Consider the following 144,179-nt stretch of genomic DNA (forward strand, 5'->3'; position numbering starts at 1 on the left):
AATATCGTGAATAGACTGCTGAGGACTGGGGCAAAGTCATATTCTCTGATGAAGCCTCTTTCCGATTGTTTGGGGCATCAGGAACAAGGCTTGTCCGAAAAAGAAAAGGTGAGCGCTACCATCAGTCCTGTGTCATGCCAACAGTAAAGCATCCTGAGACCATTCATGTGTGGGGTTGCTTCTCATCCAAGGTAGTGGGCTCACTCACAATTTTGCCCAAAAACACAGCCATGAATAAAGAATGGTACCAAAACACCCTCCAACAGCAACTTCTTCCAACAATCCAACAACAGTTTGGTGAAGAACAATGCATTTTCCAGCACAATGGAGCACCGTGCCATAAGGCAAAAGTGATAACTAAGTGGCTTGGGGACCAAAACGTTGACACTTTGGGTCCATGGCCTGGAAACTCCTAAGATCTTAATCCCATTGAGAACTTGTGGTCAATCATCAAGAGGCGGGTGGAAGAACAAAAACCCACTAATTCTGACAAACTCCAAGAAGTGATTATGAAAGAATGGGTTGCTATCAGTCAGGAATTGGCCCAGAAGTTGATTGAGAGCATGCCCAGTCGAATTGCAGAGGTCCTGAAAAAGAAGGGCCAACACTGCAAATACTGACTCTTTGCATAAGGCCTCTTTCACACTACAGTATGTCCATTTCAGTGTTTTGCGGTCCGTTTTTCACAGATCCGTTGTTCCGTTTTTTTGCTTCCGTTGTGGTTCCGTTTCCGTTCCGTTGTTCCGTTCCGTTTTTTCCGTATGGCATATACAGTATACAGTAATTACATAGAAAAAATTGGGCTGGGCATAACATTTTCAATAGATGGTTCCGCAAAAAACGGAACGGATACGGAAGACATACGGATGCATTTCCGTATGTGTTCCATTTTTTTGCGGACCCATTGACTTTAAGGCCTCTTTCGCACTACCGTTTTTTTTTTCCGTTTTGCGGTCCATTTTTTGCGTTCCGTATACGGTCCGTATACGGAACCATTCATTTCAATGGTTCCGCAAAAAAACGGAATGTGTTCCGTATGCATTCCGTTTCCGTATTTCCGTTTCTCCGTTCCATTGAAAAGATAGAACATGTCCTATATTTGGCCGCAAATCACGTTCCGTGGCTCCATTAAAGTCAATGGGTCCGCAAAAAAAAAGGAACACATACGGAAATGCATCCGTATGTCTTCCGTATCCGTTCCGTTTTTTGCGGAACCATCTATTGAAAATGTTATGGCCAGCCCAATTTTTTCTATGTAATTACTGTATACTGTATATGCCATACGGAAAAACGGAACGGAAAAGGAACCCCAACGGAAGCAAAAAAACGGAACAACGGATCCGTGAAAAACGGACCGCAAAACACTGAAATGGACATACTGTAGTGTGAAAGAGGCCTAATGGAGCCACGGAACGTGATTTGCGGCCAAATATAGGACATGTTCTATCTTTTCAACTGAACGGAAAAACGGAAATACGGAAACGGAATGCATACGGAACACATTCCGTTTTTTTGCGGAACCATTGAAATGAATGGCTCCGTATACGGAACGCAAAAAACGGACCGCAAAACGGAAAAAAAAAACGGTAGTGTGAAATAGGCCTAAATGTCATGTAATTGTCGATAAAAGCCTTTGAAACGTATGAAGTGCGTGTAATTATATTTCACTACATCACAGAAACAACTGAAACAACGATCTAAAAGCAATTTAGCAGCAAACTTTGTGAAAACTAATATTTGTGTCATTCTCAAAACTTTTGGCCACGACTGTACACACCCCTGTTAAAATCTCAGGTTTCTTTGATGTAATAAAATGAGAAAAAGATAAATAATTTCAGAACTTTTTCCACTTTTAATGTGACCTATAAACTGTACCACTCAATTGAAAAACAAACTGAAATCTTTTAAGTGGAGGTAAGAAAAAAATAAAATTTTAAAAAATAATGTGGTTGCATAAGTGTGCACACCCTCTTTTAACTGGGGATGTAGCTGTGTTCAGAATTAAGCATTCACATTCAAAATCATGTTAAATAGGAGTCAGCATACACCTGCCATCATTTAAAGTGCCTCTGATTAACCCCAAATAAAGTTCAGCTGCTCTAGTTGGTCTTTCCGAAAATTTTCTTAGTCACATCCCACAGCCAAAGCCATGGTCCACAGAGAGCTTCCAAAACATCAGAGGGATCTCATTGTATCAGTCAGGAGAAGGGTACAAAAGAATTTCCAAGGTATTAGATATACCATGGAACACAGTGAAGACAGTCATCATCAAGTGGAGAAAATATGGCACAACAGTGACATTACCAAGTACTGAATGTCCCTCCAAAACTGATGAAAAGACAAGAAGAAAACTGGTCTGGAAAGCTACCAAGAGACCTACAGCAACATTAAAGGAGCTGTAGGAATATCTGGCAAGTACTGGCTGTGTGGCACATGTGACAACAATCTCCCGTATTCTTCATATGTCTGGGCTATGGGGTAGAGTGGCAAGACGAAAGCCTTTTCTTGCGAAGAAAAACATCCAAGCCAGGCTACATTTTGCAAAAACACATCTGAAGTCTCCCAAAAGCATATGGGAAAAGGTGTTATGGTCTGATGAAACCAAGGTTGAACTTTTTGGCCATAATTCCAAAAGATATGTTTGGTGCAAAAACAACAATGCACATCACCAAAAGAACACCATACCCACAGTCAGGGGCGTAGCCATAGGAGGTGCAGAGGTGCCTGAGGAGCCTGAGGGGGCCCAAAGACCCTTGTGCCACATAAGCAGACACCAGTATTATAGAAGGTGCATGCTGTTCAAGTTACACCTCTGGCTGGAGGGAAAGGGGTAATGTCAAGAATTTGGACAGGGTGTGCCGTTTCAATGTTCGCCTTAGGCAGCGCAAAGGCAAGGTGCTTCTCTTCCCCTGGCCATAAAGCACTGACAGAAGGGGGGCCCAAGCTGAACTCTTAGCTACGCCCCTGCCCACAGCCTTTAGCTACGCCCCTGCCCACAGTGAAGCATGGTGGTGGCAGCATCATGATTTGGGGCTGTTTTTCTTCAGCTGGAACTGGGGCCTTAGTTAAGCTAGAGGGAATTATGAACAGTTCCAAATGCCAGTCAATATTGGCACAAAACCTTCAGGCTTCTGCTAGAAAGCTGAATTGGGGGGGTTTCTTGAAACTACAGAATCAGGGCCATAAATATTGAGCTTTGTTTGGCTGTTAACCCTTGCTTTGTTCCTGGGAAAAATGTATTCAAATTGAAAATTTGCCCAAAAATTGAAATTCTGAAATTTCATCTCCATTTGCCAATAACTCTTGTGGAACACCTAAAGGCTTAATGACGTTTGTAAAATCAGTTTTGAATACCTTGAGGGGTGTAGTTTCTTAGATGGGGTCACTTTTATGTGCCAACATTTTAAGGGGTGGACAGGGTACTTTTGAGCAAACCGGTGTCTCGCACAAATGAATATGTAGTGGTTGGTGAAAAGTGGATATGTAAGCGATGCGGACAAAATCAGAGATATAATGTGGTAAAACTATCTAAAACAATCCTTCATGCACAGGCCAGGTTTTTGAGGCAGGTTTCGCAGTGGTAAATGGTGTCTTTCCTAATCCCCCTTTTTGAACACACTGTGCATTTTTGGGGGGTCCTTACCTTCCTTGCTATCTGGGGGACTTCACCCCTTATCATGTTCCAGTAGCCCCCTTATGTGCCAGTAGCGCCCCTTATGTGCCAGTAGCCCCCTTATCATGTGCCAATAGCCCCCCATGTGCCAGCAGCCCCCTTATGTGCCAGTAGCCCCCTTATCATGTGCCAGTAGTCGTCCTTATGTGCCAGTAGCCCCCCCTTATGTTCCAGTAGCCCCCTATCATGATCCAGTATTGTACCTATATAAAATAAATGAAAAAAACACTTACCTCCAGCGATGCGATGCAGGCCTATTCCGGCCTGTGTCCCTCGCTATGCACCAGCCTCTGATAGGCTGCCGGCCTAGTGCTGGCAGCCTATCAGAGGAATGGGAGGGGACACACCTCTCCCTTCCCTGCCGTAGCATAGACATCTGTATCGCCGTCCTGAGGACGGCGATACAGATGAATATGGAGATGAGCGCTTCCACAATGCGGAAGCGCTCATCTCCTGCGGTGCCCTGCTGCCGGCCGCCCCCACTTGTCACCAGGGCCGCGGCCTTGTGGCACTCAGGCCTGCCGGCCTAACGGGAAATTTCCTGTCTTCCAGGAAGGCCAGTCCGGCCCTGCTGAACTATTTTTGCAGTGTGGCAGGACATATTTATCTTCTCCATTGCAATTAGGGAATATAATTGCCAAAGGATGGTTTTGGTCAGCAACAGTGTTTAGGTAATTGATATGTGTGAAAGTAACATTCACATGAATTCCTAGGAGAACATTGCCTAGATAATCACACTGCCTCAGTTGGCTTGACTTTTTCGTATATCATTTCTAGAGATGAGCGAATTGAAGCTGTCGAAGTGGAATTCGTTCCGAATTTCAGGAAAAATTTGATTCGCACCGAAGGCGAATTTCCTCACGCTTTGTGGTAATGAATCAAATTTTTTCCTAAAATGGCTGCTGCACGTGTGAGGAAATGGAGAAAGGCACTCTGGGAAGGCAGGATCGCCCATAATGCCATGCATGCAGCCAATCAGCAGCCAGCCAGCCCTGTGATGTCACAGCCCTAAAAATAGCATCAGCCATCTTACATTCTGCCATTTACCAGTGTACTTAGTGCAGGGAGAGACGTCTGCAGGCGCTAGAGACAGTGATAGGAAAGACTTGATTGTGGTGATAAAATGATTTATAGGTGCAGGGAAAGAATAGGGAGGAATCGTTTCACAGCATTTGTGTAGAACAGGGTTCAATAGGGGAGGTTGACTGGGTAATAGGAACAATCCTATTATACCTTGGTACACTGACTAGGGATCCAAATTGCCATTATACAGCTCTTTCATTCAAGCAAACAGTTCTTGTTATTCAGGTGCAAGTGCTGTTTGATACAGCCATTAAAGACTTGATTGTGTTGAAAAAATGATTTATAAGTGCAGGGAAAGGATAGGGAGGAATCATTCCATGGCATTTATGTAGAACAGGTTTCAGTAGGGGAGATTACTGACTGGGTAATAGGAACAATCCTGTTACCCCTAGCTGCACTGAATGGGGGTCCAAATTGCCATTATACAGTTCTGTCATTCCAGCAAACCGTTCTTGTTGGGGTGCAAGTGCTGTTTGATACAGCCATTAACAGGGTTTATTACAAGGAAATATTTCTACAATTTGTCCTTGTGCGGTGCAGTTATATGTTCTAAAGCCCTTTTTGCCGTGTATTAGTGGCAAAATAAAAATATATTCGCCATCCAGCGTTGCACTTATCTGTTGAATAGCCTTTTGTGTAGTGTAAAAGTAGAAAAAAATTAGGGACTAATTGCCGTTCAGCTGTGCAGTGATATATTCTACAGCCTTGTTTGCCATGTATTAGTGGTGAATTAAAAATATACTTGCCGTTCAGCGTTGCACTTGTCTGTTGAAAAGCCTTTGGTGTTGTGTAAAAGCTGAACAAAATTAGGGACTAATTGCTGTTTAGCAGTGCAGGTGCAGGTGGGTCCTTCAGGTGGGTCCTGCAGTAAACATAATGAAGGCGCCGATGACAACACACCAGCAGGCTTTGCCTTTGCCATCTATTCACAATTAAATCAAGCAGCTTCAGTAAGTTGAAAAAACATTTATGTGTTTTTATCTGCTCCATATGCATTTGATTTCCACAGCACATAAGACATGACAGGAGAGCCTCTGCTTTGGAGTCCAAGTCCAGTTTTTTAAGATCAGGAGTTGTGTGTAACATTCTTGCTCCCTCTGCAAAGCCATAACAAAATGACTCCGTAGGCAAAAGAAAAATATAATTGTCATTCAGAGTTGCACTTATATGTTGAAAAGCCTTGTGTAGTGTGAAAGTTGAAAAAAATAACGGCCTACTTGACGTTCAGTGGTTCAATTATATGTGGAAAAGCCATTTTTGCAGTGACATTTTTTATGTGACACAGGCTTTTGGGGGGAAAAGGTATTGGTGATTGACCACTCATACGTCTCCTCTCGGCCGCAGGCTTATACCTGTTGCCCTTCTTTTTCAGGTGATTCTGGATTTTCCACCAAATAGAAGAGAAAGAAGAGGAAAATCTTTCCTCCACAGGAATGCCGGAATTTTGAGCACCAGAAAATGTACCAAACTGTAGATGGAACCCATATGCCCCCAAAACTGTGACTTATCACTGGATTCCTGTCTGCAGTTATTTATAGCAAACTCAGCTAATGACAAAACAGAAGACCACTCTTTCTGATTCTCTGAAACAAAACATCTCAAGTAAGTCTCCAGATTCTGATTAGTGCGCTCCGTCTGTCTGTTCGACTGAGGATGAAAAGCGGAAGAGAAGGACAATTGTACACCCAGACGAGTACAGAGTGCTTTCCAGAATCTGGAAACAAACTGAGTCCCTCTATCGGATACCACATCAGAGGGAATGCCATGTAGTTTCACAATGTTGTTGACAAACACCTGTGCAAGAGTTTTAGCATTGGGTAGACTAGGTAATGCAATAAAGTGTGCCATTTTACTAAAACGATCGACAACAACCAGAATTTCTTTCCCAAAGAATTTGGAATTCTGTGATAAAATCCATGAACAAATGGGTCCAAGGACTGGACGGGATGGGCAATGGATGCAGCGATCTGAAAGGCTGAGTATGTGTCCCCTTAGCACTTGCACAAGTACCACAGGCTGACACATAGTCCTCAACACACTTACGAAACCCCCGGCCACTAGAATCTGCGAGAGATGATATTAACAGTCGATCTGTTCCCAGGGTGCCCAGCAAACACCGTACAGTGATGTTCCTCAAACACCTTGTGATGTAAGGGAACAAACAATTTCCCCGGAGTACAAGAGTCCAGAGCATCCTCCTGTGCCTCCAACACCCTAGGCTTGAGATCAGGATAAATTGCGCATATGACTACCCCTTCAGATAAAATGGGACTAGAGTAGAGCTACGCGACAAAGCATCCTCCTTGACGTTCTTAACCCCAGGGCAGTAAATGACGATAAAGTTAAATCTGGTGAAAAACGATGACCAGCTGGTCTGCCGTGGGTTCAGTCGCTTAGCCGACTCCAGGTAGGCCAGATTCTTTTGATCCGTAATTATCATAATAGGATGAATTGCTTCTTCCAACCAATTCCGCCATTCCTCAAAACGCCAACCTAATGGCCAGCAATTCCCTATTCCCTACATCATAATTCCTTTCAGCAGTCGAGAGTTTTTTAAAGAAAAATGCACATGGGCACCATTCACTGTGTGAAGGACCCTGCGACAAGATTGCTCCTACCCCTACCTTGGACGCGTCAACCTCAGCAATAAATGGCTAAGTCACGTCTGGTTGCACGAGAATAGGGGCCGAAGCGAAACATTCTTTCAAAGCAGAAAAGGCCTGTAATGCCGCATCAGACCAGATAGAAATACCAGCACCCTTCCTAGTCATGTCTGTTAAAGATTTAACCACCGATGAATAGTTCAAGCTAAATTTACGGTAGTAGTTGGTAAACCCCCAAAACCCTAATAAGCTCTTTCTGATTTTCGGGTCGATCCCAGTCCAACACGACACGGACCTTCTCGGGATCCATTCGAAAACCTGAGGATGAGAGCAGGTAACCCAGAAATTGCAGTACAAATTCCTGTACAGCAAAAAAAACACTTTCCATCTTAGTATACAACTTATTCTCTTAGGATCTGTACCCCCTGTCTCACATGATCCTGATGAGTCTCCAGATTAGGCAAATAAATAAGTATGTCATCAAGGTATACAACGACAAACCTACCCACCAGATGATGAAAGATGCAATTGACAAAGTGTTGAAAAACCGCAGGAGCATTGGTTAACCCAAAGGGCATGACCAGGTTTTCAAAATGACCCTCAGGGGTATTAAATGCTGTCTTCCACTCATCCCCCTCCTTACCAGATTATATGCCCCCCTCAGATACAATTTAGAGAACACCTTGGCACTGACAATCTGACAAATCCGGAATCAAAGGAAGGGGGTAAGGATCACGGACGGTAATACGATTGAGCTCACGGAAGTCCAGACATGGCCTCTGCAGCCACTGGGGACTTGGATGGTCTAATATGTTCCTTTGCCAAACTCTCTGTGATATACTCTCACATGGCCTTTTTTTCGGGTTCTGAAAGACCATACAATCGAGATTTAGGCAATTTAGCTCCGGGAATAAGATTGACAGGACAATCATACTCCCGGTGCGGAGGAAAGTCCTGATTACCACTCTAAGAGACCACATTGGAAAATTCTGAAATGAATGAGGGTACAGTTTTAGTGGTAACCATAGAGAACCATGCAAAAATCACTCCAATCGAGAATCTGTCTCACTTGCCAGTCAATGTTAGGGTTATGTTTGCTTAACCATAGTAGACCCAACACCAAAAGAGCAAGCAGACCCTCCAACACATAGCAGGAGATAGATTCCTGATGAAAATAACCCACTCTTAAATGAATGTCATTCACTACTTGCGACAGGCATTTTTGGGTGAGAGGTGCTGAGTCAATTGCAAAGACAGAAATACTTTTCTCTAATACATTAGTAGTCAACCAGTCAATGCGAACAAACTGTCCATCAATCAAGTTAACTTCTGCCCCACTGTCAATAAATGCTTCGATTTTCACCGTTTTTGGCTCTAGCACCTCGGCAGACAGGAGAAAATGGGTCCTACCAGTAAAAGACAAAAGTAGGTTTTCTTGCTCCCCACCCACACCACCAATAGTAATTTGGGGATTAAATGTCTTTTTATTTTTGTTTACACCTTGATGCTGTAAGTACGGACAAATATTCACAAAATGTCCCTATTTGCCACAACAAAAGCAGACTTTTTTCACATGACCCACGCTTTTGCCAGTAGTAGCTCCTCATATATATCACTGAATAATTACCCTACTAAAACTTACATTTTATATTGATATTAGTTAAAATAAGTCCCACAGAAGAGTCTTAAATAACTGCATGTTTCAGATAAGGCTTATGCATAGATATATAGGAAAAAAATATAAACTGAATACACAGTTGAGAATACAGATTTGGACTTGGTAGTCACCACTCACGGTTTGATGTACGCTTTGTGGAAGTATTCTGTGCCAGGGCGGATGGACGTATTTGCGGTAGAAAGTAGACAGTATCCACAGTTGTTCGTATCTTCACTGCAAATATAATCGAAGTCAAACTATGGTAACTGGCTCTCCTTAGGCCTCTTTCACACTTGCGTTGTCCGGATCCGGCGTGTACTCCACTTGCCGGAATTACACGCCGGATCCGGAAAAACGCAAGTGTACTGAAAGCATTTGAAGACGGATCCGTCTTCAAAATGCTTTCAGTGTTACTATGGCAGCCAGGACGCTATTTAAGTCCTGGTTGTCATAGTAGGAGCGGGGAGCGGGGGAGAGGTATACTTACAGTCCGTGCGGCTCCCGGGGCGCTCCAGAATGACGTCAGAGCGCCCCATGCGATCACGTGATCCATGTGCGTGGGGCGCCCTGACGTCACTCTGGAGCGCCCCGGGAGCCGCATGGACGGTAAGTATGCTGCTCCCCGCTCCCCACTACACTTTACCATGGCTGCCAGGACTTTAGCGTCCCGGCAGCCATGGTAACCATTGAGAAAAAGCTAAACGTCGCATCCGGCAATGCGCCGAAACGACGTTTAGCTTAAGGCCGGATCCAGATCAATGCCTTTCAATGGGCATTCATTCCGGATCCGGCCTTGCGGCAAGTGTTCCGGATTTTTGGCCGGAGCAAAAAGCGCAGCATGCTGCGCTATTTGCTGCGGCCAAAAAACGTTCCGTTCCGGAACGGAAGACATCCTGATGCATCCTGAAGGACGGACTGTCCATTCAGAATGCATTAGGATAATCCTGATCAGTATTCTTCCGGCATAGAGCCCCGACGACGGAACTCTATGCCGGAAGACAATAACGCAGATGTGAAAGAGCCCTTAGACAGGGAGGGTAGGTTAAAGGCAGAGGTATATCCCTAACCAACTAAATTAGCCCTGCCTGAAAGCGGAGAGGTCTCCCGCCTAAATGCGGGAGAATCACCCCCAGAGGGAGCGACCCCACTTATCGGTGGCTGACCCTGTTATTCTCACCCTGGAAAAAATCTCCCAGTGCCTGCATAGCCAGATGTTAAAAATTATCCCAACGCGTTTTCTCTGGTTAAAATTATTACTAGATTCATCAGGGGATATCACAAGAAGAGGATACAAAAATGGATAAAGGTATGGCTCAATGGCCGTTAGCACAGTCGCTCTGTTTTGATAGTCCAACTGAATAATGCAGTCCAGAGACATGTCTGTGACTGACGCCCTATATATACCCAATTTAATTATTACAAAATATTTCAGGTGAATACCTCATGTTGATACAGACGGCGTGTGTTCCACCGCCGTTAGTACCGGAACCGGAAATACATCATTCGCACATGCGCTGGCGGTTCCCATTAGTAAATGTGGAACGCATACCGGATGCATCGGGTCCGCTGTGGAACGCAAGTATAGAGAGGAAGTGCGGCGTACATGCCCCGGAAATGACGAATCTAGGCCGTGGAACGCATAGACATGCGCTCCAAAGGGGCCGTAAGATACATATGAGATAAGACGCAACATTCTGTGCCTACGTCTAGCGGTCTGCTCCCCAGTACACACAATTGTCAAAGATAATATGTTAATTATATAGTTAAAGAGGGTTGAAGGTTTTTTAATTTTAAAACTCCATATATAGAGTACCATTTAGGATATTACAGGTGATGTTCTATTTAGAATATGTGACATATGTTGATAGCCAGAAAACTGTAAAAGTCTACCAATACTCGGGTATATATAAAATAATATAAATGGCTTGAAAGTTGGAATTTTTTGTGGGAAAAAGTGGAAAATAGAGAAGGGACATACTATTATCTATACATAATTAATGATTTGTCCCATCAAAATTAATAGATTCCACTTATATATAGACATAAATACCTGCATTTTGTGTTAGAGAGTTTTTACCCGCCACTATTAGGCGCCCTTGAGCGCGGTAAGCCCTTTGTGAATTTTCGGTATGGTATAAAAAGTAGCGGTCTGTGGGTATGACATTAGCATGAATTTGACCTCATCGTTAGATATTAACTTTTTCTCGAAAGCTTCCATAAGTATGGTTTCTAGGTCAATAGAAGAGTTAGGTGTAGGGTCTACCCCAAGGATTTGATAACATTTTTTATCATTTAGGATGTTATTACACATTTGTTTGTAGTCTTGATGATTCATGACTACTACGTTTCCACCCTTATCAGAAGGTTTTAATAGTATATCATGATCTGATTGAATCTTCATCATGGCTTCTATTTCTCTTTTTTCTAGATTAGAACCACCTTTAGTTTGTTTTTGTTCTAATTTTTCTAGTTCTTTACTGACTATATTCATAAAAAGGTCTATTGCGCTTGTTTCCATCTGGGGTGGTGGCTTGATACTTCTCGGTTTTAAATGAGTGAACGGACCCTCACCTATTTTTCTTTCTCCCTCTGAGAGAAGATCTGCCATTGTTTTAACAAATGGAAGTTCATCCAAAGGAATACCTAGTTTGATGCTCTCCTCTAGGTCATTATGTCTAAAGAATTTTTGAAATTTGAGTTTACTGTAGAATTGATGGACATCCTTAACCCAGGGGAAAGAACTATACCTTGTAGTGGGTACAAAGGATGTTCCCCTGGTAAGGACATCAATCTCTGTCTCAGAAAATATTTTGTCAGTTAAATTAATAATTTGTCCTTTCTGATATGAATTTATTTCTCTTGTCGGGGTCGGTCACTGAGATGATACGGGATTCCCCCCGACTCAAAAAAATTGGGTGGTAAGCCAGATGATCCAGATGAACTTTGTCCCTCTGGATATGCGGTTTTTTGATCGTTCCTGGTTTGGTTTCCCCATTTGGATTTTTTCATCTTTGTCCTTTGTAACCCCTGTATTTTGGTCTCCCTCGAAGATTATAATCCACAGATCTCTCCGTATCCGATGTTTCCACCTCTGATGAGGAGGCTTCTTTTATCGGCAATTTAGTTTTATCACTTAGATGTGTATATGCTTTTTTTCTTTAAACTCTAAGAGATCTTTTTTATGCTGGTTATGTTTTCTCTCTTTAATTGAGGTATGGTATTTTTCAACAGAGATCTGTAGATTATTCTCCTTTTTGGGGAAATCTGGATCGTCCTTGAATTTTGTCTGTTCTATCAGTGTATTTAATTTGATAGATGTTCTCTCTAAAGTTGCTCGCTCTTCAGTTAGCAATAATCTCATTAGATTAAGAGAGCTTTCCGTTAATATTTTTTCCCACTTTAATAACAAATCAGGTGTTTGGGATCTAGTTGCTGGGGAGATAGAGATACGTAGGTCTTTGGGGACAATCTCTGCCTTTATATAGTTTTCCAAAGACTGAGTTTCCCAGGACTTTATGTTGTCCCTATAGCATGCGTATAATTCTTTAAACAAAGTTACCCGGTGTATCTTTTATATCGATATTTTTGTCTGAAAAAACCTGGGAGGCTTCAGCAAACCATTGATCACTATTAATAGGACCTGACAAAAAGCTAGCCATTCTTAGAAAAATTCACAGTATAAAAAATATACATATGTTGTAGGGATATATAAACTGTATATCACTGAATAATTACCCTACTAAAACTTAACTTTTATATTGATATTAGTTAAAATAAGTCCCACAGAAGAGTCTTAAATAACTGCATGTATTAGATAAGGCTTATGCATAGATATATAGGAAATTGAGGGTACAGTTTTAGTGGTAACCATAGAGAACCATGCAAAAATCACTCCAATCAAGAATCTGTCTCGCTTGCCAGTCAATGTTAGGGTTATGTTTGCTTAACCATTGTAGACCCAACACCAAAAGAGCAAGCAGACCCTCCAACACATAGCAGGAGATAGATTCCTGATGAAAATAACCCACTCTTAAATGAATGTCATTCACTAACCTGCGACAGGCATTTTTGGGTGAGAGGTGCTGAGTCAATTGCAAAGACAGAAATACATTAGTAGTCAACCCGTCAATGCGAACAAACTGTCCATCAATCAAGTTAACTTCTGCCCCACTGTCAATAAATGCTTCGATTTTCACAGTTTTTGGCTCTAGCACCTCGGCAGACAGGAGAAAATGGGTCCTACCAGTAAAAGACAAAAGTAGGTTTTCTTGCTCCCCACCCACACCACCAATAGTAATTTGGGGATTAAATGTCTTTTTATTTTTGTTTACACCTTGATGCTGTAAGTACGGACAAATATTCACAAAATGTCCCTATTTGCCACAACAAAAGCAGACTTTTTTCACATGACCCAAGCTTTTGCCAGTAGTAGCTCCTCCTAACTGCATAGGCTCATCACAATGCGCAACCACCAGTGTCTCTCCACCATAAGTGTCAAAGGAAGCAGAACCCTTGTTGGACACTACGTCCTGAAGGTGAGGACCCCTAGATCTCGCCCTCAGGCATCTATCAAGGCTTACAGCATAGGACATAGCTGCTTCTAATAACTCACGATTTTCATAAAAAGCCAACGCGTCCTGCAGTCTCTCAGAGAGAAATAATCATATGCACATGTTGACACTCATCCCCAGAAGAGTATGGACGCAGCCTAAAGTATAATTAACATGACTCCCTGAAACTGATGAAATTGTCAGTCCCGTAAAACCTGCACTGGAGAGCCACCTTCAGTTCAGGGTAGGCCTGGGACCCACCACCGGAACCAGCAGCCTGTGGACTCTGAATCTGCAAGACCGTCGCGTGGAGGTCTGCTACCTTCCAAGTCAGATTCTGCAGCTGTTCGACCAGTGCAGACATAGTATCCATCGTTGCACAGATCAGAACAAAAATAGCGGTATTGGCTCTGGATAATGTCACAGATGTAGAAGAGGAGAACACTCAAATACAAGGAAAACCCTTCCCTACCTATAAAACACTACCTATAAAACCCTGCTCCTGGCCCTAACTCCTATCTATATGGGCACCTCTCGATGGTAGAGATGCCCATACACAGGACCCTAAAAAACCCTGGTGACCCTCGGATGCCCTAAAGGTAATGACAGGGCAGAGACAATTTGTTCCTTCCCTGGTGAAAGAACCAGTGTCTCGCTGAAGTCTAGTTAAACAACCGGGGAGGGGGGATACAAAACACAATGAGCGAAACACTTAACTTCCGAGGATGATGAATAAATAGGACTTCAACAAGAACCACACTCCAGCTCTTCCAAAACCAAATGAAGCTATTCAGAGCAAGGAGTGGTGGGTAAAGTCAGACTAAATAGGGAGAGGTAAAGGTCACATGATCCACACCTGAACAGGAGATGTGGACATACCAGCAACACACAAAGTGAAACCAAAAGAGGCTCACAGATCACTCATATGCAGTCAGTCTTTCAGACCTTCTAACACAGGTGTGACATTATGTTCGAGGCATGTAGTGTATGCAAGCAATGTGCGACCCCTCTCATCACTCTCACGCTGTCCTGCACCTGGTTTTCTTGGGCGAACTGAGTCACATAGAGGAACTGCTCCGTGTCCTTCAGCAAGAAATCAAATCCTGGCTTTCTCCGCGACAACTGAAAATCGAGCAGAACCAAAACCAGCAGGTGGTGGCATACTTGGAGTGCATCCTGCCAGCCGTCATTGAAGATACGCTGGATTACTGGACAGCCAAACTGGATTTGTGGCAGCAACTGGCCGAGTTTGCCCTGGAAAAGCTGTCCTGCCCAGAGAATATTGTGGCAACAGAGCGGGTGTTTAGTGCAGCGGGGGCCATAGTTACCCGAAGGAGAACTCGCCTGTCCATCCTAAATGTGGAGAGACTGATCTTTTGTAAAGATGAATCAGGCGTGGATCCGCCATGATTTCCACCCACCAATGCCTGATGCATCAGACTAGATCATCCATGGTGCCACACCAACACTTTGACAAAAGAGACCGGTTATTTCTGGCTACCTGCCTCTGGCTACCTGCCACCCGTCTGATGCCACAAATCTGATGCCAAATGCTCCTTCTTTCACCCACTATCTTCAGCTGGTACTGGTATTGCCACCAACCTCCACACTATGTCACCTTGCCACTCTGTGGCCTCTTGATGTTGCTGCCATCTCCATACTATGTTACCTTGCCACTCTTTTGCCTCCTGATGCTGCTGCCATCTCCACACTATGTCACCTTGCCACTCTGTGGTGTTCTGATGCTGCTGCTATCTCCACAATATGTCACCTTGCCACTCTGTGGTCTTCTGATGCTGCTGCTAGCTCCACAATATGTCACCTTGCCACTCTGTGGCCTCTTGATGCTGCCCCCACCTCCACACTATGTCACCTTGCTACTCTATGGTCTCCTGATGCTGCCGCCTCCTCCACACTATGTCATCTTGCCACTCTGTGGTCTCCTTATGCTGCTGCCAACTCCACAATCTGTCATTGTGTCACTCTGTGGCCTCCTGAAGGTGCCACCACCTCCACACTGTCGTCTTGCCACTCTGTGGCCTCCTCATGCTGTTGCCACCTCCACACTCTGTAATTTTGCCACTCTGTGGCCTCCTGATGCTGCCTCCACCTCTACACTGTCATTGTGCCACTCTGTGGCCTCCTCATTCTTCTTCCACCTCCCCACTATGTCATAGGGCCACTCTGTGGACTTCTCATGCTGTTCCCACCCTCTCCACTTCATGACTGGGCCACTATTTTGCCTTTCGGCCTGGCTGACATCATCATTTATTTGACCATTCTTCTGATCTGTCAGAAGGAAGGAAAAATGAGACGCACAACGGATCCTCTCTGTGTAGCAGCTGTAAGGCCTGTATGGTCCAACCAGAATTGGCTTATGATTTGGTAGATAAAAACAGGAGTGGGTACAAAACACAGAAGACATGCAAATATTCAGTTCACATGTCATCTCTGTTTTGGATCCACTTCTGTTTTTTTTTGGCATTAGCAATACTGATGGATTACTAACCAAATGCTGACCGAGTGATGGCAGATGCTCCACAGACAGGATTCTTTTTTTGTGGGTTATTGTTCTGACGGACCACAGGAATGGCAAAATAATCAGTGACGTCAACACAAACTTACTGCTGACACCCTCTCCACTCTGGCGGGGCCCTACTTGTATAAGCATTTAATGGAACAGGTTCTGTTGACATCTATGTGGAATCAGCTGATGACGGTGTAAAAGAAGTGTGCATCTTCTTAGCGCTAACATCGACCTGTAAGGCTTGAGTTATTTGCTCCGTTTTGGCCCTGTGACTGCCCAAATAAGTGAAGTGTACATTGATTCTAAGAGTGATGCCTGTCATCTGCATGTCATATGGACTCACAGCATTATTTCACTACCAAAGCAGAATCCCTATGCATGTTACTGCAACACACAGTGTTCTACACCACTATAAAGGCTCTCTGCAGCCAAGAAATAGCAGTTTTTTTTACGTAATTTGCCATAAATAAACTTTTTACAAAAAAAATAAAAAATAATTGGTGAACTGGCTAATCGAATGTTTGAAAAATTCACTCATCTCTAATCATTTCCCTAGGTGCAGCACATGCACTCTGCTGTACACGATGTAAAACAAAATATATCTCATTAGACCTTCTTTCATTGCCCCATGTTCCATTTCTGATGCTTGCATGCCCATAATAGTCACTTTAGGCAGTCCACTGGGGTCAGCATGGGCACTCTCACTAATCTGTGGTGACGTGGCTGACAACTTTCTATTATGTAGCTAGCAATAACTTCAACAGTTTGTGCTACAGTAGCTGTTCAATAGTATCGGGAAAGACAACCTAGTCTTTGCTACCTAAACATGACATTTTCATCTGTTGTCCTTCACTGGATCACTTTTGGTAGGTACGGAGGTGAAAACTAGGTGAAAACTACTACTTAGGGTACTTTCACACTAGCGTTATTTTTTTCCGGCATTGAGTTCTGTCCTAGGGGCTCAATACCGGAAAAGAACTGATCAGTTTTATCCTAATGCATTCTGAACGGAGAGCAATCCGTTCAGTATGCATCAGGATGTCTTCAGTTCAGTCTTTCTGCTATTTCAAGACTGAGAAAATACTGCAGCATTTGCAGTTTTATCTCCGTCCAAAATGACTGAACACTTGCTGGAATGCCGGATCCGGCATTAGTTTACATTTAAGTGTATTTAGTGCCTGATCCGGCATTAAGTGTCCTGGCAAAACAGATCTGGCTTTCCAGTCTGCGCATGCACAGACTGAAAAAAAATGCAAACATTTTTTTTATACCGGATCCGTTTTTCCAGATGACACCAGAGAGACAGATCCGGAATTTTAATGCATTTGTCAGACGGATGCACATCCTGATCCGTCTGACAAATGCCATCAGTTTGTATACGTTTTGCCAGTGACGGAACTGCCTGCCGGAATCCTCTGCCGCAAGTGTGAAAGTAACCTTATAACTCCATAGAGTTTTTTTTTAAGGTTTTAATTGCACAGAAGTAAAATGTAAAAAAAAAAAATATATATGTGTTCGGTATTGCTGTAATCGTACTGACCCAGAGACCAAGACATCATGTTATTTATGGCAGTGTTTTTCTTTTTTCACATCTCCCTCCCAGAAAGAGTTAATAAAAGTTAATAAGAAAGTTATGTGTTCCTCAAAATGACACCATTAAAAACTACAATTTGTCCTGCAAAAAACAAGGCCTCATACAGCTACATAGATGGAAAAATAAAAAAGTTATATCTCTCTTGGAAGGCAATGATGAAAAGGTCCGTAAGGCCCAAAACATGCTGGTCACTAAGGCCTCTTTCACACGAGCATGGCTGATTGGCTCCGGATGCGTTCATGTGAAACTCGCACAAATTTTGCAAGCAAGTTCAGTCAGTTTTGTCTGCGATTGCGTTCAGTTGTTCAGTTTTTTACACGCGGGTGCAATGCGTTTTGATGCGTTTTTCACGCGAGTGATAAAAAATATGAAGGTTTACAATTAACGTGCAGAAAACTCGCTCATGTGAAAGGGGCCTAAGGGATTAATATAGCAAGTCAATTTATAGGTGCCATTCTAACAGTTTTTTTACTTAATCTGTTTTAATGCTATGGCTGATCAGTCTATGGCTAGGTAAGAAAAAAGATTTGTAATTTTCCTTTTTTTTATATAAATGCATCATTGTGAAAAAAGTCTGAAACTAATGAAACAACACATTAACCCCAAGAAATACATAGATAAACTCTGAAAGAAAAGAGATTACAGGTCACTAATGCGACATTGCACTGTGATCAATATAAATCTCTGCTGCTGATAGTTATCACTAAAGTCAGAAATCAATGGACACTATGATTCCCATTTTATACCTATTAGCATGCCAATTCTGCTGTAGATAACTAAAGTATTGGGAAAAATAATGAAATTCTTTTATGTTATCGTTTTTACAATGATAGCTCAATAGAATCAACCAATGTGGTCCTTATTCTACGCTACAGTAACATTTGACCAGATAGGCATTGTTAGTAGCGTTGGGCAAATCAAATTCACTGAAGTGGAATTCAATGTGAATTTCAGGATAAATTTGATTCGCCGTAAAGCCAAATTTCCTTGTGCTTCATGGTAGCAAATCGATTTAACCTGAAATAATGTTACATTTTTTGAAAAAAAAATCATATTTACCTCCTCCATTTGCTCATGACAGGCCGGCGGCCGCCATCTCGATGGAAGATCTCGGGCGAAATTTCATGTGTGGTGACCGCACGAGAGTTAGCTACAGATCTTCAAGCAAGATGGCGACGGCCCGTAGCGAGCAAACGGAGGCGGTAAGTTTGATATATTTTTTTAATGTTAATTTTACACTCAAATGCAGCATCTAAGGGGTACAATGATGGGGATACAATTTTTGGGTAAAATTCGGCGAAGCATCCAAATCGAATTTTCTAAAACTTCACTCATCTCTAATCGTTAGACATGGATACATGTGGCATGTGTCCTGAATCCCAAGGCCCATGCCCTCAACCCCTTGCATGCATCCTGTGGTCAGGGCTGGTGCAAAGATTTTTGCCACCCTAGGCAAAAGCTAATTTTGCCGCCCCCATAACTCCACCCATTGACCACACCCCTTTAGCCGCCCCTTTATCAGCCACCTATTGCATGTAGCATTTAACTATAGTCGTGCACCCTGTGCCAATCTGACTTTGGTCACGTACCCTGTGCCAGTCTGACTATGGTCATGTATATATAATATCCAACCATTGTCTGCCACCTAGTACCATCCCAGTGATGCCAATCCCTCTGCGCTATTCAGCAGGTTGGCACACCAAACACGAGCAGTGCCACCTATTCACTGCCAAGCGCCATTCAGTCACTGTCTGAAATCCTGTGCCACCAGGGCAAGATAAAACAGTATGCAGCCTTGTGCCCTCTGCCAGTCTGGCACTGTCCTGCACCCTGTACCATTCATAGCCCTTTAGACAGTCTGTGCCACCTATTAGGCTCCATGTGCCACTGCTGGGCACCCTGTGCCAGTCAGAATCTATAGCCCCTAGTCAAGCAGCAGGTGTGCCCTGACCCCTGTACACAAGTGTGTGCCACCCTGCTGCCAGTCACTGTCCTACAGCCTCTGACACCCTAGTGCAGGTTGTCAGAGTGCAGTTGCCAGGGGTGCTCACCAGGTTCTGCTCCTGGCTGTGCTCCAGGTTCACATTGCCTTGGCTCTTGCCAAGATCATGTGTCTTCGGCGCTTGATCCCGCAGGACCCACCTCTGGAGGTCACTGGTCTCGCGGGATTGTGCACCCGAAGTCAAGGATTTTTGTCAACACAAGCAAATTTACATTTTGGCGCCCCCCCCCCCCATCACTTCACATTTCTGCCCCTCATGATTCATGTCTATTTCTTGCCCCCCCATCATTTCACATTTCTGCCCCTCATGATTCATGTCCATTTCTTGCCCCCCATGTGCTAATATCATAGTGCCATCCTCTCCCCCTGTCCCCTAATGTACCATTATCAAGTGCCTCTCTCCTCCCCCCACAATGTGCCATGGCGGCAATAGCCCCCCTCTCCCCCCCCCCCGTGGCAGTAAAGTAACAGTCCGGTATTAAAAAAAATATGCTTGGGATTCGGACTCCTGCCGGCGTCCCCAGGCAGAGTGCGCTCTACGCGGTGGCCTACTCTGCTTATGGGTGGCACCGGTCATGCCTGCATGCTGTCATTGTGCCAGTGTACCTGGCACAGTTTTGGTTGTTCGGTTGCTTAGGGCCCATTCATCTTTTGTGGAATGGATGCGGACTCATTCATACGGCCCTCTGAATGAGCCCTAATAGTGATTCTAATTCAGCTAGCACAATTATTGATCCTCTTAGTGTGGTAGTGTTATAGGGTCGCTTTGAAAGTCCAGAAAGCTATATGCCTGGCACTGTTTCTCTGGCTGGAATAGAGTGCCTTGAAAAAGTATTCATACCCCTTGAACTTTTCCACATTTTTTTCATATTATACTCACAAACTTAAATGTACTTTATTGGGATTTTATGTGATAGCAAGTATGTGTGAAGTGAAAAGTAAATGATACATGGTTTTCAAAGTTTTTAATAAATGAAATTCTGGAAAGTGTGACGTGAATTAACTCCTTAGTGACCAAGCCTGTTTGGGCTTTTATGACCAAGCGTTTTTCTTCCTTTTTTCATGGTCTCGTTCCAAGAGCTATAACTTTTTTATTTTTCCGTCTATATAGCTTTATGAGGGCTTGTTTTTTACGGGACAAGTTGTAGTTTTTAATGGCACCATTTTGGGGTACACATAACTTTCTGATTAACTTTTATTAACTCTTTCTGGGAGGGAGATGGGGAAAAATAGCAATACTGCCACTGCGTGTTTACATTATAAATTTTACGGCGTTCATTTTTTGGTACAAATAACAAAATATCTTTATTCTCTGGGTCAGTACGATTACAGTGATACTAAATACAATTTTTTACGTTTTACTACTTTTTTTCCAATAAAACCCCTTTTATTAACCCAAAAAATAATTCTGCATTGCCACTTCACAAGACCCATAACTTTCTTTTTTTTTCTATGGAGCTGTGTGAGGGCTTGATTTTTGAGGGACAACTGGTATTTTTCATTGGTATCATTTTGGAGTAAATTCCCGTTTTTGATCGCTTGTTATTACGTTTTTTTCGGTGGAAACTAAGAATAAATTAGAAATTCTGTATTTATTTTTTTACGGCCATAGGGGATAACTTATGTAATATTTATGTAGTCCGGGTCATTACGGACACGGCAATGCCAAACATATGGGGGATATTTTCTTTTTGCAATTTTTTTATGGAATATTTTTTTATTTAGTAAATGTGTATTTTTTTCTATTTTTTTACTACTTAAAAGTCCCACAAGGGGACTATAATATACAGTATTTTGATTGCTTATAAAATGTAATGCATTATCTCTATAATGCATTACATTTCAATAGCAATGCTATTCAAAGATTGACCAGCAGGCTGCGCCAGAGAGGCACAGCCTGCTGGAGAGAACTGCAGACAGGCTCGGGGCCCTGAATGGAAGCAAGGTAAGCTTCCCAACACATCAGCACCCCGCGATAGCATTTTCGGGGTGCTTATGGGAGACAGAGGGAGTCCGCTCCCTCTGTCACCACTTTACATGCAGCAGGCGCCATTGCGCCCGACATGTAAAGGGTTAAACAGCCCGGATCGGCATTTCTGCCGGTCAGGGCTGTTAGAGCAGGGTCCTGGCTCTCATGTGAGAGCCGGGTCCGCGCTCCCCGCTGCACGGGGGAGCCGTGCAGCGCTTAGACTGGGCCGCCGTAAAAACGCAGTGGCCCAGCCTAAGACCCCTTAGTGACCGCCATAAAAAGGCGTATGGGTGGTCACTAAGGGGTTAAAGATGAGCGAACCACTCGAGATTTGGTTTTGGTCAGGTTAGTCAATTTTTTTGTAAAGTTTGGTTCGGAACCGAATCGGTTTGGGCCGAACCAAAGTTGCTTCAATTGCCCTGAAAATTGGTATATAACTCCCTAGGACTGATTATTTAGGAAAACTTGCTATCTTTTTTCATTTACAATTTATTACTTTTTTGAACCCCTCCAAGCTCTCAAACACAAATAAATAGTAAATTATGTCTGAGTGACACTGACACACATAGCTATGGGTAAATGTACTTCTAAAGGTGTTAACATGCAGCGGTTTTAAAAACATGCCAAGCTGTGGCATGTGTTATGCATTTTCATATTACAAAGCTTGGCCCAAAAATCATCCCTTTATCGGGGGCAAATTATATTTACACACACACACACACTGTGTTATGGGATAAGAAAAAAAAAATGGTTTGGGGGAGACCATGCATCTAAAAATTACGCCTTGACAGGGTCAGAATGCCTCCCCATATGACACATACAAGTGTTGATTGTCAGAAGAAAAAGTGTTTCATTGCGAACAAGCCTAGAAAAAGTCTTCCTTTTAATTTGAAGCAGCAGCAATGCAATGTGGATGTGGAAAGGGTGCGGATATAGTGAAATGGGTGGCAATAGTAATAGTAGTAGTGGTAGTAGTGGCAGATGCTTTGTGTTAATAGTGGTGGCAGTAGGGGATTAGCAGTGAGGAGCAGCAACAGCCATATGATAGCTGTTAGCAGACAGACAGCAGCATGGTGGAGGCAGCAGCTGCCTTACGGAAGATGGTTGGCAGGCTGCAGCAGTGGTATGATGGCAGCAGTGGCATGGTGGATATAACATGATGGTAGGCAGGCTGCATCAGTGGCATAATGGTGGCGGTGGCTTGATAGACGCGGCAGCAGCAGCAGACATAGAGAACATGATGGTAGGCAGGTAGCAGCAGCCAAACAGAACATAAATGTAGGCAGGTCACAGCAGTGGCACAATGGAGGGGGCAGCAGCAACCTTAAAGAACATGATGGTTGGCAGGTCCCGGCAGTGGCATGAAGGTGGCACCAGCAGCCTCAAGGAAGATGATGGTTAGAGATGGCCTTGCGGTTCGCCGGGCAGTCGTTTGGCCGCAAACTTTGCTTGTTCGCTGAAGGGGCGAACATATGGCGATATTCGCGCCCTCCATATTCTTTTACATTGTGAAGAACTTTGACCCATGACACATCCATCAGGTGGTACAGGACAGCCAATTGAGACGTTTCAGCACATGGACATACCCCCTACCTTATAAATAAACCTGATCTGGACGCCATTTTACATTCAGTCTTTTGCCAGTGTAGGGAGAGGTTGCTGTGTGGAGCAGGGTCAGACGGTTAGGGACACAAATCGCTAGCTAATAGGGTCACAAAAGTCCTTGTAAGGACTGGTATAGGTGTGCTATTGATAGGTGTGACATACTGAGGGTTGTAATATACTTAAAATATACTTTCTAACATAGAAAGTATATTATAGTGCATTTGTATTGTGCAGCAGTTGTGTGCGGTTCTGCTGCGATACTGCAGCCACACAGAGTGCCAAACGCTATTGGAACAAATAATTTCTACTGGTGTGATTTACCAGTTGCCGCCCAAAAAAACTGATTGAGGCAGGGATGTTATATACCATTAATATACTTTCTTTCTATATAGTGCATTTAGGTAGTGCAGCATGTGTTTGCTGTTTTGCTGCGTTACCGCATCTACACAGAGTGACAAACGCTATTGGAACAAATAATTTCTACTGGTGTGATATACCAGTTGCCCCCCCTAAAAAAAGTGATTGATGCTTGGGTGTGACTTACCTTCTTACACAAATACTGCTTTTCTATAGGGACTTTTGTCACAGGGTCATTTTGAAAATGACAGGCAGAGGAAGAGGCAGGCCATTCCGCAGGGGTGGTAGGGGTCGGGCAGGTGCACCAGGCCAGAGCCTAAGTGGGAAGTTGCAAAAGGGGCGTGCGATTACGTCAAAGGACGCACCAGACCTTCCGCTTCTGCATCCTCCTCATACTCTCTATCTGTACTGCCAAAGACACCACCACCACCACCATATCCCCTCCGCTCGAATCAGAGGAATAATTTTCCCATCCATTAAAAGACCTTACCAATGCACAGCCATTCTTGGCATCGGATCAGGAAGAGGAGCTATCAATGGTCTCCACCCAGCAGTCTGACGACAGTACCCAGATCAGCCCAAGGAGGGTAGTCCCCACTGTTGCTGCCTACTCCGAGATCTCTATTGTCAGTGGTGGTGAAGGTGACGAATACGATGATGACGTGTCAATGGACATCACGTGGGTGCCCACAAGAGAGGAAGAGGAGGGGAGTTCAGAGGGAGAGACGGAGCAGCAGATAGGGAGGAGAAGCAGGCAGAACTTACAGTGCACAGAAGGCGCAAAAAGCAGACTGCTAATGTATCTGGAATGAGCCATCCACCATGCACGGTCACATCTGGCACTCCTAGGATGCCGGCACATTGCTCTGCAGTGTGGGCTTTTTTTAACGTGTCCGCTGCTGACAATAGTGTTGCCATCTGCAGCCTGTGCTGTCAACGCATGAGTCGCGGTAAGCCCAACACTCACCTAGGGATGTTCGCCTTAATAAGGAACCTGGCCTCCCATCACCGAGCCCAGTGGGAGCAACACTGTGAGAACCCACAAAGCCACACTCCCGGCGCTCCCTGTCCTGCATCTTCTCTTTCTCCTTCTCCTCCCAGTTGTCCTCCACTCCACCTTCCACCGTGCCATCGTCATGTTCATCTGGCAAAAGGCAGGCTTCCTTGCCCCAAATAATCGAGCGAAAAAAGATGATGACACCGGATAACCCTCTGCCCAAAAGATGACCGCTGGCTTGTCAGAACTGCTAGCCCGCCAACTACTGCCATATGAACTGGTGGACTTTAGAAAATTTTGTGGCCATTGGCACACTGCAATGTGGAAGGTCCCTGGAAGGAAATATTTCTTCTAGAAGGGCATTCCAGAGCTATATGGCCACGTTCATCGACAGGTGAATGTATCTCTGGCACATAGTGTTGGTGCCAAGATACATCTGACCACAGACACTTGGTCTAGCAAACATGGGCAGGGAAAATACATAACTTTTACTGCCCACTGGGTGAACATTCTGACGACCGTCAACCATGCAACCCGTGTAGATTTGCTGTTTCCGCCACGGATTGCATGCAGGCCTGCCTCTTCTTATCCTCCTCCTACTCCATCCTACCTCTTCTCCTTGGCTGACTCCTCCTTTTCCGCTGCTACCATCTCTTCCCTCCACCCCCCAAACTCCCCAGAACCAATTCGACGTGCCAGGTGAGACTGCCATCCACAGATCTCCCCCCTAAACAGTGCCATCCACAGATCCCTCCTAAACAGTGCCATCCACAGATCCCCCTCCCCTAAACAGTGCCATCCACAGATCCCCCTCCCCTGAACAGTGCCATCCACAGATCCCCCTCCCCTACATAGTGCCATACACAGATCCCCCTCCCCTAAACAGTGCCATACACAGATCTCCCTCCCATAAACAGTGCCATCCACAGATCTCCCCCTTAAACAGTGACATCCACAGAACCCTTCCTAAACAATGCCATCCACAGATCCCCCTCCCCTAAACAGTGCTATCCACAGATCCCCCTCTCCGATGCTCACAGGAGTACATTTATAAACTAATCAGTAACTTTAATCATTGCTGATTTCTTTACTGGATACCTTACTCTGTCTTAGCTCCGGTAACAGCAGGCAGTGCGGGCGGGTGGCGCTCACTCACTGACGTCACGCGCCTGCTCCTCCCACTAGGTGGTGCAGGTGCGTGACGTCAGTGAGTGAGCACCGCCCGCCCGCACTGCCTGCTGTTACCGGAGCTAAGACAGAGTAAGGTATCCAGTAAAGAGATCAGCAATGATTAAAGTTCAAGTTACTGAATAGTTTATAAATGTACTCCTGTGAGCGGGGTGGCCCTGTATATTCGAACCCCCAGGCAAGCGTCCCTGTCACCATGGGAACGCCTGGGGGTTAGAATATACCATCGGATTTTAATTTTCACGATCTCACTGAGATCGTGAAAACTCAGATCCGATGGTATATTCTAACCCCTAGGCAAGCGTCCCCGTCACCATGGGAACGCCTGGGGGTTAGAACATACAATCGGATCTTCTGAGTATACTGGCATATAAGACGGATGGGACAGGGGGCAAACCAGGCATTTTGCCGCCCCATTGGCAAGTGCAGCCCTAGGCAAATGCCTTGTTTGCCTCATGATAGATACGCAACTGGGCCTGGAAAGGGTTAACCCTCCCACCAGGGGAGGGGACTACAAATGAAAGCTACTGAATAGGGAGGTTTTTTGGATTTTTTCCTGTTCTCATGTTAAATATGGAGTTTACATATGTACTGCATTTTTATTGTCTTTTAGTGTTTTTTCACAATGTTGAACATGTCATTGAATGAAAGTTAGGTGCATGTTATGCAAATTGTGTCCACCTTGTAATTAGTAGCTTTTTCTACTTAAACCAGAGTGTAGCTATTCATTTTTGTCATGAGGAAGGATCAGGAATAATTGATCCGAAACGCGTAGATGTGAACACACTGTTGGTTTTACAGCAATATAAAGAATAAAGGCTGTCAAAATATGGAAGCTGGAGGTCTGTAAAATGTTTTTGCCATAGTTGGATGCTGGCACTTGGTTCCCAGCGCAATCCGTGCATCCTGTGTGCAAGAAGTCTGGTGACCGCCACAACCTTTTCTGTTTTCTATACTCCAGGTTACTACCGACAACTGACACCTGTAAGGAGTTTTCCACAAATATCTCTGGCTCCTTACCCATGAACACCACATCCATCAGCGTGCAGACCTTACCGATTTTATCATCCAGGCACTCAAATGTATCATCTTGAGCTCGATTTGCAATGAGCTGGACCGGGGTATGCACTCTGAGGCCAAATTATGCAATGACTGGGTCAGGTGTAGATGATAGTCTATAATTTTGTTTGTGCGGCCAATTGCAGCGTGCGCAGGGTACAATCACAGGGCCCTCCAAGGTGTTATAACTCATGCCCCAGGTTAGGAATGCCAGAGTGGTGTAATGTCTCTGTATGGTGGTGATAATGGTGTCAACGGTGTCTCCTACCTGGGTACAGTTGGACTCCTGGATCCTGGCTCACTTGCAATAAAATGAGTGCAGTGCTAGTAGGAGTAATAAAGAAATTTGCAGCATAAATTGAGATCCCGACCTTGGGTGAAGTTCAAACTTGTCTTTACTGATTGTAACTTTCATCCAAGCAAGATACAGCTTTAGTCTTAGGTCCCAGCAGGTATTGGCAATGGTTGGCAGGAATTTATCTTCTGCTCTATCAACCTGGAGCTTGCAGGAAAGGACGTCTCTGGACTGTACTCACAGTTATCTTCTCAGTGTATGCTTTCTTCCTGAAATTCTGGAGTTGTCTGCTTGCTTCATCCAGCCGAGGCTGCAGGGCTCAGGCTGGGGATGATGATCAATGTCTCAGGCGAGACAAGATCCTGGTTTGGTTCCTTATATCTGGGAGCTCCTAACATGCACACCCTACCCCTAGCAGGGGGTGGGCTACACTACTCTCTAACTTCCTTCCCCCCCATGCTGCAGGACAGCCCACTCTGCTCACAGAGGGGGGAGGTAAGCTGGAATGAACTATTTCAGCCTAGATGTACTAAACTGAATTAAAGTCCTTGCCAGAACATTGCTGCCACCTGCTGGTGAACATGGAAATTACAGCCATATACAGTTAACATGGTTTTTAATGCACAGTTGTGAGCATATAATGTAAAATTACATCAGATGACAAGGTTAATGCTCTTAAAAGGTTGTAGCGGGTAAAAATAGTTTTGTAACACAACTCTGGGGTGTTACAAATTCACCCCAGTATGATCTTCTATGTCATGCAACATTTCATGGCTTAACTTAACTGGCTCTGTGTCAGTACATAGAACACCAGCAGCCGACATATATGGTTCAGCATCACACACCTCGCCACCACACAACAGAGAACCCAGGCTCTTTTCAGCATTGACACCTGCTGCACACACAGTCATCTTATCAGCGGCCTGCAAGAAGGTCCCTCCTTGATCCACCACTGGTTCTGTACACCCTTCCAGCATAGAGTCACTACTAGATATTTTCTTTTCCCACTTCAAGCTCACCGACTTGACACTCATCTCGTACGGTACAACTGACTCCCAATTGCCACTAGCAACCACCTTAGTTTCACATGAAACTGACATGGCAGCCTCACTCTCTGAGCTGCTATCAGTCACATTACATACATCACATATACCACTCATGTCATTATCAGCCCTGACCTCGAAGGGCACACATGAGCTAATCCCCACGTTGGACATTTCCTCAGTAACTAAATCTGCTTCAGATTTTATAACAGTTTTGTCAACCTCAGGGTTCACTATCCTGCTTCTTCTTACACGGGTTAGCTTTGGATCCCTGAGTCTAGCCATGCCAAAGTTACCTCTTGTAACTGACAATTCAGATAAAGCAGTGACTTTCTCTCATGCAGACACCTGTGAGGGAGACATCTCAGCTGGATTACCTGCCAGTTCACACACACTGCTTTTATCTGATCAGGTTTTGTGCATCTTTCCTGAAACAAATGCAGGTTAGACATAGTATGCAACATCACATTACTATTTCCACATAACAGTTTTGTCTCTTTTCCATCAGACACCATCTCACTTAACCCATTGTTGTCCATGAGTCTATTAGACTTTTTAAGTCTATGTTGCACAGTCAAGAGAAAACCCGCCTGGTCTCACCATGCTCAGGACCCCTTCCTAGCAACTTCTATGGTTGCACTTTTGTCTGGTCACAATTCAGACTGTGTGATAGTGAGACTCCGCCCGCCATTACCTCACGGACTTTTAGCTGAGAGTCCTCTGGCTTTTCCCTTTTAGGTAGTAGAACAGCATGATATGCAGCCTGATCTGGGACCTTGTCTCCCTTCCACAACTGCCAGAAATATGGGTCTCTGCCCAGAATGAACTCCACTTTAAGCTCAACACCCTTTAACAGTTCAGGTTGAACAGTTCCATAATCAGTCACAAAAGTAAGAAATACAGTCTTACCAGTTTCTGGACCCGTCTTAAGGAACACCAGTACCACTGAAAGTACCTGTGACACTCTTTGGCGACCATCCAGCTCCACCAATAGTGGGATTCCACCCACCAACAATTTGCATGTCTTGCTCTGCAATTCTTCTGGCCTCCTGATCAAAGGACAATCCAGTGCACACTTTCCCACTTGATGGCCTCTCCAGCAGCCCTCCCTCTGGTGCTGGACAGCTGCATGTTGTAGTGGTTGGTTGCTCCTCGCAACGGCATTACGACAATTCCACACGTCCTCTCTAGTACTCTGTACACATTTGCAGGGAACATAAGAACTCCTAAGAGCAGAGCTGCTCTCCATCTCACTTTGCTCCCGTTTGTTGCCCTTAGCAACGACACACATAACCTTTTTCTCTGGAACTCCCTACATCAGCAACACCTTTGACCTTTACAACGTGTCCACTCAGTGTTAAATACTTTCTCTCCAGGGCCAACTGCAGTTGCGCCTCCAAAGCCTCTTGCTCTGCATTAAACTGCACCATTTCAGCTTGGGTACATCCCATCTGTGCGGCCAGGTTTTCCTGCCGTTTTTTCTACCACAACCGTCTGACATATTCTTCCACGAGACCCATGCTAACGGACTTAACAATGAACTCCACAGTATCCTGCCCCCTTAACAGAGACCTCCACAGCATCCTACCCATAACAGTGACCTCTACAGCACCTTGACCCCTTAACAGTGGCCTTCACAGTGCCCCGCTTCCATAAAATGTAACCTACACAGTAACCTGCCCCCTTAGCAGTGACATCCACAGCGGCCCGCCTCCTTAACAGTGACCCTCCACAGCTGTCTACCCCTTAAAAGTGACCTCCACAGGGCCACACCCCCTTAACATTAACTTCCACAGCAGCTTATCCCTTTAATACTGAACCCCCCTACAGCACCCCGCTCTTTACAGTGTGACCACCACAGCACCCCGCTCTCTTAACAGTGATCTGCACAGCAGCCCACCCCCTTAACAGTGACCCCCCCCCCACAGCACTGCGCCCCTTAACAGTGACGTCCACAGCACCCTAACCTCTTAACATTCACTTCCACAGTGCCCCACTTCCTTAACATTGATCTCCACAGTAGACCACCCCCTTAACAATGACCTTCACAGTGCCCCACCATCTTAACATTGACCTCCACAGCAGCCCACCCCTTAACAGTAACCCCCCCCCCCCCCACAGCACCCTATTTCTTAAAATGTGACCTCGGCTCCCTTAACAGTGACCTTCACAGCACCCCACCCCCTTAACAGTGACCTCAACAGCAGTCCACCCCTTAACAGTGACCTCCAAAGTGTCCCACTCCCTTAACATTGACCTCAACAGCAGACCATCCTCTTAACAGTGACATCCACAGCGCCCCCTTATTATTGACCTCCAGAGCAGCCCAACTCCTTAACAGTACCACCCCCAAAATGTAACCTCCATAGCACTCCACCCACTTATTATTGACCCTTAGAGCAGCCTGCCCCCTAAACAGTAATGGAGTTGTTATGGAAACCTGGTGTAAAACTGTATGTCAAGACTGAAGGACCTGCAAGCTTCTATGGGCTGATAAGGGTCATCTGACTGTTTGTATGGCAGTTAGGATATGAGTGAAGGGACAAGCTCATATTGGCTGATACATTTTTTTCTAATATCTTAATAACCGTATGTCCTAGAGATCTGAAACCTTTAGGAAAACCTTTCCGGACATCTGATGCACCTATGTGCAACATATGGCGCAGATTGGTGCAGTTGTTTGGCCATGCAGAAAGAACAGACAGACAGAAATTCATTTTTATATATAAAAGTCCAGTGTACACACTTAATCCAACTAAGCCAAAGCAGTTGTAGAATTCATTAGTGGTACCTTGACTTTTAGAAACCTGAAATATTAGCTTCTGATCTTGAAGGCAAAGAACTGTTTACCATTCTTGAAACTAGAAAGAACACGTGTTGAAAAACTCTTTGAAACTAATCTTGGTTGTCTTTTGAAGCTCACTCTTTAGTAAGTTTAACATTCCTAAAATGTTCAACATTATTTGTAGGCATATCAATGATGGTTTGAAATTGTTGCTATTCTTTCTTTAAAGTATTTTTTTCCCATGGAATTTGCATGAAGTTTCTGAAGAGTGTGGGAGGGAGGGGTTGTTAATGAGTAAATGTTTTTCTCATCCCTAATCCTCTCTCTCTTCTTGTAAACTGAGGAGACAATAATTGGAGAAAGGGAAAGAATTAAGCATCATAATTCATAGCTTTAACAAAGCAAACATGCAAAATATTATAAAATTCTAAGTATTAAGATCTTTATCGAAAAAAAGGGAATTTAAAATGTAATTTATTTATACTGGATTATATTTGTCATATAACTTCCTGTATAGAAATGTCCTCTTTTTTTTTATCTGGGACTTATGCTGGATGGTTTGATCATATTATATATCCAGTAATTGCTGGATATCACTGTATATAGTGCCTATAAAAAGTACTATATTTTTCACATATTTGCCAATATCCCATAAAGCTGTGTCTGGTGTAAAAACTGGGCAACAGATATGGTATGCTTAAAGGGCTTGTTCACCTCTCGGGAACTTTTATGCAGAGACTTTGGTATGTGTCATGGGTGAAGTTGCAGATAGCTGGAACTTATAAATAAACGACAGACTGGCTTGATCCCAAACTAAGGAGCATATAGGTGGGCCCTATAAAACCCTAAGAGCTCACCCTGACTGCTAAGCACATGCAAGAGTCTCAATAGTAGACAATTGCATACCCACGTACCTAAGACTGTGTGACACCTGAAAACCCTATAATAGTGAGGGGACACGACCACCGGCTCCCTGCACTTAATACGGACGGAGTCAGGGTCAGCTAGAATCAAGCCAGCAAGGAAACACAATAAAGGAAAAGACTTATCTGAGCAAACAGCAGCAGCAGCCTCCAGTAGTGAACACTTCACCCAGGAAGTAGTATAAACCGCAAAGTGAGGCAGTATGGGAGGGAATATAAAGGAAGACAATTAGTCTAAATAAGTGACACCTGGCAGAAGTAAAGGAGATGACAAAGTGAAACCAAAACAAAGAACGTCATACAAGAGGTAGAGAAGAACGTCTGTCAGACCTTCTCACAAGTATGGCTGGACCTGCGGTGAGAATCATTCTTACGTGATGTCTACCTCTGGGTTCTGGCTTGGGCCCTGCATATCTCGGGTTTTCCACATTAACATCCAGTTTCATGATGGTCGTATGGCCAATGCAATAAGTGACTGCGGCGGTGAGGTGACACCCATGCATGATGTTACCCAGTAACATGACGCATGGCTGACATATTACTGCAACCAGTCATTTGCTGCAATGGCCATGTGACCAGATGTTGCCACGGGTAGACTGAGGGGGAGCCTGAGGGGGAGGCTGTTGTGCCTAAGGGGGAATGATGGAGTTTGAGCCCAGTGGCAGGGATCAGGTAAGAATTATTCCTTCCACAGGTCCAGCTACACTGGATGGTCTACAGAAAAGGTCCCCTGGGGTGAACAACCCCTTTACGGCCCCCATGCAGATCATTGTATTGTCAACCAAATCTGCCATTTTTGGTGGGACTTGCAAAATATTTAATCTGTATTGGGAGTTCCGACTCTCCCCCAACCGATGGATAGAAGAATTAGACAAACTGACCATTGGCAAATGGTGTTTATTTTTATTTTGCCTGAAAAATCATCGCCGCTGTTAGCAGCTCACTGCAATCTCGCCATTGGAAATAAATATACACTTGACCCAACTTGACTGGTGTGTATGTGAATGGGGGAGTCCAGAGAGATAGCTGTTGGCCACCTTTTAGTCTCCTCCATCTTTACCATGGAACTGTGTAACTTCTAATGAATTGTCATAAGTTTCTTGGTGACTTGTCTTACTAGCCTGCTCCTACACATTAAATTGCTGTTGGCCGACCAATTGTTCAGGTGACATCTATCGTTCCCAACTCCTTCCCTATTCGCCCATACACATACCTGTTCAGTTTGGCTATGTTTGTATGTGTTGTCAGTGGGGACAGAGGAGACAGCCGCTGTAGTAAGATTCCATTATCTGCAGGTTTTGTCTGACAATGTGAATAGGGTCCTTATTAGTGTTGGGCAAGCATGCTCGCCCCCAAACACAAATTTTACGCGAGCATCGCAATGCTCGGCACATTGCGGTGTTCGGCCGAACACCAGGTGGGCTCGACCACGATGCTTGAGTCTCCTCTCTGCACGTTTGTTGGCTGCTACGCAGCCAAAAAACGTGCAGGTAGGTGCTGCCATTCACTGTAATGCCATAGCCATGTTTGCTACCGGCATTACAATGATTGGCTGGCTGGAACGCGTCATCGGCTGCTATATAGCACCCGATGACACGTGTTCTGCTCAGTCTTAGTCAGGGAGAGCTGTGCTGAAGAAGGGACAGATAGTGTAGGGAGTGAAATACTAATATTTTTATTGAAAAAACTTGTTAGAGTCCCAAAACTCCTTTTAAGTACTATAGTTATATCTGGCAGCATATATATATATTTTTAGTGCAACCTGCGTTAAATAGCTTGCAATTATCTGCTCTATATCTCCTGTCTAACGTGTGCGCAGCCTAAAAATATCTGTGACATCCAGTGTACTTTTTCCGTAGACAGTGTCCGCTGCCGACAGTTACATTACCTGCGCTACATCTCTTGTATAACGTTTGCGTATTTGAAATATCAGTGAAATTCGGTCTAATTTTTTTGCTGCTGGTGGCAGCGACATTATTTGCACTACATCTCCTGTATAACGTTTGTGCATCCTAAATATCAGTGACATTCATTCAGTGTAATTTTTTATTAGGCGGTGGTGACAGTGACATTACTTACGCTATACCTCCTGTACAACGTTTGTGCATCCTAAATATCAGTGACATTAATTCAGTGTAATTTTTTATTAGGCGGTAGTGACAGCGACATTACTTGTGCTATACCTCCTGTATAATATTTGCGCATCCTAAATATCAGTGACATTCATTCAGCGTAATTTTTTATCAGGAGGTGGTGACAGCGACATTACTTGCGCTATACCTCCTGTATAACATTTGCGCATCCTAAAATTATCTGTGCCATTCAGTGTACTTTTTTCATAGACGTGGCGGACAGCGACATTATCTGTGCTACATCTCCTTTTAATGTGTGCGCATCCTAAAAAAAAATCATCCACGATACCTAGCTTCATGTCCCAGTTTGCAGGGCGGCGCAGGACACCACTCTCAAAGTCAGACCAGTGCGAGCAGGTGGTTGGTTGGATTGCAGCAGATAATGCTTCCAGTCAGTTAAGAACCACCCTGTCTTCCACAAAGTCCAGTCTCAGTAGCCAAGAGTCTAGTCAAGAGAATCCTAACCCTGATCCTCCTTCCTCCAACCATGGAGAGTCTTGGCAAACAAGTGATCCCACACTCATATATTCCAAGGATCTTTTTTGAGCGCCATTCCTTGATTTGACCCTCTCGCCAAGGCCGCTTGAAGAGGGATATTAGGACATGTACCCTGATTTCCAAACTCTTGAGCATCCACAGTCACAAGAAGTTGACAGTGGGGAATGGCAGTGTTTCACGAGGTGGATGATGATGATAAAACATGGTTGCCAAAAAGTCAACCACAATTAGTGTCTCAAGAGGTTGATGATGAGGATGAGACAAAGTTGTCAATAACTGAGGTTGTTGTTAGGTCAACAAGTCAGGAGGATGACTAGAGTGAGGAATTGGAAGAGGAGGTGGTGGGCGATGAAGTCACTGACCCAACCTGGGAAGGTGGAAAGCCGAGCGAGGACAGCAGTACAGAGGGGGAGGAATCAGCAGCACCGCAACAGGCTGGAAGAGGCAGTAGGGTGGCAAAAGGGAGAAGGCGGGCCACACCAAATAAGCCTGCAACTGTTCCCCAGAGCACCCCCTTGTGACAATCTCCCTTGCCAAAGGGTAGGTGTTCCGCAGTCTGGCTCTTTTTTGAGGAAAGAACGATAAAAGAATTGTCATTTGCAACCTGTGCCGTACCAAAATGAGCGTGAACAATAGCAACCTCCTGGATCCTTTTGAAAATCATACATCGTCTTTATTACACTCCAGTATTATTACATACCATTTACAAGGATAGAGAACAGAATTGTTATAAATGCAGTAAAGGTAGAGGAGATTATAAACACCTGCTGTGGGAATGCCCAGGGATAAAAGATTACTGGATCAAAATATTTCAGAAACTACGGGATAGCTCGCCTATGAAATATGCAACGTGTATTGAATACGCTATTCTGGGCACTCTCCCAGAAACAGATAAAAACAAAATTGATCAGATACTTTGGCTTCGGGGCATTGCCCTGGCCAAAATAATAATAGTTAAGTATTGGGGCTCTACGAAATATCCCAGTCTTCAGGAGTGGAAGGAATGGATGAACAGGGTTAAGCAATATGAACATATCCTCGCCCAAACTGCAGGGAAAAAGGTAGCCTGGTTGTGGATTTGGGGCAATTGGGAATGAAAACATCTGATGTAATGAAAAGGCAACGACAGTGGCTCCGCGGAAGGGGGAAAAAAAAAAGGGGTTGGAGGGTGGGATGGGGGGGGTTAAAAATAAGAGGGAAATTCAATACTAGATGGGATGATGCACAAATGTTTTGTAATACTGAAATGAAACAATTTATACTTTTACATAAAAAAAAAAAAAAAAAAAAAAAACTATAGCAACCTCCCCATCACAAGCATGATCTGTCACATGGCATCAAAGCACCCTAATAGGTGGGCCGAAAGTCTTGGTCCACAATCAGTGTCTGTGGGTCACACCACTGCTTCCTCTTCCCCTGTGTTACATGCTGGTCAATCCCCTGTCCAAGACACAGGCCCGGATACCTCCCACCATTCACCTGGACCTTAGAAAGCACCATCAGCTAACACATCCACTTCTATGTCCCAGTGCAGCATACAGATGTCTATACCCCAGGCCTTTTCGCAGCCTCATGGCAGTTGCCGTCCCGCGGTACTCTGTCCACAGCCGCCAATATGTCTCACGGGTGCAGTCCCAGCCTTACACCAGCATGTGTCCCGTAACATCACCCGTGCCCTCACCAACTCAATTCTTGGGAAGGTCCACTTAACGACTGAAACATGGACAAGTGCTTTTGGCCAGGGACGCTACATTTCCCTGATGGCACACTGGGTGAACGTTTTTGAGTCTGGGAGCAAGTCGTACCCTGGGATGGCACAGGTGCTACCGATGCCAAGGATTGCGGGCCCTACTTCCATCAGGGTTTCCACCAGCACGTTAGTGGTTGCAACCCCCCTTCTCCTCCTCCGCCTCCTCCTCCACTTCCACCTCTGAATTATCATCTTGCAGCACCAGTCAGACATCAGTCAATAGCTGGAAGCAGTGTAGCACTGCAGTGATGAATCGGCAACAGGCCGTGCTTAAACTGATCTGCTTAGGTGACAAACAGCACACTGCCACAGAGCTGTGGCAGGGGATAAGGGACAAGACTGAGCTATGGTTCTCGCCACTCAACCTAGAACCAGGCATGGTTGTGTCTGATAATGGCCGTAATTTGGTGGTGGCTTTGGAGCTCAGCAAGCTCACACACATACCATGCCTAGCCCACGTGTTCAACCTAGTGGTTCAGCGGTTTCTCAAAACCTACCCTAATTTGCCTGAGCTACTGGTGAAGGTGCGCCACATTTGTGCCTATCTCCGCAAGTCATCGTCAGCTTCCGCCGGTCTGGCAATGCTTGCAATTGCCAGCTCATTGACTGTTGTGCGACGTGAGCACGCACTGGAACTCCACATTCCACATGTTGGCCAGGCTTTGTGAGCAGTAGAGGGCAGTTGTGGAATACCAGATGCAATATGTTCGTCGCCTTTCCAGTCAGCTTCCGCTCTTCACAAGCAACGAGTGGGCATGGATGTCTGACCTCTGTGAGGTTTTACGCAACTTTGAGGAATCAACACAGAAGGTGAGCGGCGATAACTCTATTATCAGCATAGCCATCCTACTTCTGTGTCTACTCAAGCGCTCGCTGCTCACAATGAAGGCGGACGCTTTGCATGTGTAAGAGTTGGAAACAGGGAAAGACAGTACACAGGGTGATAGCCAGAACACCTTCAGTTCATCTTCTCAGCGCGAAGTGGATGATGATGAGGAGGAGGAGGTGCAGGAGACTGTTGCCTCTGCTACAGAGGGTAGTACCCATGGAAATTTTATTCCATTTGTTCAATGTGGATGGGTAGAAGAGGAGGAAGAGGATAAGGAGATTGAGAGTCATCCTGATGAGAACAGCGACGTCTTGTCTGTTGGGACTCTGGCACACATTGCTGACTTTATGTTAGGCTGCCTTTCCCGTGACCCTAGCCTTGTACGCATTTTGGACAACACCAATTACTGGTTGTTCACCCTTATTGACCCCCGCTACAAAGAGAACTTCTCATCTCTCATTCCTGTGGTGGAGGATGAGAAAAATGGTGCAATACCAAAAGGTCCTTGTGGAAAAATTGCTCCAAAAATTTCCATCTGACAACGCTGGCTGCAGAGTATGTAGTTCCTTGGCCAATCGAGGAACACATAGCAGTTCCAACAGAGGCAGGGCAACACTTTCCAAGGCCTGGGACAGTTTTATGACACCCCGCCAGCACCCTCAACCTGGTGTGCGGCCTAGTGTCACAAGGATGGAAAAATTTGGGAAGATGGTGAAGGAGTACATAGCAGACCATGTCAGCGTCCTCAGTGATCCCTCAGTGCCTTACAACTATTGGGTGTCCCAGCTGGACACGTGTTACCAACTGGCGCGCTATGCATTGGAGGTGCTGGCCTGCCCCGCCACCAGCGTTTTGTCAGAGCTTGTATTTATTGCTCCTGGGGTCATAATAACTGATAAGTGCATTTGCCTGTCAACTGAAAATGCTTATTGGTTGACTTTTATAAAAATGACCAAGGTCTGGATTGCCCCTGACTTTTCTATTCCACCAGAGGAAAGCAGCTGACCATAAAGGCACTCTAAATGTGGTTTTATGGTGTATTGAATACACTGCATTCCCATGCACCCTTCCACCACTAAAAAGGTTATGTAACGGATCTCCTGGCACAATGACTGTGGCACCTCCGTTCATTGATGCTCCTAGTGCTTCCCGAGGACTCCAAGCACTCCACTTGACACCGTAAGCAGTGCCGACCCCACGAACCGCGGCGGCTTGGTTGGGATCTCGCCGTCTTCTACCCACCTTGTACCTACGACAAGGCTTGCAGGTTCCAGTGGGTGCACCTCTCTTCCTTCAGAGAGTGATGCAGTAACAGGAAAAGCTCTTACAAGAGCTAGGGATTATACTCTGGAGAGTATAAGGATTATAGCAATCCCCAGAGTGCCGTTATCCAATCCCCCAAACATGAGCCCAGACTTCATGAAGGGTAGAACAGGACATTTATTGGGGCTACATGCCAGTAGGCCCTTGTTCTTAATGTTTTAGAGGGTCACCAGTAGGCCCTCACCCCTAATGTTTTTGAGGGTAATTAGCAGGCCCTCGCCCATAATGTTTTAGAAGGTCAGATCAGCAGCAGGCACTCACCCCTAATATTTTAGAGGGTCAGCTCAGCAGTAGACCCTCACCCCTAATGTTTTAGATGGTCACATCAGCAACAGGGCCTCACCCATAAAGTTTTAGGTGGTCAGATCAGCAGCAGGCACTCACTCCTAATGTTTTAGAGGGTCAGCTCAGCAGCAGGCCCTCGTCCATAATGTTTTAGAAGGTCAGATCAGCAGCAGGCACTCACCCCTAATGTTTTAGAGGGTCAGCTCAGCAGTAGACCCTCGCCCCTAATGTTTTAGATGGTAACATCAGCAGCAGGGCCTCACCCATAAAGTTTTAGGTGGTCAGATCAGCAGCAGGCACTCACCCCTAATGTTTTAGAGGGTCAGCTCAGCAGCAGGCCCTCACCCCTAATGTTTTAGAAGGTCAGATCAGCAGATCCTAAGGTATTCTTCTCGAGCATCTGAGCACCTGAGCACTTTGGTGCTCGACCAACACTAGGTCCTAATATTTTGAAAGATGGCCTGCTTTAGAAAAATATACAGCTCTGCCATATTCTTCTATCAAGGGTTGTCCAAGTTACCGTATTTTTCGCTTTATAAGATGCACCTAGGTTTTTGAGGAGGAAAATAAGAAAAAAAAAATTGAACCAAAAGGTGTGCTTTTGGTGGGTTTTGAACTAATGGTGGTCTGTGGATGACACACTGGTATGGGGGATCTGTGGATGACGCACTGTTATGGAGGATCTATGGATGACACTGTTATGGGGATCTGTGGATGATGCACTGTTATGGGGGAATGTGTGGAGGACACACTGTTATAGGGGGATCTGTGGATGACGCACTGTTATGGGGGATTTGTGGATGACGCACTGTTATGGGTGAATCCGTGAATGATACTGTTATGGAGGATCTGTGGATGACATTGCTATGGGGATCCGTGGATGACACTGTTGTGGGGACATCTTTGTATGACACTGTTATAGGGAGGATCTGTGGATGACACATATATAGCATCATAACAGTGTCCCTGTGTAAATAGTGACCCCCAGTACACCTGGCCCTGCTCACAGCAGTCCGTATATAAACTGTAGACATGTAATTCTTAACCTCTCACCACCTTCGCATTATACCGTATGAGGATCAAGAGCTCCTTATTGTGCTTCCGCCATGTGCACTTCATTTGTGTGACTGTCACCGCAGTCAAAAAAATTGCAGAAGGGCCAGGTAGATAATGGGCTCTTTGGGCAGTCTGAGCAGGACACTGTGCAGTCCCTATAGCATGATAAAGTGCACCAAAAACTGCATCACAGCTGCATGCAGTTACACTAAAATGCAATCCTCTGTAGTAGTACTCACTCAATCAAACTACCGTAGCAGGCCGGCCTGCCGGCAGCGTAACGTCACTCACTCTGTCACGTGCCTGCTCCTCCCACTTTATTAATTTAGCAGGAGGAGCAGGCACGTGATGGAGTGAGTGACGCACGCTGCCGGCCTGCATGCTACGGTAGTTTGATAGTAAGTACTACTGCAGAGGATTGCACTACTTTAATTAGGATTACATGACTACACTTTACATATGAACATTGCTTTGCGGGGCCCGGTGTAATAGAGTACAGTGACTGCAACAGGCCCCGCCACAAGTTGCCGGCCTCCAGTCACTCCGCCCTCCCCGATGATACATCGCAGGCCGCACTGTGCAGCATAGCGACCAGCGATGTATCAGTGTCAACAAAGTAAAAATGGCAGCATTAGCTTTATAAGACGCACTGCTATTTTCCCTCCACTTTTGGGGGGGAAAAGTGTGTCTTGTACAGCGAAAAATACGGTATGTAAAAAATAAAATAAAAAATCACTAAATTTTATGATCAGCAATACATACATAAGCTTAGCATGTTTTAGGCTAAAAAAAAAATGTATTTTCTAATTTTTCTAGTTCTGTTCTGGCCCTTTGTTGGCATGCAATCTCTGAAGTAATATTTGTGGGTGTCAACAAAGATTTCCTTTCCCCTCACCCTGCTCTGCAAAGGGAATTAATAAAATTGCTGCCATGCCTGCAGTCTGACTGCTGGGATACGCAAGTTGTGTATGTCTATGAGTCCCTGCTATACAGTACAATGGCATTGCTGATGCACACAAGATCGTCCCCCTACCTGTTCTTGTGCAATGCTCTACAGACACTCCCTCACAGTCAGCAGAAGAGTACAGTACCTCCACCCCTCTTTGCTGGGTGAGGAGGGAGGGAGGACCCTGTGCACAGCATTTGTCTCTTCAGTGCCTGGAGGAAGGAAGCCATGCAGTTGCTCAGTATATCAGGAAGAGCCTCCAACCAAGAGTCTGTGCTGCTTATGGTAGAGGGAGTTAAAGGGCTTCTGTCATCCCACTAAAGTGATTTTTTTTTTTTGGGTTGGTGAAATTAGTTATATTGCGATATATCACAATATAATTGTATTACTTACTTTGATCCAGCAGTTTCTTCAAAAAACGAAGTTTTATCATATGTAAATTCGGTCTCTAACAGCAAGTAGGGCGGCTACTTGCTGCTAGCTGCTGCAGAAATCCGCCCCCTCGTCGTGTTGATTGACAGGGCCAGCCGGGATCTCCTCCTCCGGCCAGCCCTGTCGGCATTTCAAAAATCACTCGCTCCTGTTGATTCGGCGCAGGCGCTCTGAGATGAGGAGGCTCGTCTCCTCAGCACTCCCTCAGTGCGCCTGCGCCGATGACATCACCGAAATAGAAGACGTCATCGGCGCAGGCGCACTGAGGGAGTGCTGAGGAGACGAACCTCCTCATCTCAGAGCGCCTGCGCCGAATCAACAGAGGCGCGCGATTTTTGAAATGCCGACAGGGCTGGCCGGAGGAGGAGATCCCGGCTGGCCCTGACAATCAACACGACGAGGGGGCGGATTTCTGCAGCAGCTAGCAGCAAGTAGCCGCCCTACTTGCTGTTAGAGACCGAATTTACATATGATAAAACTTTGTTTTTTGAAGAAACTGCTGGATCAAAGTAAGTAACACAATTATATTGTGATATATCGCAATATAACTAATTTCACCAGCCCAAAAAAAAAAAAATCACTTTAGTGGGGTGACAGAAGCCCTTTAAACTTTGCTGAAAAATCTAGTTAGAAAGGGGGGGGGGGGGCACACACAGGGCAAATAGCTCAGCCAGCAGTTCGGGCAGCACAGGGGGCGTGGCTTGTCACTCCAACCATCATAGCCCTTACAGTGACCTTCCGTGTACAGAGGCAGACCTGCTCTTTCCTGCTCCCTCATGCTTGTGCATGGAATGTCATCAAAGCAGGAAAAGAATCTGACATCACAGGTCATGTGACACACAGCTAACTAGGAGATCAAGTCCACTGTAGATGTAGAAGTAATAGATTGAAAACCCCTTACATTTTGTTGTAGAAATATTAATAGTTGTAATCAGCTCGCATCAAAGTTTGTGTAAGGAAAAAGGTAAATCCCCTTTCCATTAGCCGCAGTCAGAGACAGACCCAGGTGCTACCATCTTCATTGATAATCTGAGCAACTCCTCCCGTCCTGCTCAGTGTGCGTTATTTACTAACAAAAGGTGTAAAAGGGGCTGGCTCAAGACAAGGATATGATGACATATCAAAGGACAGGGAGGGGCAGCCAATGCACACACCCCATCCCTGTATAAGGAAGGATGAGTCATGCCCATTATTACCTGACCAGCCAGGTGGCCGCCCACCCCCCATCACTGTCAGCATGGACCTCATTTAATACTGCTCCAGAGTGATCAGTATCTAATAAAGATCATTCTACTGGTTCTTATAGGTTTGAGATTATCTGCGAGGCATTGCTACGGCTATTGTCAGTATACGGTACAAGTATACCGACAAGGCAGATATGCATGTCTTAAAAGCAGATATGTATCCAGAAAGGGATAGCGAAGCCGTAGCAGAGGTATAATGTGTATCTTTCATTATGCAGACTTCACTTCTCTAATGTGTATAGACATTTGAAGGGAAGAAACCCAATGCATTGCACTCAGTGCTCACAAACCAGCAAACGCCCCCTACACACTGAGAACACGTCTCCAAGCCCATGAGAAGGTTTTCATACTGACGGTTTTATCACTGGTCCCGATTCAGCCAAAGTACCCTCTGCTAGAGTGTTCTCTGGCTAAATCTGACACAGGGAGACAGATGACAATCTATAAAAACACAAACACATCCTAAGATAAAATGTCTGCATAATACAATTTCCATAACAATTTGCTTAATTAGAAACATACAACGAACAAAAAATTAACTTATACAAGCCCTTTAACTTGTTCAGGAGAAGGGTAATTTTTGTTTTCAGGACCCCAGTATTCAGCTCTGTGCAATTTTCCTGTTATGAAATTTAGGCACAGAAAAACTGCAGCGCTGGATGTGGCATATAGTGGACACCAATGGTGCCTCCTGGATCCCCGAAATTATAATGGATAATGGCAGGTTTCCTTCTATCGGAACCTCCACTGCAGACTTACTTATGAGAGTATTGAATTTTGTGCCACAACTGGTAACTCTCTGCTTTCCCCTGAATCAACATAATAAGAGGAAGAACTTCATAGACTTTTGTTATTTTTCAAACTTACAAACTATGTAACTAAGTTCATGACTTTTCTATGTAGTGACTATTGCTATAATCTGAAATCGTCATTTCATGTTAAAAAAAAACCTGCTATGCGTGAATAAGTCTTCAGCCATGTCTACACAAAGTGTGTCAGACCTGCAGGCAATGTCTAAGGAAGTGAACAAAGGAAAGGAATTTGTGTTATCAGTTTACATTGTGGTAATGATGTCAGGGTCAACAAGGGATCTCTAGACTGCTGGGGTCCTCTAGTGGGCCAGTATGACCTTGTGTACAGATGGTTTTGTATTGGCAAACAGTATAATCCCTTTGCCTACATAAAATAGAAAGTAGCTTCAGAAATGTTAAAACATTATGAATTTTTCAATTATATGTCTACAGAGTTTAACATGTTTGCAATGTATTTTTAAAAGCATTCAGTGTTTTATTGTTATGAAATTGAGACTTTAATGGATTATGAAACCTGTCAGATTGTTTCACTATGTTTAAAATCTGAGAAAATGGTTTCTTGTACAGTACATTTCTGCTTGTTTTTATGTCTGTCCCATTTTGGAACACTTAATTCTATTCAAAGGCTTCAATGAATACACGTCACACTGTGTTACAAAAATGTTAAATCTTTATTATTGATAATTGGCTGCAAGTGTTAAGAATGGCACTTCCATCAGAAAGGGATATTTTTAAAAACTTAGTGGGGGAGATTTATCAAACTGGTGTAAAGTAGAACTGGCTTAATTGCCCATAACAACCAATCAGATTCCACCTTTAATTTTCCAAAGGAGCTGTGAAAAAAAAAAAAAAGGTGGAATCTAAAGGGTTGGTTGGGGCAACTAGGTCAGTTCTACTTTGCACCAGTTTAATAAGTCTCCCCTAATATTCATAGAAAACAGTTCTTAAAGAATGTTTGGCTGTTTTTAATTTTAATTTTGAAAAACTACATGACAAAATAACGTTGTCTTAAAGGGAACCTGTCACTGGAATTTTGTGTATAGAGCTGAGGACATGGGTTGCTAGATGGCCGCTAGCACATCCGCAATACCCAGTCCCCATAGCTCTGTGTGCTTTTATAGTGTAAAAAAAACTATTTGATACATATGCAAATTACCCTGAGATGTGTCCTGTCCCTGAGACGAGTCCAGCGTGAAGGAGCCCAGCACCGCCCCGCATCCTCAGAATCTCCTCCTTGCTCTCCGATGTCAGAAAGCTAGAGCGCCATAATCTCGTGATGCGCGAGCTAGCACATGCACGGTTTCCTCATAGTGTTCCTTCCCTGTGCTGGCATCATCCTCAGGGAAGGAACTGCACATGCGCTAACTCGTGCATCGCGAGATTATGGCGCTCTGGCTTTCTGACGTCGGGGAGCAAGGAGGAGATTCTGAGGATGCGGGGCGGTGCTGGGCTCCTTCATGATGGACTCATCTCAGGGACAGGACTCATCTAAGGTTAATTTGTATATGTATCAAATCATTTTTTTTACACAATAAAAGCACACAACATCCCGGTGACAGGTTCCCTTTAAGAGGCAGGAAATTCTCAATCCCATATGCAGTTGTGCATCTATACCCGGGGGAGCAAATCCTGCACATGTGGTCCGTTGCTGACGGCAACGGACCACATGTGCAGGATTTACTCCCCTGGTTATACATGCACAACTGCATATGGGGTTGAGCATTTCCTGCCTCTTAAGACCACGTTATTTTGTCATGTAGTTTGTATATGCATGCCTGGAGATGTATAAACTCCAAATTTCAATGTGCCTTATTTCCAACTATAGGCAACATTTAGGTGCACCTGCGAGGCCTGCGTCATATTAGTCAGCCTTGGGTGGGACTCATAGCCTCTTCTCTTCTCCCATTGTATGTGTGGTTTCACACTGGAGGCAACTGGGAGCTGTTTGCTGTGAGTCGGACCTCATGCTCCCGTAATTCGCCCACTGGCCCCTGGTACTGCCCATACGGCACAGGTAGGTTAGCGTTCGGTCCTGTGCCACTTGAGATAACTTGACGGGGTGCGCAAGCTCCTTAGTATAAGGATTTACTGGCTAAAGTCTCATTTTAACATCAGTGTGAGGGTTTAGTCAGATTTGGTTGATTGCATCCACCACAGTAGTTCACCTGTTCTTGTAAAGGTTTATTTCGTAATTTTCATTTTGGCAGTACTGTGCCACTGGAATTTAGATACAAATGGGGTAATTTATCAAACTGATGTAAAGTAGAACTGGCTTAGTTGCCCATAGCAATCAATATGATTCCAACTTTCATTTTCCAAAGGAGCTGTGAAAAATGAAAGGTGGAATCTGATTGGTTGCTATGGGCAACTAAGCCAGTTCTTCTTTACACCAGTTTGATAAACGACCCCAAAAATATTGTCCTTCTGTAGCAGTCAGCACAGAGCTAAATCTCCTTTACAGATAGTTAATGCATTATTAGTTTACTGTTGCTGTAAGGGAAAATATTAGTAAAATAGTAGATTAATAGAATTAAGATAACAGTGTGGCAACTCTATTGTTTTCTTAATAGGCTTAGATGCCCACAGAAGAGCATTGCATTTATTAGTATAATGTGTAAAGCTTTAACTAGTCATTCACCTCCTTCCTTCAGTGAATTATCTGACTGAGAAAGTCAAGCTATGTAAAAAGTTCAAAGGAGAATGTTAAAGAGCCAGGATAAGAAGTAGAATACATGAAGTGACTTAAAAATGATATCCATAAAGCCATCAAATGTTTTTTTTAATCTAAAATAGGTTGTTAAGGGGGAATTCACATCTGCGTTAGAATTTCTGTTCTTCTGTTCCGTCTCAGGGACAGAAAAACAGAAATAAAGCGTTTCCAGTATTATGCCTCCGTTTCTGTCCTTTACTTTCAACAACTTTTTTTTTGGCAGGACAAAAAAAATGCTGCTTGCACCTTTTTTTTTCTTCTGGCATAAAAAGACAGAATAAAAAGGAAAGTGACAGTTCCGTTTTGTTTTACATTAAAGTCAATGCCATGACGCATACCTCCAATGGCATCTGTCATTTATATAGTTTAACGGATCTGTTTTTCTTTTCACACATGCCCAAAAATGGATGCGCTAAAACAAGATCAAAACTGAAGTGTAAATAACACTTTGTTCCGCCATTAGGACGGATCTGTCAGACGGATCAGTGTAAAATAAGAGGAATTGAGTTCCCATTTTGACTGATCCGTTAGATGGATCCGTATAAAAATACAGCAAATTTTCTTCCATTTGGACAGATCTGTTATAATGGATCCATTATTGCGGATCTACCAACGCAGATATGAACCCTGCCTAACCCCGTTTTTTATTTTTCACTCCCTGCCTTTCCAGAGCCATCATTTTTTTTATTTTTCCATTCACATAGCCACATAAGGGCTTTTTTGCAGGACAAGTTGTACCTTATAATGGCTCTATTTAATCTTGCATATAATGTAGTGAAAAAATCCAAATTCGGTGGAATCAGAAAAAAATGCAATTTTGCCACAGTTTTACGGGTTATTCTTTAATAGTGTTTCTTATGCTATAAAACTGGCTGTTAAATATCAACGATCAGCGTTATTGCCAATTGCAAGACATTAGCCCCGGGTTTATGCTATATGAAACAGCAAAAATATGGTAGCTATGACACCCACTGGGCTCACGAGCGGGAGCCATATTAAAAGTGACAACTTCTGCCGTACATGTGGCGGCGGTTGTCTAAGGGTTAATATGTAATAAAAAGTGCAGATTGTACAAATATGCCAATGGGCTTTCAAAGGAAATAAAAAAGATAACAAAAAATAATTTTGCATTCACTGACAAAAAAATAACACACCTAGATAGAAATGTCAGATTGTTGAAAAAGTTGGCACGCAGTTATGTCTGCACATATGTAATCACAATTGTGGTCTGGTTTGATGTTGCTTGAGTAGACATTGGGTCTTGCCACAAGAAAAAAAATACTTCCCCCACTGCTCTATAAAAAGTCTCTTAGAGGCTACTTTTTGGTAGTGTACCTCTTGGTGAAAGATTGTTGACTGCTAGACAGGCCTGTATGACGCACTCAAAGTTATTTTGCCCAGTTGACAGACTTTAAGAGGGGGTGTATCACTGGAATGAGAGAAGCAGAATACTAATTTCAATGAATGGCCCACCATCTTGGACATTCTGACAAAGCTATTAAGAGGAGTTGATTACGTGAGGGCATGCACACGTGGTGAACAAGCTCCAGACAGCCCAGACAGACCACCAGTAGATAGGATCATTTTATTCACTGACAAGTATGAGCAGCTCCCACAGTTTTGTTGTCCACCATCCAGACACAGGTGGCATCTTCATTACACACCTCTGTCTCTGCTCAGACTATTTCCAGGCACTTAGCAGAAGGAAATTTGGTGTCATAGCGTCCATTATGTTTCCTGTCATTGACAGCCAATCACCATTATTTTTGTTAGAAATTTTTCTTATATTCAAATATGTAGCCCAAGGGGAAAGGTATAAAACATGTGATGGCTAGAGACATGAAAGAAAACATGCACAAAAATTTGCTTGAAGTTTAGGACAGACGTAGCAAGTATAATTATGGTGTAAAGGTGATTTCACAGATGGTGTCATGTTATGATTGCAATTGTTTTCTTCTAGAAATGCAGACACACAGTTGGCTAAAGTTAGTAATAGACTTTCAATTTTTAATAAGAAGAATGAGACAATTCATTTGATATATAATGCCAGTCTATTGTCTGTTGTGATACTGTATAATGTTTCATGTCCATCTGAGCTTGCAATTTAAATGGGATGGGAGGAGGGACACAATAGTTACAAGGTGCTACTATGTTCCAGGGGAACAACCCCTTTTGTTAGCATCCAAACCAAGTGAGAGTGATGACATCTCTGTCTGTATTACCACCATTCTCCATAGACATCAAACCCAATGTCTTGGAATTCCATTCAACATAGATCTAGCCATTAATGGTAGCTAGTTGAGATGGAGTAGACATAATTGCCATCAGGTCAAGGTTGACTACAGCTAGTTGAGGACAGGATGGAGTGGACATATTTGTCAATATAATAATATTTGCAAAGACAGGTACACTCTGCGGTCTTACTAAACCCTCAAATTGATGTTAAAATTGAGAGATTAGATAACATATCCTACTGTGGAGGACATGTCTGAGCCCGAGCACCGCACCAAGGTTTCTCAAGTAGCTTGGGTCCTAACACTTACCTACCTGTGCGGAATGGGCAATACCTGGGGCCAGTGGGTGAATTACAGGAGCGTGAGGTCTGACTCACAGACAACTCACCAGTTACCTCCAGCATGTAGCCATGCTAGTAATGGGAGGAGGGAGGAGTCTGCAAGTCCCACTCAAGACTGGCTGGTATGACCCAGATCTCACAGGTGCACCTAAATGTAGCCTGTGGATGGAAAACAGGCACATTTAAATTGGAGTTTATACACCTCCAGGCATCTCTATATACAAACAAACTGAAAAAAGAAATGGCAATTTTAACATCAATTTGAGGGTTTAGTAAGACCGCAGAGTGCATCTGTCTTTGCAAATATTATTATATTGTTATATTGGTTATCACATCCACATAATTGATATCTTGTGTAGGATGTTTATTGTGGTACTTGTGGTCCCCTGCGGGCATCCTCCACTGTATGCATTTTTGCTGGGGATTGCCATTAGCAACAGGCCACAAGTGCAGGATTTGCTCCCCTGTATATACATGCACAACTGCATATAGGTTTGAGAACTTCCTGCCTGTTTAACACCATGCCATTTTTTTCAGTTTGTATATAGAGATGCCTGGAGTAGTGATGATCGAGCACCAAAGTATTCGGGTGTTCGGACCAAACACATAGCTATATTCGTGTGCTCGGCCGAGCACCCGAGTAAAATGGAAGTCAATGGGAGACAACCAGGCACCCCCTGCTCTGAAGAGGGGAGGGTGCCTGGTCCATTGGAAATGGTCAGAAAGTGACTGAAACACCACCAAAATGGATCAGGAACAGCCTGGTGACGATGTCTGGATGCATCTTGGACTCCCGGGTCGCTGCTGGGAACCATGCTGTCCGAGTTGTACGCCACTTTTTCAGACTGAAAAAAATATGCACAAAACCCCCCCAAAAAATCAATTTTACAGGAAAAATTGTTAGGAAACATTCCTTCCTGTATATTCAATTTTATATAACGTGCAAGTGCTGCAAAAAATTACAAGAAAGAGGCACTCCGAAACAGCCTATATATCACATAAAGGAGGGCCTCATTCACATTGTGGTACAATTGTTCAGGTAGTGGACCTCCTACACTCATAAAGCCTATGCACTAAGTAAAAGGGTTGCCAAAAATTACAAGGAACCCGCACTCCAAAACACCCTTTGTTACACATAAAGGAGGGCATCATACACACCCATGAAAAATTATGATTGATGGCCTGCTGGTGACCCTCCAAAACATTTGGAGCAAGGGCCTGCTGATTTGACCATCTAAAACCTTAGGGGCAAGGGCCTGCTGCCGCATTGGTGATGCTAGATAACCTCTGAGCAATTGCGCGTCCCCGTGACGACAGCGATCCATTTGGATGTCTGCCCTATCAACTTTTGATGTTTTTTATGTGCCTACCATGGTGATCACAGGTAATAGGGAATCAGGGTTCGATGCCGGAGAGGAAGCTTGAGAAAGGGAGACTACATCCAAGGAAGGTCAATGGCTGAAATCTGATTGGCTGTTGTTGCCTTGCCCTTTTTTTTTTCCTAATTGTGAACCACCCAGAGAGGGTGGGTCAAGTTATTAAAGCACAAGAATCCAAGGAAGGCAGCAGGCGCGTGGCAATTACCCACGCCCAACTCGGGGAGATAGTGATGATAAATAACAATACAGCACTCCTAAGCGGCCCTGTTATTGGAATGAGTACACTTTCCGTTAACGAGGATCTATTGGAGGGAAAATCTGGTGCCAGCAGCCAACTTGCTCCCGGCCTCCGTAACGTTCACCCAGTGTGCCATCATGGTGAGAATTGTGTTGACCAGACTCTTGGCTACTGAGACTGGACTTGTAGGTGAGGGCCTTGTTGTCTCTAGATAACTTCTGGTCGATTGCACGTCCCATTGATGGCAAAAATCCATTTGGAGGTCTACCCTATCAACTTTGGAGCAATTTTTCAACAAGGACCTTCTGGTATAGTACTATTTTTCTTGTCCTCTCCACCAGAGGAATGAGAGATGAGAAGTTCTCTTTGTAGCGGGGGTTGAGAAGGGTGAACAACCAGTAATCTGTGTTATCTAAAATGCATATAACGAGCGGGTCGTAGGAAAGGCAGCCTAACAGGAAGTAAGCCATGTGTGCCAGAGTACATTATATGCAAGGGCCTGCGGGTGAGCTGACACTCTAAAACATTATATGCAAGTGCCTGCAGGTGAGCTGATGCTCTAAAACATTATATGCGAGTGCATGCTGTTCAGCTGACCCTATAAATAAAATCGAGCTGAGGGCCTGCAGTTGAGCTGACCCTATAAAAAAAAATTTTAGTTGAGGGCCTGCAGTTGAGCTGACCCTATTAAAAAAGATAGATAGATTGAAGTGGCCCGATTACCACTGATGAGATTGAAGAGGCTCTGAAATCAATGCAGCCTAGTAAAGCACCGGGACCGGATGGCCTCCCAGCCTCATATTACAAAAGATATCTCTCCCTTCTCCAAGCCCCTCTTACTAACGCCCTAAATAAAATAAGCCCCTCCCTAAGAATATGTCACATGCACACATTACGGTAATCCATAAGGAAGGTAAGGACCCAACGGCTTGCGCTAGTTACCACCCCATATCGTTACTTAATGTTGACGTTAAGTTATTTGCAAAAGTGTTGGCCACATGCTTAACCCCTTTCCTGTCCGATCTTATACATACAGATCAGGTTGGCTTTATTCCTTCAAGGGAGGCGGGAGACAACACCACAAAAGTATTGAACTTGATCCATCATGTCAATATTCACCGTTCTTCCCTATGTCTCCTATCCACCGATGCCGAAAAGGCATTTGACAGGGTTGGATGGCCTTGGTTACTCGCAGTTCTAAACCATATGGGCATCGAGGGTCCACTGTTATCATGGATCCGTTCTCTTTACTCCTCACCCTCGGCGGCCACAAAGGTTAATGGTGTTGTCATGGTCTTACCTTCTTGCTGTTCTCCTTCGTTTGACATGTGCTGGCGGCCATCTTGGTTTCTGGGTTTCTTGTAGCCTCCCACCCTGCGGCTTCTCCTTCCCACTGGGAGGAGCTGGATGCCTAGCTCATATATATAGGAGGTCTGTGGCTTCAGTTCCTTGCTTGGTCCTCCTGTGTTCACATGCTTCTAAGACTGCTGCTGCTTCTGGTTCCTGATCCTGGCTTCGTCTGACTACCCTGCTGGTTCCTGATCCAAGCTTCGTCTGACTACCCTTCTGGTTCCTGATCCTGGCTTCGTCTGACTACCCTTCTGGTTCCTGACCTCTGGCTTCGCAAGACCCTGCTTCGGTTTAGCCATCCGTTTGGACTTTTGCCTTACAGCTTGATTTTCAATAAAGCCTTCTTATTTCCACTTATCTCTTGTTGTACGTCTGGTTCATGGTTCCATGACATTAGGACCAAGCCATGAATTCTGACGGTACAGGGCCATCCTCGCTACCTACGCTGGTTGCCAGACTTGATCAGCAGGATCACCTGTTGGGTCGGTTCGCTGTGGCGTTGCAAACCCTGCTTGAACGCACGGCTCATTTAGCTTCCGTTGCCGATGGGTCGGTTGTCGCTCCTGGGCCCGCTCCTACTGCCGCTCCGGTTGTTGCGCCAGAGTCTACCCCGACACCTGTTGCTGCGCCTGCGGTGTTTCGGGGTATGACCGGTTCTGCCCCCCTTCCACAGCGCTTTGGGGGAGAGCCAACTCAGTGCCGAGGTTTCCTTAACCAGGTGGGCATTTATTTTGAGTTGCTGCCACATGCCTTTCCTACTGAGAGATCAAAGGTGGGCTTCTTGATCTCGCTGCTCTCGGACAAGGCCTTGGCCTGGGCCAGCCCTTTATGGGAGAACAACAATCCGGTGGTTGCCGAGTTTTCCGGTTTTGTTGCTTCTCTTCGGAAGGTATTCGATGTGCCGGCTCGTGCTGCCTCTGCTGCGAAGCTCCTTATGTCCATCAGACAGGGTTCACGATCCGTAGCTGAATACGCCATTGAGTTTCGTACCCTGGCAGCAGAGGTGGGCTGGAATAATGAGGCTCTGGTCGCTGCTTTCTCTCATGGTCTCTCGGATGCCTTGAAGGATGAGGTTGCAGCTAAGGACCTACCAGTGGAGCTCGAGTCTCTTATTTCTTTCCTGATTTTGATTGACACCAGACTCAGGGAGAGACCTTCCTTTAAGGAGAGCCTGCGGAGGCCTTCTAACAGATTGGCGCCTACGTTTGCTGTCCCACCCGTGCCTCCCTCTCCTCCCACGCCTCCTGGGGAGACTTGTCTGGGGGTGAACCCATGCAGCTGGGGTTTGCTCGCCTGTCCGAGGGGGAGAGGGCACTCCGGAGACGCGAGGGCCGATGCATGTACTGTGGTCTCGGTGGGCATTTTCGGTTGGCATGCCCGAACCGTCCGGGAAACGCTCGCACCTGAGATCCTGTCGGGGGCAGATCTTGGGTGGAGTCTCCTCGTCCCCGGTTTCCCGTGTTGACAAACCACTGATTACTGTTGTCCTCTCCTGGGTCGGGGGCTCGGTGACGACCCAGGCGTTGGTGGACTCTGGTGCTGGTGGTTTGTTCATTGATAGTGTGTTCGCTGCCGCCAATTCCATTCCTCTGCAGCCTCGAGGTTCCCCACTGGCTCTTGAGGCGATAGACGGCAGACCCCTTCTGCCGCCACACGTGACTCATGAGACCCTTCCAGTGGGGATGGCCATTGGTGCCGTTCACAGAGAGTCGGTCTGTTTCCAGGTTATTTCGTCTCCACACTACTCGGTGGTCTTGGGGTACCCCTGGCTCCAGAAGCATAATCCGACTTTCGATTGGAGATCGGCCGAGATCCTCTCGTGGTCACCGCAGTGTGGGGCTAGTTGCATCCATGGGTCTGTCAAGTTGCTGTGTACTTCCTCGGACTCTCTGTTGCCTCCTGAATACGAGGAGTACCGGGATGTATTCGATAAGGTGCGTGCGGTTGCCCTACCTCCGCACCGCCCATACGATTGTGCCATAGAGTTACAATCTGGTGCCGTTCCTCCTCGTGGCAAAGTCTATCCACTGTCGGTAGCGGAGAATGAGGCCATGGAGGAGTACGTGAGGGAGGCGCTTTCACGTGGACACATTCGCAAATCCTCGTCCCCGGCAGGGGCTGGATTTTTCTTTGTGAAAAAGAAGGGCGGTGAGTTGAGGCCTTGCATCGATTACAGGGGTCTCAATCGCATCACGATCAAGAACGCTTACCCGATACCCTTGATTTCCGAGCTGTTCGATCGCCTCAAAGGGGCCACGGTCTTTACCAAACTCGACCTGAGGGCGGCATATAACCTGGTAAGGATCAAGGCGGGCGATGAGTGGAAGACCGCGTTTAACACCAGGACCGGTCATTATGAATCCTTGGTTATGCCCTTTGGGTTGTGCAATGCGCCCGCAGTCTTCCAGGAATTCATCAACGATGTTTTCCGTGACCTGTTACAGCAGTGTGTGGTGGTCTATTTGGATGACATCTTGGTATATTCTGAATCCATGGAGGCCCACATTCTGGATGTCAGACGAGTGTTGCAACGGTTACGAGAGAACAAGCTGTTCGGTAAGCTTGAGAAATGCGAATTTCACCGATCCCAGGTAACCTTCTTAGGTTACATCATTTCCGCTGAGGGGTTCTCCATGGATCCTGAGAAAGTTTCGGCTGTCTTGCAGTGGCCCCAGCCCAGTGGTCTTCGTGCCCTGCAGCGCTTTTTGGGCTTCGCCAATTATTATCGGAAGTTCATCAGGGACTTTTCCATGCTAGCCAAGCCTCTCACGGATCTGACCAGGAAGGGCAGTAATCCCCAGGTCTGGCCGCTCGAGGCCATCCGAGCTTTTGAGGCTCTAAAGTCCGCCTTTGTGTCGGCTCCGATTCTGTCGCATCCCAACCCTGGGTTGCCTTTTGTCCTCGAGGTGGACGCGTCTGAGACGGGAGTAGGCGCCCTTCTGTCTCAGCGTAGAACACCAGAGGGTCCTCTGCTTCCTTGTGGGTTTTACTCCCGGAAACTGTCTTCCACGGAGTGCAACTATCAGATTGGTGACAGGGAGTTATTGGCCATCGTGTAGGCCCTTAAAGAATGGAGGCACTTGCTCGAGGGCTCGGTGGTTCCGGTTCTCATCCTGACGGACCACAAGAATCTGACCTACCTCTCTGAGGCCAAGAGATTGACACCACGTCAGGCCAGATGGGCTCTGTTCTTGTCACGTTTTAATTACGTGGTCTCCTACCTACCCGGTTCCAAGAACATCAGAGCGGATGCCTTATCACGGCAGTACTCCGAGCTGTCCGGGGAGGAGTCGATTCCGACTTCGGTCATACCTCCGAATCAGATCCTGGCCGCCATTCGCACCAGCCTGACCTCTCCCCTGGGTGAGCAGATTTTGGCGGCTCAATCTGGTGCTCCCTCTGGGAGACCCAACGGCAGATGTTTTGTGCCTGAGGAGTTGCGCACTCGGTTGTTGCGAACCTACCATAAGTCCAAGGCCGCGGGGCATCCTGGAAAGAATCAGCTGTCCTGGGCTGTTTCACGTCTGTTCTGGTGGCCTTCTCTACGTTCCGACATCGCCGCATATGTAGCGGCATGCTCCGTTTGTGCCCAGAGTAAGTCCCCTCGGCACCGTCCGTTGGGCCTTTTGCAACCCATAGCCACCGGGGAGCGTCCATGGTCACACCTGGGGATGGATTTCATTGTGGACCTCCCTGCATCCCGAGGCCATACGGTCATTCTCATGATTGTGGATCGGTTTTCCAAAATGTGCCACTGTGTTCCTCTCAAGAAGTTACCCTCTGCACAAGAGTTGGCCACGATTTTTGCCAGGGAGGTCTTCCGGTTGCACGGTTTGCCCAAGGAGATTGTGTCGGATCGGGGGAGTCAGTTTGTGTCCAGGTTCTGGCGCTCCTTTTGCTCCCAGTTGGGGATTCATCTCTCTTTCTCCTCGGCCTACCACCCTCAGTCCAATGGGGCCGCAGAACGATCCAATCAGGCCTTGGAGCAATTCCTTCGTTGCTATGTCTCCGATCACCAAGACAATTGGGTTGACCTCCTGCCTTGGGCTGAGTTTGCCAGGAACACGGCGGTGAACTCTTCCTCTGGGACGTCTCCCTTCATGGCCAATTATGGGTTCCAACCTGCCGTGTTACCGGAGGTATTCTCTCCCCAGGATATTCCGGCTGTGGAGGATCACCTTTCCGTCCTACGTGCTTCTTGGGTACAGATCCTGAGGTCCCTTGAGGTCTCTGCGCAGCGCCAGAGACTCCAGGCTGATCGCAAACGAGCGCCCGCTCCTTCCTACCAGGTCGGAGACCGCGTATGGTTGTCCACCCGCAACCTCAACCTTCGAGTGCCCACTCCCAAGCTGGCGCCTCGCTTTGTTGGTCCCTTCCGAGTGCTTCGCAGGGTAAACCCGGTAGCCTATGCCCTTGCGCTTCCTCCTGGCATGCGGATCTCCAACGTGTTTCATGTCTCCCTGTTGAAGCCATTGGTGTGTAATCGTTTCACTTCCTCGGTTCCTCGGCCTCGTCCGGTCCAAGTGGGCAATCGTGAGGAGTATGAGGTGAGCAATATCCTGGACTCACGCCTGGTCCGCGGTCGGGTGCAGTTTTTGGTCCATTGGCGTGGTTATGGTCCAGAGGAGCGTTCCTGGGTTCCCTCCGCAGATGTCCATGCTCCTGCCTTGCTCTGAGCCTTCCACGCACGCTTCCCTCGGAAACCGTTCTTCACTCCGCGGAGGAGGGGCCCTTGAGGGGGAGGTACTGTCATGGTCTTACCTTCTTGCTGTTCTCCTTCGTTTGACATGTGCTGGCGGCCATCTTGGTTTCTGGGTTTCTTGTAGCCTCCCACCCTGCGGCTTCTCCTTCCCACTGGGAGGAGCTGGATGCCTAGCTCATATATATAGGAGGTCTGTGGCTTCAGTTCCTTGCTTGGTCCTCCTGTGTTCACATGCTTCTAAGACTGCTGCTGCTTCTGGTTCCTGATCCTGGCTTCGTCTGACTACCCTGCTGGTTCCTGATCCAAGCTTCGTCTGACTACCCTTCTGGTTCCTGATCCTGGCTTCGTCTGACTACCCTTCTGGTTCCTGACCTCTGGCTTCGCAAGACCCTGCTTCGGTTTAGCCATCCGTTTGGACTTTTGCCTTACAGCTTGATTTTCAATAAAGCCTTCTTATTTCCACTTATCTCTTGTTGTACGTCTGGTTCATGGTTCCATGACAGGTGAGCTCTCGTCTCCCTTTGATATCAGAAATGGTACCCACCAGGGCTGCCGTCTATCACCCCTAATTTTCATCCTTACCTTAGAACCTCTTCTGAGAACTATTAAGAAAAACCCTGACATCTCGGGTTTGGTAGTGGGAGGGCAGGAATTCAAAATACCAGCTTATGCGGATGACATGATGTTTATGATTACCAAGCCCCGGATCACCTTTCCCAACCTAATTGCTGAATTTAAAGAGTTTCAGTACTTATCCAATATGAAAATTAACTTACAAAAATCTGGCGCTTAATATAACTATTCCAAACTCCCTTGAGGCGGAATTGGCGGGCTCCTTACCTTTCCGATGGACGACAGGTGCCATTAGATATTTGGGCACGATGATTCCCAAGGATCTAAGGGAGCTGTTTCCTAGAAACTACACTCCTCTCTTGTGTCGGATTAGAGAAGACCGTAAGAGATGGTCCAAAGGTCTATATACTTGGTTTGACAGGTGTGCCATATTTAAGATGAATGTCCTCTCGCGCCTATTATACTTATTCCAAACCCTCCCTATCCACATTCCAGCTAGTTTCTTTAATACTGCACACCGTGATCTCTTCAAATTTATCTGGGCAGGGAGAAATCCGAGACTTCCTAGATCTCTACTACATGTTCCAAGGGATAGCAGGGGTTTGGGGATACCTGACCTATGGAAATATCATGCTGCTTCTATGTTTCAGCGGGTGGTAGATTGGTGCCGACACGTCTCATTCAAACACTGGATCTCCATTGAACAATTCTCATCCCGGACCCCACTAGCCCTACTACCATGGACTGATAGGAAGGTTCCGTCTGCAATTTCCTCCCATCCTATCATAGGTCCTACTCTAATTCAATTCTGCAAATAGCAACATATTCCCATGATCTCCCCAACTCCATCTCCAATGTTCCCTATCCTGGGACATCCGGACTTCCCGGCAAGTAGTTCGGGGGGCCCATTTGTGCAATGGAGACTGAGTGGAAGGTGTCATGCTCCTTTCTTTAGAACCTCTGGGCGGTGGTTCACACACGCTGAACTCTTGGGACAGTCTGAACCCTGTACTCTCAGACCATGGAGAACTAGGCAATTACATCATTTCCTCTCCTCTTTCTCTTCCTCCCCGGGTTTTGATAGAGCCCTTTTGAAAAAACATGTATAGGCTCAGGAATATACTGCCATTCTTCTCTGAACTCTATAAGACGTTGGTAACGCCTGAAGTAGATTTACGCCCCTCTTACTCTGACAAATGAACTCAAGATTTACAAGTGGATATCTCCTCCAACCAATGGCTCAAAATATTCCAACTAGCTCACAAATCCTCCATTGCCAGTAAATATCAAGAGGCTAGTTATAAATTACTATCTAGATGGTACTATGTCCTGGCCCGTCTCCAGAGAATGTTCCCGACAACGTCCCCTTTGTGCTGGCGTTGTGAATCTTCTCAGGGGTCGCTTCTCCATATTTTCTGGCAATGTGACAAAGTCAAACTTTTTTGGAACTCAATTAATAAGGCCTTAACGTCTATCTTCTCTTTTCCCATTCCAAACACGCCAGGATTTTTAAAATTATTTCTCTCGGATTTACCACTTATTCCGTTGATTTACAGTTTATTCCGTCGATCTTGTCTGCGTCACTTGGTCATTGCGGCCAGGTCTTGCATCCCATTGAAATGGAAATCCCCTTCTCCACCATTCACTGGGTTGTGGATTCAAAAAGTGTAGGAGATCTGGAGAATGGAGGAACTTACAGCGTCCTTAAAGGGTAATCACAGAGCCTTTGTTACTACTTGGACCCCTTGGTTTGTCCTTCAGGATTCATCAGAGTACCAGTCCCTGATGGCATGACAGTGTCATCTCTAGCATTTTCGTCCGTTTAATTTATCTCTATTGCTTACCTGTACCTTTGTAACCTATCCTTTTTGTGGTTGTCCGGTCTTCCCCTCGGTTGTCTTTAGTCTTATTATTATTATGATGAGGCAGCATTGTGTTGGGTATATATTATAATGCCACCTGCAGCACTAAATACATGCTCAGACAAAACGCTGGCGGCAGGGCAGGCCAGCACCTCCAAGGGTTAGAGCTCAAGTTTGTGCCATGTGTCCAGCTTGGACACCCAGTAGTTGTAAGGCACTGAGGGATCATTTAGGGTGCACAGTTTCATTGCACCCAGGGCCACGGCCTCTGCGTGCACCATCAGCATGACGCCTACTTCCCCGTCCCTTAGTACTCGCCTTCTTCATATTTATGGTTTTGTCACTATATGTGGCGCAGATTGTTTTACAGTCCGCTAAAGACACCGTTTTCGGATGCAAGACAGTATATGTCACAGAAACCCACAGAATATGGACACTATATTAGGCCCACATTAGTTAAATTTGCAATACAGACACTGTTTTCTGATGTAGTACAGTATTGGTTACAGAACACCACAGATTATGGACACTAGATTAGGCCCTGATTATTGGAATTTGCAATACAGACACAGTTTTCAGATGCAGGACAGTATATGTCACAGAAACCCACAGAATATGGACTCTATGTTAGGCCCACATTAGTTAAATTTGCCCTAAAGAAACAGTTTTTGGATGGCGTACTGTATATGTCACAGAAAGCCACACACGATGGACACTAGATTAGGCCCAAATTATTTAAATTTACGTAAAAAAAAACGTTTTCGGATGGAGTACTGTATTTGTTAAGGATGTGTATTACACGCACACACTACAGAGACAGTACATAAGGGCTTGTCCCTGATTATATAAATTTACGCTAAAGAAACTGTTTTCGGATGGCGTACTGTATATGTCACAGAAAGCCACAACTATGGACACTAGATTTGGCCCAGATTTATTAAATTTACGCTAAATGAAACATTTTTCAGGTGGAGTACTGTATATGTCACGGATGTGTATTACACACACACAGTACAGAGACAGTAGATGAGGGCTGGCCCCTGATTATTTAAATTTATGCTAAAGAAACAGTTTTCGGATGGCGTACTGTATATGTCACAGAAAACAACACACTATGGACACTAGATTAGGCCCAGATTAGTTACATTTATGCTAAAGAAACAGTTTTTGGATGGAGTACTGTATATGTCACGGATGTGTATTACACACACACACACACTACAGAAACAGAAGATGAGGGCTGTCCCCTGATTATTAAAATTTACACTAAAGAAACTGTTTTCAGCTGGCGTACTGTATATGTCACAGAAAGCCACACACTATGGACACTAGATTAGACCCAGATTAGTTAAATTTGCCCTAAAGAAACAGTTTTCGGATGGCGTACTGTATATGTCACAGAAAACAACACACTATGGACACTAGATTAGGCCCATATTATTTAAATTTACGCTAAAGAAACTGTTTTTGGATGGAGTACTGTATATGTCACGGATGTGTATTACACGCACACGCTACAGAGACAGTAGATGAGGGCTGGCGCCTGATTATTTAAATTTACTCTAAAGAAACTGTTTTCGGATGGCGTACTGTATATATCACAGAAAGCCACATACTATGGACACTAGATTAGACCCAGATTAGTTAAATTTGCCCTAAAGAAACAGTTTTCGGATGGCGTACTGTCAGGGCCGATGCAAGGATTTTTGCCAACACAAGTGAAGCTACATTTTGGCGACCCCCCCCCCCCCTCGCAGCTCACCTGGCCCTGATACTGTCTGCAGCAGCTGGCTTCTCCTCTGTGTGGTCCTGGTATCTTTATTCTGCTTCAGACAATCGCTGGTTTGAGGACCGTATTTTTCGCCCTATAAGACTTACTGGCCTATAAGACGCACCTAGGTTTTAGAGGAGGATAATAAGAAAAAAATATTTTCCATTACACCTCAGGTGAGACCACCAATCAGACCCCCAACGTTAATCAGACCTCAGATCAGACCCCCAATGCCTCAGATCAGACCCCCATGTCAGCCATCAGACCCCATGTCAGCCATCATGCCCCCATGTCAGCCATCATGCCCCCATGTCAGCCATCATGTCCCCCATGTCACTTTTTTCCCACTCCATGTCAAATCACCCCCTATGTCACATCAGCCCTCCTTGTCACATTTCTCCCCCTACATGTTACATTTCTCCCCCTCCATGTCACATTTCCCTCCCCATGTCACATTTCTCCCCCTCTATGGCACATCACCCCCTCCTTTTTACATTACCCCCATGATCTCTATTGTGTCATACTTCTACCCCCTTCCATGGCACACCATCCCCCCATGGCACATTTCTCCCCCTCCATGGCACTGCCTTTGGCGCTCACCTACCACTCCAGTCGGCAGTCTGGCTGTGTGTGACTCACCACTAGCTCCCTCCAGTCCCTGCTGCTGCCCGCCGCTGCGAGCCACAGCAGTCACACCCCCTGACACCGTGACCTACACATGCGGGGCCGCACACACGCACGCAGCGGAGGTGTGCAGGCTGGGGTGGGTGCCCAGCGGCGATGCGATTAAGTGAATTGATTTATGAAAAAAAAAAAGAAAAAAAAAGGTGATTTTTTTTCCGCCCACCCCTTCTCAGCGCTGGGTGCGCACTAAAGCAGCCGCTTGGTCTGCCTTATGGTAGCGCCGGGCCTGCGTACTGTATATGTCACAGAAAACAACACACTATGGACACTAGATTAGGCACAGATTACTAAAATTTACGCTAAAGAAACAGTTTTCGGATGGCGTACTGTATATGTCACGGATGTGTATTAAACGCACACTATAGACAATAAATGTGGCGCTGATTATTTGAATTTACGCAAAAAGACAGTCCATGGATGATGTACAGTGTATGTCACTGATAGGTATTAAAGACAAATATCTTGCTGCTGTACACACACCGTAGTCCTTAAAAGGACTTTGGGGTCTTTGAAAAGCTTTTGGTAGTAAAAAGAACACATTTCTCTCCCTGTCCCTTCCTAAGCACGGATGTCCCTAAGACTGATCAATTTGGTGCAGGTAAAAATATATTGCTGCTCTAAAACACACACACACACACACCTACACTTTTGGGCCTTTGAAAAGCTTTCTTAGAAAAATAACTGTGAATTTCGCTCCCTACACTGTCTTTACCTTCCTACGTTCTGCTCTCCCTGACTATGACCACTTTTTGGCCGCTTAGCAGCCGCAAAATGTGCGGTAAAGAGACTCAAGCATGGCGCTCGAGCAGATGCGGTACCGCCATGTGCTGAGCATAGCGATGCTCTAGACAAACAGGTATTCGGCCGAGCATGTTCGCTCATCACTAGCCTGTAGGTGTATAAACTCCAATTTAAATGTGCCTGTTTTCCATCCACAGGCTACATTTAGGTGCACCTGCAAGGCCTGGGCCATATCAGCCAGTCTTGAATGGGATTTGCAGACTCCTCACATTGCTAGCATGGCTACATGCTGGAGGTAACTGGTGAGTTGTCTGTAAGTTCGACCTCACGCTCCTGTAATTTGCCCACTGGCTCCTGGTATTACCCATATGGCACAGGTAGGTGAGTGTGTTAGGACCCAAGCTACTTGAGAAACCTTGGCGCAGTGCTTGGGCTCAGACATGTCCTACACCGTAGGACATGTTGGCTAATCTCTCAATTTTAACATCAGTTTGAGGGTTTAGTAAGACCGCAGAGTGCACCTGTTTTTGCTAATATTATTATATTGTTATATTGGTTATCACATCCATATAATTGATATCTTGTGTAGGATGTTTATTGTGGTACTTGTGGTCCGCTATGGGCATCCTCCACTGTATGCATTTTTGCTGGGGATCGCCATTAGCAACAGGCCACAAGTGCAGTATTTGTTCCCCTGTATATATGTGCATAACTGCGTATGGGTTTGAGCACTTCCTGCCTGTTTAACACCACGCCATGTTTTCAGTTTGTTTGGACATATTTGTCACCACTTTAATATTGTGTATAGATCATCGACTGTTTTTTGAGGTATAATAGAAATTTTCAAATATATACGTTTTTAAGGTACCACAAAAAAATGGGAATGTTAGGAGGAACGAGTGCCAATGAATGGGAGCAGAACAAGAGAAGTATTTTGAAGTCAGGAGTGACAGGTTGTAGTAACAAGGAAGAAAGAAAGTAGATTGATAAACTAAGGCCTGTATTATACTGGCTGAGGGTCGGACGGATCATTGCTAACAAGAAACACTAGTTAGCGATGATCTGCCTGTATAAGTGCCACTGATTACCCGATGAACGAGTAATCAGGCAAAGGCATTTTTTACGCATGCTAAAAAAATCATAATTTGCCAGTAGCAGATCATGCTAACCATGGTCTGCTGCCGGCAAATGATGATTCTGTATGGGGATGAGCGATGGCATTACCGATCGCTTCTCCCCATACATGTAATAGCAGTGGTCTCCTTAACTGAAAAGCACGCGATTGTTGAAAAGGAACTCTTCTTTCCTGACAATCGTCATTCTCATCTTCAGGTCTATTACAGTCCTAAGACATGTATAACAGTACAGCAGTTGTAGACTAGGAGAAGAGTTCTGAATTGAATTATGCTAAAAGCAGGTAGCCCGTATAATGAATGACAGAGACCAACTGATTTAGTATAGAAAAATCATCCTGGCTGCTGTGTTCACAATGGAATGACAGTAAATTACAGTGGTATTGGCAAGAAAAGAACACGGCCTGGATTAGTGTTTTAGCAGTGGCAGTTGGGGAGTAAGGGCAGATGTGAGAAGTGTTTTTGAAGTGAAGGTGGCATAATTTGGCAATGGATTAAATGTGAATAAGAAGGGCTAAGTCAGAATTCAATTTAATTCCAAGACATCGGACTTGATGTCTAGGGAGGATGGTGTTGATACAGACAGAGATTGAGGTATTAGGTTTAGGCAAAGAAAATGGTGGAGAAAGCATAAGAGTTCAGTTTTAGAAAGGTTTAGTTTGAGATATAGAGGACATGACAGTACAGCCGGATGGAATGGATAAATTGTGAACATCTAAATGATATTAAAAAATCGAAAGATACTCCAGTGGCCTATCACTTTAATAGTTGCCACAAAGGTGATGTGAGGTTGGCTTGTTTTTCAGTGTTGGAGGTAGTCCCTTTTTCTGAGAGGAGGGGCGACTGGGACAGACGGATTCTTCAAAAAGAGTCCTCCTGGATTTATCGTTTTCAATCCCAGTCCCCCCTTGGTCTCAATGAAAGACTCAATTTCGCATGCTTTATTTAATATCCTCATTGTTTGTGTTAATATTGACGTTCCTGAGTAATTTTTTCAGTATTATTGGTATGTGACCCAGGGTTTCTGCGCTGATCAGTGCGAAAAGCACGACGTTATTAATGGGGTATACTGATTCCCCATATCTTCAAATATTACCTGATACCTCTTAATCCCATTAATATTATCATAGAGGCAGGTTTTTATATATTCTATATCTTAGTTGATATCAGTTAATATTATGCATCGTTCGCTGTGTGATACATATTTGTCTTATGGGGGCTGCTACTGAGGGTCTCTTGTGCCCTCAGGCTATATCTTTTATCTGTTGGCTCTTTCTTATTCTGGACATGGTCATTCGCAGCTCTTTGTTCCAATCACAACTCACTGGCCCTTTATCTATTAAACCTCCTGTGTTTCAAATTTGCCTGAACAGCACGCCCCCTGCAGTCTTCCGGCGCCGGCATCGAGCCATATGCGGCTCACGATGCGTTCCACGGTGCCGGAAGTGACGCAGGCCGGAAGTCCCAGTGCGTTCCACCTATGCGTTCCAGGAGACCGGAAGTGTCTTTCCGGCGTCCGGACACATCGATCTGACCCTATAAATGGGTTGAATCTTTATTGGCACTGTACCTGGGCCTAAAGCAGGCTACTGGGGGAGCTAATGACCAGCACCAACATCATGTAAGTCTTTTTAGGTCTCTGGAATCACTGTGATTGTTATCCTTAGAGCTGTGATGAGTTACTCTATATCTAAGTGTCCGCCTTATATATACATCTTTTTAGGTATCTTTCCTTGTGGATGTAATCATCATGCTTTCTGGTAATGCTGTATCTACTCCTTCCTCTTTGAACATCTGTAGCTAAGTATCGTTTTATTTATACTATTGCCCTTGTATCATTGTTCACATCTATATCTTAGCTGGACTTAGTCCAAATTTCTACCTACCTCCTGATGAGCCTGATTTTATACAGGCGAAACGCGTTGAGGTGTGTGTAATAAGATGTGTTTTTTTTTTTTTAAAGTGTGTATTGTGTGTGACGAAACCAACCTCGCCACAGTGTTTTGGAGGGGGCTGGTTGCTAGCCTCTTGCCTCAGGATTATGGCCCATACTAACTTTAAAGAACACAGGCCGGCCGCACAGCTTAAATCTGTCTTTGGAATTGTATTTTGTTATGTGAGGGCACCCAGATGGCTAGTTTAATTGTATTCGTGTGGTCTGAGTGCCATTCACCTAATGATATGCACTCAGACTTGAGCTATCTGGGAATATGTTAAATGTCTGTGGTTGCTGGGAGGGTGTGACATTGTGTGTTTAACTGGTGATTTCTGTCCTGTTGTCCCCGCATGTGTATTGGCGATCTCCCCTTTGTCCTGAGAGATAATTGGATTATCCCTCGGTTGTCTCTGGGGCAGAGAGGAGGAAACCATGATGCATTGTGGGGATGTGCTGTATCTGTTCGGTGTGTCGCAGTCTCCATTCTGGTCCCCTGGGGGCGTGTCCTCCAGATATGGACCTGCATAAATACGGGCGAGTAGCCCTCAATAAAGTGTTCCTGCTCTCTGGCTGTAGGAGAGGTTCACCCACTGGAGCCTGGAGCCTTGTTATAGGTCCAGCGTGGGTGGAGGACGGTGAGACCCCAACCAAGCTGTGGTGGTTCGTGGGGTCTGCAGGGCGTACGGTGTCAAGTGGAGTGCTTGGAGTCCTCGGAAAGCACTAGGAGCATCTATCGACGGAGGTACCCGGTCGGGGTGCTAGGAGGTCCGTTACATTGTATATTTGAGTGGAACGGTTATTTCCCTAGTATCTGGACTCCCCTCCACTCCTATATTGTGTATTTTTGATTTTCGGAAAAGGGTGGGTGGTGACCCCATATATTGAACCACCTTCCATTCCCGATATATCTTCATTATTGTTTCCGTATACCATATAATTCTCCCTGGCTAGGGTCAATCTAGGGATTTGATAGTCTTAGGTTCGGGGACAGGGAACCCCCACCATTAGGGGGTCACCCTGGGCTGAGCAGTTTTTAGGGCTATTTAGGGTAAGCATTGTGTCTGCCCTGCCCTTTCCTCAGACCCTGTCTTATTATTCATGTCTTATTATTCATTTTTGATATGATCCTCAAACCGTATAAGTCTATTGACAGTATTGTGTCACTAGTAGGGGTCACTACTCCCCTGTCAAAAGAAATTTATATATAATCCCTTTTGAAATTGTAGTACACTCTGTTGGTATATACATACCTATACCCACAATATCACTAATAAAGGTATTTTTAAAAGTCACTAATTCTAAATAGCTACTTATATAAATTAAACATACACCTAATAACTACGGAATTATTGTTAGGACCGTTTATTTAGAAATACATCATGCCATAAGTCATATAAAATACTCTATGTACTTGTTGCACAGTCATTAATTTTATTAAGAAGACTACAGTTTAACCCCTTAGGGACCCGGCTCATTTTCACCTTAAGGACCAGGCCATTTTTTGCTAATCTAACCAGTGTCACTTTATGTGTGAATAACTTTAAAATACTTTTACTTATCCAGTCTATTCTGAGATTGTTTTTGCGTCACATATTGTACTTAATGACACTGGTACTGGTAAAATAGAGTAAAAAAATTCATTTTTATTTATAAAAAAATACCAAATTTACCAAAAATTTAGAAACATTTGCAAATTTCCAAGTTTCAATTTCTCTACTTCTATAATACATAGTAATACCTCCAAAAATAGTTATTACTTTACATTCCCCATATGTCTACTTCATGTTAGGATCATTTTGAGAATGACATTTTATTTTTTGGGGACGTTACAAGGCTTAGAAGTTTAGAAGCAAATCTTGAAATTTTTCAGAAATTTTCAAAAACCCATTTTTTCATGACTAGTTCAGGTCTGAAGTCACTTTGTGAGGCTTACAAACGTCTATATTACATTTTTGTGAGGCAAGGTTACCAAAAATAGAAATTCTGAAATGTCATCTCCATTTGCCATAAACTGTTGAGAAACACCTAAAGGGTTAATAAAGTTTGTAAAATCAGTTTTGAATACCTTGAGGGGGTGTAGTTTCTTAGATGGGGTCACTTTTTTGGAGTTTCTACTCTAGGGGTGCATTAAGGGTTCTTCAAATGGGACATGGTGCCAAAAAAAAAGGCCATCAAAATCTGCCTTTAGAAACCATATGGTGTTCCTTTCCTTCTGCGCACTGCCGTTTGGTCATACAGCAGTTTATGACCACATATGGGGTGTTTCTGTATACTGCAGAATCAGGGTAATAAATATTAAGTTTTGTTTGGCTGTTAACCCTTGCTTTGTTACTGGAAAAACTTGATTAAAATGGAAAATTTGCCCAAAAAAATGATGTTTTGGCACAGTTTTTATATTATTTTTTGACTGTGTTCATCTGAGAGGTTAGGTCATTTTTATAGAGCAGATTCTTACGGACGCGGCAATACCTAATATGTCTACTTTTTATTTATTTTAGATTTACAAAATAATATTTTTGAAAAAATGTTTTCGTTTTAGTGTCTCAAGTCTGAGAACCATAGTTTTTTTCCGATTGTCAGTGGCTAAATGGAATCAAAATTGGGGAAGGGGATTATAAATTTAGTACTCAATGGAAGTGTGGTACTCCCTGAAGAAACCAATAATGCAGAGGCCCGGATGATCGGGGCACAGATCACACTGAGTGGTGGTGTCCTTTCATATCCTCCTCCTGTGACACACTCTGCACCTTTTTTGGGTCCATCCCTTCTTTCCAGTATGGGAGATCACACCTAGAAAGTGTTGGCCAGGGATGATCCGGGTGCCTCCAGTTCCCGAGGTACTTCGGCCTGCTCTTTCCCGGTCAGAAAAGATCAGGGCCTTGAGGACTGCCTCATAGAACTGGAGGAATTTTCCTGTGTTGCCAGTGCTCAGGGACAGCACAAAAGAGTTGTACAAGGCAACCTGTACCAAGTAGACTGCAACTTTTTTGTACCATGCCCGGGTTTTGCGCATGTCATTATATGGCTTGATGACTTGATCGGAGAGATCAACTCCTCCCATATACCAATTGTAGTCGACTAGGCTTGAAGTAGTAGGCTTGAGGACCGTTGCCGCGGTACCTCGCACAGGGACAGGGGTAATGCCGTTACCGTGAATTGTGGACAGTACAAGGACATCCCTCTTGTCCTTATATCTGACCAGCAACAGTTTTCCACTGGTAACGGCACGGGTCTCACCCCTGGGGATAGGTACCTGGAGGGGGTGGGTAGGGAGGCCGTGTTGATTTTTCCACACAGTCCCACAAGCAGACATGGATCTGGCAGCAAGGGACTGGAACAAGGGGATACTAGTATAAAAGTTATCCACGTAACAGGTGGTAACCCTTATCTAGCAGCGGGTGCATAAGGTCCCACACAAGTTTCCCGCTAACACCCAGAGTGGGGGGACATTCTGGAGGTTGAATACGGGAATCTCACCCCTCTTACACATAAAACTTGTAAGTGTACCCTGAGGTACTCTAGCAAAGTTTGTACAGCTTCACGCCATACCTCGCCCACTTAGAGGGAACATACTGGCAGAAAATAAGTCTCCCCTTGAAAGCAATGAGAGACTCACCTCCCTTTCAGGTACATAGGCCTCCAAAAATTTGGGGGGGACATGCTGCATTATTGTCTGTACCCCAGACACCCGATTAGGGTGATGCAACAATCAAACTTTATTTTTATTTTTTTCTACTAAACTTTCCCTGAATATCCCTGCGTAACCTAACCTTTCCCTAATTACCTTTTAGTTCCAGATGGCACTGTGGAGGGTCAGAAGGGGGGTGCTGGGCAGATATGGGGGTTGCTGGACACAGATCTGATGCAGCCTCCTCTCTCCACAGGCTCCAGACACAGAAAGGAGGAGGAGAGGAGAGCTGCATCAAGTTAAACCTCCTGCCCACCATGAAGACAATCAGAAGCGATCCTGAAAGGTGATGTCACTATCACCTCTCAGGATTGCAGGATGGTGATTGGTGGTGTATTATCACACCACCGATCACCATCATGTTCCGGGTTATCGGGTCACCAGAGACCCAAATAACCCGTAAACGCAGCAAACCACAGGTCTGAATTGACCTGCGGTTTGCCGCGATCGCCAATACAGGGGGTTGAGGGGTGTCACAGGACCCCCCTGCGCATTGTCCCAGGGTGCCTGCTGATTGATTTCAGCAGGCACCCAGTTCCGATCACCGCCCGCCGTGCAGCAGTGATCAGAAATACACATGACGTACCGGTACGTCATGTGTCCCCAACAGGTTAAAGGGAGAGTTGAACTGCCTTGTGCATATTGTGTATATACAGAATATTTACTGTAAAAACTTACCATGATTGCAACATTTTCCGTCACCAACACTTTTGGGATATATTGGGGCCAGATGTATCAATATACTTACACAAGCCACATTTACAAAGCCTGTTCCATGTAACTGTTTCAGAAATAGAGGGCATGGACACTGAATTTCATGTAGTATGATTTATAAAGCTTCTAAGTTTAAAAAATGTATCAATTTCGTATTCTTAGATAAGTGACAGTAAATACCTGGTCAATGTAGTTTTTTCAAAAATTATTTTGCTTTTTCAAAAATTATTTTGTTGTAAAAAAAAATATAGACATATTCAATATTGCTGCATCCGTAACAACCTGCTCTATAAAAAATATCACATGATCTACCCCCTAAGGTAAATGCCGTCTGTCCATGACACCCGTTTGCATGCCGGTGTCACCACATGTATACTTGCGGTGAAACTTTGATTTCATGATGTACTGTGTGCGTCATGATGCGGTACCTCACACCCGATCATGATGTATATAGTACGTCATAGGTAATTTAAGATATATTTCCATTAAAAAGACTAGATAAAAAGAGTACATTTCAGCATAGAGTTTTGATTAGTGAAAAAAAGTCTGCATGTGATAGATACTCTTTGAGTCCATTTATTGTATAAGCTTCAGATTGTTGCTGGAATCTGTATAAAGATCACCATTTGTTATGCCTTGAAGTTAATGATTGCATAAGTCTGTAAATATTTATTTACTGGTAAAAGGCTGCCATTCTCAGGTTACGTTATTGCTCCCATGCTGTTAAATTGCAGTGCAAAACAACTTTGAACTTCAGATTCAATTTTGTCACAGCTGTGCACTTTTGCCTAATCTACAATGCAAGGCTGTGCTGCTTGCTGGTAATATACAGTGCTCAAGAATAATGCGGGTTATACAAAGACCCTTCCTGCCATAGAGATGCTGTAGTTGCTGGATCAACATGAGCCGTAATCCTTTCATATCTTATTATGTCAAGGATTTATAAATATATGACACTATTCAAACTACCATTGACTTATTGAAATGCTTTTATTTGTTTCATCAACAAGATTTTGAAGAACTGATAGCAAGTTCTCTTTTGTTAAAATCTCTGGTGGAAGACCTCTTTTCCTCCTAGCCTCACAACTTTAGGGCTCATGCAGACTGTATATCTGCACAGAGCCTATATGGCAACAAATGGAGGTTATGTAGGTGCTATGTGTACTGTCCAGAGGTGGCACTTTATATCAGAAGCAGTTCATAATGAAGAACTGCAATGGAAGATTTCTGAGCCGTCAAATTCTGTTTAGTGAGGAAAAACTCCATATGAAGTTGAAGTAACACCTACAGTAGTGTAGATAGATTGGGGTAACATAGGAGGAGTCATAATACAAGAGTATGTTTGACTGTTTATGGTACTCCTTTCTTGACATTGCTTCCCCTTGTTAAAAAAAAAAAAATCTTAATTATTGTGCAGCTATTATTGTCATTCTTGAAATCTTAAATCCCTCTAAAATAGTGGTATTAGGATCCCAAAGATCCTAAAACCACTATAGAGCTCTTATAGGAACCCATAGCAAAATTTTGTATGTGCCCCCTGCTACTACTTTTCTAGTGTACAGTCGTGGCCAAAAGTTTTGAGAATCACATAAATATTGGAAATTGGAAATGTTGTTGCTTAAGTTTTTATAATAGCAATTTGCATATACTCTAGAATGTTGTGAAGAGTGATCAGATGATTTGCATAGTACTTTGCCATGAAAATTAACTTAATCCCAAAGCAACCTTTCCACTGCATTTCATTGCTGTCATTAAAGGACCTGCTGAGATCATTTCAGTAATCGTCTTGTTAACTCAGGTGAGAATGTTGATGAGCACAAGGCTGGAGATCATTATGTCAGGCTGATTGGGTTAAAATGGCAGACTTGAGGGGGTTGCTTCTCATCCAAGGGAGTGGGCTTACTCACAATTTTGCCCAAAAACACAGCCATGAATAAAGAATGGTACCAAAACACCCTCCTTCAGCAACTTCTTCCAACAATCCAACAACAGTTTGGTGAAGAACAATGCATTTTCCAGCACGATGGGGCACCGAGCCATAAGGTAAAAGTGATAACTAAGTGGCTCGGGGACCAAAACGTTGACATTTTGGGTCCATGGCCTGGAAACTCCCCAGATCTTAATCCCATTGAGAACTTGTGGTCAATCCTCAAGAGGCGGGTGGACAAACAAAAACCCACTAATTCTGACAAACTCCAAGAAGTGATTATTAAAATTGCTATCAGTCAGGAATTGGCCCAGAAGTTGATTGAGAGCATGCCCAGTCGAATTGCAGAGGTCCTGAAAAAGAGGGGCCAACACTGCAAATACTGACTCTTTGCATAAATGTCATGTAATTGTCGATAAAAGCCTTTGAAACGTATGAAATGCATGTAATTATATTTCACTACATCACAGAAACAACTGAAACAAAGATCTAAAAGCAGTTTAGCAGCAAACTTTGTGAAAACTAATATTTGTGTCATTCTCAAAACTTTTGGCCACGATTGTACTGTACGTTCAGCAATCACTCCTAGAACAATGTAGAACCTGTGCAACATCCCAGATTTCTGATGAATTTACATTTTTTTTAATCAAGTGGAAGACATTTTAACTAGATTCAAATTGTAATAAAAAAAAATTGCCTTTGGTTTCACTTACTTTATTCAACTTTTCTGCTGAAAAAATAGAACAAGTCCTTAAAAAAAATGTTACTCATTCTAAACACCATGATTCTCAATTTATTTACACCAGAAAACTGCAATAGATACATTTAAAAATCCTCTGCTTCCCTTCAATTACAAAGCTGACTGACTGACTGCAACCACCACTGGGGGGAGCTCAGTGGATATTATTTAACCCCTTCATGCCCAGCGCTGTACATGGCGCTGGGTGGGTGTTTAAAGATGGCACCCGCTCCTGCCTGCTGTGGGCGCCATAGCCGCGGTGGCCATCTGCTTCTTCAAGAAGACACCTGCGGCTCATGTCTGCAACTGGCATTAATGCCGATCATGGATATTTAACCACTCAGATGCCGTGGTCAATCCTGACCGCGGCATCTGAGCGCACTGAAACTGAAAGTGCGCACTTTCGGTTGCGCTCCGACTCCCCTATGTGGCGATCGAAGGAGCGGGAGCCTGTATGCAGCAGCACCTGTCTTTATGAATGACAGGAGGCTGCTGCATAGTTTCTCCTATGGAGCCCTTGCCTCTAATAGGGCTCCATAGGAAACTATTAAAATTATCATAGATTCCAATGCAAGTGCATTGGAGTCTATGATAATAGCAATCTAATAATTGCATGTTATAGTTCTCTATGGGAACTATAAAAAAGTGTAAAAAAAAAGTAAAAAATAAATAAATAAAGAAACATAATCTAATCACCCCCTTTTCCCAAAATAAAAATAAAAGAACTAAAAAAAAATAATAATAATTCACATCATGGGAGTCGCAATGTGCGAAAATGCCCATAGTGATTTTACATTTTTGGTCGCTTTATTTTCTAAAAAAAATTAAACAAAAAGTCATACACAACCCAGAATAGTATCAGTGAAAAGATGAGCTTCTATATAGATCCGTAAACACAATTACAAAAAAGTTATAGGGGTCAAAATATGGCGAAAATGCAAGAAAAACTATACATATAAGGTATCACCGGATTCATACTGACCTGTAGAATAAAAGTAACTTGTCAGTTTTATCTCACATCAAATGTAGTAAATAAAAAACCCTTAAAACTGTGGTGAAATTGCCTTTTTTTGCAATTTCAACCCATTTGGAATTTTCTTACCGCTTTCCACTACATCATATGCAATATTAAATGGTGGCGATGGAAAGTACAACTTGCCCCGCAAAAAACAAGCCCTCATATTGCTATGTGAACAGAAAAATATAAATGTTATGGCTGTTGGAAGGCAGGGAGCGCAAAACAAAAACGTAAAAAAAAACAAAAACCTTAAGGGGTTAATGTAACTATCATGGAAGCTTTAATTATCTCTGCATTAAACTCCCCCAAGTTGATGAAAAAGTAGTGTCCCCTCTCCCCCCAGGTCCCGTAGCAGCTGCGTGGTCTGCCTCTATTGCAGTTAAACCACTGGTTCCAATTTTCAACATGGCCTGATGCATGCTATATTATGGAGAGTTTTGTCCTGTAGAAACATTTTTCTTGGGAAAAAATACTGTAGCACAAAAAGGTACTCACTACAAAAATTCGATACAGCTGCTTTACCAACTTTTACCAATAAATTTTCTTCAATCCAAATTAATTCGCCACATAGCGCATTAAATCAGGTCTATCCCGGCATGCCGTTAAAGTTTAGGGAGATTCTATCTTGGTGTACATTACTGTGCATTGCAGAAACATGAATAGCTAGTCCTTTCTGGTAGCGAAATAGTTACTGTGCATCAGAATGACAGAATGACAGGCAGGTCACATACAGGTCCTTCTCCAAAAATTAGCATATTGTGATAAAGTTCATTATTTTCTGTAATGTACTGATAAACATTAGACTTTCATATATTTTAGATTCATTACACACCAACTGAAGTAGTTCAAGCCTTTTATTGTTTTAATATTGATGATTTTGGCATACAGCTCATGAAAACCCAAAATTCCTATCTAAAAAAATTAGCATATCATGAAAAGGTTCTCTAAACAAGCTATTAACCTAATCATCTGAATCAACTAATTAACTCTAAACACCTGCAAAAGATTCCTGAGGCTTTTAAAAACTCCCAGCCTGGTTCATTACTCAAAACCGCAATCATGGGTAAGACTGCCGACCTGACTGCTGTCCAGAAGGCCATCATTGACACCCTCAAGCAAGAGGGTAAGACACAGAAAGAAATTTCTGAACGAATAGGCTGTTCCCAGAGTGCTGTATCAAGGCACCTCAGTGGGAAGTCTGTGGGAAGGAAAAAGTGTGGCAGAAAACGCTGCACAACAAGAAGAGGTGACCGGACCCTGAGGAAGATTGTGGAGAAGGACCGATTCCAGACCTTGGGGGACCTGCGGAAGCAGTGGACTGAGTCTGGAGTAGAAACATCCAGAGCCACCGTGTACAGGCGTGTGCAGGAAATGGGCTACAGGTGCCGCATTCCCCAGGTCAAGCCACTTTTGAACCAGAAACAGCGGCAGAAGCGCCTGACCTGGGCTACAGAGAAGCAGCACTGGACTGTTGCTCAGTGGTCCAAAGTACTTTTTTCGGATGAAAGCAAATTTTGCATGTCATTCGGAAATCAAGGTGCCAGAGTCTGGAGGAAGGCTGGGGAGGGGGAAATGCCAAAATGCCTGAAGTCCAGTGTCAAGTACCCACAGTCAGTGATGGTCTGGGGTGCCATGTCAGCTGCTGGTGTTAGTCCACTGTGTTTTATCAAGGGCAGGGTCAATGCAGCTAGCTATCAGGAGATTTTGGAGCACTTCATGCTTCCATCTGCTGAAAAGCTTTATGGAGATGAAGATTTCCTTTTTCAGCACGACCTGGCACCTGCTCACAGTGCCAAAACCACTGGTAAATGGTTTACTGACCATGGTATTACTGTGCTCAATTGGCCTGCCAACTCTCCTGACCTGAACCCCATAGAGAATCTGTGGGATATTGGGAAGAGAAAGTTGAGAGACGCAAGACCCAACACTCTGGATGAGCTTAAGGCCGCTATCGAAGCATCCTGGGCCTCCATAACACCTCAGCAGTGCCACAGGCTGATTGCCTCCATGCCACGCCGCATTGAAGCAGTCATTTCTGCAAAAGGATTCCCGACCAAGTATTGAGTGCATAACTGAACATAATTATTTGAAGGTTGACTTTTTTTGTATTAAAAACACTTTTCTTTTATTGGTCGGATGAAATATGCTAATTTTTTTAGATAGGAAATTTGGGTTTTCATGAGCTGTATGCCAAAATCATCAATATTAAAACAATAAAAGGCTTGAACTACTTCAGTTGTGTGTAATGAATCTAAAATATATGAAAGTCTAATGTTTATCAGTACATTACAGAAAATAATGAACTTTATCTCAATATGCAATTTTTTTTAGAAGGACCTGTATATGGACATGCGCATCATTGTGCCGTCCACCAACAGTCCTAGCTAACACCCAGCTAAACCAAAAGAAAAGCGTACAGCAGCCTTCAGTAAAGAGAAGCTGTGTCCCAATGACTCTTTAGTGGAACAAAATAAGGACAATAAAGTAGTGGAGAAAAAAAGATTCTTTTAATCCATGTTGTGGCAGTGCAATCACATGCTTTTGAACCCCTGTTGGCTGTAGAATGATTGTGCATTATTATTAGGCTTAGGAGTGGGTGAAAAACAGAGATAAGATGCCATGGAAATATTTGCATGTCTTCTGTGTTTTGGACCCACTCCTCCTTCTGGCTTCCAAACAGCACCGTACTTTTCATAGGTGGTATGCTGGAAGACCACTCTGAACTGTGCCTACAGTGGAAGATGTGAACAGTGTGGAGGATGAGGCAGAGGAAATTGCTGCAGAAATCCCACGATTACAGTGCAGAGCTGGCATTGCCATCACCTGGCCTAGTTGCTGGTGTGCCTGGGCCAGAACCACATTTACCGAGTGGGTTGAACATATATTGTCCTTGACCATAGTTACAGCTACACACGTCAGCGCTGGCATGAACGCCAACAGTATCAATGACTGGCCCACCTTCTGTTCAACATACGTGTGCAGGGCTAGTACAGCTTTTTTTAGAGAAGTAATGACAGCTTGGGACTCTTCACCTTGAGAGTACCAGCAAGCTGTAGTACCAGCAACTTGACTAGGTGCACATTCAGCTTCTGCACCATTGAATAAGTGCACGCTCTTTGCAATCACCTTAGTGATTTATTGCTGGCGAAACATGTGATGAGGTGTGGAGGAGGAGGAGGTGCATAAGGAGCAATAGATGAAGGAAAGGAACGACAGCATCCCTCTCCTGAGTTTGAGGAGCCCTGACTGCTGGAGATGAGGTGTCGGCTGCTGGGCAGGGCCGTCTTTAACGCGGGGCAAAAGGGACACCTAGCTTCCCCAGGCCTAGTTGCTCCTGGGGGGCCCAAGGCAACTGCCTCTTGAGCCCTGCTGGCCACTGGAGGACCTTTCATGGGTCCATACTTTATTAACTTAGTAGCAGGACATGTAGGGCATACATAGGGGATGTCCCTGCTTTTACTATTCCCCAGGGGTCGTGTCATACCATTGACTATCCTTCCTATTGCAGTACGCCAGTCCCTTAGGGTGAGCGAATGTGAGGTCACGGGGGTCAGTTAACAGACCAAGGGATGCTCTTAGTACTCACGGTTTGTAGGATACCCTAGGCAGGCGTACAGTGGTGATAGAGAGGCTGGCACGTAGATCCTCTGGGGCACTCTCTGGATATAGGGACCAGGCCGGGTGATAGGTGAGGTGCCCTGGGTGTTGTAGGTTTAGTGTGCCTGTGGCTGGATCACTTACAGTTCGTGACGCCAGTGCCGGTAACTGTGGCACACCGATTTGTTGGAGGAATAATGGAGGAACACACGGTTGTAGTGAACTAGAATTCCTCTTTACTGAACAGTTCAACTATATACAGGCTTCAAACAGTTCCATATGAAAGATTTTAGTAACAGGCAGGCTTCACATAAATGGCAGGCAAAGTCCTTGCAACATACTCAGAGGGAATAGCACTCACAGATCAGGCTGTACTTTCTTCATATCCTGTCTGGATTTCTGCCCATATGCCCTATAGCTGCCTTTATGCTTGGGTAGGGAAACCTTCCTCTGGTATAAATCCTCTTGCTGTAAATATCCTTCTTCCCTTCAGCTTTCTACTTGGCTGGATAAAATTGGCTCTGCTCTGTACTTTACAAGATACTAGATATCTTCAGGAGGCAACTTCTCCTAGATGCAAGCTAGGAACCTGGGCTATCTAGCTGCATGTTAGAAGCTGATCTTCAGCTACTCCTTGGCTAAAGTCACACTGGCTTCTAACCACACACTGGACTGGACCTGGACCTGACTATATATACTAGGGGGTTCCCTAGCTCCCTCTACTGCACCCCTAACAGGCCTGGTACACAGGAGATAACATGACAACATACAGTCGTGGCCAAAAGTTTTGAGAATTACATAAATATTGGAAATTGGAAAAGTTGCTGCTTAAGTTTTTATAATAGCAATTTGCATATACTCCATAATGTTATGAAGAGTGATCAGATGAATTGCTAGTCCTTCTTTGCCATGAAAATTAACTTAATCCCCAAAAAAAACTTTCCACTGCATTTCATTGCTGTCATTAAAAGACCTGCTGAGATCATTTCAGTAATCGTCTTGTTAACTCAGGTGAGAATGTTGACGAGCACAAGGCAGGAGATCATTATGTCAGGCTGATTGTGTTAAAATGGCAGACTTGACCTGTTAAAAGGAAGGTGATGCTTGAAATCATTGTTCTTCCATTGTTAACCATGGTGACCTGCAAAGAAATGCATGCAGCCATCACTGCGTTGCATAAAAATGGCTTCACAGGCAAGGATATTGTGGCTACTAAGATTGCACCTCAATCAGCAATTTATAGGATCATCAAGAACTTCAAGGAAAGAGGTTCAATTCTTGTTAAGAAGGCTTCAGGGCATCCAAGAAAGTCCAGCAAGCGCCAGGATCGTCTCCTAAAGAGGATTCAGCTGCGGGATCGGAATGCCACCAGTGCAGAGCTTGCTCAGGAATGGCAGCAGGCAGGTGTGGGTACATCTGCACACACAGTGAGGCGAAGACTTTTGGAAGATGGCCTGGTGTCAAGAAGGGCAGCAAAGAAGCCACTTCTCTCCAAAAAAAACATCAGGGACAGATTGATCTTCTGCAGAAAATATGGTGAATGGACTGCTGAGGACTGGAGCAAAGTCATATTCTCCGATGAAGCCTCTTTCCGATTGTTTGGGGCATCAGGAAAAAGGCTTGTCCGGAGAAGAAAAGGTGAGCGCTACCATCAGTCCTGTGTCATGCCAACAGTAAAGCATCCTGAGACTATTCATGTGTGGGGTTGCTTCTCATCCAAGGGAGTGGGCTTACTCACAATTTTGTCCAAAAACACAGCCATGAATAAAGAATGGTACCAAAACACCCTCCAACAGCAACTTCTTCCAACAATCCAACAACAGTTTGGTGAAGAACAATGCATTTTCCAGCACGATGGAGCACTGTTCCATAAGGCAAAAGTGATAACTAAGTGGCTCAGGGACCAAAACGTTGACATTTTGGGTCCATGGCCTGGAAACTCCCCAGATCTTAATCCCATTGATAACTTGTGGTCAATCCTCAAGAGGCGGGTGGACAAACAAAAACCCACTAATTCTGACAAACTTCAAGAAGTGATTATGAAAGAATGGGTTGCTATTAGGGATGAGCGAACTCGAACTGTATAGTTCGGGTTCGTACCGAATTTTGGGGTGTCCGTGACACGGACCCGAACCCGGACATTTTCGTAAAAGTCCGGGTTCGGGTTCGGTGTTCGTCGCTTTCTTGGCGCTTTTGTGATGGGTCATACTACTTGCCCCAAGAGGCCGTCACAGCCATGCCTACTATTGGCATGGCTGTGATTGGCCAGAGCACCATGTGACCCAGCCTCTATTTAAGCTGGAGTCACATAGCGCCGCCCGTCACTCTGCTCTGATTAGCGTAGGGAGAGGTTGCGGCTGCGACAGTAGGGCGAGATTAGGCAGATTAACTCCATCAAAGGACTTGATTAATCGATCGATCTGCAGCTGTGCATCATTGAGCTGCTGAAATTCAATTGCTCACTGTTTTTAGGCTGCCCAGACCGTTTGTCAGTCACTTTTTTCTGGGGTGATCGGCGGCCATTTTGTGTCTTGTGGTGCGCCAGCACAAGCTGCGACCAAGTGCATTTAACCCTCAATGGTGTGGTTGTTTTTTGCCTAAAGCCTACATCATGGTGAAGCTGTCACACCAAGTGCATTTAACCAGCAATAGTCTGTTTATTTTTTGGCCATATACTACATCAGGGGCAAGCTGCGCCTGTCACCAAGTGCATTTAACCCTCAATGGTGTGGTTGTTTTTTGGCTAAAGCCTACATCAGGGTGAAGCTGTCACACCAAGTGCATTTAACCAGCAATAGTCTGTTAATTTTTTGGCCATATACTACATCAGGGGCAAGCTGCGCCCGTCACCAAGTGCATTTAACCCTCAGTAGTGTGGTTGGTCAAGCTGTCACACCAAGTGCATTTAACCAGCAATAGTCTGTTAATTTTTTTGCCATATACTACATCAGGGGCAAGCTGCGCCCGTCACCAAGTGCATTTAACCCTCAGTAGTGTGGTTGGTCAAGCTGTCACACCAAGTGCATTTAACCAGCAATAGTCTGTTCATTTTTTGGCCATATACTACATCAGGGGCAAGCTGCGCCTGTCACCAAGTGCATTTAACCCTCAATGGTGTGGTTGTTATTTGGCTAAAGCCTACATCAGGGTGAAGCTGTCACACCAAGTGCATTTAACCAGCAATAGTCAGTTAATTTTTTGGCCATATACTACATCAGGGGCAAGCTGCGCCCGTCATCAAGTGCATTTAACCCTCAGTAGTGTGGTTGGTCAAGCTGTCACACCAAGTGCATTTAACCAGCAATAGTCTGTTCATTTTTTGGCCATATACTACATCAGGGGCAAGCTGCGCCTGTCACCAAGTGCATTTAACCCTCAATGGTGTGGTTGTTTTTTGGCTAAAGCCTACATCAGGGTGAAGCTGTCACACCAAGTGCTTTTAACCAGCAATAGTCTGTTCATTTTTTGGCCATATACTACATCAGGGGCAAGCTGCGCCCGTCACCAAGTGCATTTAACCCTCAGTAGTGTGGTTGGTCAAGCTGTCACACCAAGTGCATTTAACCAGCAATAGTCTGTTCATTTTTTGGCCATATACTACATCAGGGGCAAGCTGCGCCCGTCACCAAGTGCATTTAACCCTCAGTAGTGTGGTTGGTCAAACTGTCACACCAAGTGCATTTAACCAGCAATAGTGTGGTTATTTTTTGGCCATATCCCAGTCTAATTCTGTCAGTAAATCCATACCAGTCACCCAGCGCCTAAATACTAGGCCTCAAATTTATATCCCGCTAAATCTGTCGTTACCGCTGTACTGTTGTGGCTGGGCAAGTTATTTAGTGTCCGTCAAAGCACATTTTTTGTTCTGGGTTGAAATACAATTCCCAATTTAGCAATTTCATAATTTAGTGGTTTCTGCTATATCAGAGCTATTTGAAATCTATCCCTAAAAGGGTATATAATATTCAAGGTGCACATAGGGTCATTCAGAATAACTTCACACACACGCTACTGTGCATTTCCAAGTCTAATTCTGTTAGTAAATACATACCGGTCACCCAGCGCCTAAATACTAGGCCTCAAATTTATATCCCGCTAAATCTGTCGTTACCGCTGTACTGTTGTGGCTGGGCAAGTTATTTAGTGTCCGTCAAAGCACATTTTTTGTTCTGGGTTGAAATACAATTCCAAATTTAGCAATTTCATAATTTAGTGGTTTCTGCTATATCAGAGCTATTTGAAATCTATCCCTAAAAGGGTATATAATATTCAAGGTGCACATAGGGTCATTCAGAATAACTTCACACACACGCTACTGTGCATTTCCAAGTCTAATTCTGTTAGTAAATCCATACCGGTCACCCAGCGCCTAAATACTAGGCCTCAAATTTATATCCCGCTAAATCTGTCGTTACCGCTGTACTGTTGTGGCTGGGCAAGTTATTTAGTGTCCGTCAAAGCACATTTTTTGTTCTGGGTTGAAATACAATTCCCAATTTAGCAATTTCATAATTTAGTGGTTTCTGCTATATCAGAGCTATTTGAAATCTATCCCTAAAAGGGTATATAATATTCAAGGTGCACATAGGGTCATTCAGAATAACTTCACACACACGCTACTGTGCATTTCCAAGTCTAATTCTGTTAGTAAATCCATACCGGTCACCCAGCGCCTAAATACTAGGCCTCAAATTTATATCCCGCTAAATCTGTCGTTACCGCTGTACTGTTGTGGCTGGGCAAGTTATTTAGTGTCCGTCAAAGCACATTTTTTGTTCTGGGTTGAAATACAATTCCCAATTTAGCAATTTCATAATTTAGTGGTTTCTGCTATATCAGAGCTATTTGAAATCTATCCCTAAAAGGGTATATAATATTCAAGGTGCACATAGGGTCATTCAGAATAACTTCACACACACGCTACTGTGCATTTCCAAGTCTAATTCTGTCAGTAAATCCATACCGGTCACCCAGCGCCTAAATACTAGGCCTCAAATTTATATTCAGCTGAATTTGAATACAATACATTGGGCCAAATAATATTTTTGTTGTTGTGGTGAACCATAACAATGAGGAAAACATCTAGTAAGGGACGCGGACGTGGACATGGTCGTGGTGGTGTTAGTGGACCCTCTGGTGCTGGGAGAGGATGTGGCCGTTCTGCCACATCCACACGTCCTAGTGTACCAACTACCTCAGGTCCCAGTAGCCACCAGAATTTACAGCGATATATGGTGGGGCCCAATGCCGTTCTAAGGATGGTAAGGCCTGAGCAGGTACAGGCATTAGTCAATTGGGTGGCCGACAGTGGATCCAGCACGTTCACATTATCTCCCACCCAGTCTTCTGCAGAAAGCGCACAGATGGCGCCTGAAAACCAACCCCATCAGTCTGTCACATCACCCCCATGCATATCAGGGAAACTGTCTGAGCCTCAAGTTATTCAGCAGTCTCTTATGCTGTTTGAAGACTCTGCTGGCAGGGTTTCCCAAGGGCATCCACCTAGCCCTTCCCCAGGGGTGGAAGACATAGACTGCACTGACGCACAACCACTTATGTTTCCTGATGATGAGGACATGGGAATACCACCTCAGCATGTCTCTGATGATGACGAAACACAGGTGCCAACTGCTGCGTCTTTCTGCAGTGTGCAGACTGAACAGGAGGTCAGGGATCAAGACTGGGTGGAAGACGATGCAGGGGACGATGAGGTCCTAGACCCCACATGGAATGAAGGTCGTGCCACTGACTTTCACAGTTCGGAGGAAGAGGCAGTGGTGAGACCGAGCCAACAGCGTAGTAATAGAGGGAGCAGTGGGCAAAAGCAGAACACCCGCCGCCAAGAGACTCCGCCTGCTACTGCCCGCCGCCATCTGGGACCGAGCACCCCAAAGGCAGCTTCAAGGAGTTCCCTGGCATGGCACTTCTTCAAACAATGTGCTGACGACAAGACCCGAGTGGTTTGCACGCTGTGCCATCAGAGCCTGAAGCGAGGCATTAACGTTCTGAACCTGAGCACAACCTGCATGACCAGGCACCTGCATGCAAAGCATGAACTGCAGTTGAGTAAACACCTTAAAACCTAGGAAGTCACTCAGGCTCCCCCTGCTACCTCTTCTGCTGCTGCCGCCTCGGTCTCTTCTGCTGCTGCCGCCTCGGCCTCTTCCTCCGCCTCTGGAGGAACGTTGGCACCTGCCGCCCAGCAAACAGGGGATGTACCACCAACACCACCACCACCTCCGTCACCAAGCGTCTCAACCATGTCACACGGCAGCGTTCAGCTCTCCATCTCACAAACATTTGAGAGAAAGCGTAAATTCCCACCTAGCCACCCTCGATCCCTACTGGCCTATGAAATGCTGTCATTTAGGCTGGTGGACACAGACAGCTTCAAACAGCTCATGTCGCTTGCTGTCCCACAGTATGTTGTTCCCAGCCGCCACTACTTCTCCAAGAGAGCCGTGCCTTCCCTGCACAACCAAGTATCCGATAAAATCAAGTGTGCACTGCGCAACGCCATCTGTAGCAAGGTACACCTAACCACAGATACGTGGACCAGTAAGCACGGCCAGGGACGCTATACCTCCCTAACTGCACACTGGGTAAATGTAGTGGCAGCTGGGCCCCAGGCGGAGAGCTGTTTGGCGCACATCCTTCCGCCGCCAAGGATCGCAGGGCAACATTCTTTGCCTCCTGTTGCCACCTCCTCCTTCTCGGCTTCCTCCTCCTCTTCTTCCACCTGCTCATCCAGTCAGCCACACACCTTCACCACCAACTTCAGCACAGCCCGGGGTAAACGTCAGCAGGCCATTCTGAAACTCATATGTTTGGGGGACAGGCCCCACACCGCACAGGAGTTGTGGCGGGGTATAGAACAACAGACCGACGAGTGGTTGCTGCCGGTGAGCCTCAAGCCCGGCCTGGTGGTGTGTGATAATGGGCGAAATCTCGTTGCAGCTCTGGGACTAGCCAATTTGACTCACATCCCTTGCTTGGCGCATGTGATGAATTTGGTGGTGCAGAAGTTCATTCACAACTACCCCGACATGTCAGAGCTGCTGCATAAAGTGCGGGCCGTCTGTTCGCGCTTCCGGCGTTCACATCCTGCTGCTGCTCGCCTGTCTGCGCTACAGCGTAACTTCGGCCTTCCCGCTCACCGCCTCATATGCGACATGCCCACCAGGTGGAACTCCACCTTGCACATGCTGGACAGACTGTGCGAGCAGCAGCAGGCCATAGTGGAGTTTCAGCTGCAGCATGCATGGGTCAGTCGCACTACAGAACAGCACCACTTCACCACCAATGACTGGGCCTCCATGCGAGACCTGTGTGCCCTGTTGCGCTGTTTCGAGTACTCCACCAACATGGCCAGTGGCGATGACGCCGTTATCAGCGTTACAATACCACTTCTATGTCTCCTTGAGAAAACACTTAGGGCGATGATGGAAGAGGAGGTGGCCCAGGAGGAGGAGGAGCAGGAGGAGGAAGAGGGGTCATTTTTAGCACTTTCTGGCCAGTCTCTTTGAAGTGACTCAGAGGGAGGTTTTTGGCAACAGCAGAGGCCAGGTACAAATGTGGCCAGCCAGGGCCCACTACTGGAGGACGAGGAGGACGAGGATGAGGAGGAGGTGGAGGAGGATGAGGATGAAGCATGGTCACAGCGGGGTGGCACCCAACGCAGCTCGGGTCCATCACTGGTGCGTTGCTGGGGGGAAAGGCAGGACGATGACGATACGCCTCCCACAGAGGACAGCTTGTCCTTACCCCTGGGCAGCCTGGCACACATGAGCGACTACATGCTGCAGTGCCTGCGCAACGACAGCAGAGTTGCCCACATTTTAACCTGTGCGGACTACTGGGTTGCCACCCTGCTGGATCCACGCTACAAAGACAATGTGCCCACCTTACTTCCTGCACTGGAGCGTGATAGGAAGATGCGCTACGTTGGTAGACGCGCTACTGAGAGCATTCCCAAATGTCACAGGGGAACAAGTGGAAGCCCAAGGCCAAGGCAGAGGAGGAGCAAGAGGTCGCCAAGGCAGCTGTGTCACGGCCAGCTCCTCTGAGGGCAGGGTTAGCATGGCAGAGATGTGGAAAACTTTTGTCAACACGCCACAGCTAACTGCACCACCACCTGATACGCAACGTGTTAGCAGGAGGCAACATTTCACTAACATGGTGGAACAGTACGTGTGCACACCCCTCCACGTACTGACTGATGGTTCGGCCCCATTCAACTTCTGGGTCTCTAAATTGTCCACGTGGCCAGAGCTAGCCTTTTATGCCTTGGAGGTGCTGGCCTGCCCGGCGGCCAGCGTTTTGTCTGAACGTGTATTCAGCACGGCAGGGGGCGTCATTACAGACAAACGCAGCCGCCTGTATACAGCCAATGTGGACAAGCTGACGTTGGGAACCAGGCATGGATCCCACAGGACCTGTCCGTCCCTTGTCCAGATTAGACATTAACTACCTCCCCTTAACCATATATTATTGGACTCCAGGGCACTTCCTCATTCAATCCTATTTTTATTTTCATTTTACCATTATATTGCGAGGCTACCCAAAGTTGAATGAACCTCTCCTCTGTCTGGGTGCCGGGGCCTAAATATATGCCAATGGACTGTTCCAATGTTGGGTGACGTGAAGCCTGATTCTCTGCTATGACATGCAGACTAATTCTCTGCTGACATGAAGCCAGATCCTCTGTTACGGGACCTCTCTCCTCTGCCTGGGTGCTGGGCCTAAATATCTGACAATGGACTGTTGCAGTGGTGGCTGACGTGAAGCCTGATTTTCTGCTATGACATGCAGACTGATTCTCTGCTGACATGAAGCCAGATCCTCTGTTACAGGACCTCTCTCCTCTGCCTGGGTGCTGGGCCTAAATATCTGACAATGGACTGTTGCAGTGGTGGCTGACGTGAAGCCTGATTTTCTGCTATGACATGCAGACTGATTCTCTGCTGTCATGAAGCCAGATCCTCTGTTACGGGACCTCTCTCCTCTGCCTGTGTGCTGGGCCTAAATATATGCCAATGGACTGTTGCAGTGGTGGCTGACGTGAAGCCTCATTCTCTGCTATGACATGCAGACTAATTCTCTGCTGACATGAAGCCAGATTGTCTGTTACGGGACCTCTCTCCTCTGCCTGGGTGCTGGGCCTAAATTTATGAAAATGGACTCTTACAGTGGTGGGTGACGTGAAACCTGATTCTCTGCTATGATATGAAGACTGATTCTCTGCTGACATGAAGCCTGATTGTCTGTTACGGGACCTCTCTCCTCTGCCTGGGTGCTGGGCCTAAATTTATGAAAATGTACTCTTACAGTGGTGGGTGACGTGAAGCCTGATTCTCTGCTATGACATGAAGACTGATTCTCTGCTATGACATGAAGACTGATTCTCTGCTGACATGAAGCCAGATTGTCTGTTACGGGACCTCTCTCCTCTGCCTGGGTGCTGGGCCTAAATTTATGAAAATGGACTCTTACAGTGGTGGGTGACGTGAAGCCTGATTCTCTGCTATGACATGAAGACTGATTCTCTGCTGACATGAAGCCAGATTGTCTGTAACGGGACCTCTCTCCTCTGCCTGGGTGCTGGGCCTAAATTTATGAAAATGGACTCTTACAGTGGTGGGTGACGTGAAGCCTGATTCTCTGCTATGATATGAAGACTGATTCTCTGCTGACATGAAGCCAGATTGTCTGTTACGGGACCTCTCTCCTCTGCCTGGGTGCTGGGCCTAAATTTATGAAAATGGACTCTTACAGTGGTGGGTGACGTGAAGCCTGATTCTCTGCTATGACATGAAGACTGATTCTCTGCTGACATGAAGCCAGATTGTCTGTTACGGGACCTCTCTCCTCTGCCTGGGTGCTGGGCCTAAATTTATGAAAATGGACTCTTACAGTGGTGGGTGACGTGAAGCCTGATTCTCTGCTATGACATGAAGACTGATTCTCTGCTGACATGAAGCCAGATTGTCTGTTACGGGACCTCTCTCCTCTGCCTGGGTGCTGGGCCTAAATTTATGAAAATGGACTCTTACAGTGGTGGGTGACGTGAAGCCTGATTCTCTGCTATGACATGAAGACTGATTCTCTGCTATGACATGAAGACTGATTCTCTGCTGACATGAAGCCAGATTGTCTGTTACAGGACCTCTCTCCTCTGCCTGGGTGCTGGGCCTAAATTTATGACAATGGACTGTTGCAGTGGTGGCTGACGTGAAGCCTGATTTTCTGCTATGACATGCAGACTGATTCTCTGCTGACATGTAGCCAGATCCTCTGTTACGGGACCTCTCTCCTCTGCCTGGGTGCTGGGCCTAAATATCTGACAATGGACTGTTGCATTGGTGGCTGACGTGAAGCCTGATTCTCTGCTATGACATGCAGACTAATTCTCTGTTGACATGAAGCCAGATTCTCTGTTACGGGACCTCTCTCCTCTGCCTGGGTGCTGGGCCTAAATTTATGACAATGGACTGTTGCAGTGGTGGCTGACGTGAAGCCTGATTTTCTGCTATGACATGCAGACTGATTCTCTGCTGACATGAAGCCAGATTGTCTGTTACGGGACCTCTCTCCTCTGCCTGGGTGCTGGGCCTAAATATCTGACAATGGACTGTTTCAGTGGTGGCTGACGTGAAGCCTGATTTTCTGCTATGACATGCAGACTGATTCTCTGCTAACATGAAGCCAGATCCTCTGTTACGGGACCTCTCTCCTCTGCCTGGGTGCTGGGCCTAAATATCTTATAATGGACTGTTGCATTGGTGGCTGACGTGAAGCCTGATTCTCTGCTATGACATGCAGACTAATTCTCTGCTGACATGAAGCCAGATTCTCTGTTACGGGACCTCTCTCCTCTGCCTGGGTGCTGGGCCTAAATATCTGACAATGGACTGTTGCAGTGGTTGCTGACGTGAAGCCTGATTCTCTGCTATGACATGCAGACTGATTCTCTGCTGACATGAAGCCAGATTGTCTGTTACGGGACCTCTCTCCTCTGCCTGGGTGCTGGGCCTAAATTTATGACAATGGACTGTTGCAGTGGTGCCTGACGTGAAGCCTGATTCTCTGCTATGACATGCAGACTGATTCTCTGCTGACATGAAGACAGATTCTCTGTTACGGGACCTCTCTCCTCTGCCTGGGTGCCGGGGCCTAAATATCTGAGAATGGACTGTTCCAGTGGTGGGTGACGTGAAGCCAGATTCTCTGCTATGGGACCTCTGTCCAATTGATTTTGGTTAATTTTTATTTATTGAATTTTTATTCTAATTAATTTCCCTATCAAAATTTGTTTGCAGGGGATTTACCTACATGTTGCTGCCTTTTGCAGCCCTCTAGCCCTTTCCTGGGCTGTTTTACAGCCTTTTTAGTGCTGAAAAGTTCGGGTCCCCATTGACTTCAATGGGGTTCGGGTTCGGGACGAAGTTCGGATCGGGTTCGGATCCCGAACCCGAACATTTTCGGGAAGTTCGGCCGAACTTCTCGAACCCGAACATCCAGGTGTCCGCTCAACTTTAGTTGCTATCAGTCAGGAATTGGCCCAGAAGTTGATTGAGAGCATGCCCAGTCGAATTGCAGAGGTCTTGAAAAAGAGGGGCCAACACTGCAAATACTGACTCTTTGCATAAATGTCATTTAATTGTCCATAAAAGCCTTTGAAACGTATGAAGTGCGTATAATTATATTTCACTACATCACAGAAACAACTGAAACAAAGATCTAAAAGCAGTTTAGCAGCAAACTTTGTGAAAACTAATATTTGTGTCATTCTCAAAACTTTTGGCCATGACTGTCCAATAAAATGCAATACAAAATACCATGACCATGTTCCACAAAAGGTGGGGAACAACGTGAACCAATTGACCCTTGAGTAGTGCCCACATTTATGTAGTGGGACACTACACTATATATACTCCTTTCCATTAGGTAAACTAATAGAACACCTGAGATGAGCGGGAAACGCTAGATGACTACACAATGCTCACACATGACCCAAATGAAACGTGACCATCATCACATGACAAGGTCATATGATTGGAGCATTGCTCACACGTCAACCTAGTGATGCGACAAAGGAAGATGTAGTCGCCTAAAAAAGGCTAGTCTATGTCATATTAGAGGTGGGTAACTTCGCCCAAAATGATGGTAGCCTCATATTCTCCAGCCGGTACATATTTGCTGGGGGCTCGATACAAAGTAGTGGTAATACTTGTACAAAATAGATATATGTTATCATAACCCATAGAAAACATATATATTTGTCGTCGTGGCTCATCAGGAAACCATGAATCCTACGGGTGACTACTTGACCTGCCTAACTAATAGGACTAAGCGGCTTGAGTTGTGCCATAACTGTTGCATCGTAGGGGTACCTGAATAAGAGGGCATCCCTAGAGGAATGAAACTGAATGAGGGAGTGTATGCCGAATCCACGCAGGACGAGATGGCGTGGGTGCGCCTAGCTATATGAAGACGTGGGGGGAGGGGGGCACCCCTCCCACAAACACAGGCCAATAAATTTGCCTTAATATTTGTGGTCGTGGCTCATTGGGAAACCGTGAATCCTACAGGTGACTATTTGACCTGCCTAACTAAGCGGCTTGAGTTGTGCCATAACCGCTGCATCGTAGGGGTACCTGAAAAAGAGGTAAAAAAAACAGAAATGCAAAATTAGGAATTTATGACATACAATTCTTACATCACCAAGTGCTGAAATGCAAGCAACATTTCCTGCTTACGTTGGGGATTGTATCTATTAAAGCAGGAGGATCGCCAGCGGCCTAATTTGGGAATAATATGAGCTGGGACCTTGTTTCTGGACGCAGCGGATGCAGCGCCAATCCGGAATGAGTGACCGGACACGGTGGCAGGTATCAACCCTAGATTCAAAACTAAAACACTCACATGCTCAATAAATTTTGAGGTGGTTAACGGCCACATGGGAAACGGCAACAGCGGCCCCTCAGGATCATGAATTGCTAGGGTGGTTAGCAAGTGTTGCAGGACCATGACGTGACACCATGCATGTGCCAGCGTGAAAAAATGTCACCTCTGTAGGGGAACCAGTCTGGGTGACATCTTGGTGACCAGTAAGGATAAAACCAGACCATCAGTACTACGGATCAGCTAATTGATTCTGATGAACCTGCTGTTGGAGTTCTTGCAGGTGAACTCTTCTGGTCTTAGGAAGCCGTGGTAGACAGCTTCTTTTAACACCAAACTGGGAAGAAGTCCAAACTGAGCTCTGTCAAGCATGTCTCGGAACAATTTGCCAGAAATGCCGGTACGGCGCGACTGTTCCGCAGTACCGGATTTCTCTAATCCTCTCAAAGCGGCCTTGATAACATGCGCAGAAAACAGGCAGCCCCTATCGGGATGACTAAGCAAGGTGAAATGCTGGACCCCTGCGAGGTAGGACCGGACGGTATTGTGTGATAGTTTACACTCCGAATGGCAGTAGCCAATGAAGGCCAGGACATAGTTGATGAAATTGGTATCTCGCTGGGGATACTTCTCTTGAAACTTGCAAAACAAGCTCCAGCCTGTGGAGTAGCTTCTGGAGGTATTGGCCGATAGGGATCTGGCAACTGTGCAATGAGCAGATGGCTGGTAAATACAAAAACAGGGTTGAAAATGGTGGGACTGCAGTCCCTGTGGCGTGTGCTTCCGGCATTACCTGGGAAAAGAGGGAAAAATTAGCCCGAGACAAGGCGTCGGCCACCACATTCTGGGCACCACATATATGCGAAGAGCAATAACGGAAATTGTAAATCAGGGAGAGCTGGACCAAGCGTCTAGCAAGAGACATGACGTGTAGGGACTTGGACCCACCCTTCAATAAAATGTCTACTGTGGCAGTGTTATCGGAAATGAACACAACAGTGGAATGGGACCATAGGTGACCCCAGGCATGAGCAGCTGCTACAATAGGGTAAAGTTAGAAGAGAGCTGATGTCTGCATGAACCCAGGAATCTTTCTGACTTCATCGGGCCAAGTCCCGGCCAACCACTGGGTGCCAAAAATGGCGGCAAACCCTGTAGTGGCTGATGCATCCGAAAAGACCATAAGTCTGCCATGGCTTGCACATCTAATTGAACTGGACTGTCTTAGTGTAATGACCGGCGTCACACACAGGGAGGAACACAGGGAAAGCCCTGCCCAAGGGAGAGGGAAAGGTGGTGACCCCTAACTCTCCTTGCGGCTGGCACCTGACTGCCCTGACGTCCCTAGATGGGTTCCTCACCCGTGCGGCGATCACGTGCCTAAACCCTGGCTTTCCCTGAAATGAGCCCTAGATAGTGAACGGGCCGGTGGGATCGCTAGTCCTCACCACTGCACTAAGAGGGAAACACCAGGGAGAGGACAGACAAATACAGACAAACATAAACACCCAGGTGGACGACAACAACTGTCCACAAAGGTCCAACAGGGATCCGGAGGGTAGCGTTCTAAAGCAACAATCAGAACGCAGCAACACAGCTCCAGTGGGTCAGAATAGATTTCCAGGCAGGAAGCTCTATATCTGGCAACCAGAGAAGTGTGAGAGGGGCATATAAGGAGGATGGGAGTGCTGGACAAGGAACAGCTGAGAGAAGGAGCTACGGATCCCTGAGTGAGCCAAAAGGATTTGCAAAGCAAACCCAGAAAGCTACAATAAGGAAACATCCCTACCTTACATAGAGTGTGCAGCCAACCGCTGCGACCTCCTGACCCCGGGTACAACGGAGTCAGGCTTGGCTCTTGACACCCTCGTGACAGTACCCCCCTCTCTACGAGGGGCCTCCGGACACTCAGGACCAGGTCTCTAAGGATGAGAGGCATGAAAAATCCGAACTAGCCTGTCGGCGTTTACCTCAGACGCAGGAACCCACATCCTTTCCTCGGGACCGTAACCTCTCCAGTGCACCAGATATTGGAGAGAGCAGCGGACCCGACGAGAATTAATAATTTTGGATATCTGAAATTCTAAATTACCATCCACGACAACAGGAGGGGGTGGCAGCGGTGACGGTTCTAGAGGTGGAACATATTTTTTGAGTAACGACTTATGAAAGACATTATGAATTTTAAAAGTCTGAGGTAACTCCAGGCGAAAAGCCACGGGGTTGATGATGGCTACAATCTTGTAAGGACCAATAAACCTAGGACCCAGTTTCCAAGAGGGAACCTTCAATTTGATATTCCTAGTAGATAACCACACATAGTCATTCACTCCTAGGTCCGGACCTGGCGACCGTCTCTTATCAGCCATGCATTTGTATTTACCTCCCATATTTTTCAAGTTAGCTTGCACCTTCTGCCATACCGATGAAAGAGATGACGAAAACCGTTCCTCTTCGGGAACCCCAGAAGACCCCCCCTCTTTGAAAGTACAGAATTGGGGATGAAAACCATATGCACCAAGAAAAGGTGACTTGCCAGTGGATTCCTGACGGCGATTATTTATGGCAAACTCTGCTAACGGTAAATATGACGACCACAACTCTTGGTTTTCAGACACAAAACATCTTAGATATGTCTCAAGGTTTTGGTTGGTACGCTCAGTCTGTCCATTCGACTGAGGATGGAAAGCTGAGGAAAAGGAAGTGAACCCCCAAACGGGAACAAAAAGCTTTCCAAAATTTAGAAATAAACTGGGTTCCCCGATCCAAAACAACATCGGAGGGGACCCCGTGAAGCTTCACGATCTCACTGACGAATACCTGAGCAAGAGTTTTAGCATTAGGTAGTGCGGGTAACGCAATGAAGTGTGCCATTTTGCTAAACCTGTCCACTACTACCAAAATAACTGTTTTACCCGCAGACAAAGGTAAGTCAGTGATAAAATCCATAGACAGATGTGTCCATGGTCTATTGGGAATGACGAGTGGTAATAGAGACCCTGCAGGACGTGTATGTGAAACTTTTGCGCACGCACAGGTAGAACAAGAAGACACAAAATCCAATACATCCTGACGCAACCTTGGCCACCAAAAACGACGAGACAATAGCTCTAAGGTTGCTTTACTACCCGGGTGCCCAGCAAGTGCCAAATTATGATGTTCCTTTAATAATTTGAGACGTAGGTTCAACGGTACAAACAATTTCTCTGAGGGGCAAGAGACCGGGGCGTCCCCCTGGGCCTCTAACACCTTCCCCTCCAAAGCAGAGTGTACCGCAGAGACAACCACTCCTCTTTGTAGAATGGGTACCGGATCACTCACATTACCCCCTCCAGGGAAACAACGAGATAGTGCATCAGCCTTGGTATTCTATACCCCAGGACGATAGGTAATCACAAAGTTAAACCTGGTAAAAAATAACGACCACCTAGCCTGTCTAGGGGTGAGACGCTTAGCTGATTCGAGGTACAGCAGATTTTTGTGGTCCGTAAACACAGTGACGGGGTAGACTGCCCCCTCTAAAAAGTGACGCCACTCCTCAAACGCAAGTTTAATAGCTAACAGTTCCCTATTGCCAATATCGTAGTTCTGTTCTGCTGCAGATAGTTTTTTAGAAAAGAAAGCACAAGGATGCCATTTGCCAGGAGACGGACCCTGAGACAGTACAGCCCCCACTCCCACCTCTGATGCATCGACTTCAACAATAAAAGGCTGAGAGACATCAGGTTGGACTAGTACAGGTGCTGAGGTAAACCTCTCTTTTAGAGAGGCAAAAGCAACTTTAGCGGCGTCAGACCATTTAGAAAAATCAGTCCCCTTCCTAGTCATGTCAGTAAGGGGTTTTACGATCACTGAATAATTTTTAATGAATTTCCTATAGAAATTCGTGAAGCCCAAGAACCGTTGTAGTGCTTTGAGGTTCTCAGGAAGATCCCAATCCAAAATTGCCTGGACCTTCCTAGGATCCATACGGAAACCTGACGCAGATAAATAATAACCTAGGAATTGTATCTCCTGAACGGCAAAAACACATTTTTCAATTTTAGCATATAATTCATTCGTCCGTAGTACCTGTAGTACTTGTCTGACATGCTCCTCATGTGTTCTCCGATCAGACAAATAAATTAAGATATCATCTAGGTATATTACCACAAACCTGCCGATTAGATGACTAAAAATGTCATTAACGAAATGTTGAAAGACGGCAGGAGCATTGGTCAGGCCGAAAGGCATAACTAGATTTTCATAATGCCCCTCAGGGGTGTTAAAAGCAGTTTTCCACTCATCCCCCTCTTTAATACGAATCAGATTGTAGGCCCCCCTAAGATCGAGTTTGGAGAACCACCTAGCACCCGCAATCTGGTTAAACAGGTCAGGAATGAGAGGAAGAGGGTATGGGTCTCGGATGGTTATCCAATTTAATTCCCGAAAATCTAGGCAAGGACGCAGGCCCCCATCTTTCTTTTTAACGAAGAAAAACCCTGCAGCCACGGGTGAAGAAGAGGGTCTGATGTGTCCCTTAGCCAAACTCTCGGAGATATAATCCTTCATGGCTTGTCTCTCTGGACCTGAAAGATTATATAACCTGATCTTGGGTAATTTTGCGCCGGGAATAAGGTTAACCGGGCAATCATAAGGACGATGAGGTGGTAACTTCTGACAACCCTTTTCAGAAAAAACGTCCTCAAAGTCCAAAACAAATGTAGGTAGGGTAGCTATGGAGGCGACTAAGCAATTGCTATTTAAGCAATTTTCTCTGCACGGCTCACTCCACTCCAATATCTCCCTGGCCTGCCAATCTACCACTGGATTGTGCGCTACCAGCCAGGGAAGACCCAGCACTACCGGAGCGGGAAGCCCCTCCAGAACATAACATGAAAGCATCTCGTTATGGTGATCCCCTACCCGAAGGTGTAAATTATGAACAATGTGGGTGAGATTTCTCTGAGACAGAGGAGCAGAATCAATAGCAAATATGGGAATAGGTCTCTGTAGTGTACAGAGAGACAAACCCATAGTGCGGGCAAAATGGGCATTTATCAAATTTACCCCTGCTTCACTGTCTAGAAAGAAAGAAATAGTCTCTGTCTTATCACCAAAAACAATAACCGCTGGCAACACAAATTGCGATGTTCGTATGGAGGAAACATATACCCCCCGGCTGACATCCTCCACACAGCCTGGGGTTAGTAGTTTTCCAACGTTTTTTTGTTTCTGAGGAAAGAAGGACAGACATTAATGAAATGACCCCTCTCCCCACAAAAAAAACAAACCCCACGCCTATGGCGAACCTCAGGAGGACGGACCTGACGAGTAGTACCTCCTAGCTGCATAGGCTCGTCTAAGTCCGTACAGACTAACTGCTGCTTGGGAGGGGTTACCAATGGCTCCGGTTTTTTCAACCTGTCCCTAAGGCGTCTATCTATACGGATAGAAAGGGACATAACTGCATCAAGGGAAAAGGGGGTTTCATACAATGCAAGCGCATCCTTAACCCTTTCGGATAACCCAGAGCAGAACTGACTCCTGAGAGCCGGGTCGTTCCATTGGGTATCCGTAGCCCACCTACGGAAGTCAGAGCAATACTCCTCTACCGGCCGCTCTCCTTGTAGGAGTCTCCGTAATTTTGATTCAGCCAGTGCGACTCGGTCAGGGTCGTCATATATGAGACCCAAGGCCCCGAAAAACTCATCCACTGACCGAAGCGCCTGAGAATCAGTAGGTAAAGAGAACGCCCAGGACTGCGGCTCCCCCTGCAGCAGGGAAATAACAACACCCACCCGCTGTTCTTCATTACCAGAGGAGTAAGGACGCAGTTTGAAGTATAATTTACAGGCCTCACGGAAAGTCAAAAACTTGTCCCTTCCCCCAGAAAATCTGTCAGGGAGAGGGACCTTGGGTTCTGCAACAACCTGGTTACCAGTAGCAACCGCTGGGCTTGCGGTCTGTTGTAATTGCTGCTGTTGCTGGAGGACCGACGCCTTCAATCCTGCCACCTCCAAAGACAGGCCATGAAATTGTTTGGACAGAGCAGCAATTGGATCCATACTGGATTCTAAGTAAGTATAAAAAAAAAAAAAATTTCTTTTTCTTTTTACCTATACAAAAATAAGGGCCAGATATAATGTAATGACCGGCGTCACACACAGGGAGGAACACAGGGAAAGCCCTGCCCAAGGGAGAGGGAAAGGTGGTGACCCCTAACTCTCCTTGCGGCTGGCACCTGACTGCCCTGACGTCCCTAGACGGGTTCCTCACCCGTGCGGCGATCACGTGCCTAAACCCTGGCTTTCCCTGAAATGAGCCCTAGATAGTGAACGGGCCGGTGGGATCGCTAGTCCTCACCACTGCACTAAGAGGGAAACACCAGGGAGAGGACAGACAAATACAGACAAACATAAACACCCAGGTGGACGACAACAACTGTCCACAAAGGTCCATCCGGAGGGTAGCGTTCTAAAGCAACAATCAGAACGCAGCAATACAGCTCCAGTGGGTCAGAATAGATGTCCAGGCAGGAAGCTCTATATCTGGCAACCAGAGAAGTGTGAGAGGGGAATATAAGGAGGATGGGAGTGCTGGACAAGGAACAGCTGAGAGAAGGAGCTACGGATCCCTGAGTGAGCCAAAAGGATTTGCAAAGCAAACCCAGAAAGCTACAATAAGGAAACATCCCTACCTTACATAGAGTGTGCAGCCAACCGCTGCGACCTCCTGACCCCGGGTACAACGGAGTCAGGCTTGGCTCTTGACACCCTCGTGACACTTAGTTGGCTGCATCGGGGAGGAGGGCTAGTGACCGAAATATGAATGACCTGCCTTGAGGAATGATTCGCATGGCAAAGTTCAGCATGCCCAAGAGTGCTGATCCGCCTTGGTTGTGACTCTGCCTAGCGTGAACCTGTGAATGACGTCTCTAATCCTGACTACTTTCTCTTCTGGTAACCTAGCTACCATGTTGTCGGAGTCCAACACAATCCCTAAAAAGGTGATGACAGTGGAAGGGCCTTCAATTTTCTTAGGTGACACGGGAACCCCAAGCTTGGAAAAGACTGCCAACAAGGTGTCAAGGGCCTGTGGAGGTCTGTTAGGGGGTTCAAGCAATAAGAAGTCGTCGAGGTAATGAATGACGTGATCGCAGCGGAATTCGGTTTCTAAGATCCAGTGAAGGCTCTGTGCGAACTGATCAAAAAGCCAGGGGCTACTCTTGGAACCAGAAATGAGCTTGGTGGCATAATAGTAAAGGTCCTTCCACTTGATGCCATGCCATAGCGAAGGCATGATAGGGAGGAGTTTTAAAGCATCGGATATGTCATCTTTAGACAAGTAGGTGCGGGGCCCACACTGCATTATGGTGGCTATAGCATGGTCAATGGTTGAGTATTTCATGCCCACTTCTTCGGAAGGGATTAGGGAATTGAGGCTGGGGATATGGGAACCGTGAGGGGCAGAGAGATCGTAAATTAATCTTTCTTTGTTGCTGAACTTGCCCGTCACTACCCCTACCAGACTGACCCATTTTAATCAATGTGTCTATGGCGTTGGGTGCTTTTTTGGCCGACTGTAGGTTGCTGCATTCGTATGTCATCTCAGGAAGTGTGATCAAACCTGTATGGAAGCCCTTCTTGAACCCCGAGATGAGAAAATTAACGAACTCAGGGTCATGATTACCCTGCAGACAGTGCTGTAAATAATCAGTGTCCACTATGCTCAGGTAGGATTTATCCGGTTTGATTGTACACACCACCTTGAAGTGAGCCCGGAAACAATTGGTGCAAACGTGGAGATGGCGACATTGACCATAGTTACAGGCTGAGAAATTGTAATTATTACATATTTGGGATCTTCCTAGAAATTTGACAGGACGACCCAATTTGTTGACTGTGCCAATGCCCTTGTGGGCCTCTGACGGGCCGGCAGCAGAGGTACTGGGTGTTATCTCTATACCTCCAGCTGCAAGGTGACACCAGTCGGCGGTGTGAAAAATAGATTGACACCAAGCACAAGATGGGGCTTTGAGGCTGGCAAAATGTCTGCAGAAGAGCTCGGTGTCAATATTGGCCCAGTTAGTGGAGAACTAGAACTGACTACGGGCTACCGCGGCTTTTGCAGAAAAAGAGCAATGGTAATCATAAAATGCGGTACCGCCGTACTTATGCCCCAAGTCAATCACTCTGTAAAGATACAGATCTAGCTCTTCTCTTCTATCTGGGCATACTGAGCAAATGACATCTTGATACAGACTAAATGCCAGAACAAACTCAGAAATGGTTAGTTTCCTATTGAGCCTGTGGTCACGACTCCTGATTACCACGGAAACGTCACCACAGGCAATGACCTTGTTATCAGAAATGTCCCTGGTGGCAATCAATAAAGATGCGAGATCCACATCTCTGGCCTCTAGAATGTCTTTCTTGATGTTAGCTGGGATGAAATGAGCCAGCATGATGATGGGCACAGAGGGTATGGTACCTGAGGAACCTGCAGCTGAGGTGGAGGAAACTGGAAGATACTGAGAGGGATTACTGGTGGGGACCTCCCGGGCTTCTACAGTCTCTAACTGTGCCTGGATGTTATTAATCGATGAAGTCAAGTTGTTGACCATTGCATGCAATTGGGTAAGAGAAGACTTCAGAGTCGACATAGACCCTTCCTCTTGCTGTGGGCCTGTGGTACTGGTAACCAGTAAGCGGTACAGTTCCACCTTCCTAGCCGAAGCCGAAAGGGGAGATACCCCTTTTCAATAACTCAGAAGTAAGTCTAGGAACAATCCAATCCGGAGCGACGGAATACTGCCTGCTTCAGACATCCTGGTGACATTCTCATCCACAGAACCCGCCACGATGTTAGATGCATGCGACATTGCTGACTGTGGACAAATATCAGTATTCTAGAACAGTACAGCGTTGAAGTGCGCCGTCACCTGAATGAACAACCATGCATGCCATCATGAGTGGAACGTGCGTGCGCCGGCGCGGAAGCAACTTGCAGAACCGTGATGTGAACCCACACCCCTGACACAAGAACCACCTATGTGACACTGAATTTGTGACGAGGCAAATACTGTGAAGCCGAGACCGAGGAAAGAGTGGAAGTAGGAACTGACAACAACCATGCCAACGTTGGTCATGACGTGGACTTACGGAGACTTCAGAAAGAACCTGCATAAATGAAATAACAAAGAACTTAAAACGGACATGATAACAACAAAATGCAACTAAGAAGTAGTAGCGACCCTTGCACCTGCACATATTTTTATTTTTGTTCCTTCTCGCTGATCCAATGGAAATACCGAAGCCATGGAAAAGGTGAAGCTGCAACCTAAAAGAAGATGATTGGCAATTACCTTGCGACACACGCTACGAAACTTAGAGTCCCCTTGTTTTTTTTTTCATGACCCAAACTCCTACTTTGTGCCCCCACCTAACATGCTTCTACTAAATACTATACCCCCTATATATTCTCCCCTTTTTTTTTTTACTTTCAAATAGTTCATACCCCCTTCTGCTATATAGATTTGTGGTCGTGGCAACCAAGTACGTGTCTGTCCTACCTGGGCTACCCTACCCCTAAGCGGTCAGAGTTGTGCCGTGACCGTGTCGAGGAGGGACGCCTGAAAGAGGGCAAAAGACATACGGGTAGGCAGAAGTAATTTATTGCAAAGTCGTTACAAAGCTAAAGTTTGAAAAGCTGCCGACATCTCGGTTTCGGGGTGTGGTATATAACGGCTGAAACAAGACGAGTGCCAACGCCCCAGTTTCTGAATGACATGCGCAGGTACTCGTTTCTTGGAGGCCGCGGATGCCGCGCCTATGCAGAACGAATGGCCCGAAATGGTGGCAGGGTCGCCGCCCGTGCTGGCCACTAGTGACCTAACGTGAGATATGAACTGCTGGGTGGTGAGCGGAACCACCCCGAAGGGTAACAGAGGACAGTTCGGTCCGGCCCCGGACAAGGCGGACCGTAACCGACGAAGCACTGTGACGGGACACCATTGATGTGCTGTGGGAAAGTAGGATATCTGGACAGGGGGTCCCAACTGGGAGGTCTTAGACGTCTTGAGCAGCAATGTGAACCCGTCGGAGTTTTGGACCAGTTGGCTGACCGTGAGGAAACTGTTGCTGCCTGGTGAACAGGTAAACTCCCCAGGTCTCAGGAAGCCGTAGAAAGCTAAGTAGATGGCGGATTTAAGTACCAGGCTGGCCAAAACCCCGAAAGGATTACCGTCCAAGGCGTCGGACAGTTTGCGGAAAAGAGGGCCGGTGACCGGCTGCCTGCATACTTGGCTTTGAGGCCCGCACTTGCTCAACCCCTTGAGGGCGGCTTTGACAGCGTGTAAGGTGAACACTGATGCTAGCTCGGGGTGGCTAAGAGAGAGGAAGTGTTGCACTCCCGCCAGGTATGACCTCACTGTAGCGTGGGAGAGCTTGCGTACAGAGTGGCAATACCCGATGAACACCAAGATGTACTCTGGAAAACTGGAGTCCTCCTGAGGACATTATCCTCGAAACCTGCAGAACGTCTTCCACCCGGTGTTGTACGCCCTGGTCGTGTTAGGCGAGAGGGAATGGCGTATTAGAGCGTGGGCCGTCTCAAGGTGGTCGGTTACACTAGCCTTAAGGACTCGAGAGGAGGGATGGTGGCGCCTGTCGCATCTGCCTCTGGCATGATCTGGAAGAAACGGGAGAAATTAGCCCTCGACAAGGCATCAGCAGCCCCGTTTTGCGCACCTGGCACATGCGCACTAAAAACATGAAAGTGGTGTTGTAGGGAGAGCTGCACTAACCGTCTGAGAAAACACATGACTTGGCTGGATTTCGACAGCCCACTATTGAGAATGTCCACTACGGCTGTGTTGTCAGTTACGAACAGAACAGACTGACGTGCCCAAAACTTGCCCCAAATGTGGGCGGCCACCACAATGGGGTACAGCTCGAACAGCGCCGAGGTCTGGAGGAAGCCCGGGATTTGTCCCACCTCGGCAGGCCATGCGTCTGCCACCCAGTGGGTGCCGAAAATGGCGGCAAACCCTGAGCCCGCAGCTGCATCTGAAAACACTGTAGGCGACTGACACGACAGCTTGGGTACAAATAAGGAGACCCCGTTCCACTGGCTCAGGAAATGATCCCACATGTGGAGGTCCGCTAGGGCTTGACTGTCCAAGCACACTGGGCTGTCCTGTTCTGGGGCGGAACTCAAGAGCACGAGTAGGCGGGATATGAATGCTCTGCCCTGTGGGATGATGCGCATGGCGAAGTTCAACATGCCCAGTAGAGACTGAAGGTCCGCCTTAGTGACCACGGTCGTGACTGTGAACCTGTGAATGACTCCTCTGATCCTTGTTAACTTGTCCGCCGGCAATCTAGCTAGCATGCGCTGGGAGTCTAACTCAATGCCTAGAAAGGTGATGACTGTGGCCGGGCCTTCTACTTTCTTGGGGGACACCGGGACCTCTTAACTGGGAAAAGCACCTGAGTAACTTGCCCAGCCCTAGGGGGAGTGCCCCTGGCCTCTCAATCAGCAGGAAGTCATCCAGGTAGTGGATGACAAACTCACAGAGGACTACGTGTTCCAAGATCCAGTGGAGTGCCTGAGCCAACTGATCGAAGAGCCAGGGGCTACTCTTGGAACCGAAGGTGAGCTTAGTGGAGAAATAGTACAGGCCTTTCCACTTGATGCCGTGCCACTGCCAGAGGGCTGGCATGATGGGAAGCAGCTTGAAGGCATCCGATATGTCGGCTTTGGATAACCAGGACCCTGGGCCCGTTTTCATGATTATGGCGATAGCCTGGTCTATCGAAGCATATCTCATGCCCACTTCCTCCGAAGGAATGAGGGAGTTGAGGCTGGGGACCTGGGAGCCGTGTGGGGCCGACAAGTCAATAATGAGTCTCTCCTTCCCGCTGAACTTGCCTGTGACTACCCCCACGGGACTGACTCTCCAGCGTTGAAAGGGGGGCACACCAAAGGGACCGATTAGGAACCCCTTGCTCAACTCGGCTTCTATTAGTGCGTCTACCGAGGCGGGATTTCTTTCGGCTGACTGAAGGTTTTTGCACTCGTGTGTGGACTCTGGAGTCGTGATCAGTCCCGTGTGGAAGCCCTCGTGAAATCCTGTCACCAGGAACTGAACAAACCCAGGGTTGTGGTGGCCTTGCAAGAATTCTTGTAGACGGCTGATATTGACCACACTCATGTAGTTTTTTCCAGATTTTAATGAGCACGCTACTCGGGGGTGGGCCCTAAAACAATTGGTACAGATATGCAACAACCGGCACTGCCCAAAATTACAAGAGGCGTAATTAAAGTTGTTGCATATCTGTGCCCTTCCTAGCTGAATGATGGGCCGGCCCAGCTTGTCTACTGAGCTGGGGGGCCTGAAGACCTCAAGAGGACCAGCTGCCGAGCTGGAGGGTTAGGACGCCGTGCTGACGGCGGACTTATCGCACCACTCAACCGAGTGGAAGATAGATTGACAGGCAGAACAGGAGGGAGCCTTCAGACCTGCAAAGTGTCTGCAGAAAAGCTCAGTGTCCAGGTTGGACCAGTCAGTAACGTGTTGAAACTGGGAGAGAGCCGCTGCCGCCTTAGCTGAAAATGAACAGTGGTAGTCGTAGAACGCGGTTCCTCCATACCTATGACCCAACTCTGTGACCCTGAAGAGATAAAGGTCTAGTTCCTCCCTCCTGTCCGGCCTGGCAGTGCAAATGACATCCCTAAAAGACTAAATGCCATGACGAATTCCGGGATGGACAATTTGCGGTTGAGCCGGTGGTCGCGGCTCCTTAGTACCACTGACACTTCTCCACAAGCTATAACCTTGTTGTCAGAAAGGTCCCTGGAGGCTATGAGTAGAGACGCAAGATTGACATCCCTACCCTCTAGGATGTCCTTCCTGATGTTGAGCGGGACATAGTGGGAGGGAGTCACGTTAGGGACGGACTGGGCAGAACGAATGTCTGCTATGGCAGAGGTGGAGGCGACCGGAACCTCGAGGGAGGAAACTGGTGCGACTGTGCTGCGAGCCTCGATGGACTCCAACCTCGCCTGCATGGATGTGACGGCCGACGTCAGACTGTTTAGCATGACGTGTATCTGAGTCAGCGATGTTTGCATCGTAGTTGCAGGGGGATCATTGGCGCTGGGTGCCAGGGAGTCTCTCCACAGCCGATATAGCTCTGCTTTCCTAGCAGTTGCCGGGAAAGGAACGCCCGCTTTGTCAACTCCGCCATCAGCCTAGGAATTGTCCAAGCACGTAGGGACGGTGTACTGCCCCTCTCGGACGTCTGTGCTACGACCTCGTCCACCGACGCGTCGACAATGTCCGAAGCACGTGACATAGCGGCAAATGAGAATCCCTATGCACTGACTTCCACGGAAGTATAATGAAATAAAAAATGACCTTGGTAGCCAAGGAAAAATCAATTGAGATCCCACCAACTTCTCTCAGACTAACCACTGTATAGAACCTGGAAAACAACAACGGAACAAATGCAAAAGAACCAGTCAATGCGTGAGGCTCAATGCCAGGACGTGTTCGTGAAGGGAGGTATGGTGACAGGTGGGAGTGGGGTTTTTTTTTTTTTTTTTTTATCAGTGCCTGACGTTGATGATGGAAACCCCTACCTATCTAGGCGGCACGGCGGCCCGTGCCAGACTTTAATGTGGGCGAGGAGCGAGCCGTTGCATGCACCGCCGTGCTCCATGGTAACCGCGTGGGGAACGCGGAGTTCCCTGGTACCATGAACCACGTGGGGATGGATATTGGCAACGGCTGACAATCCCCGCAAACATGAGACGAGTGCCACGTGGAGAGCTGACGCATGTCCCTGACAGGGTGCTCAGTGCGGGGCCCTCTCTGTCCCTGGGTGGCGCCGTCCGCCGGCTGAGCACTTCTGCCGCGTGGGGAGCAGCGCAGCCCTCTGGCATGAGGTCGGCCCAGGGGGGCCCCCGGCGACGAGGGCCCCATCTTGCCGAGACTAAAGCGTGCCGCGTGGGGGGCCTCACCGGTCCCTGATGGGGCGCCCAGTGCGGGGGTGCCCCCCCTACTCCACGGGGGCCGCCTCCCGCCGGCTGGGCACCTCCACCGCGTGGGGAAACGGAGCTGCCCCCTGGCATAGGGGGAGGCCTAATCAGACATGCCTCCCCCCTGTGTAGGACGTGCCACGTGGGGGGCCATCACTCCCTGATGGGGTGCCCAGTGCGGGGGTGCCCCCCCTGCTCCACGGGGGGCCGCCTCCCGCCGGCTGGGCACCTCCACCGCGTGGGGAGAAAATTGGCCATTTTGGGGAGTGAGGGTTGCCGGCCCACAGCTGGTTGCGCTGCCGACCCAGCGAGGGAGCGAGGCAGGCGCAGGCTGTGTGCCGGCCGAGAAGAGGGGGGCGGAAGCGGGCGGGGAGGCGGGCGGGGGGTTTGGCCGTCACGTGACCACTGGCTCCGCCCCCCGCCGGAGAGCGGTGCCGGCCGCGAGCCTAGGCCGTGTAGGAGGGGGGTGCCGTGTTGGCTCCATCCCCCCCCCTTCCAGAGGATGACAAGGTGCCGCTTGTGAGCGGGCAGGAGGGATGAAATTAGGCGCAGCGCATGGCGGCCCCTACGCACCAAAGGGCCACCACTGCACGCACGCCTGCACTTACCCGATCCACCGAAGGAAACAGCCAGGTACGAGCGCGCTTCCAAACTGGACTCTGCACTACGTACGCTTGTGGGAGGGCACCGGCCGTTGAAGTAGGTGGCCAAGCCCCTCCCACAAATGCAGGCCAATGAATCGGCCTTTACACATATTTTCAAGAACCACTATCACCTGCTGCCTGGAGGCTCCAGCAGACCAGATGAATCAAGAGCCTACCAGAAGCAAACAGCCTTACACGCACCCCTGCCTCACTATGAGCACGGAGGCCCGTGCTATACATTACAATGCGCCGAGAGCAGAGTCATGCTGACTCCTGCCACCTGAGAGTCTGCCGCGTGGGGAGCTGATGCTGCCAGGCAGAAATGTTCCAGTGCATTGCACAGTCATCTAGCGTTCCCCGCTCATCTCAGGTGTTCTATTAGTTTACCTAATAGGAGGGGTATATGTAGGAAGGATAGTGAAAGGTATGACATGCCTCCTGCGTGTTGTGAAAAGTACGTCGTGCTCTCTAGCCCCCCCATTTGTCCTTTTCCTCTCACCACTACCTACATGTCATTGGTTTGTGGGTTGAACCACTTATGCGATTTTGGAGAGTGTGTACATGCTGAGCTTATGACCCTGTTCTGTCCTATTTGGATTTAACAATAAAGATTTATATCGTACTTTGATATGTGTTCTTTTTTTATTTGAAGGTAACCACTACACTAGTGTCACAGTTTTCCCAGGCCACTTTATGGTGATTCTCCATCTGTTGATGCAGGGCTGTGGTGCATTACACTCTGACTGCACTTCAACTGCTGCCCACATATGCTGCATACTGCCATGCAAACATCCTCCAGCGACTTGATAAAAAATTCCTACACTGCTGAGTATGGCATTGTACCCCCAACACTACATGATGACTGCCTGTTGACGCTGAGTTTGACGCACATTAAGTCTGTGTATAACAGAACAGATTAAGTCTTAATGGCACAGCCGATGAACTACACTAACCTAAAGAATTATTAGGAACACCTGTTCTATTTCTCATTAATGAGATTATCTAGTCAACCAATCACATGGCGGTTGCTTCAATGCATGTAGGGTTGTGGTCCTGGTCAAGACAATCTCCTTAACTCCAAACTGAATTTCAGAATGGGAAAGAAAGGTGAGCTACAACAGCAGAAGACCCCACCGGGTACCACTCATCTCCACTACAAATAGGAAAAAGAGGCTACAATTTGCACAAGCTCACCAAAATTGGACTGTTGAAGACTGGAAAAATGTTGCCTGGTCTGATGAGTCTCGATTTCTGTTGAGACATTCAAATGGTAGAGTCGGAATTTGGCGTAAACAGAATGAGAACATGTATCCATCATGCCTTGTTACCACTGTGCAGGCTGGTGGTGGTGGTGTAATGGTGTGGGGGATGTTTTCTGGGCACACTTTAGGCCCCTTAGTGCCAATTGGCCATTGTTTAAATGCCACGGGCTACCTGAGCATTGTTTCTGACCATGTCCATCCCTTCATGACCACCATGTACCCATCCTCTGATGGCTACTTCCAGCAGGATAATGCACCATGTCACAAAGCTCGAATCATTTCAAATTGGTTTCTTGAACATGACAATGAGTTCACTGTACTAAAATGGCCCCCACAGTCACCAGATCTCAACCCAATAGAACATCTTTGGGATGTGGTGGAACGGGAGATTCGTGCCCTGGATGTGCATCCCTCAAATCTCCATCAACTGCAAGATGCTATTCTATCAATATGGGCCAACATTTCTAAAGAATTCTATCAGCACCTTGTTGAATCAATGCCACGTAGAATTAAGGCAGTTCTGAAGGCAAAAGGGGTTCCAACACTGTATTAGTATGGTGTTCCTAATAATTCTTTAGGTGAGTGTATATAAATGTGCCTATATATTAGACCGCCTGTTGACAATGAGTCTGACACGCAAAAAGTCTATGTATAACAGAACAGATTAAGTATTATTGGTGCAGCAAGTGTTCTAGATAAATGCTCCTATATATTAGACCACCTGTTAATGCTGAGTCTGATGCACAGTAAGTCTATATATAGCAAAGCAGATTAAGTATAAATGGCACAGCAGGTGAACTAGATAAATATGCCTGTATATTAGACTGTTGGCAATGAGTCTGATGCACAGTAAGTCTATGTATAACAGAACAGATTAAATAGGTTCTCCAGGAATTAGGAGAATACAATTACTGAAAATATATAACTAGTACTTCATAATAAACACTTTCCCAAATAGCTTTTATTATTTATATTGTCCTCTACTAGCAAAGACAAAGCCTGTCCTCATAACACAGCAGGGACGGTGCACTTAGGTAAATGTTGCAGTTAGCTAAAGAGCTCTCTCAGCCCTCCTGAACAGTGTGGCTGTAATAAATTTCAATCTTACATACAGCTGTTAAGATATCAGCTGTATGTGGTAATGGAGCGCAGTGAAATTAGGGAGAGGAGGACATGGCAGTCTGGTGTGGGGCTGTGGTAATGTAGCAGACTTCTGCTACTAATTAGCTACATCCCCCACCCGTCCGTCCGTCCGCCTCTCTGTACTTTTACTTCTTTCCATCACCACACACAGCTGATATCAGCTATATGTAAAATTGGAATTTATTACAGCCAGACTGCTTTGGACTGGTTATTTATCCTGATGCTTGTCCTCTAGAGAAAACAAGACATTATAAATAATGAAAACTATTTGGGAAAGTGTTTATAATGAAGTAATATATATGTATTTTCTTTAATTGTAATTCCTTAATTCCCAAATAAACTCTTTAAGTATAAATGGCGCAGCAGGTGAACTAGATAATCGCGCTTATATATTACACCGCCTGTTGAGTCTGAGTCTGATGCACAATAATTCTATGTAGAACAGAACAGATTAAGTATAAATGGCACAGCAGATGAACTAGATAAATACACCTATATAATATACCGCCTGTTGACATTGAGTCTGACACACAGTAAGTCTATGTATAACAAAACAGATTAAGTATTAATGGCACAGCAAGTGTTCTAGATAATGCTCCTATATATTTGATCACCTGTTAATGCTGAGTCTGATGCACAGTAAGTCTATATATATCAAAACAGATTACGTATAAATGGCACAGCAGGTGAGCTAAATAAATGCGAATATATATTAGACCGCCTGTTGACAATGAGTCTGATGCACAATAAATCTATGTATAAAAGAACAGATTAAAAATGAATTGTATAGCAGTTGAACAAATGCACAAAGCCTTTACACTGAGCCTGCACTGTCCCTGCAGTCTCCCTATGGTCTCCTTGCAGTGTCTAAAAACTCTCCCTACGATCTCCCTACACTGTCCCTGCACTGTCCCTATCCAATATTTTGCAATTAAAAGCTTTTAAAAACGCTCTCCCTAGCGCTTGCCACGTCTCTCCCTATGCCCGACCATGCGGGATAAGGCTTTTATAGGGCTGTGACATCACAGGGGACGGTTGGCTGGTTGACTGGCTGCATGGCATTATGGATAATCTCAAGTTCCCGGGCTTCTTACTTTTATTTTATAACATATGTAGCTGCCATTTTAGGAAAAAAACTATTTCTTACCACGAAGAGTGAGGAAATTTACTGGCGAATACAAACTTTTCCTGAAATTCGGATTTAAGTCAATTTGTTTCACTTCTATTCACTCAACATTAGTACTCACAGAAATCACAAGACCCAAAACAGACTGTGATACATGCTGCAGATTATGTGTTATTCATTGAAGCATAAACATACAAAAGTGCAAAGCAAAGTAGACAAAACATATTGTAAAAAACACTACTGCATAAGTTACTCATATGAGAAATGTTTTGTTTTTCAGTATCTTTCAATTTGCCTCTGTGTATTTTCCCTAATCTGCAGTGACATTATTTCCCATCAGTTACTTAAAAGAGTTGTCCAAAGCTGGGAAAATAAAAAAAAGTCACCTTCCCTTCCTGCGCCAGTTGCAATATCCAGCACTGCCACTCTGTCATCTTGCCAGGCTGCAGTCAGTGATGCATTGTTTGGCTGCTGCAGCGGTGTCGTTCCTTGTACCACTGCAGCCAATCCTTGGCCTCATTGGTGTATAGTGCAGACTGCTGTTGCCAGTAATTAGCTGCAGTAGAATACAACTCAAACTCAGACAACCCCTTTAAGTAATTGACTATAGTTCCTTGGTTTTCTTGTTTCCACAAAGGGCTACCAATTACAGAGCAGTGTGACACTGCACACTGCCCACTGTTGTCAGACTTGGTTTGCTAGAGGAAATGATTTTGAGAGCCCAAACTCTTGGTATGCAGAGCACATGGATGCATACTTTTAATGGCGCACTATTATTTTATGTACCATTGTACACAAAGAACATATAATCAGTGAGGACTAAATGGTTATTTGTAAAATAGCCAGAAAATGACTAAATTCCATCAACTGGACCCGTTTTTTGTCACATTGTGCCTTGCCTCATCAGATGATATACAGGTTCACTCATACCAAGCTTATATCAGTTATGGTTGCTTAAAATAATGTTTCTGCTTATGTGAGGCCTAATTCACATGTCAGTTATTTGGTCAGTGTTTGATCAGTGTTTTCCTTCAGTGATTGTGAGCCAAAACCAAGAGTGGGGCCTACACGGAAATAAGGTATAATGGAAAGATCTGCCCCTTTTCTGTGTTTGACCCACACCTGGTTTTGGCTCACAGTCACTGATGGAAATCACTGAAGTATAAACTAGGCCTGATCTGTGTCATTGTGCAACCTACAACATGTGCAGAGCATCAATACCATTATAAAGATTTAATACCATTATCAGATATTGAGTGATATGCTCCAAGAAAAAAAAAATATATGTACAGCTGGACAGATAATGAATGAACCTTATGTCATTATCTTAAAGGCGTAATCTAGAACTTATGTGGTCTCAGATGAAGGTTAGGAAATAATCTAGAATGTACTTGAGTATATCACGCAGACTATCTCTGGCAGTCCCACAGATGTGGAAGTGCATTTCCACACCACTCCATTCTCATGGAGACTTTGGGACTTCTGTTCTCCTGATCACTGGAGGCTCTAGTGGTCGGAACCCCAGTAATCAGATTCTATTCTGTGGATAGAGGATAAGCATTGTTAAACACCTTTCATTTTTAAACTAGCTAGCAAGTTAAAATAGGATTTTTATTTTAAGTTACTTTCTAGACTGAAGGAGACTTTCCAGATAAAATGTAAAAATGACCATAACTTTGTAAATCAGAAAGTTTGGTAATTATAATTGAGAGATATTGGCATATTTCTGTTTTGATGTGGTAGACATTTTTACAGAAGTGGAAATACTGTCATTTTGAAACTGATCACTATCAGTTTGTATGTTCTATCAGTAACAAAGGTTGATTTACTGGAAAAAAAAAACTGCGTTCACTTTCACTTTGAAAGAAATCGTCAACGACTTGAATAACACTGAGCTCGACAAGGGAAAATAGGGCATGCGCAGCACTGTTTGAAGTGTTGTTCAATGGAGGCTGTTAATGGACATGTCATCAGTAGCCATGTTCCAGATGGGAGGTCTGTGTAGTCAGGGAAGAAGGCTGTTGTAAACAATGGGGCAATGAAGACCAGTGCTGATCTAATGCCATTATATTAGTAAGGGTATTATTGTGCTATCATTATTTGGAATAATAATGGTGAAGTAGCTAGCTTTCTTTTTTTTTTACTTTAAATGGATTCAACTGAATGTATGGCTTTCAGTCCCTGAATTTTAACAAGAAATTAGTTCTTACCAGACAGCTAACTGAGATGTTAAAGGGAGTCTGTCACCTATTTTTATCATGTTAATGAATGTCGTCAAACATCATTCTAACCATACATCAAAGTGCCCAGGGTGTCATCAATTGTTCAACGAGCCCAAGCCCGCCTCCTCTAAAAGCCACAGACCGCCTCCTCTAACAGCCCCAGACCGCCTCCTCACTTTGTTCCAGTACCATCCCCTGGGATTACAACTCCGTCCCCTCTGCTGCAACGTCAATACGTACTTCTACTCCCTTCTGCCCGATACGTCAGGAGGGGGTCTTGGGCTCTTTAAACAACTGATGACTGCCTACTGATCACTATGAGACTCATTTACATATCCATAAACACTCATTTTCCCATGTGTCATATATTTTTTGCACTGTTTATTATTTGTTTGTACATTACAGCATCTAGTGGCTGACAACTTTGAGCAATATTTAACTGCTCGCCATCTACTCGTTGACAATATACTTCTGGGCAGTTGGCATGCATCTCTGCATGGACATTTTAAAACAGCAGCTAATCGTGCAATTGCGGGAGTGAGGAGCCCACTGTTAATGACAGCAAGGTTCCACTGAGAGAAGGTAGGGATGGTAATCGCTGCATACACAGCGTTCAATGAACCACTGGCATAGCTATAGGTGTATTAGGGGAAGCTGCTGCTTTGGGGCCCAACCTCAGAAGGGACCCATCCAGGAGGAGGACTAAAAGATTTTATTGTCAGGACCCCATCAACAGTATTGTACAATGACATGAAAGCAACAAAGGGAAGAGCTTTCTTATATATATATATATATATATATATATATATATATATATATATATTTGGAACCACAATAACATTATATACAATAACAATATATACAGTGAAATCACATACAGTATATACAGTACAGAAAAAAAGTTTGGACACACCTTCATTCAAAGAGTTTTCTTTATTTTCATGACTATGAAAATTGTAGATTCACACTGAAGGCATCAAAACTATGAATTAACACATGTGGAATTATATACATAACAAAAAAGTGTGTAACAACTGAAAATATGTCATATTCTAGGTTCTTCAAAGTAGCCGCCTTTTGCTTTGATTACTGCTTTGCACACTCTTGGCTGGTTTTCACATCAGGTGTGCCCTGTCAGGTTTAATAAGTGGGATTTCTTGCCTTATAAATGGGGTTGGGACCATCAGTTGTGTTGTGGAGAAGTCAGGTGGATACACAGCTGATAGTCCTACTGAATAGACTGTTAGAATTTGTATTATGGCAAGAAAAAAGCAGCTAGTAAAGAAAAACTAGTGGCCATCATTACTTTAAGAAATGAAGGTCAGTCAGTCCAAAAAATTGGGAAAACTTTGAAAGTGTCCCCAAGTGCAGTCACAAAAACCATCAAGCGCTACAAAGAAACTGGCTCACATGCGGACCGCCCCAGGAAAGGAAGACCAAGAGTCACCTCTCCTGCGGAGGATAAATTCATCCGAGTCACCAGCCTCAGAAATCGCAGGTTAACAGCAGCTCAGATTAGAGACCAGGTCAATGCCACACAGAGTTCTAGTAGCAGACACATCTCTAGAACAACTGTTAAGAGGAGACTGTGTGAATCAGGCCTTCATGGTAGAATATCTGATAGGAAACCACTGCTAAGGACAGGCAACAAGCAGAAGAGACTTGTTTGGGCTAAAGAACACAAGAAATAGACAGTGGAAATCTGTGCTTTGGTCTGATGAGTCCAAATTTGAGATCTTTGGTTCCAACCACCGTGTCTTTGTGCGACGCAGAAAAGGTGAACGGATGGACTCTACATGCCTGGTTCCCACCGAAGCATGGAGGAGGAGGTGTGATGGTGTGGGGGTGCTTTGCTGGTGACACTGTTGGGGATTTATTCAAAATTGAAGGCATACTGAACCAGCATGGCTACCACAGTATCTGCAGCGGCATGCTATTCCATCCGGTTTGCGTTTAGTTGGACCATCATTTATTTTTCAACAGGACAATGACCCCAAACACACCTCCAGGCTGTGTAAGGGCTATTTGACCATGAAGGAGAGTGATGGGATGCTGCGCCAGATGACCTGGCCTCCACAGTCACCGGACCTAAACCCAATCGAGATGGTTTGGGGTGAGCTGGACCGCAGAGTGAAGGCAAAAGGGCCAACAAGTGCTAAGCATCTCTGGGAACTCCTTCAAAACTGTTGGAAGACCATTTCAGGTGACTACCTCTTGAAGCTCATCAAGAGAATGCCAAAAGTGTGCAAAGCAGTAATCAAAGCAAAAGGTGGCTACTTTGAAGAACCTAGAATATGACATATTTTCAGTTGTTTCACACTTTTTTGATATGTATATAATTCCACATGTGTTAATTCATAGTTTTGATGCCTTCAGTGTGAATCTACAATTTTCATAGTCATGAAAATAATGAAAACTCTTTGAATGAGAAGGGGTCTGTACTGTATGTGTAGGAAATAGAAGGAGCGAATGCTGGGTCTGGTTTGAGAGAACTATGTTGACTAGTCACAGGAGTGGGGGTTGCACAGGAGTAGGGGGGTATAAAGAAGTTGCTGGGGGTGCCCAGTGCATTCTAGTTGCACCAATGCAATGAATGATGGGTATACACATCAAGAAGCAGCATCACCTCTTTTTGGTTCAGTCCCAGCGGTAATGTAATCTCTGGGGGCTGGGTGACTGTGCAAGCCTGCTGGATCTTCCAGGAGAAATAAACAATAAAAGCAAAGTTAAATGTCCCCAAAAGTTCAAATGAATAAATGCAAAAAGCAGTCATTCAGCCTCCATCATAGCCCACATGCCTAAGCCACATAAAGCACTAAATCTCCCCCAGCATGCATGCGCTGCAGTGAGAAACAAAGCGAGGGCTTCATTGCTATAGATTTCTCATGTTACCAGGAAGCATGGCCTGACAGTGTGTCTTGGGGGACACGTCCCAAAATCGCGTCTGACACGGAGTGGTACAGCCCCAGACCACAGCCCTGGAGCCTGGACAGGTAAGTTGGTGACATTACCACCCTCTTATGAGGGGCCAGCAGACCCTCAACCTGGGGAGCAGACTTTAATGGAAATTTTTTATAGAACGTCCTAATAAGGCAAGGAGCATGGATGTCTCGAGACTATCCATGTGCTCTCCTTAGGACCATATCCTTTTCTAATGGATTAAGTATTGGAGAGAATCTTGAACCGTACGGGAGTCAAGATTCTCTGTACCTCATACCCCATCTCCTCCAAGATAAGCAATGGGTCAGGAGGTCTAGGTGCAAGAATTGCAGGCGGAACAATTCTTTTGGGCAAGGGCTTGTGAAAAACGTCATGGATTCTGAAAAAGGAAGGCAACTGGAGATGAAAAGATACCGGATTAATAACAGACAAGATTTTATATGGTCCAATAAATATAGGCGCCAGTTTACCAAATAGCGTTCTGAGAAGTACATTTTTTGTGGAAAGCTAAAGTAAAGCTACTTTCACACTCGTGTTTTGTGCAGATCCATCATGGATGGATCCATTCAGATAATACAACCGTCTGCATCTGTTCCGTTTGTATTATCTTTAACATAGCCAAGACGGATCCGTCTTGAACACCATTGAAAGTCAATGGAGGACGGATCCATTTTCTATTGTGCCAGATTGTGTCAGTGAAAACGGATCCATCCCCATTGACTTACATTGTGTGCCAGGACTGATCTGCTTGACTCAGTTTCATCAGACGGATACCAAAACGCTGCTTGCAGCGTTTTGGTGTCCGTCTTCGAAACGGAATGGAGACTAAACTGATGCAAACTGATGCATTCTGAGCAGATCCTTTTCCATTCAGAATGCATTAGGGCAAAAACTGATCCGTTTTGGACCGCTTGTGAGAGCCGTGAATGGATCTCACAAACGGAAAGCCAAAACGCGAGTGTGAAAGACTAAATCATCCAACACAAAGTTTGGGCCTACAGACCACTTCCTATTAGCATGTTCACATTGGATGCTTTGGGCTTTTTCCAGACTCTTGCAAGCCTGTGCCCAAACTGTGCACATATCTTTAATAATAGCATCCACAGCAGGATTTACAGAGCTGGACCCCGATACAGAAAAATTGGGGATTAAAATCATAGTTGCAATAAAAAGGTAACTTACCACTAGAAGAGCTGATATGGTGAGCAGAAGAGCTTGTTTCCAAGTTTGTTGCTGAAAAATGCGCAGGGCTTTTGGTTAGTCAGGAAGGATGACCTCTGAGATAACACGGTACCAACACATTTTACTTAGAGGCATCCACCTCAACAATGAAAGGTTGAGTAACATCAGGCCGTATTAGTACAGGTGCCTTAGTTAAACTACCATTTAAGGTCTAAAAGGCAGACAGAGCCTCCGGAGACCAATGGCCCCTTTCATGGTTAAATCAGTTAATGGCTTGGCAGTGACTGAAAACAAATAAAATAATATAATAATATTATACTATAATACCATAAAAATATTATACTATAATAATTGGTGAAGCCAAGAAACCTTTGAAGGGCCTTGAGAGAGGTAGGCCTGGCCAATCAACATCAACAACCGTAGCAGACAACCTTACAGAAATTTTGAGTTTAAAGGATGTAACCCAGGAAAGAGGCCTCTCTTACCCCAAATTCACACTTGCTCAGTTTCGCAAACAGATTAGCCTCTTAGTTTCTGAAGGACCTTCCTCACATGCAGGACATGGGATGACCAATCAGGGGAAAACACCAAAATATTGTCTAGATATACCACATGAAAATGACCCAGAAACTCCCAAAAGATGTCATTAACTAAGTTCCTAAAAACGATTGGGAAAGTACACAGGCCAAAGGACATCATCAGCTTTTCAAAATGCCCCTTGGGGATGTTAATTGCTGTTTTCCATTCAGACCCCTTAATGATTCTAATTAGATTGTAGGCTCCCCTTAGGTCAATCTTGGAAAACCACTGAGCTCTGACAATCTGATTGAATAAATCAGGAATAGGAGGAAGGGGGTACTAATTTCGAATGGTAATTTTATTGTAATCAATAAAAATCAATGTAATCAATAGCACAAGCCCCCATCATTTTTTCCAACAAAAAAGTAGCTAACCCCAATGGGAGAAATAGACGGTCATATGGGCTAGTGTTGATCGCGCACCAAAGTGCTCAGGTGTTTGGGTGCTCGAGTTGAACATCGCGGGATGCTCGAGTGCTCTACCGAGCACCCAAGCACAAAGGAAATCAATGGGAGAACTCGAGCATTAAATCAGGCACCCCCTGCTCTGAAGAGGGGAGGGTGTCTGGTTCATAGGAAAAGGTCAAAAGGTTGATGTAAAGACCACTGAAATGGTTTGGGAACAGTATGGGGAGGATGTCTGTATGCACTAAGTGAAAGTGCTTCCAATTACAAGGAACCAGCACTCCAATACACCCTTTATTGCACATAAAGGAGAGCATCATACACCCTTGAAAAATGATGATTGATGGCCTGCTGGTGACCCTCAAAAACATTAGGAGCAAGGGCCTACTGGTGAGTCTCTTAAACATTACGGGCGAGGGCCTGCTGCTGAGCTGACCATATAAAACTTTAGGGGTGAAGGTCTGCTGCAGAGCTGACTCTCTAAAACATTAGGGTTGAGTGCCTGCTGCTGATCTGAGCATCGAAAAAATTATGGGCGAGTGCCTGCTGCTCAGGTGACCATTGAAAAAATTATTGGCGAGGGCCTGCTGGAAAGCTGACCTTGTAAAACATTATGGTTGAGGGCCTGCTGGTAAGCTGACCTTTTAAAACATTATATGCAACGGCCTGCAGGTGAGCTGACCCTCTAAAAGATTGTAGGTGAGGGCCTGCTGTGAGCTGACCCTCTAAAAGATTGTAGGTGAGGGCCTGCTGGTGAGCTGACCCTGTAAAACATTACATGTGAGGGCCTGATGGTGAGCTGACCCTATAAAGCATTATGGTTGAGGGCCTGCTGGTGAGCTGAACCATTAAAAGATTGTAGGTGAAGGCCTGCTGGTGAGCAGACCCTGTAAAAAAATTATGGTTGAGGGCCTGCTGGTGAGCTGACCTTCAAAAACATTATATGCAAGGGCCTGCTGGTGAGCTGAAAATCCAAAAGATTGCAGGTGAGGGCCTGCTGGAAAGCTGACACTGTAAAACATTATGGTTGAGGGCCTGCTGGTGAGCTGACTCTCTAAAAGATTGTAGGTGAGGGCCTGCTGGTGAGCTGACCCTCTAAAACATTACATGTGAGGGTCTGCTGGTGAGCTGGCCCTCTAAAATATTGTAGGTGAGGGCCTGCTGGTGAGCTGACCCTCTAAAACATTATATGCGAGGGCCTGCAGGTGAGCTGACCCTCTACAACATTAGGAGCGAGGCCAGACTAATAAACATGTTACTATGATGGAAGAGGAGGAGGATGAGAAATGGAAGATTGAACCATATACCCTTTTTTGTTGTGGAAGGCATGCATGGTAATACACCGTTTGATCTTCTTGAGTCTTGTCCTCTATAGGGGCGAAAAAATCTGGTTTTGTCCCTGTGTCTGGGTTGCAGAAAGTTCAGTGCTTTATCTTCCGTGTTAGCCTCCAGCAGTTTATCTAAGTGTGATCCAAACAGCTTCCCAGGTTCAAAGGGAAGTGCACACAGGATGTTTTTTGAAGAGGAGTCACCAGACCAAATCTTCAGCCAGAGAGATCTACGGATCGAGTTGGCCAATGCCATGTTCTTGGCACACAATTGTATGGTATCAACCGGAAAATCACAGAGAAATTCTGCTGCCAATTTGAGTGTAGGCAACTGCTTGAGAAGTTCTTCTCTTGATACCCCATGTTCAATGTCCCTGCCTAGATGGCTGAGCCACATTCTAAGCGCTCGGGCTACAGGAACAGTCGCCATATCATCCTTATTAAGAGAGGCGAGGTAAGTATGTTGCCTTTTGAGGAGACCATCTGCCTTTTTCTCCATAGGATCCTTTAGAAGGGATGAATCATCAGAGGGAAAGAACGATCTTTCTGGCTACAGCCAGGTCAAAGATCCTCTTCATTATGTTTGCTGCATTTTTCCTTGTTGGCTTCCATAATATTCTTGACTTCTTTAATCAGATGATTTGTGTCCGCTTTATCAAATAAAAAATTGTCCTCAATAACAGGAGAATACGAAAATGAGGATATTTCTCCTTCAGAGTGTGACGATTTCTCAGAAGAGGGTGGGGAATGAGGTCTCCTTTTAGTACCCTTCTTTTTGGACTTGGATTTCTTAAGGAAGGATTTAAAGAGGTATACCATCTTACTCGTCTCGTCGTCCGAAGAAACATAAGGGTGAGAACATTGCTCACAAATATTAGTGGAGTGATTATCCAGCAGGGGTTGAAGGCAGGAAATGCAGAAGGGAGAGCTAGACCTCTTCCTGGGTATCCCGATGGCACCTTATGCAGAGATCCTGAAGGAAATCATCTGGGAGTGGCTGCTCACATGACTGGCACATCCTGTGCCTGCTCTTGCGGGAACTCTTTTCTCCTCTGCTGGATACGCTGGACATCTGCATAAGAAAAAGAGCATGAAAATAAAATATGCTGCAGACCCCATGAAATGCAGGTTCCCATATTAACAACAGGTTTGCCTGACAACAGATCAGGCCTATACCTTGAAAACGCTAGAGCTCGGCTGCCAGGCACAACAGGCACCGAAGCTCAGCAACACCGTTCTTTTAAATTTGAATTTGGCGCCAGATCGGGAGTGAGGCAGGTGACGTCAGATGCACTGGGCATGCGCCTGCGTTCCAGCATACCGAAAGTACCGGCATCGCAGCTTCCTAAGTAAGTACTTGCGGCTCCAAAAGAGAACTTGCCTCCTGATGACTTCAGTCTCCGATCGTACATGGCGTTAGCGGGTCAGACATGGAGCAAGGGACGATACATGGCTATCCCCATTCTGACACCTCTAAAACCTTGTCACAACAAGGTATGACGGCCGCGCAACATAGGTGGGCTTCATACTCAGATGAGGACAAAAAAAAACACAAGGAGGCATTATTGGAGAGTAGACCTTATACGGGAGTGAATTAATTAATTTATTAATTATTGATTAATATGTTCTCGGTAGACAGTCCTGGAAAAGATGACGGCAAGGTTAACCCATTCGGTGCTGCCGAAGGACGAAAGGGGAAAGTAGTGTACCGAAGTATGTAATAGCAGATAGCAGTATATATATATATATATATATATGTTGAAGGCTGCTTGCAGCCTGTAATTGTGGGAGGAGCGTGCTCACCCTTTATAAACCCCCTCCTACAAGCAGGAGGGCGCCCGTTGTTGCTTACTTTTTCGGTTGATTGAGCAGCAGCAGCCCAGCGCCTGACATCACTTCCGGTCGCCTCGTCGGTGTGTCTTCGTGCAGCCAGCCGCACTCCCTGTGGTAAGTATGGCCGCGCTACGGCTGGCCAGGCGCGCCGCCATCGGCACCTCGTCCCCTGGGTCGGCAGCACCCTGCCCGTCAAGCCCCGCTCTGCCCGCCGCTGCAGCCCCGGTCGGTGCTCATTGCGGGGCTCCCCGCTCCCCGCCCCCCGCTCCCTGTGCTGTTCCTCCGGCGCTCGGCGTCGCGAGATGACGCGCCGCCTGGGGGCGGGGGGAGGGCGGGGAGGCTGGCCGGCTGGCGGGGACTGCTCACGGCAACCCGGGCCGATTCTTCCATGCAGTGTGGAACTTACTGTTGAACTGAGGAATCGCTCCTCCAGTTACAAGTTGTGCTATGAGCCCAGTGCGGGGGTCAGGGGCGCCGGGACTGGCAGCGGCCGGCGTCCGGGTGCCGGCCTGCTGCATATTAACCCCCGCACTGCTGTGGTTAAAAAAAAAAAAAAAAAAAAGGGATAAAGGTTTTTGTTTCAGCAGGCTTGTTCGGGCCATGCTCCGGTTAACCTCCGCAATGCTGAAAAAAAAGAAAAAAAAAAATGGTTCCAATGCCAGGCCGGCCAACTGCTGCCCACGCCAGTGCATTGTCCGGTCTCACCCCCTGGGTGATTGGGGACGGTCGTTCCGGGGGTCAGGGGTCCGGTGGTGCCTGGGCCTCCCGCCGGTGCGGCCGCCCTTAAGTCACCCAGGGGAGGATAGGGGGGGGGGGGCGTTTCCCTGATTCCTGCATCTTTCCAGTACGGGTCTCCCTGGTCAGGTGTAATGTCTACCTGGTCACTCAGGGTTGATGTCTCCCCGGTTCGCTCTGGGTGTAATGTCTTCCTGAATCGCTCAGGTGCAGTGTCTTCCTGGTTTGCTTAGGTGTAATGTCTTCCCGAATCGCTCAGGTGTAATGTCTTCCTGAATCGCTCAGGTGTAATGTATTCTGGAATCGCTCAGGTGTATGTCTTCCGGGATCGCTCAGGTGTAATGTTTTCCGGGACCGCTCAGGTGTAATGTCTTCCTGGATCGCTCAGGTGTAATGTCTTCCTGGATCGCTCAGGTGTAATGTCTTCCTGAATCGCTCAGGTGTAATGTCTTCCTGAATCGCTCAGGTGTAATGTCTTCCTGAATCGCTCAGGTGTAATGTCTCCCTGAATCGCTCAGGTGCAATGTCTCCCTGAATCGCTCAGGTGCAATGTCTCCCTGAATCGCTCAGGTGCAATGTCTCCCTGAATCGCTCAGGTGCAATGTCTCCCTGAATCGCTCAGGTGCAATGTCTCCCTGAATCGCTCAGGTGCAATGTCTCCCTGAATCGCTCAGGTGCAATGTCTCCCTGAATCGCTCAGGTGCAATGTCTCCCTGAATCGCTCAGGTGCAATGTCTCCCTGAATCGCTCAGGGGTAATGTCTTCTCTGGTCGCTCTGGTGTAATGTCTTCTCTGGTTTGCTCAGGTGGTATCTGCCCTGATTCGCTCTGGCGTTAATGTCTTCCCTGAATCGCTCAGATATCATGTTTTCCCTCAGTCATTCAGGTGCGGTGTCTGCCCGGCTTCGTGTGGGTGTTGCGTGTTCACTGGGTCACTCGGGGGTCATGTGTCCCTTGTTCATTCGGGGGACGTGGTTCCCTGTTTGCTCGGGTATCATGGATCCCCCTTGGTTGGCCGGGCGTCTTGTGTTTCCTGTGCGTTCAGGGATCATGTGTTCCCTGTTCATTCGGGGGGCATGTGTTCCCCGTGTTGGTCAGGTGTCATGTGCAGTATAAACCCGGGTGTCATGTGTTCCCTGAGTCCCTCGGGCACGGTTCCGGTCCAGGTTCGTATGGGTCAGGGTCACGCACCCGTTCGCTGCATGAGGGACTAGCTGTTCGCATCCCTCGCCGGGTATCGGTCCGAACACAGCTTATTTCTTCACATAAACAGGGCCTCGGCCACCAGAGCTGCAAGCAAGCCACCATCGTTGCGCCAAAGTTTCCTCCTTGTCCAGGTAAGATCCAGCCACGAGGCTGCTGTTACACCCTGTCACTGCGTTAAGTATTAGTCTTCACGAGCTCCCGTTCATAGGTCTTCATCTCACTGCAGAAGTCAGTAGCATGGTTTTCTTCCCTGATTCGCTCAGGCGTCATGTTTTTTCTCCAAATCGCAGGTGTCATGTTCCCGGAAATCGCATGTGTCATGTCTTCCCTGAATCGCTCAGGGTTATGTTTTCTCCAAATTACAGGTGTCATTTACCCAAGAATCGCAGGTGCCATGTCTTCCCTGAATCGCTCAGGGTTATGTTTTCTCCAATTCACAGGTGTCATGTTCCCAAATTGCATGTGTCATGTCTTCCCTAGGTGACTCAGGGGCCAGGTTCCCTGGATTGCTCTGGTGTTATGCCTCCCCTTACTCACTTAGGGGTAATGTTCCCTGGATCGCTCGGGTCTTGTGTGTTCCCTGGATTTCTGTTTTCCGCAGGTTTGTTGCATGCGGCGCGACTTCGGGCTCTTATTCTGGCTGTCCAGGGTTACCCAGCAGTTGGCCATGGCGCCCAGGCTGCATCCCGGTTCTCCGTCGCCTCTTCCAGTGCCACCAGATCGCACCTCTCTCCGGGTCTCGTACTAACGCAAGCTTATTTTCGGGTAAGCAAGGCCTCAGGCCACCGGAATTTCGATCCATCATCAATTGTGTCGCAGGGCTCCTCCATGCCCGGTCACTCCACGGGGCCGGGTTTCAGGTAAGTTCCAGCCGAGTAGCGGCGTGACGCTTCTCCGCAGCTCGGAGCCTTCATTCGTTCTTCACGAGCCGCCATTCCTAGGTCTTCAGTATCGCCGGAGTCTGCAGTGCTGTCCGTTGATTCGGTTAGGTTGTGATCCTGTTTCCTTCTGATTCTCAGGTTCATGTATTTCCCGGATTAGCTCAAAAATTCACGTATTTACCCATTCACCCAGGTTTAATTCCCCGGAGTCGCGCGGGTTTACGTGTTTCCTGGATCGCTCGGGTTCATGCATTTCCCTGAAACACTCAGGTTCATGTATTTACCTGAATCACTCGGGTTATGTTTCCAAATTCGCCTGGGTTCATGTTTCTGGATCGCTCAGGTTCATGTAGGTGCCCAATCACTCAGGGTTCACAATTTCCCTGAATCGCTCAGGTTTTGTATTTTCCTGTCTCTGTCAGGTTGCCGGTATTTCCAGGTGGTATGTTTTTTTCTGATTCACCCAGGTTACGTATTTCCCTAAATCACTCAGGTTTGGTATTTTCCTGTCTCTTTCAGGTTGGCGGTATTTCCAGGTTGTGTGTATTTCCTTGATTCACTCAGGTTACGTATTCCCTGAATCGCTCAGGTCTTTCTTCCCACAGGTTGTTCGCATGTGCCTGAATCACTCAGCTCTTTTTCCACAGGTTTGCATTTGCCTGAATCGCTCAGGTCTTTTTCCCGCAGGTTGTTCGCATTTGCCCGATTCGCTCAGGTCTTTTCCCGCAGGTTGTTCATATTTGCCTGAATCGCTCAGGTCTTTTCCCACTGGTGGTACACATTTGCCTGAATCACTTTGGATCCGTTATATTTGCCTGAAACGCTCTGGGTTTTTCCGGCAGTATCCAGTGGTTCCTGTTTACCCGGTTCGGGTTCCGCATGTGTGAATCCCTGATTGCATGGGATCCGGGTGCATCACGGGGGTTTGGACATGGTCACCCATTATCTTGACAGTTGGTATTACATCAGGTATTGTACTCTGCTCCCACTCAAGCGGCCTTCTCCTGTTCTTTGCTACGTCATGGTTTGCTCAGTCTCACCTGGGCAGTCTGCACCCTGATTCCTGATCATCAGGGGACCTCAGGGCGTCCCCTTGGTCTGGGCTAGTTGCTCCAGCTTTCGCCAGGCTTGAGGCCCCCGTTCCAGGGTCCTGTCCAAGTGGGAGCTCCAGTCCCTGTTAGGGTTCCTCAACTGTGCGTTTACGATCATGCCCAGGGCAGGTCTGTCACTTCCCGGCTCCTCAGTCTCAAAAAAAAAAAAAAAAAAAAAACATCCTCGGGGGGAGGTGGACGAGGCCATCAGGGTTAGCGCGGCGGTCCAGGTGCGTAGGCAACCCGTGTTAGGCGAGCTTTCCACAGATTGTCCGTAGCCCTAGACGGTCTCCCTTTTGGGCACTCAACAAGCATCATCACAAAGCAGCCATGTACCAGGGTTCTATGGGTTCTTAGACCCGGGGAGTTCACGTGCGGCACGGTCAACCGTGCAACCCTGCGCGGCATCCGGGCAGTTCTTCCCTACGGCCAACTGTTGGTGTCCCGTCAAGGCGCTCCAAGAGCTCCTGGCCTCACTCCAGTCTCCCGCGTTAGACGACCCGTTGCTCCCGATCAACGGTAGGCCCCCTTCTTCGGCCCAGTTGTCTCCGATATCCGCCCCCTGGCGGCTGAGTTGGGGTTCAACCCTAGCACGGCATCCGGGCACTCCCCCCACGTAGGGGCCGCTTCCGCAGCATCCAGTCATCAGGTATCGGCCACGTCATCCGCAATGGGTCGTTAGCGGTCGTCCTGCTACGCTAGGTACATTCCCAATCCGCGAATTGAGATTGTCAGAGCCTTTCGTTCTTTGAGCTTCATGGGTCCATGATGCTCTAATAACACATTGCACCCTACTCCATGGGTTCCTCAGGCCCGGGGAGTTCACCTGCAGCGCCATCTCCCGCACAACACTGCTCAGGCGACATCTCACCTGGCACTCTGATCACTTCATCCTATCCATCCCATCCTCAAGACCAGTCAGACTGGTCCTCCCACAGAGGTGGACTTTTCCCTACGGCCACCTGCTGGTGTCCTATCAAGGTGCTCAAGGAGCTCCCGGCCTCCCTTCAATCTTCCGATCTAGACGACCCGTTGCTCCCGATCAACGGTAGGCCCCTGTCTTCAACCCTGTTCATCTCCAACATCCGTACCCTGGCCGCAGGGCTGGGTTTCAACCCTAGCACGCTATCCGGGCACTCCTTCCGCATAGGGGCCGCATCCGCAGCATCAAGTCACCAGGTACCGGCGCATGTCATCCGCAAGATGGGTCGTTGGCGGTCGTCCTGCTTCACAAGGTACATTCCGAATCCACGGGCGGAGATCTCCAGAGCCTTTTGTTCTTTGGCATTATAGTTCACACTATGCTTCAATAAATGCTTCTCTCCCTGCTACGTACCGGTTCTCTTTTGGCCACTATTCAGGCCTTACCTCGTCACTGGCGCCGGGCACACTCCAGCCAGTTGGGTAAGGACAGTCCGTAGGCATGCCTATTCTGTTCCTCGCTTAGCTCCTCCCACAAATATATATATATGTATATATATCTTATATACAGTGGAAAAAAACGAGACAAAGATAAATAATTTCAGAACTTTTTCTACCTTTAATGTGACCTATAAACTGTACAACTCAATTGAAAAACAAACTGAAATCTTTTAGGTAGAGGGAAGAAATTTTTAAAAAAAATAAAATAATATGGTTGCATAAGTGTGCACACCCTTAAACTAATACTTTGTTGAAGCACCTTTTGATTTTATTACAGCACTCAGTCTTTTTAGGTATGAGTCAGCATGGCACATTTTGACTTGGCAGGATTTGCCCACTCTTCTTTGCAAAACACTCCAAATCTGTCAGATTGTGAGGGCATCTCCTGTGCTCAGCCCTCTTCAGATCACCCCACAGATTTGCAATCAGATTCAGGTCTGGGCTCTGGCTGGGCCTTTCCAAAACTTTAATCTTCTTTTGGTGAAGCCATTCCTTTGTTGATTTGGATGTATGCTTTGGGGCATTGTAATGCTGAAAGATGAAGTTCCTCTTCATGTTCAGCTTTCTAGTAGAAGCCTGAAGATTTTGTGCCAATATTGACTGGTATTTGGAACTGTTCATAATTCCCTCTAGCTTAACTAAGGCCCTAGTTTCAGTTGAAGAAAAACAGCCCCAAAGCATGATGCTGCCACCACCATGCTTCACTGTGGGTATGGTGTTCTTTTGGAGATGTGCACTGTTGTTTTTGCGCCAAACATATCTTTTGGAATTATAGCCAAAAAGTTCAACCTTGGTTTTATCAGAACATAACACCTTTTCCCACAAGCTTTTGGGAGACTTCAGATGTGTTTTTGTAAAATGTAGCCTGGCTTGGATGTTTTTCTTTGTAAGAAGAAAAGGCTTTCATCTTGACACTCTACCCCATAGCCCAGACATATGAAGAATACAGGAGATTGTTGTCACATGTACCACACAGCTAGTACTTGCCAGATATTCCTGCAGCTCCTTTAATTATGCTGTAGGCCTCTTGGTAGCCTGCCCGTCCAGTTTTCTTCTCGTCTTTTCATCAATTTTGGAGGGACGTCCAGTTCTTGGTAATGTCACTGTTGTGCCATATTTTCTCCACTTGATGATTAAATTCTTTTGTACCCTTCTCCTGAATGATCCCTTTTAACAATGAGATCCCTCTGATTCTTTGGAAGTTCTCTGTGGACCAAGGCTTTTGCTGTGGGATGCGACTAAGAAAATGTCAGGAAAGACCAACTAGAGCAGCTGAACTTTATTTGGGGTTAATCAGAGGCACTTTAAATGATGGTAGGTGTATGCTGACTTCTATTTAACATGATTTTGAATGTGATTGCTTAATTCTGAACACAGCTACATCCCCAGTTTTTAAGGGTGTGTACACTTATGCACCCACATTATTTTTTTTTTGTTTTTGTTTTTTTCCCTCCACTTAAAATATTTCAGTTTGTTTTTCATTTGAGTGGTACAGTTTATAGGTCACTTTAAAGGTGGAAAAAGTTCTGAAATGATTTATCTCTGTCAAATTTTTTTACAGCACAGAAACCTGACATTTCAACAGGGGTGTGTAGACTTTTTATATCCACTGTATATAAAAATGAGTTTCTCTCTGTCTGTTCTTTATGTGCGACCAAATGACTGAAGTGATCTTCACCAAATTTGGCACACAGGTACATTAGGTGTCTGGGAAGGTTTTAGACACCTAATGAAGGTCAAATTTAAGGGGATGGGCTGCTGTGGAGATCCCATTTTAAAGTGGCAGGGCACTGTGGGGGGGCCAGTGTTAAGAGGTGTTGGACTGTGGAGTTCACTGTTAAAGGGGTGGAGTACTGTAGAGGTCACCGTTATGGGGAATACTGTTGATATCTTTTAACAACACACAGAAACATTAAATGAAATAGATGAAATATACCTGTGCGAATCCAGGTCCGTCTGCTAGTAAGTATATATATATATATATATATATACACACACACACTAGTAATGATCGAGCACCAAAGTATTCAGGTGTTCGGCCCGAACACATTGCTATATTCGTGTGCTCGACCGAGCACCCAAGTATAATGGAAGTCAATGGGAGACAACCAGGCACCCCCTGCTCTGAAGAGGGGAGGGTGCCTGGTCAATTGTAAAAAGTCAGAAAGTGACAGAAACACCAACGAAATGGATCGGGAACAGCATGGGGACAATGTCTGTATGCATCTTGGACTCCCAGGTCGCTGCTGGGAACCATGTTGTCCGAGTTGTACGCCACTTTTACAGACTGACAAAAATATGCACAAACCCCCCCCCCCCCCCAAAAAAAATCAATTTTACAGGAATTTTTTTTAAGGAAACATTCTTTCCTGTATATTCAATTGCACATAAAGTGCAAGTGCTGCAAAAACAAGCAAGAGGCACTCCAAAACAGCCTGTATATCACATAAAGGAAGGGCTCATTCACATTGTGGTACAATTGTTCAGGTAGTGGGACTCATAAAGCCTATGCACTAAGTGAAAGGGCTGCCAAAAATTACAAGGAACCGGCACTCCAAAACACCCTTTGTTACACATAAAGGAGGGCATCATACACACCCTTGAAAAATTATGATTTCTGGTGACCCTCAAAAACATTTGGTGCAAGGACCTGCTGATCTGGCCATCTAAAACCTTAGGGGGTCTGCTGTCGCATTGGTGACTCTAGATAACCTCTGGGCGATTGTACGTCACAGTGATGGCGAGAATACATTTGGATGTCTGCCCTATCAACTTTCGATGTTCTTTTTTGCGCCTAACATGGTGATCACGGTTAACGGGGAATTAGTGTTCGATGCCAGAGAAGAAGCTTGAAAAAGGGATACCACATCCAAGGGAGGTCAATGGCTGAAATGTGATTGGCTGTTGTTGCCTTGCCACTTTTTTTTTTTTTATATAATTGTGAACCACCCAGAGAGGGTGGGTCAAGTTATTAAAGTACAAGATTCCAGGGAAGGCAGCAGGCGCGCAGCAATTATCCACTCCCAACTCGGGGAAGTAGTGACGATAAATAACAATACAGCACCTAAGTGGTCCTGTTACTGGAATGAGTACACTTTCCATTAACAAGGATCTATTGGAGGGCAAGTCTGGTGCCAGCAGCCAACTTGCTCCCGGCCTCCACAATGTTCACCACTGTGCCAACATGGTGAGGATTGTGTTGACCAGACTCTTGGCTACTGACTGGACTTGAAGGTGAGGGCCTGCTGCCGCTTTGTTGACTTTAGATAATGGCCCCATGATGGCGACAATCCATTTGGATGTCTGCCTTATCAACTTTGGAGCAATTTTTCAACAAGGACCTTCTGGTATAGCACCGTTTTGCTTGTCTTTTCCACAAGAGAAATGAGAAGTTCTCTTTGTAATGGGCCGTGTTGTCTAAAATGCATATAACGCGCGGGCCATTGGAAAGGCAGCCTAACATGAAGTCAGCCATGTGTGCCAGAGTACCAACAGGCAAGACTTCGCTGTCGTCATCAGAAGGTGAGCTGACCCTGTAAAAGATTGTAGGTGAGGGCCTGCAAGGGAACTGACCCTGTAAAACATTATATGCGAGGGCCTGCAGTTGAGCTGACCCTGTAAAAGATTTTAGGTTAGGGCCTGCAGGTGACCTGACCCTGTAAAACATTATATGCGAGGGCCTGCAGTTGAGCTGACCCTGTAAAACATTATATGCAAGTGCCTGCAGTTGAGCTGACCCTGTAAAACATTATATGCGAGGGCCTGCTGGTGAGCTGATGCTCTAAAACATTATATGCAAGTGCCTGCTGGAGAGCTGATGCTGTAAAACATTATATGTGAGTGCCTGCAGGTGAGCTGATGCTCTAAAACATAATATGCGAGTGCATGCTGTTCAAATGATGCTCTAAAACATTATATGCGAGTGCATGCTGTACAGCTGATGCTCTAAAACATTATTTTCACGTGCATGTTGTTCAGCTGACGCTCTAAAACATTATTTGCGAGTGCATTCAGTTGAGCTGAGGCTCTAAAAAATTTGATGCAAGTGCATGCTGTACAGCTGATGCTCTAAAACATTATATGTGAGTGCATGCTGTTCAGCTGACCCTATAAAAAAAAATGAGCTGAGGGCCTGCAGTTGAGCTGACCCTATAAATAAATTTGAGTTAAGGGCCTGCAGTTGAGTGGATGGGAATATATACAATCTGGATAAGGAGGAGGAGGATTCAACGATATACTCTTTTTTTTTTGTGGTGGAAAAGGTGCATAGGAATACACTACAGTAGATTGAGTACATTATAAATACTAAATTGAAATGACCTTTATGTTCATCATCAGCTCAGCTTTCCTCTGGTGGAGTTGAGAAGTCAGGGGTAATCCAGGCCTTGTTCATTTTTATCTGAGTCAACCCGTCAGCATTGCCAGTGGACAAACGGATACGCTTATCTGTTCTAATGTCACCAGCAGCAATAAATACACGCTCAGACAAAATGTAGGCCAGCACCTCCAAGGTGTACATTGCAAGTTCGTGCCACATGTCCAGCTTGGACACACAGTAGTTATAAGGCACTGAGGGATCATTTAGGACACTGACAAAGTCTTCTATGTATTCCTTCACCATCGTCCAAAACTTTCCCTCCTTGTACCACTAGGCCGCGCTTCAGGGTGAGGTTGCTGGTGGGGTGTCATGAAAGTGTCCCATGCCTTGGAGAGTGTTGCCCTGCCTTTGTTGGAACTGCTGTGTGTTCCCCTTTTCTCCCATCCTCGGTTGCCTCATAAAGTAAGGACTCTGCAGGCAGGGTTGTCAGATGGAAAAGTTTGGATCAATCTCTTAACAAGTACCTTCTGGTATTGCACCGTTTTACTCGTCTTCTCCACCACAGGAATGAGAGATGAGAAGTTGAACAACCAGTAATCCTTGTTATCTAAAATGCGTATAACGTGAGGGTCGCGGGAAAGGCAGCTTAAGACGAAGTCAGCCATGTGTGCCAGAGTACCAACAGGCAAGACGTCGATGTCGACAACAGAATGACTCTCCATCTCCTCATCCTCCTCTTCTGCCCATCCACGCTGAACAGATGAAATTAAAGTTCCCTGGATACTACTCTCTGGAGCAGAGGCAACTGTCTCCAGCATCTCCTCCTCCTCTTCATGGTCCAATTCACGCTGAGAAGATGAACTGTGGGTGGTCTGGCTATCACCTTGTGTAATGTCCTCCCCCATTTCCTCGTCTGCAACATTGAGAGCGTTGTCCCTATTTGTGAGCAATAATCATAGACACAGCAGTGGGATGGTCACACTGATAATAGCATTATCGCCACTAACCATCTGTGTGGATTCATCAAAGTTTTCTAAAACCTCACAGATGTCTGACATCAGTGCCCACTCCTTGCTTGTGAATAGTGGCAGTTGACTCAAAAGGTCACGACCATGTTGTAGCTGTTATTCCACAACTGCCCTCTTCTGCTCACAAAGCCTGGCCAACATGTGAAACGTAGAGTTCCAGCGCGTGCTCACATCACACAACAGTCGGTGAGCTGGAAGCCGCAAGCGCTGCTGCAGCGTTCACAGACCGGCTGAAGCTGTGGACGACTTGTGGAAATGGGCACACATGTCGAGGGCCTTCACTAGTAGCTCTGGCAAATTGCAGTAGGTTTTGATAAACCGCTGAACCACAAGTTTAAGACGTGGGCTAGGTTGCTGAGCTCCAAAGCCGCCACCAAGTTACGGCCATTGTAAGACACAACCATTCCTGGTTGTAGGTTGAGTGGCGAGAGCCACAGCTCGGTCTATGTATTGACACACATACAGACACATATACAGACACATATACAGACACATATATGAACAAACATATAAACACACATGCATACAAATATACAGACAGAGACACATATATACAAACATTTACACAGATATTTCCACTTAACCTTTCTTATGGCAGATGAAATAGAATGGCAGCCCAGAAGAACTTTACAGTGTTGTTGTCTGAAGCTTCCCCTCCTCTTGGTCCCGACACTGAGTATGAAGAGACACAGGATTACTCCCATGCTGGCAGTTCACAAGCGTCTCTGTCGGTGGCAGTGCCAGTGGACAGATAGTATAGGTTGCAGCTGTCAGGTGGTGAGGCAAGTCTTTAACTAGCACATTGAGAACTGGGCTGTCATTATACTTCTTGAAATCACTGCCCCCTGCTTTCCTCTGGATAGTGCCGCCTGAGGCAGCGCCTCAGCTGACCTCATTAACAACTTCAACCCCGCTAGCTGAAACCCCCTTAATGACCAGGCCACTTTTTACACTTCTGCACTACACTACTTTCACCGTTTATTGCTCGGTCATGCAACTTACCACCCAAATGAATTTTACCTCCTTTTCTTCTCACTAATAGAGCTTTCATTTGGTGGTATTTCATTGCTGCTGACATTTTTACTTTTTTTGTTATTAATCAAAATTTAACGATTTTTTTTTAAAAAAATGACATTTTTCACTTTCAGTTGTAAAATTCTGCAAAAAAAAATGACATCCATATATAAATTTTTTGCTAAATTTATTGTTCTACATGTCTTTGATAAAAAAAAATGTTTGGGTAAAAAAAAAAAAGGTTTGGCTAAAAGTTATAGCATTTACAAACTATGGTACAAAAATGTGAATTTCCGCTTTTTGAAGCAGCTCTGACTTTCTGAGCACCTGTCATGTTTCCTGAGATTCTACAATGCCCAGACAGTACAAACACCCCACAAATGACCCCATTTCGGAAAGTAGACACCCTAAGGTATTCACTGATGGGCATAGTGAGTTCATAGAACTTTTTATTTTTTGTCACAAGTTAGCGGAAAATGATGATTTTTTTTTTTTTGCAAAGTCTCATATTCCACTAACTTGTGACAAAAAATAAAAACTTCCATGAACTCACTATGCCCATCACAAAATACCTTGGGGTGTCTTCTTTCCAAAATGGGGTCACTTGTGGGGTAGTTATACTGCCCTGGCATTTTAGGGGCCCAGATGTGTGAGAAGAAGTTTGCAATCAAAATCTGTAAAAAATGACCGGTGAAATCCGAAAGGTGCACTTTGGAATGTGTGCCCCTTTGCCCACCTAGGCTGCAAAAAAGTGTCACACATCTGGTATCACCGTACTCAGGAGAAGTTGGGGAATGTGTTTTGGGGTGTCATTTTACATATACCCATGCTGGGTGAGATAAATATATTGGTCAAATGCCAACTTTGTATAAAAAAATGGGAAAAGTTGTCTTTTGCCAAGATATTTCTCTCACCCAGCATGGGTATATGTAAAATGACACCCCAAAACACATTCCCCAACTTCTCCCGAGTACGGCAATACCAGATGTGTGACACTTTTTTACAGTCTAGGTCGGCAAAGGGGCACCCATTCCAGAGAGCAGCTTTTGGATTTCACAGGCCATTTTTTACACATTTTGATTGCAAACTTCTTCTCACACATCTGGGCCCCTAGAATGCCAGGGCAGTATAACTACGCCACAAGTGACCCCATTTTGGAAACAAGACACCCCAAGGTATTCCGTGAGGGGCATGGCGAGTTCCTAGAATTTTTTATTTTTTGTCACAAGTTAGCGGAAAATGATGATTTTTTTTTCTTACAAAGTCTCATATTCCACTAACTTGTGACAAAAAATAAAAACTTCCATGAACTCACTATGCCCATCACAAAATACCTTGGGGTGTCTTCTTTCCAAAATGGGGTCACTTGTGGGGTAGTTATACTGCCCTGGCATTCTAGGGGCCCAGATGTGTGAGAAGAAGTTTGCAATCAAAATCTGTAAAAAATGACCGGTGAAATCCGAAAGGTGCACTTTGGAATGTGTGCCCCTTTGCCCACCTAGGCTGTAAAAAAGTGTCACACATCTGGTATCGCCGTACTCGGGAGAAGTTGTGGAATGTGTTTTGGGGTGTCATTTTACATATACCCATGCTGGGTGAGAGAAATATCTCGGCAAAAGACAACTTTTCCAATTTTTTTATGCAAAGTTGGCATTTGACCAAGATATTCATCTCACCCAGCATGGGTATATGTAAAATGACACCCCAAAACACATTTCCCAACTTCTCCTGAGTACGGCGATACCACATGTGTGACACTTTTTTGCAGACTAGATGCGCAAAGCGGCCCAAATTCCTTTTAGGAGGGCATTTTTAGACATTTGGATCCCAGACTTCTTCTCACGCTTTAGGGCCCCTAAAAAGCCAGGGCAGTATAAATACCCCACATGTGACCCCACTTTGGAAAGAAGACACCCCAAGGTAATGAATGAGGGGCATGGCGAGTTCATAGAAATTTTTATTTTTTTTGCATAAGTTAGCGGAAATTGATTTTATTTTTGTTTTTTCTCACAAAGTTTTACTTTCCGCTAACTTGGGACAAAAATTGCAATCTTTCATGGACTCAATATGCCCCTCACGGAATACCTTGGGGTATCTTCTTTCCGAAATGGGGTCACATGTGGGGTATTTATACTGCCCTGGCATTTTAGGGGCCCTAAAGCGTGAGAAGAAGTCTGGGATCCAAATGTCTAAAAATGCCCTCCTACGCATTTGGATTCCGTGAGGGGTATGGTGAGTTCATGTGAGATTTTTTTTTTTGACACAAGTTAGTGGAATAGGAGACTTTGTAAGAAAAAACAAACAAACAAAAAAATATATATTTCCGCTAACTTGGGCCAAAAAAATTTCTGAATGGAGCCTTACAGGGGGTGATCAATGACAGGGGGGTGATCAATGACAGGGGGGTGATCACCCATATAGACTCCCTGATCACCCCCCTGTCATTGATAAGGCTCCATTCAGACGTCCGTATGATTTTTACGGATCCACGGATACATGGATCGGATCCGCAAAACACATACGGACGTCTGAATGGAGCCTTACAGGGGGGTGATCAATGACAGGGGGTGATCAGGGAGTGTATATGAGGTGATCACCCCCCTGTCATTGATTACCCCCCGGTAAGGCTCCATTCAGACGTCCGTATGTGTTTTGCGGATCCGATCCATGTATCCATGGATCCGTAAAAATCATACGGACGTCTGAATGGAGCCTTACAGGGGGGTGATCAATGACAGGGGGGTGATCAATGACAGGGAAGTGATCAGGAAGTCTATATGCGTGATCACCCCCCTGTCATTGATCACCCCCCTGTAAGGCTCCATTCAGACGTCCGTATGTGTTTTGCGGATCCTATCCATGGATCCGTAAAAATCATACGGACATCTGAATGGAGCCTTACAGGGGGGTGATCAATGACAGGGGGGTGATCAATGACAGGGGAGTGATCAGGAAGTTTATATGCGTGATCACCCCCCTGTCATTGATCACCCCCCTGTAAGGCTCCATTCAGACGTCCGTATGTGTTTTGCGGATCCGATCTATGTATCCGTGGATCCGTAAAAATCATATGGACGTCTGAATGGAGCCTTACAGGGGGGTGATCAATGACAGGGGGGTGATCAATGACAGGGGGGTGATCAGGAAGTCTATATGCGTGATCACCCCCTTGTCATTGATCACCCCCCTGTAAGGCTCCATTCAGACGTCCGTATGTGTTTTGCGGATCCGATCCATGTATCCGTGGATCCGTAAAAATCATACGGACGTCTGAATGGAGCCTTACAGGGGGGTGATCAATGACAGGGGGGTGATCAATGACAGGGAAGTGATCAGGAAGTCTATATACATGATCACCCCCTTGTCATTGATCACCCCCCTGTAAGGCTCCATTCAGACGTCCGTATGTGTTTTGCGGATCCGATCCATGTATCAGTGGATCCGTAAAAATCATATGGATGTCTGAATGGAGCCTTACAGGGGGGTGATCAATGACAGGGGGGTGATCAATGACAGGAGGGTGATCAGGAAGTCTATATGGGTGATCACCCCCTTGTCATTGATCACCCCCCTGTAAGGCTCCATTCAGACGTCCGTATGCGTTTTGCGGATCCGATCCATGTATCCGTGGATCCGTAAAAATCATACGGACATCTGAATGGAGCCTTACAGGGGGGTGATCAATGACAGGGGGGTGATCAATGACAGGGGGGTGATCAGGGAGTCTGTATGGGGTGATCAGGGGTGATCAGTGGTTCATAAAGGGTTAATAAGTGACAGGGGGGGGTGTAGTGTAGTGGTGTTTGGTGCTACTTTACTGAGCTGCCTGTGTCCTCTGGTGGTCGATCCAAGCAAAAGGGACCACCAGAGGACCAGGTAGCAGGTATATTAGACGCTGTTATCAAAACAGCGTCTAATATACCTGTTAGGGGTTAAAAAAATCACATCTCCAGCCTGCCAGCGAACGATCGCCGCTGGCAGGCTGGAGATCCACTCGCTTACCTTCCGTTCATCTCGGCTATCGCGGGAGGACGCGTATATGCGTATACCCAGAAGAGCAGGGCCGCCGCCAGGACGCAATCCTGCGGACGGCGGTCCTGTAGCGGTTAAAGGTGCGCCCGAGAGATTAACAACGAATGTCACAGAAGTTGAACAAGATAAACGTTGTGATTTATTAGACCGCCCTTTAATACTGAGGCACAGTAATTCTATGTATAAACTAACAAATTAACTGGGAATGTGGCAGCAGTTCAGCAAGATGCATATGATATATTACACAGAGATATTTCACGATGGAAGTACAACTAACCGCTCTCCCTAAAGGCAGTAAAACATTTACGGTCCCCAGAGAACTGGTCAGGGAACTGTACCTTGAGCTCTACAGGTGAGAGAGCCGGAGTGACAGGGAGACAGGACTGCTGCTGTACCCTCTCTGCCAAGTCTTGGACTAGCTCGGCAATACCCAATATCTGGGTGGCTAGTGCTGCCATGGCATCCATAACACTGTCACCTGGGAAAAATATACGGCCAGTTATATTGTCAGCACAGTAGGCAAGAAACACACAGACAGTGAGCCCAGACTAGAACCCAGCCCACTTTTGCTGCCTACTTGAAGTGCAAGCACTAAGTGACAAGTCTGCAACTGGTCAGAATTCCCTGCTCTGCTAAGTGCAAGACAAACACACTTATAGAGATGATAAAACACAAAAAAACATGGTTAAACGGGAATGGGTCGGTACTGGGCAGACAATACGGTGCCAAATCAGAAGACAAGAGGGTAGTCAGAATAGCCAAGCTGAAAAAGGTCAAAGGCAAGCCGAGGTGAAAACAAATAGCAATCCAAGACATGCAGAACGGAATCGGGGGTATACCAAGGGTGTACTGCCAGCAGAGGATTTAAATAGAGTGCCGAGTCCCTGGATCAGAACTTGATAGGTCCAGGGACCCGGTGCCCCATTAACCAGAACACAGACATAGGCAGGCTGAGCAGTCACTAAGCCTGCATCATAGCCCACACATATAAACCACATAAAGCAGTAAATCTTCCCCAGCGTGCATGTGCTGCAGGGAAAAACAGAGTGAGTGCTCCATTGCTATGGATGCGCTCATGGTACCAGGGAACTTGGCTGGACAGCACATCACATGGGGGCATGGCCCGGTATCGTGTCTGATATGTCCCGGATGCAGAGCAGCCCCATAGCACAATGCTGGAGCTTCGACAGGTAAGTTTGTGAGAAAACTTATCGCTTTCAAAAATGCATGTTCTAAAAAAGAGAAAATACCCTTGGTCTGAAAGGGAAATGCTTGGCAGGCTCGTTCCCGTCTACCATTGCCTGCTCCCCCCCCCCCCCCCCCCCGACACCGGATGTTTCATCCGCGCATGGGGAGAAGCAGCAGGGATGTACGGGGACCAGGAGTGACGAGGGATCCAGTTAAATATATTCATTGTAAGGGGTATATGGGGGCCTTTTTATAGTCTGGGATAACCCCTTTACGTTCTTGATAGCATTCTCTGTCATTGCTAGCTGTACACAGTGAAGGAGTTATCAGTGATTGATAGCATTCTGTGTGTAAATGTGTATACAGAGATATCTGCAAGTCAGAATGTGTTAAAAAATAAATAAAGGTTGTCCGGTCCCAGAAACAAAGAAGGAGTGCTGAGAAAAGGGGGTTGGGTAGGTCGGGAGGCGTGTCTCATGTTTTTTATTTTCCAAACCTGTTTTTGGCTTGGAAAATTACTTAAATCTATACTAGCAAGGGAGGGATTTTAGTACAGTCGTGGCCAAAAGTTTTGAGAATGACACAAATATTAGTTTTCACAAAGTTTGCTGCTAAACTGCTTTTAGATCTTTGTTTCAGTTTTTTCTGTGATGTAGTGAAATATAATTACACGCACTTCATACGTTTCAAAGGCTTTTATCGACAATTACATGACATTTATGCAAAGAGTCAGTATTTGTAGTGTTGGTCCTTCTTTTTCAGGACCTCTGCAATTCGACTGGGCATGCTCTCAATCAACTTCTGGGCCAATTCCTGACTTATAGAAACCCATTCTTTCATAATCACTTCTTGGAGTTTGTCCGAATTAGTGGGTTTTTGTTTGTCCACCCGCCTCTTGAGTATTGACCACAAGTTCTCAATGGGATTAAGATCTGGGGGGTTTCCAGGCCATGGACCCAAAATGTGAACGCTTTGGTCCCCGAGCCACTTAGTTATCACATTTGCCATATGGCACGGTGCTCTATTGTTCTTCACCAAACTGTTGTTGGATTGTTGGAAGAAGTTGCTGTTGGAGGATGTTTTGGTACCATTCTTTATTCATGGCTGTGTTTTTGGGCAAAATTGTGAGTGAGCCCACTCCCTTGAATGAGAAGCAACCCCACACATGAATGGTCTCAGGATGCTTTACTGTTGGCATGACACAGGACTGATGGTAGCGCTCACCTTTTCTTCTCCGGACAAGTATTTTTCCTGATGCCCCAAACAATCGGAAAGAGGCTTCATCGGAGAATATGATTTTGCCCGAGTCCTCAGCAGTCCATTCACCATATTTTATGCAGAAGATCAATCTGTCCCTGATGTTTTTTTTTAGAGAAGTGGCTTCTTTGCTGCCCTTCTTGACACCAGGCCATCTTCCAAAAGTCTTCGCCTCACTGTGCGTGCAGATGCGCTCAAACCTGCCTGCTGCCATTCCTGAGCAAACTCTGCACTGGTGGCACTCCGATCCCGCAGCTGAATCCTTTTTAGGAGACGATCCTGGCGCTTGCTGGACTTTTTTTGGACGCCCTTTACAAGAATTGAACCTCTTTCCTTGAAGTTCTTGATGATCCTATAAATTGTTGATTGAGGTGCAATCTTAGTAGCCACAATATCCTTGCCTGTGAAGCCATTTTTATGCAACGCAATGATGGCTGCACACGTTTCTTTGTAGGTCACCATGGTTAACAATGGAAGAACAATGATTTCAAGCATCACCCTCCTTTTAACAGGTCAAGTCTGCCATTTTAACCCAACCAGCCTGACATAATGATCTCCAGCCTTGTGCTCGTCAACATTCTCACCTGAGTTAACAAGACGATTACTGAAATGATCTCAGCAGGTCCTTTAATGACAGCAATGAAATGCAGTGGAAAGTTGTGACAAACTCCTCTCTTTTGAGGTTGCCACGAGTGCTTGGAGAGGACTACTTGCCAGCCTCTTACCATGTGATTATGGTCCCATGTTGTATGCACCGGTTTTATGCAATAGCGGCATAGTTATATAAGTTCATGTATTTTTCTGTCTTTGGAATTGTATTGTATGTTATGTGAGGGTACCCAGATAGCTAATTTTAGTGTATTTGTGTAGTCTGAGTGCTATTCACCTAATAATATGCACTCAGACTTGAGCTATCTGGGGATATGTTAAATGTCTGTGTTTACTGTAAGGGTTGTGACATTGTATGTTTAAATGGTGATCTCTGTCCTGTTGTCCCCACATGTTTATTGGCGATTTCCCTATGTCCTGAGAGATAATTGAATTGCTCCTCGGGTGTCTCCAGGGCAGAGAGGAGGAAACCATGATCATTGTGGGGATGTATTGTGTCTGTGTGACCTGAATTGCTGCATATCTGTCCTGTGTCACAGTCTTCCTTCTGGTCCCCTAGGGGCGTGTCCACCAGATGGGGACCTGCATAAATATGGGTGGGTAGCCCTCAATAAAGAGTTCCTGTTTTATACCTTCATGAAGTTTTGGCTCATGTTTGGGGAATGCGATAACTACACTCTTGGGGATTGCTATATCACAATACTCCCCTGAGTATAAGCTCTTGTGAGAGCTTGTTCATGGTTCCTGCTCTCTGGATGTAGGAAAGGTTCACCCACTGGAAGTTGAAGCCCGGTCTTGGGTCCAGAGTGGGTGGAGGACGGTGAGACCCCAACCAAGTTGCGGCGGTTCGTGGGGTCTGCAGTGCATACGGTGTCCAGTGGATTGCTTGGAGTCCTCGGAAAGCACTAGGAGCATCTATCGACGGAGGTACCCGGTCGGGGTGCTAGGAGATCCGTTACAAAAGGTTTTTTTTGGGATTAAGTTAATTTTCATGGCAAAGAAGGACTATGCAATTCATCTGATCACTCTTCATAACATTCTGGAGTATATGCAAATTGCTATTATAAAAACTTTAATTCCAATATTTATTTAATTCTCAAAACTTTTGGCCATGACTGTATGTTGCACGGCCTGCTGGAGGAAGTGCCAAAGTTATGTAGAGGCCTGCGCCTCAACATAACTTTGACGCAAACACGCGCAGCACAGAGGCACTAAGACTGGTGTCTAAATCTCCGGACTTAATAATTGTCCCCCCAAAATTTTTATGCACTTCTAACACCCCTCACAATGTATGTATATATCCCCAATACCTGTTTTTCATGTCTGTGCTTTCCTTCCCCCTGTCTGGGCTTCAGAGTGTCTTTACAGGACTGTTTACATTCAGTGTTTCCTGTTTTATTCACTGATTAGCTTTATACCTAGAGTAAACAAGCCTGGCTGTTCTGAAGAGTGATGAGTCGCAGGCTGGCCCCACCCCTACACTTTCAGTCTGTAGGACCTACGCCCACTACACCTTCTGTGACCATGTTACTACACCTCTACATGAATCCTGCTAATCTATTTCTTACTCAATTTCTAAATCACATCACTGACTGTTCACAGGCTCTTCCCTCCATCTAGGAATGCAATAAACAGCTTGAATCAGCAAGCACATGCAAACACATCTGTATCTAATTCTATCATTTGTGATACTGTGTACTGAGCCTGTAACATAGCAAGTCATGTACTGTACAAGTGATGAGTGATACTTTCTGCTGAGGTATATGTATCTAAGGGTATGTTCACATCTGCAAGCAGAAATCTGTCAGGCTGTTCTGACAGAGAAACAGACTGCCAGAGTTCACTGGATAATGCTGTGAACCATTTTATCCCATTGACTATAATGGAATCCAAAGAGGATCTAGCTGCTTTCTGGCATAAATGCCAGCTTTTGGGTGTCGTGTCATATTTGAAGGCACACAAAGGCACTCCTACAGAAGAAACCCCCCAAAAGTGACAACATTTTGGAAACAACACCCCTCAAATAATTTATTGAGATGTTTACTAACCACTGTGATGTCAAAGGTGTTTCATAGCATTTAGAAACACATGACTGTGAAAATGAAAAAGGATATGTTTTACAAGAAAATTTCGCTCAAAAGGAATCTGTCATCAACTTTATGCTGCCCGTAGTAACAGCAGAATAAAGTACAGACAGGTGAGTTGATTTCAGCTGTCTGTCATTTAAAAGTTAAAAGTAAGTGTTTGCCGAGAACCAAGTTCACAGTCATTGCAGATTGGCCTGGAAAAGAGTCCTAGCCACCTGAGAAGTGTCTTGGTTATTCATAAATTCCTGCTCTCCCTACCCATCTTCTGATGATTGACAGTCTTCTACCTAGTTTTCTCCCTTTCTGTCTAGAAGAGAACTGGCAATTTATGCTGCCCTCAGTGAGGTTAACATAAAGTTCATGACAGAATCCCTTTAAGCCCACATTTTTCACTTTAACAAGGGATAACAGGAGAAAATGCATCCCATAATATGTTACCCATTTTCTCCTGAATATGGCAACACCCCATATGCAGTCGTAAACTGCTGTATGAGCAGACGGCAGAATTCAAAAGTAAAGGAGCGGCATCTGCATTTCCTAATGTGGAGCTTTTTTATTTTTTTGTTGATTGAGCTATGTTGGGGCTCATTTTTGGTGGAATGGGCTGTAGTTTTTAATGGTACCATGTTTGGGTACATATGACTTTTTGTTTGTTTTTTTATTAAAAATATTTGTGAGGTGAAGTGTGCTAATATTGCAATCTTGCCAGTGTTTTTTTTTTTTTATGAGGTTCTCTATGTCGTGTATTTGATAAGATCATTTTATTCTGTGGGTTGATACGGGTATGAGGATACCAAATTTATATTGTTTTATTTATGTTTTACTACTTTTGTATCATAAAATCACTTTTTATTAATTTTTAATTTTAACGAATCGAAGACCCATAACTTTTAGATTTTTCCATCAATGTAGCTGTATGAGAGCTTTTTTTTTTTTTTTTTTTGCAGGATGTGCTGCAATTTTTACTGGTACAATTTTGGGGTTTATATGACTTTTTGAGCGCTTTTTATTCAATTTTTTAGGAGGTTAAACAGGCAAAAATTGCATTTCTATCAGTGTTTTTTATAAAAAAAAAAAAATTATGGGGTTCCCCATGTGGTATATTTGATAAGGTTATTTTATTCTGTGTGTTGATAAGGTTATAACAACACCAAATTTGTATTGTTTATTTTATGTTCTACCACTTTTATATCATAAAATCACCAAAATCTATTACCCATCATTTTTTTTTTCGGTCAACATAGTTATATGAGGGCTTATTTTTTGCGGGATGGCCTATAGTTTTTATTATTATCATTTTTGGTATTCATAAGAGTTTTTGATCACTTTTTATTAATTGTTTGTGGAGGTGAGGCAAATAAACAGCAATTCCGCCATAGTTTTTTATTTTTACAGAATTTTCCAGGTGGGATTAGTACCATGATCATTTTATAGATCAGGTCATTATGGACGTGGCGATACCAATTATGAGTAGGTTCTTTTATTTATTTTTTTGAATTTCTTATAAATGAGTGGATATGTGAAAAGGCAATTTATTTTCTTTTTAATTTTATTTTTATTTATTTATTTTTAAACTTTTTTTTCCTTTTTTATTTTCACACTTTTTTTTTATTAAGTCCCACTTGGATCTTGAAGATCCAGTGGGGCTCATGGCTGTACTGTACTTTGCAATGCTCTTGCATTGCAAAGTATAGTACTATTAGGTTTCCTGGTAGATGGCAAGGCGCACGGTTGCCATGATAATCATCGGGCGGCAATCCAAAGGTTGAGAGAGGGAGGCATACAGCTGGCACTCATAGAAACATAGAATGTGTCGGCAGATAAGAACCATTTGGCCCATCTAGTCTGCCCAATATATCTGAATCCTATGAATAGTCCCTGGCCCTATCTTATATGAAGGATAGCCTTATGCCTATCCCATGCATGCTTAAACTCCTTCACTGTATTTGCCGCTACCACTTCTGCAGGAAGGCTATTCCATGCATCCACTACTCTCTCAGTAAAGTAATACTTCCTTATATTACTTTTAAACCTTTGCCCCTCTAATTTAAAACTGTGTCCTCTTGTGGTAGTTTTTCTTCTTTTAAATATGCTCTCCTCCTTTACCGAGTTGATTCCCTTTATGTATTTAAAAGTTTCTATCATATCCCCTCGGTCTCTTCTTTCTTCCAAGCTATACATATTAAGGTCTTTTAACCTTTCCTGGTAAGTTTTATCCTGCAATCCATGGACCAGTTTAGTAGCTCTTCTCTGAACTCTCTCTAGAGTATCTATATCCTTCTGGAGATATGGCCTCCAGTACTGCGCACAATACTCCAAGTGAGGTCTCACCAGTGTTCTGTACAGCGGCATAAGCACTTCACTCTTTCTACTGCTTATACCTCTCCCTATACATCCAAGCATTCTGCTGGCATTTCGTGCTGCTTTATTACATTGTCTTCCCACCTTTAAGTCTTCTGAAATAATTACTCCTAAATCCCTTTCCTCAGATACTGAGGTCAGGACTGTGTCAAATATTCTATATTCTGCCCTTGGGTTTTTACGCCCCAGGTGCATTATCTTGCACTTATCCACATTAAATTTCAGTTGCCAGAGTTCTGACCATTCTTCTAGTTTTCCTAAATCCTTTTCCATTTGGCGTTTCCCTCCAGGAACATCAACCCTGTTACATATCTTTGTGTCATCAGCAAAAAGACAAACCTTACCATCGAGGCCTTTTGCAATATCACTTATGAAGATATTAAACAAAATTGGTCCCAGTACAGATCCCTGTGGAATCCCACTGGTAACATGACCTTGTTTTGAATGTTCTCCATTGACTACAACCCTCTGTTGTCTGTCACTCAGCCACTGCCTAATCCACTCAACAATATGGGAGTCCATGCTCAATGACTGCAGTTTATTGATAAGTCTTCTATGTGGGACAGTGTCAAAAGCCTTACTAAAATCTAGATATGCGACGTCTACTGCACCTCCACCGTCTATTATTTTAGTCACCCAGTCAAAAAAATCTATAAGATTTGTTTGACATGATCTCCCTGAAGTAAACCCATGCTGTTTTTCATCTTGCAATCCATGGGATTTTAGATGTTCCACAATCCTATCCTTTAATAGGGTTTCCATTAATTTGCCTACTATTGATGTCAGACTCACTGGTCTATAGTTGCTCGATTCCTCCTTACTACCTTTCTTGTGAATGGGCACGACATTTGCCAATTTCCAATCTTCCGGGACGACTCCTGTTACTAATGATTGGTTAAATAAATCTGTTAACGGTTTTGCCAGCTCACCACTAAGTTCTTTTAATAATTTTGGGTGTATCTCATCAGGCCCCTGTGACTTATTTGTCTTCACTTTAGACAGCAAACTTAGAACATCTTCCTCTGTAAAGACACATGCATCAAACAATTTAATAGTCATCCTTTCTAGTGGAGGTCCTTCTCCTTCTTTTTCTTTTGTAAAAACTGAACAGAAGTATTCATTAAGGCAGTCGGCTAGCCCTTTATTCTCTTCTACATACCTTCCGTCCTTTATTTTTAATTTAGTTATTCCTTGTTTTAATTTCCTTTTTTCATTTATATATCTGAAGAATGTCTTATCCCCTTTTTTCATAGACTGAGCTAGTTTTTCTTCTGCCTGAGCTTTAGAAGTTCTTATAACTTGCTTGGCCTCTTTCTGCCTAATCTTGTAGATTTCCTTATCTTCATTGCTCTGGGTTTTTTTTATAATTACAAAATGCTAGCTTTTTATTTTTAATGATTTGGGCCACCTCTGCTGAGTACCACAGTGGTCTCTTCCTTTTTTTGCTTTTACTGACAAGTCTAATGCAATTTTCTGTTGCCTTCAATAATGCACCTTTTAAGTAGTCCCATTTCTCCTGGACTCCATGTAATCCGTTCCAGTCTGATAAGGACTCATTTATGACTAATTTCATTTTTGAAAAGTCTGTTTTTCTAAAATCTAAAACTTTTGTTTTTGTGTGGTGGGACTCTTTCACAGTTCTTATATTAAACCACACTGACTGGTGATCACTAGATCCCAAGGTTTCGCCTACAATGACATCATATACCGAATCCCCATTTGTGAATATCAAATCCAAAATGGCCTCCCTCCGGGTTGGCTCCTCAACCATTTGTTGTAGGGATAACCCCAGTAGGGAATTTAGATTATCTGTACTCCTGGTAGAACTTGCTATTTTGGTTTTCCAGTTTATATCTGGAAGACTGAAATCTCCCATAATGATAACTTCTCCTTTCATTGTCATTTTAGCTATTTCTTCAACTAGTAGATCATCTAGTTCTTTAACTTGATCAGGTGGTCTATATATCACACCTACACGAGTTACTGCATGATTAGCAAACTGCAACGTAACCCAAACTGACTCTATGTTGGCCTCACCAACTTGTATTAGGTTAGATTTAATGCTATCTTTCACATACAGGGCCACTCCTCCTCCTTTCTTGCCTTCTCTGTCTCTTCTGTATAAAGAGTACCCTGGTATGGTTATGTCCCAGTCATTTCTTTCATTAAACCATGTCTCCGTAACAGCCACTAAATCTACATTCTCAGATGCCATTATTGACCCAAGTTCATTGATTTTTTTACCTAAACTGCGAGCATTTGTAGAGAGGACTCGGAGCTTATCATTTCTTACCCTCTGTGCTTCTGACCTGTTCTGGCATTGTTTCGGAGGGCAATTGGACTCTTTTATTTTCACTCTTTTGCCCCCCCTTCCTAGTTTAAATACTCTTTTGCAAATTCTTGGAGTTGTTCACAAGTACATTTGTTCCTTTGAGAGAAAGATGCAAACCATCTTTTTTGTACAGTTCCTTTCTATTCCAAGTAGAGCTATTTTGAGAAACAAAGTCAAATCCTTGCTCTTGACACCATTTACCAAGCCATATGTTGAACTCCTTTATGCGCCTCTGCCTATCATTCTGAACATTATGCACAGGCAGAACTTCAGAAAATGAAATGGTGGATGCAAAATCCTGTACGTCATTACCAAGTGTGATAAAAGATTTTTTCACCTCTGACACTTCATTGCAAGCCAGGTCATTTGTCCCTAGATGGACAAGAACATCCACGTCCCCTTCCTGCTTTGCTTGCTTAACAATATTAATAATACGTCTTCTATCTCTTCTAGCAGTAGCCCCAGGGAGACATC

Source organism: Bufo gargarizans, chromosome 4 (assembly GCF_014858855.1).
Source record: "Bufo gargarizans isolate SCDJY-AF-19 chromosome 4, ASM1485885v1, whole genome shotgun sequence".
Lineage (NCBI taxonomy): Eukaryota > Metazoa > Chordata > Amphibia > Anura > Bufonidae > Bufo > Bufo gargarizans.